We start from the raw sequence: 122526 nt of genomic DNA, 5'->3' as shown, positions 1-122526 counted from the left end.
CAAATTCGATATATTCGGCTGGAAGTCCCAAGTCATACACCTCAAGTCAGGATTGATTTGAAAGTGGGTTGATGACATGATATGAAACAATAATGCCTCTGCAACTACGTATAACGTTATGCACTTTGATTAATCCATTATTATGTCATAGCATGATGGAAATTCTCATCAATAGCTCTCATTTTCAACATTTAATGCTGATTAACCAAAAAACCTGTATCGGCGGAGGCAAATGGTGACGGTAACTGGGAAATGAGCGAGATTTTGCAGACAGCGGCAAGAGTCGGTGCCGGTCCCAGGCCCCACTGTGGTGGGGACAGGACAGTGCATGCCACAAAACTTGGATTAATTGACAAGCTTGAATAAAAGAAAAGAGGGCACATTGCTAGAAGAAGTTGCTTCGGAAGTGGACGCCATCAGCCCTTAAAGCCAACCGCCATCAGAATTTGTCAACAATTGTGTCGCGAACAATGTGGAAGGAGAGAGACATTTTTACAGGAGTCGGCACACGACGGAGAGCAACTCTGTCTTGACATGATTATGAATTGAAGGCTAAGAAAGCTTTTGTTTTTAAGTGGAAGTCCGGAGGATGGTTGACATGGTGGGCCTATGTGCAAAATCCTAAATTCCTAACTCAACCAGCAGGGTCCATCCCCTTCAGGCTACTGTTTGCTTCTCAAGTCCTTTAACTTAACTGCCCCCCTTCTTTTTATTTATTATGTTTGCTATTTTCTTGTTCTTTGTTCATGCTGCTGCATTTTTCTTTGCATTATTTTGGTGGTGGGTGAAGAGAGGTGTTCTCGACCGGAATGTTGAATGAGTCAATACCACTCATTCGCCACAGAAAAAATTGCAAAACTTTTTGATTAGTTTCTCTAATAACTCGTCCAGTTTGTCAGTCAACTCTAGAAAAAAAAAAAAAAAAGAGAGAGCAGCGGACGAGCAACTGAGATGAAGTCAATGGCATTCTTCTTTGTAGTTCTTGAGAAAAGAAAATCAACTCATCGTTCCCCTTAGAAGACATTTTCACTTATAAGTATGATCTAGCTCTACTCTAATTTGTTGTTCGTCTGTTGTTGGGTTGAAGATGTCAGCTCAAAAATGTTCGAACTTGAAGGAACAAGGTCTGTCAGTCCATCTGATGCAATTTTCGTGGACCCTGGGAGTCAACTCATCACAACTGAGTTGCTCATGAATATTTCTTCTTGTCGTTTAGTTCCCTACGGCTCACGAATTTAGGTTGCTTCTTTCTTGTTGAAGATGGAAACTGAGCATTATTATTCTGATCTAACATGATGAAGGTGATATCGAACGCTGCTCCCGTGGATGACGAGGGTCTCCCGTTATCTTTCAATTCACGAGCTTTGATCTCATACCATAATACCTCATCGTGGCTGGCTGATTTCAAAAAAGGAAAAGAAAAAGTTTGGCAAAACACGCAATCATATAATACTCTAGTTGTCAGTGATGGTAAAAAGTCAGCACTCTTAATTGTTACACGCAAAATTTAAACCTTAATCTGATAGGCAGAAAAGACACAGAATTACATCAGCAAGTCAATGATTGAGCCTATCAAATTTCATCGTAGAAGAATAAGATAGACAAAGAGTACAATAATACCCTCCTCTCGGTTCCTTTAATCTAAATTGATTTTGCGCCTTTAACACCTACTGCTACTTTTAAAAGTAAGTAGTTAATTGCCACCACCTGCCTTTGGACTCGTTTTGACTCGGTAAAAAATGGAAAACAAGAAGATTGTACGAATCTGAATAATGGTTCTCCTCAAAACTGCAGACTTTCGTTGGCAGCGGAGGATTTAACAAATGCAAACGCGAACCAACGGAGCAAATTGTATGCGACGTCTGCATCAGGGCATTAAATGCTTAATCTCACTTTTTAGACTACCACAATGAAATGCTAGTACTACTACTGAATTCAAGAAGATGAAAGAGATGGGAAAAAAAAAACGAAAAAGATTTGTCTTCAGTGCTCAGTAGTACGACAATTATTGAAGGAAACATAATAGCCCATGTGTGTTGAAAATGGAAGGGAATTTGCCACCCGATTTGGGGAGATACGAAGATCCTTTTTTTTTTTTTGGGTACTGCTGTACGGCAGCATGACGTCATCCTTACGCTTCCAAGCTTTCCTTCCTCATTTTTTTGTTTCAGGTTTGTTGTTTATTATTTTACTAGTATTGCATTTCTGAGGGAGAAAGTTGCATGGCATGGCATGTGAATATTTGAAGGCTGTGTTTGACAAAGTGTTCTTTCCTTTTTGTGTTTGTTTTTTTTTTTTTTCAGATACCTTTATTTGTCATGCCATGAGAGTCACGAATGCTGCTGACTTATCGTGGGTGGATGAGATTAATAATATATTATTTAGTCATCAATAACTTTTTTTATGTGTATTTGTGGATTCAGTAGAGCTATTATTTCATTTTCCTACTACAACTCAGGACAGGGACGGATGTCTCTACTTACACCCCAAATTAAAAAAGAAAAAAAGCAAAAATTGACTGTGTCTCGGAGTGACTGATTAACAGCCGCCTCTTGCGCATAAAATTAACGTGTAAGTAACTGATTTGTAGTAAAAGATAAAATTTAGTAGTATTTGTTTGTGAAAAGATAAGAAAAGTAAAGAAAGAAAGTTGTTGTGAATTATCCTCTCCGTATATTTAGAACCAAATAAAAAAGAATATTCCAAAAAAGTAATGAAGTTAAAGTAATAGAGTATATTCTACATTATCTTCTAAATAGGAAAAATAGTAATCCATAAATTTGAGACAGCTTATAAGTGGACTGATAATGCTTACCGGTCACAAATTCAACTTCTGCATGTGATCCTTTGAAACGCTATAGGTCATACATTCACTTTCGAGTAAGAGTCGGATTATGCGACACTCCTTATTAGATCGAATCCAGATTAATCTTATTGAAAGTAAGGATATCGAGTGTTTAAAAAAAAATTGTAGGAGTAATAGTTTTGTGGTACATTGTATATCCAAGAGAATATTTAAATGAGTGAAGCGGCCCTTGATATGGTTATAGATGGATCCCATTTTGACACTTGACGACTTTTCTGACGTGACAATCGGCTGTAGCTTTGACTATGCGTCTCAATGAATAAGGGGTCGCTTTTTAGCACGGATTGAGTGAGCACACGAGTCACGTAACTCAAGTTGCTCCTATAAAATAAAACTGAGCAGAAGATTTTGTACTACATTATGCTACTGGCCCATTTGCCCATGGGCATGGGTCGTCTACAACTGTATAGTATATTCATTCATGTTTCATGATTTCGTCACCGTCAATCTCGTCCATAAGTTGACAAATTCCCAAACTTTGACCGTTTCCTCCAACACCCACGTACAAATTTATAAGATAGCAAATTTCTAGAATCACGTATGTGGCAAATATTTAATTTGGTAGATCATGAGATGCTTTTACAAACCTTTTTTTCTTTTTTTTTACTTTTATATATTTGATTTAAAATTGCTTTATATGTTTTAAAGTTGTCTTAAAAAACATCTTTTATATATATATATATATATATATTTTCCCCACTCCCCTATTCCCTTCCTACCCCAATCTTATCCGTTAGGATTTGAATCCTAATTTGTCAGATCATGAGAGTTCAAATCCTTGGTCACTAACCCCTACGGCTACTACTGGTTATATCTTATATGCTAAAATAACTTGCTCGCTACATAAATTTTTGACACAAATCGATCTCCCTGCCCTGTGAATTATACCAGAAATTTTCTTTTCTCCCTTTCCAAAAATGACGCCAACTCATAGAAAGTATCATGATGTCACGAGAGTGGACTGCACTTCCGAATTATGAATAAGGAGACTCTGTCACTAATTTACCTTTTAATAATTCAAGCTATAACAAAGAAGGAAAAAAAAAAAAAAGAAAAGAGAGAGAGAAATAGAGAGAAACACTTAAGCATTCTTTATTGAAATTCCCATTTCACTGCCTTTTTTTAATGCCAAGAGGGGATCATCGGCTAGCCCGCTCCAAGCCTAGCCATATCGACAGGGTCTTAATCAATAATCAATAGGGGCTGCTTCTAATACCACACTTGGCATGTTCTGGAAATACGTACATGAAATGACTCCCAAAGTTGGAAGATTTTGATTCCTGACAAGTCAACCAAAAATAATATTTTTGGATGATTAGAATTCACAGCTAATATATGCTTGTTGAATTAATTAGTGGACCAACAAACATGCATGCCTCTATGGATTAAAAATGTCTTACTCTTAATTGGACAATAGCGGATAAAGTATGCAGGGTGGACGGCCATGATGAGACACGGTAGGAAGGAATGTTGATTAGGATCACCATAAGAAATGACCAAATACATTACCTCATTTTTTTCCCAAGAAAAACAAAAAAAATTATTAAGAAGCTATTTGGAAATTGGGGGTTATGTGGGCGTCACGGGAATGTTTGGTTTCCAGATATGTAAAATCCGTAAAAGTAAGACAGCGTCGACTTTTATTCTCCCTCTCCAGCTCTCGACCCTGCATTTTGTCAAAGTCTCTTTTTGCTCTTTACGGAACGTCACTTTTATCTTTACAGCGATTTGATAGCTAACCCCGTCAATTTAACTTTTATGCAGCAAGAAGGTTCGGTGTACCATTTACCAATCCAACATACGAATTTTCAAAATTTTGTATGTTGCCGTATTAGATTTACAAACTAATAGTAAGATTGATCGAGTTGTTTCTCCTTCAACTTGAAATATTATATTATTATTAAATAAGATGTACCGACTGATTCTCGATTCAGCTTACTTGTTCGCCTAATTAATTAATCAATCAATCAATCAATTCTCGCGGAAAATGCCAAAAAATATGCTTCGGAAGGGCAGCTAAATACAATCTTGATAAATCCACAGATTTGGACACCTATGAGCGACGTATACCCTGTCTGCGGATTAATTTATAACTTGCAGGAAGGCATACACTATGTGTGCACGTTAAAACAATATTTGTAAAGGGGAAAAAATAATTTGTTGGTGATTGTTAAAAATTTTATTAGCCTTATAGATGGGAGAGAAATTTTTTTTTTTTGGGGGTGAGAAAAGAAGGTTATTGATAGTTTTTACTAATTAGCGGTTTACTGAACAGGGATGGAGGTCTCGACGTGGAAAGAATATAGTGGCGACAACCATCGAAAAGAGTGTAGTGGCAACATTTAAGTAGGGGTGAGTAATTTGTACATAAAAGTGAGAAGTTTGTTAAATAGTATCACGCTTAATCTTAAAATAGTATATTTGGAATAACAAATAATAACACAATTTTTTAACACGAAACGCCCTGCTTATCCTTTATATATATATATAGAGAGAGAGAGAGAGAGATGTGTATAAATTGGAAATGTCTAAAGCCGCTAATAAGACAATGGTTCGTTTTCATGTGGTGTAAGTTGAGCATTGATTGAATCGTCTTTTTCTTTAGATTTCACTAAATCTCGTCATTGAAATTCTACTTCGTGGTTCTTTCAAACTTTTAGCCATCACATTTCGAACTCCCCAGGCCCTCAGATTCGGGTGGTCTTAATTTAATGAATAACATGAACATGAGCCCTTGATTTTGAAAGGATCAAAAGAGGTTGTGCCTTTAATCATCACCGTTGCCCTTTTTTCAGTGAATTGACGAGGAAAGCGTGAAATATCAGAAAGGAGGAGAAGAAAATGAAATGGAAGTTAATTGAAGCTCAATCATATCCATGAATTTCAAATGTTGCTATTGCATGTGAATTAGACACTGCTCATAATTACAATTAAAGATCTTTTAGATTTTCATCCTAAATATTTGTGGCCAAATCAATAAATGCAAAACAAAAATTTGTATGCGATGACGCTGAGGTACGTCTTGAGACAAATAGAGGTATTAATGCAATCCAAAAGTTTCAACTTTGCTACAAAGAAACTAGTAGTAATTTCGAATGTGTGGTGGATTTTAAAAGTTTCTATATAAGAACGAAAGAAAAAATGAATAAAGATGAAGAAATTGACACCGCACACACGAAAAAAAAAAAAGATGCTGTAAGAAAATAGTTAAATAAGATCCGGCAGAGGCTTTGCCATAAATGCATTTTTAGCTGGTTTATGGCTTCCTCCTTTGTGCAAATGGCGGTCGCAACCATGGCCACAGCATGGGCATGATAACCCAATGATGTACTACTGGATTAGAGTCAGCATCATTTCATTTCCAAATAATCTACCTTCTTTTTCTCTTCAGAATGGTCGAAATAAGAGTGTGGGAATCAACCTAATTCATCCACCTATAACCCAACCTTGTAAGTGCAGGAAGGTTGGGTCGAAACAGATAGTAAAGTGGAATTAATTATAAGTAAAAGATTTTGAATTTGTAAAAAAAAAAAAAGTTACTAAAAGAAATTTATGCCTATTAACATTTTGTCGAAGTCGCGTCCAAAGTTATTGCACAAATTTTTAATCATTGGAGTAATTGGGTGTGATCTCATTCATAATGCTGCATTTTGAATTACTTTTACCTTCGTCCATGTATAAATATTCGTACAAAACTTGTTGTAACTTCTCATTACTTTAACCTTTGCAGTCGTGTTTTCACAGCCCCTGAAATTTGCTCAAACCAGCTGATTCAGCAGGTTGAGAAATGTAACATGTTTGACAAAACCCACCTCAACCACTGAAAAGCAAAAGCACCACTAAAACCCTTTAAATTGTTTCAATTTTCAAATGCAGGGTGCAGAAATTGCAAACACAAATTAATTATTACTGTATATTTGTGACAAATAAAAAAAAAAATCATTACTGTATATGAGAGGAACCTCATGTCTATCTTGTACAAGTAAAGTGACTGTAATTACATTGTAGCAATATATTCCTTTAATTTTCTCTCGAAATATTTGTAATGAGCTGATGACGGCTCATCGACCAGTCCACAGCTGGACCGACCAGTCTACGCCGCTGGCTCACAGACATTCATTTTTTTTTATTTTTAAAATTTTTCCCGGTACACGAAACCAAAATACTTTCCTGCCTACAATTTCAAGCCGAGCCAGTCGGAGCCCAGAAGCCATAAAATGACAAACCGAATTCCATCATTGAAGGTACACTGATCCTCTGATCCAACGGCTCAGAATCCGGCAGCGGTATCTTTCTTCACTTTGTTCTTTACTCCTACTTGTCTTAAAGGAAGCCTCAGAAGTCTAAGCTGTATGGGAAGTCAGGGGAGAGAGCATTTATTAATGGGCTATTTACATTTTCCTTCCCTCATGTTCACCAAAATGAACAAAATCCCAAATGTTTTGGAAAATCAAAATCACTCCCTTTGACCAAAAGCGGCAAAACTAAAGACCCCTACCGTCAACAAAGTAACGACTCCAATCCAACATACACCTAAATTTCCCATAAACTTCTAAATATGAGAATAAATAATTAGTGAAAATAAAAAAAAGTAGACTTTTTAAGTTTTTAAATTTTTTTTTTAGTAAAGAAGAGGTGAGATTTCAGAGATAAGAAGAAAAATTTGAGCCAAAAACCTTTAAATCATGGGATTTCAGCGTTAATCATTAGACTAAAATCTCCTTAATGATTTGTTACAATTATTTTTTATCCTTTTAAAATATTCCTGGGGTCTACAAATTAATTTTTGAAAAAATGTATTTTTATCTGCAGAAACATATCTTTGACATCAACTTAGACCGGTCTAGTCAAAGGGATATTTCCCAAACCACAGGGGGCACAATAGTAGTTTTGTAAAACCACAAGGGATGTAGTTGCAATTAACCCATTATCAATAGAAGGCTTCTACGGCTTAAGGCTGAGGCTGAGCAGGTTGGACCAGCAACAACTGCAGCCCGCCATTAATACTTTGCACCTTCTAACTTTCATCAGCCCCTTTCCCTCTCCCCCTTGCCTTCTCTCTTCACCTTCCAACGGCCTCTCTTTCTTGATAATGAACCTCGCTTAGCATTATTTGCTGAATTCCCCTTCTCTCTCTTTCTGAAGCAAAATACTTGGTCCAAAAATAAAGCTACTACATATATCTCAAAGCCCCCAAAAGCCCAGATAGACAACAAGAAAATTTAGCTCGTTTTCAGCTCAGAAAGCTCAGAGCTTTATCATTCCTGTCTGGGGTTTGCAAAAGTATTTTTGGGGCCAAAAGGACAGGTGGGTTTTTTGTTTTTTTTTGTCAAAAATATATATACAACTTTTATCCGGAGCTTGCTTGAATTTGGTCCTTTTTTAGTTACAAAGCTAATAGCTTTATGCACTAAAGAAAACTTACTTTCTTGAACCTTAGATCTAGCTTTCGAGCGGTGTGAAGCTGCGGTCGTGTAATAGTTTCCCTTTTTACTTGTGATCCGCTGAGCAAGATAAGTTTGCTGGAGGAGGAATAACCTAGGAGTTCTTTACAATGGGAATTTGCTTGAGTGCTAGAATTAAAGCTGAAAGCCCATATCATACAGGTGAGGATGTTAACTGTACTCACTTGAACAAAAGACATTTTTTAAATTCATGATTATGTTTATCAAATAGAAGGTCATTGATTTCAATTTGATTGCTGAGGTGCACTTTTTAGGTTATATTTTGGCATCTTTGTGATTTATTACCTGAAAAATGATAACTTTGAAATGATCTTTCCCAAAATGTTAATATATATTGAGGTGGATGTGTGCTGCGTAGCCAACCCTTTTTCTGTTAGTTTGAAATAGTGGAATTCAGCTATATTTTCTAATCTGTGCATGCATATGTATTGTATTGTTACATGAAACTCATCAGCAAATTTCAGAGATCGGCCAGAGTGACACTCGCTTATGCTTATGTGAGATTGGCTAATTGCCGTTTTAACCTTGCAAGACTGGTCTCGTGAAAATTACTTTTGGAATTGAAAATCATGCACGAATTAGAGAGGTCTAAGACAATAATTTGGTGTGAAAGAGATCAGGCTTTTTTGAAGTTTTAGTGACGTTAGAAACTCCTTGTCACAGAAAGTGGTCGAGCAAGATTTTCTTTAGGGTTTTGATTATTATTTTTTTTTAAATATATATTTCTAATGGTACATTTGATCTGCTAATCTGATCAGGGTTAACTTCAAAAAATGTGAGCACAGATGGGAATAGTCTGAGGAGTTCAAGTGGCAAGGTCTCATCAGGCTCAGTGCCACCACCTCCACGGAGTGAGGGTGAGATCTTGCAGTCTCCCAATTTGAAGAGCTTTAACTTTTCTGACCTCAAGATGGCCACCAGGAACTTTCGTCCTGATAGTGTGCTCGGAGAAGGAGGGTTCGGCTCAGTTTTTAAAGGTTGGATTGATGAGAACTCATTTGCAGCTACCAAGCCTGGAACGGGTGTGGTAATCGCTGTCAAAAGGCTTAACCTAGAAAGTTTTCAAGGCCACAGGGAGTGGCTGGTAAGTTTCTTGATTACTCTCTTAGTACTCTTTTTATTGTTCAAATATGTCCTAAAGCTTGCTTGAAATGCTAGGTGGAGGACACAAGAGGATGCCATTTATTTGTGTCATCAATAAGTTAATGAAATTGTTGGTGTAGGTGCATTTTGATTTATCTTGTTGCACTTTTGTTTCTATAGGCGGAAGTGAACTATTTGGGACAGTTTTGCCATCCTCATCTTGTGAAACTTATCGGCTATTGCTTGGAGGATGAGCACCGACTTTTGGTGTATGAATTCATGCCCAGGGGCAGCTTAGAGAACCATTTGTTTAGAAGTATAAAGCTTTTCCTTCTGTATATGTACACTATGAATATCAGACTATTTACAACATATTTATATATATTTTTAAACCCTTATTCTTTATTGTTTTGTAACAGGGGGTTCTTACTTTCAACCACTCTCTTGGAACCTCCGACTGAGGGTTGCTGTTGGAGCTGCAAAAGGACTTGCTTTTCTACACAGTGCTGAAAACAAAGTGATCTACAGGGACTTCAAAACTTCAAATATTCTGCTTGATTCGGTATGTTTTCCTTCTTCAGCGATTTTGTAATTGCATTTAGGCTGGTGGTGGTCAAATTTTGTATTGGAAAGGAGTATATTAGTCAACCTGGTTTTCATTTTTTAACTTCGCAGAGCTACAATGCCAAGCTATCCGACTTTGGACTGGCCAAGGATGGACCCACAGGTGATAAAAGCCATGTCTCCACAAGAGTTATGGGAACATATGGATATGCAGCACCAGAATATCTAGCTACTGGTATGTTACAACGCTTGTCATATCCCATATGCAGTTTTGTGCTTTTATAGCTTGTTGTTAATGACCCAACCTGCTTTTCTCTTTTATTTTATCCAGTCTTTGGCTGTTGGAAATTCAAGCCACTCAGCCAGACTGTTAAAATATTGTCTTATCCAATGCCATAACTTTATAGCCTGGATGCAAGTTGCATGCCTTTGCACTCTTCCTATCCCGTCCAAATTTCAAACTTTTTGTCATCTTTCCTCCTCCACCATTTTGGTACTTGATTAACTTGAATTCAATAATAACCTAGCTGCAAATATGACTTATAGTTTGTTGTGGATAGATGGGTGAATTTGGGCAAGCCCCACCATGTTTGTCCCTTCTTGCAAGAATGTACAGAATTCCCGCTCAAATGGATTAATGTGGTTGCTATTCTTTTTCCTTTTCCTCTCCGGAATGCAACAGTCGCTGGTCTTCTCCTAAATAATGCTATAGTTGGCATATCTACCAATTTCAGTGGATTTTCTACTAGTCTGAGATGTTTTTCAAAAATCCATTCAAACAGTCCATAGTTGCATTCTGCTCCTTTCATTCTGCATCCTGCGTATGACAACCAGATTTTTTTATGTTCCATCTCTTCAATTTAGGTCATTTGACTTCCAAGAGTGATGTGTATAGCTTTGGAGTTGTTCTTCTTGAAATGCTATCTGGTAGGAGAGCAATTGACAAGAACAGACCGTCTGGAGAACACAACCTCGTTGAATGGGCCAAGCCATACCTAACTAATAAAAGAAAAATCTTTCGCATCCTGGATAACCGTCTCGAAGGCCAGTATTCATTGGACGTGGCTTATAAGGCAGCTAACCTTGCTTTCCGATGTATATCGATGGATCCTCGGTTTAGGCCAACCATGAATGAAATAGTGAAGGAACTAGAGCACATTCAGGACTCAAATAGCAAAGAGAAGATTGGCAACAATGCACCAGCTAGGTCCAGGCCTCGCAGACTAAGTGCTGATGATGCCAGAAAGAGAAACATTCCTGCTGCTTATCCGAGACCATCTGCATCTCCCCTTTTCAGCAAGTAAACATGAATACTGGAAAAAAGCTTTTCCATTCCAGGTCTGAGTAGTAACTCGAGCGTTTTCACGGTAGTCTCGTAACCTTGGAATTGACTTTGAAACGGTGACATGTACAGCGATAATGTCTAAAAGATCTCCTGCCTTCAGTTTAAAACATGTTTGCAACACTAGGTAGGAGTACAGTTTGGTCTAGCATAAAATGATGTTAGCTCTCATCTTATTGGGAAATTTTTGTTTTCCCTGTAGGGGTCTTGTCATCTTCAAATTTGTATATCTATATGTGTGTAGTTCTCTATATATATTTTTGCAATTCTTTGTTTTCTTGCTTCTCCTGACGGATTAGTTGATTCCAATGGAGAAAAGAACGAGGAATGGCCTTGTGAATGAGTGGTCCTGGCATAAATGTCAGTAGCAAAATAGCAATCACTTTCATTTTTTGCTTTTTTTTTTTTTTTTTTTTTGGTTTGGGGGGGGGGGGGGGTGGGGGGGGGGGGGGGGGGGGGGGGGGGGGGGGGGGGGGGGAAGGAAGAGGGCGGGAGGGGATGGTGCATAAGAGTTGACAATAGAACTGGCTGAAGATAAAAGTTGTGTACTGCGTCGCTGTCCTTGGTGGCATGTAAATCCAGCAGCAAATCATGTCCTTTCATAATTAAATGGTAAATGCTTTTCTGGCGCGCGTAAAAGGTTTTAACTATAAGAAGCTCAGATTAAAAAGTAGCCAGCAAGAAATGAATTTACAAAATGAGGTTGGGCTCACTTAATTCCCTGTTTCACGCAACGTCTTTGGATGCGAAAAGCCCTCATGAGCAATTCATGAATGAAATCTATTCAGACTAATCCTGGACCTAGAGCTTCGACTTCCTCACTAACCAAAACTGAGTGTTCTTTCCTCCGCTCTTTAAATTATGTTGTATAACATTGGATGGCGTCACCTTTCAACGCACATTTGCTAATTTGTCGACCAAAAAGCTTAAAATATGAAAATTCAGGAATGATCGGGGAACCGTTTCAAGAAATTCAATAAGGGATTCGTATATAGTCGAACAAGTTAGAAGGGACTAGTTTAATTAGCGAAGTGGTGATGTCTGTCCAAGGGATATAGCCATAAATTGGCATAGAGGGCGGGTTTTGTATGTCAACAATGCCGGCCGAACTGAGCCTTGGATCATATCGAAAAGGGCCGGCATTGCGCATATTCATCTCCATGGGTTGGGAATTACAGTTTGGCTGATTTTTCTGGAGAAGAAGCTTCTTTCTTTTGTGACATGGTTGCAACTCGCATCAGGCTATTTTTGTCATAATAAACATATCATAGGAAAAATTCCATGGCCCGTTCAAAGACCGCGAACCAGTTTGACTTGACTTGTATAACTGCCGAATTGACATGCGTTCGATTGCAGCATGAAGATTTATCCTTCACCAACCTCACACACACACACACACACACAGGTGTTTAACTTGACACCTGATAATGATATCAAAGGCATCGAATGGACAAAGATTGTAGTGTGACAAGATAACGCTATATATGCGCTTCTTAATATGGTAACACTAGTAATGGCTTTTCACCCTTCCTCACACAGCGGCACCTAATATTTACGAGTGGTACAGGGAAGATTGTGAATTGACAACCATGCGATCATGGTCTTCTATCTCCATCTTTCTCGAGAAAGCGCATTAGCTAGTGACGCCCGCAGAGACAGCCCTGTGCATATCAAGAAGTTCTTATTAAGCCTGGCGTCCAATTTCTCCAATCCAGCCTCCCAATGGATTTGTTCCTAAAGCTCACCATTTCTTTCAAATCAAAGCCCCTTCTTCTATCGTTGCTCCCCTGCTTGCCTGACTCAAGCTCAACCCCTGCAACTTCTTCCTTCACATCCTCAGTTTCATTGATGCCTTCGGGTACACGATCCAAACAGGCTGTCTCGCTAATGATGTTCCCAAGCATCTCAACCACCTCACTCATTCTTGGGCGAGATTTGGATTGTTTCAAGAGGCATTTGTTGGCAAGGGATGCTAGTCTCTGAGCTGACTTCAAGCAATCTTCGCCTTCAAGTCGTGGGTCAAGAATCAAGTGGAATTTTTTAGAATCTGACACATATGGTCTAACCCATTCCAAAAGCTTTTGCTCCCCTCTGGGTAAATTTCGCTCCAGCACCCGCCTTCCTGTGATAAGCTCATATAGAACCACACCAAAACTCCATACATCACTTTTAGCGGTGAGTCTGCCAGTGTGGACATACTCGGGGGCTGCATAGCCTACTGTACCAACAACCTAAAGGGAATGCCAGACATCATTACGCGAAATGTCATTGAAGAAAAGAAAAAGAAATTGATGAATTTAGACGTAATAGTGAATGTGCTATAGGTTGAAAGGAAAAATCGATCAGTTATGGAAGACAAATTCCAAAATTAGATACAGCATAAGAATAATTTTTGATAGCGTAGATGCTGAAGCCAAATCTCAAGACTAAAGTAAGGAGAAGGAAACAGAGAGATACATGAAACTTACGGATGTGGAAACATGACCAAATCCAGCTGTTGGACCCTGTCTGGCCAGTCCAAAATCTGAAAGCTTGGCTTTGAAATCTTCATCCAGAAGAATGTTGGAAGCTTTGAGATCTCGAAATATGAGCTGGAAACAGAAAAGCTCATCAGAAATTAAAACAACATCCAAAGAAAGTACAACTACAATATTGCTTCAAGACATGAGCCAGCAATTCACAAAGATGAAGGATATCCAAATGAAAAGAGATGGCAACAATTTGGATGATGCAATTATATGGTAACTCTTACGACTAGATCCAAGTAGGATATGCATGGACATGAAGATGATTACTTTTTCTTCTGAAGGGTCACTCATGCAAAGAGTCTTAAGATTATCGACATAGGCAAACCCCTTCTCCTCAATGCCTAAACCAATCACTAATCAAGAATGGCAACTGGAGCTACCTTTCAAGCCAAGCTTCAACAGGTAAGGCAAGATCTGTCAGAATTACAATATAAGCATATTTAAATCATAAAAAGGAAAATGTCCAACAGTGTACTTGAACTGAGATATTTAACAAATTCTTTGCAATTGCAAAAGATTTTTGCCGCTAAATGTATGTCATTCAATTGCAGTTATACAGAGAATAGCTACTGTTGATTACCATGCATAGAGCTCTCGACTTCACTTCAACAGACAAAATTTCTTTTTGTTTAAGATACAGCCAAGAGCATGCCTGACTCAACTAATTTGGGAAACTTGAAAATTCGACAATAACACTTCCAGAAAGATTAAACAAGGAAGATACTTCCATAAAATAGACCATTTGGGCAATATAATCAGTTTAGGTACTTCATACAACCATAAACTAAGAAAATATTTGCAGAAGTCAATTCACTTCATATTTGGCTCGGGATACATCATAATGTACAAGATAAAGAAATTCATTTCAAGACCTGATTAGGGTCAACAGCTATCAGAATATGATAAGCTATCTTAACCTAAAAAAGAAACTTTTTTTCAACACTACTCTTATTGAAAAATGACAAGCATAAATCACCTGAAAGTCCATTTCCTCGTGAAGGTATGCCAAACCACGAGCTGCATCTTGAGCAATTTTTAATCTCTGAATCCAAGGGAGAGGAGATGCAGAACGGGCCAACAAATGGTCTTCCAAGCTTTTATTTCTCATAAGCTCATAGACCAAGAGCCGCTGGATCCCTCTTTCATCATCTTCGGCACAATATCCAAATAACTTGACAAGATTCGGGTGACTGACTACACCCAAAAAGTTCACTTCGTTGATCCATTCTTTGTGCCCCTGAATACTAGAATGCAAAATTGTAACCCATAAGGTAAAGAGAAATTTATTCTCATGTTCAAGAGGAAAAAAAAAAAAACTCAAATCTGCATAGCCATTAGCATAAAGTAAAACAAACTACAGGGATAAGAAAGAAAAATGAAAAAAATAAATAATGTGCTAAGGAAAAAAACCATTTTTGGCAAGCTAGTCAACTCTTTGGGGCTAATGTTGTGATCAGCTGATGGCAATGTTCTTCTTAGACTTAGTCAGCGACATTGAAAGTTTGAATGGGTACAACCTTTATCAGTTCAGTAGAAAGAACACACACACACAAACACACACAAGCTCCTTGACAAAGTCTTCAACGTAATCAAAATTTATTGAATTATGAAGTTGGTTTTATGAACTTCAAATACGCCCCCTAAAAATTTCTGTACTGGACCAGGACTCGCCACAGATGACACACTGCTATCAGAGCTAGAGTTTCTAACCACCAGACAGGAAGATCAGTGCATTTTATGTTAAATTAGATTCTAAAACTGGAGCTGTTTTAAATTGAAGCAGGAACCATCAAATCCATACCAGTTAATCTCAATTAAAGCTGAAGCTGACAAACAATCAGTGGAAAAATAAAAAGAATCCAACATGATACTGTTCTATATTAATATAAAATCCTTAAAGATTTGTCCCTCTTTTCGGGTTTCTTTGCATGATTATCGCTTCAATCAATTTCTTACCAGAAATGATCAACTTTCAGAACCAAAAAAAAAAAAATCCCAAACCAGAAAAATGACAAATACAGAACAAATTCCCAAATGCATCAAAAATTTTCCACTAATTAAATAATAGAAACAAAAAAGGGCATGCCTGGAATCCATTGCGATTCAACTGTTTGATAGCAACTTCCATCTTTTCCTCCGAATCCGGGTCCGGTTGCCCCCCAACATTAACAACCCCCCTATAAACGCATCCGAAACCACCTTCTCCGATCATGAGACCCCTGCTGAACCCTCTGGTTGCTGCTTTCAGCTCGTAAAAGCTGAAAACTCTGAGATCATTAGCTCTCCGCTGGCTCAGAAACTCGTAGAAGCCGAAGGAGTCGGTGAAGTCCCTGGACTCGGAGCCAAACTCGGAGCGCCTCACTGAATCAACACTACTGGAAGCCACGCTCAAGGAGCGTGCCCAACTCACCTTGGATGTCCGAGATAATCCGGCGTCGTCGACGTCCTCATCGTCCCCCTTTGTCTCCCCATTAGTAAAATGAAAGCATTTCATATTTTTCTTCCCTTTTTATTCCCAATTTGACATGAGAAATGGGATTCCAGAGAAGCGAAAAATAGGTGAATTGGGAAACGGAAAAGGTCAAAAGGCAGTTGGGCAATCAACTAACCACAAATGTTATCTACCTGGGATATTTCACTACTTACCACGTAGAAGGTGAGAAAAAATTATGGGACATTGGTTTTCTCGAAATTTTTTTTTTTTTTTTTTATGGGATATTGGTTAAAGATGCACTTTACCGGTGTACAAAATGGAGGGGAGATATTGTCGTGTTGCGGGCGAAGGGGCAGAGAAATGGAAAGTGAGTCACGAGACAGGAATGACTGAGGAATGCAGCAGTTGCAGACTGCAGAGTGTGTGTGTGTGCGTGAGAGAGAGAGAGAGAGTTGGTAGGAGCGGTCTCTCAGGTCAGGTGACGAGTTTGAATACAAAATGGATATTTGGAGGGAGGGGATTGATTGCAAGTTTGGGGTTAATCACGTTTTAAGCTTTGGATTATGAGGAGGTTGGAGAAGAGAGAAGAAGTCGTTTAATTTTCCAAATGGAGTCGTGGGAATGGATAGGCGGCGGCTCTAGCGACTAATGAAGCGGGTCTTTTCAGGCATTTTTTGTTGACGGTTCTTGTTTGTTTTGCAATTTTTCAAGGAGAGTGTTTTTCATTTTCATGAATATATTTTTTTATTTTTCATATATCAAATAATTACTGTAGTTTTTTTGTTTAAAAAAATTTCGATAAATAGCGATTGTAATGTTATTGGGTTGTAATCCCATTATTTGGGAGTTAGTTGCAATTAACCAGCTATAGACCCCTTATTAGTTGCAAATGGAGTCGTGAAACGTAGTTGAGAATATTTTTGGAACGGAAAAGAGCATATGCCGATATTTTTGGAGTGTGACTATATCGATAGCAGGTTGGTGGATTGCAGTCGTGACCGTGAATGACTTTCCAAGCTGGTGGCGGAAGCAAAAATGAGCATAGGACCACAGCCGTCAGCCAGGCAAGCTTCCAGATTCGCTCTAATGTCAACTAGTTCCCCTCTCGGTTTTAATTAATGACGGTTGAGATGGCCTTCAAAATTCGTAAGTGCACTTATAAGTTGTTAAAAAATTAGTAGCAAAAAACTTAAGTTCCAAACAGACTCTTATTATATAGGAGACTTCTATAGTTCCTTTAGTTTTCACTGCTGTATCAATTCATGACCGTCTACGAGAGCTGTCAACTTTTAATTATTTCAAGAACATAAATTATTAAATGATATGACAATATGTAAATGGATTAGAATCATGATTATCATATTCAAAAGGGATTATAGCATTTTTTGATATTAATCCATTTTTTTTTTAGTGGTTGCGGGAGTTGGGGAGAAGGAAGGAGGGAAGATTAACAACTCCACCTTTTCTCTCGTCAAGTCTTCAAGCGTACTATTCTTATTAATTGTAATACTAAAATCCCACATTTTTTCTCAGTAAAATACCCTTCCAAAGATAATTGGTTTTCAAACCAAGAGAAAGATGAAGCACCATCTATGTGTCAGAGGCATAAAGTTTGACACGAGATAATCAAATGTTGGAAAGTTATATATTACTTTACATTAAGCCTTAGGCTTGTCAAGGGTCGTCACTTTTTGTTGTCTTCTTTTTTTGGTGATCTGATTATCACTCTTATAATTTACCAAAGATAAGAATCGCTTTTAAAATTTGCAATCTCATCCAACGCATGTGGGAGGATTGGATGGTAAAATAGAAGATCAACTCAAAATCTTCAACTTACAAAAAAAAAAAAAAAAATTACATCCAACACGTTAAAAGCCCCTAAAGCTAAAGTACGTAGCTATTTTAAAATGGGAATTTTTTTTTTTTTTTTAAAAAAAAGAAGCAAATAACTATCCATTTTGTTTAATTTCCTAGACTCGAGCAAATTCATTCATACTAGTGCGCCACAAACACTAGTAATCTAGGATACTCTAGCGTAAGTAACTAAAGAAGTGACATGTTTGTCTCTTTGGCATCATGGATACGAGCAGAAAACATTACTCATGCAACGTAATGGTGTTCCTGTTAGAGTAGATTACAAGGGAAAGAGGCGTATCATTGTTGGGGTCCAGATACGAATCGACGTAGAGCCATGGACCGAGTCAGCCCCGCTGCTAGCTCCATTTTCACAGTCGACATCATCAAGCCTGCAACCCAACGCATGATCTTTTTCCATTATTCAAACCTCTTGATTAAGCGTTAAACGAAGCCGGGTCCAAGATTATTTTATTTTTTCTTCTCATTTTTTGTTTCTTTTGGTTTGTACTTTTCGTAGGTGCCAATTAGCATGATGATTGAGGTTGAGAGCTACGGACTTTCTATCGTAGCTCTTGACTTTCTATTTTTCTAAGTTCTGAAGGCTAATTTTTATTGAGTCCTCCCTTTTTATTGTATCTTAGAACATCTAAATTTTGAAGGCTAATCGGTATTGCGTAGTTATAAAGAAAAATAGATGTTTTGGAACAATAATATGCACCATGACGATCTCAAGCATTCAGATGTCAGCGACGCAGGCAACAAGGTCCACTCCCGATCAATTACCAGCGATGAACAATGTTGTTAGATCGTTAAATTATGGAGTAAGTAATCAGTTTGATTTTGATATGCAACCGGTATTGACCGGAGTTTCTGTACGATAAAATGAAACTTTTGGACGGCCCATTATCTTCCACAAAATATATATAGGTGTTGATCACGATTATGAAACACACTACTATTCCGTCATTGAGTTGGTAAAAAAAATTTGTCCATTTTATACTAGCATTTAGGAATATATTTTCAACTTTTCCTTGAGTGGAGGTTCACTTGAATCGATAAGAAAATGAAACGTGCAAATCATGAAACTCCCTTTCTTTTCTTGAAAAATTTGAACCATTTCTTCTTAAATAGCTTCTACTAATTGTATCCACGTACTGCAAACAAAAGCTGATCATCGGACCCCTCATTCTAACTGAATACAGGGAAGAAAATCTTGCTACAAGTTCGTAAACCATTGGCTCCCAAAGGACAAGTGTAGTCAGCTGCATACCGTTCAACGGGGGGGGTGGGGGGGGGGGAGGGAAAGAGACTGATCTAAGATGTTAGGAATAGGCGATTAGGGCTCTCTTATTTACAGCGAAGAAGTTAAAGGAAATGATTTTAGACGATGAGGGGGATTTGATGATCTACAGTAGCTCACCGTTGAGAATAATTACACGAACTAGCTGGGTATGAGGATGCCTCTGCTGTAGACTTGTAGCTTGAGCTGTGGTTCATCGGCCTGATACATAAATGCAGCTGAAAACTTACCTGTGACCTTGAAGATGACGAGGGAATTTTAAAACGACAAGAATAACAAACCCATATCGCTCCTCTCTCTCTCTGGGGCTCTATAATGGTGTAGAATCTATAATGGTGTAGATACGGTGATGAGGTAGCAGACCGCAGACTCTAGTGTGGTCTAATGGCATGGGGTCAAGGTTAAATCGTACGACGTAATCTGACACGTCATGAAGCTGTTGGATTTGTCTAATCACAAATAACACCATTGCATGATCTCAATCTCTGCATTTCTTGCTTTCAACTCTCAAGTACAGAAGAGATCTCTCTCGATCCAAGATTCCAATTTCAAGTCTTGACTCTTTGATTTCCAATCTCTGTTCTCTTTTTGACCATTGGGCCTTGGTCCCAATTCTGTCTTATAATAATGAATTACAGTATAAGGAAGTATAGTACTTCCTTTCTTAAAACATCCAGAGAGTTTAGTAATATACTTATTTAATATAATATGGTGGTTCCCGGCCCCCCGGTACAAGCCTCCTCCTGAACTCTTCCTCTCCAACAACGTAGGTTAGAGTTGGAGTAAAATAGATTGTTATCGTTATGGAAAAAAAAAAATTTCTTTGATTTGATACATGAGTCATGCCAAATCTTAAAAGCAGAAAATTATTCATTATTCACAGTGTAAAGATTTGCTCTTAAGAAATGCTATTACTTCTAATTAGAGCTGGCAAAAAAGCCCAAAACCCAACAACCCGCCCAACCCGCCCATTAATTTTAAGGGATGGGTTGGGTCAATTGGGTTATGGGTTTTATTGGGTTGGGTAAAAACAACCCAACTTATTCATTGGACGGGTTGGGTTTTTTATTTGGGTACCCAATACCCAACTTGTTTAAAAGTAATTCGAAATAATAAATACAAGATTTAATACACATATGCCCAACTATTTACATTTGGACATGTGTTAATAATTCATTAATTAATTTGTATTCAAAATTCTCATATATATATATATATATATATATATTTTTTTCAATCATGTTTTTAAATTTTTATTTAAAATAAAAAAGAAATTTAAAATAAAAACTCATGCTTATTTTACTTTTATAACAATAGTTAAACTTGCTCAACTTTTATAATCAACAAAGTAGTACAAGCCCGTGGCTAAAATGCCACAAAAGTAAGGTTGTTATCACATCAAGTCAAACCTGAATTATGTATTATTTGAGTTCTATTCGAGTAAAAATATTTGGATTTGAGTTTTAACTCAAACTCTTCGAGTTTTTAATAATTAATCTTGAACTCGAGTTATCATATTCAAGTTTGAGTTCGAACTCGACCAAATAGAATTTATATAAAAGTTTCCAATAACAAACTGAAAGGAAGAAAGAAAACGCAAACGCAAGGTGTCTTAATTACAAAATTCACTATAGTTATACTATGGGTTGTTGAAGCTTCTCTTGTTTATGAAAAATGAAAACACATAGGCTCCATATGGATTAGGCATTTTTGAAAGTGTTTTTGAAATAAAAAAAAACTACAAGAAGTCCTACAACAAAATAACATGTTGAAATTATAAATGAGAGGCAACTTCTAGGATTGACTTTTTGTGTGGCTGGATGGGCATAATGAAAGCACATACACATTTTATTTCCAATTTGGATATTAAAGAAAAATAAGACCTTGTTTGGATTGCTATTTTTAGGAGTTTTTGTAAATATATATATATATATATACTGTAACAATTTGGTGTATGTGAGGTAAAAAGGTAATTGAAAATGTGTTCACGGAAAATATAAAAATTTTCCATCAAAAAATCACATTCTACAAGTTCTTTGAATTGTGGTTGTAATGTAAATTCAGAATGAAGAAATCAAAATTAGAAACATGTAATTAAGATCAAACAACTTAACCCTATGCCTAGTAGAGAAAATAATAGTTGGTTATGGGACCAAATTTTCAGCACGTAATCAACTTTATTTAGTTGATCCATCTATATATTTTTCTTAAACTGCTTTTAGTAAATAGCCTACACTTCCCTTGCCATCTATATTCTTGTAACACTTTATTTACTAAATCACATGTTTATGTGGAATTGGAAGTTTGGATCCTAGTATGAATACAAAAATGTTTCGTTTTCTTTTAAAATATGGCCATGAATTAAAATCTTCTTTGTTTCGTTGACGTTGCTTGGAATTCATGGTGGTGGCTAATTCAAATGCAAGTGCTAATCTACCAAGTGATTCTTTGCTTAACAGAATTCTGATATAACATGTTAGAAGAATGAAAAGAATTAGAGAAGTTAAGTTTTGAAAACTTTGTTGATTATAGAAGAAAGAGAGGGGGGGGGGGAGGGGAACTAATTCCATCGAACTTCAATTAGTAGTATTAAAAAAGTACAAAGTAAACAATTTTTTTAGCTAATCTATTTAAATGTATAATTTATTATCTAAAATTCACAATACAAGCAATATAAAATATTATTCTATTTATGATGTGTTTCCAAGGAACTTAAGAAGTGAGTGTGTGTTTGTGTGTGTGAAAATACATTTATATATGTGAAAATGTGTTTATATATGTGAAAAAAATCTTTTTTGTGTGTTAAAATGTATGTGAAAAAGTTTATGTATTAAAATGTATGAATTAATTTGTTGGGTCATAGTTGGGTCATGGGTTTGAGATAACCCAATATGACCCAACCCAAAATCAACCCAATCTAAAGTTGGGCGGGTTGGGTATAGCCCAATTAAGTGAAGACCCAATATTAATCCGCCCAAAACCCGCCCAACCCGCCCAATTGCCAGGTATACTTCTAATGAATAGATCGTCTGTTTACAGGCTCTAGTTTACAGTTAAATGAAATCATATACAACTTCAAACACTTGTGCTCAGGACTAGGGGTACAAACGAGTCGAATCGAGTCGGGTTTTGACCTAATCGAGTCGAACCTCCAATTAATTTTATGAAACTCGAATTCGAGCTAGAGCTCGACGAGCTTAAAATGTCAAGCTCCAGTTCGAGATTAAAAAATAAAAAAAAATTATTATTATTTTATTTTTAAAAATAAATAAAATAATTATTTTCAATAAATAATAAAATATTAGGGATATATATGTAATTTTACTATTAAAATAAAAAGTATATATATATAATCGAGTTCGCGAGTCAACGAACTTAATGTTTTTGAATTCGAACTCGATTTGATTAGTTCGAGCTCGCTCGAATCGAGCGGCTCGTCTCGCGAATTGCTCGATTTGTGAACAGGCTCAGGACTGAAATAAATTTTGCACATTGTAAAGATGCCGAGATTGTAACATATGCAGGTCGTTGTACCTAATTTTTTGTTTTCTTGCTTACCATACTCCCCCCACCCCATCACGTAATTTGTCCAATTCGTTGCATTACTGTTTTCACATCTTTAGCTCAAAAGTCCTCCGCTTGTATTCGTTAGCAAAAGAGCAAGGACTGAGAAGCAGTAATTGCCCATATTCTTACTTCACGGATCACGAGTTGAATTTTTTAATCAGCAGTGTTGGCACATGGATACGGATGCGGAAACAGGGAAGTAGAAACAGCTACAGACACCTTATTGATGAGACTTTCAGCTTTACATGAATTTTCAGCTTTATATCCTCCTTCCTTAATTAGATGTTTTGGCCCTTATGCCTCGTGGCCCTTACAACTCACGCTAGGACCAAATACAGATGGAAGATTCCAAGATTTGACTGAGAAAAAAGGCTCCACCCTATGTACCACTACTAGTTCCTAGTACAATTATCATTCGTCAACCCAGGACAACGCTTGGTTAGGGTTAGGCATTTGTGCACTGCCCACAACCAACACAACCAACACCTGCCTCTGTATTTTTGCTTCCAAGATTGATTTGCTTCTTCCCTTTTTTTTTTCTCAAAAAATTGTGTAAATACGCCTCTTAACTACCTTTCTATCACATATATATTTTGTTCGATAAAGTTCTGCCATAATAATTTCACAAAAACTCTAGTTGCCTTTGTTGACGAGTATCAATAATAATTCTTCACTCAACATGCACTTGTTAAAGAAACTTGAATCTCGCTGATGTTGGGATAAGGAGAAGAACTCGGTGCAAAATCTTACTTTGCGATGGGTGATGAAAGGCAGGATTGGGTGGTTCTATCACATCACCCACCATAACCGTACACTTCTTGTTGTGGTTGTTGGTTTTTTTTTCCCTTTTGTGAATTCCCTTTAATTCCTCCTTTCCAATCTTATGATGATGCCAAACAAATAAATACACTATTTTTACCCTACTTCATGAGATAAGAGCTAATTTCACTTTGCAATGAATTTAAATCTTGTTTGTATGCAAGGAAAAGTGTGAGAAAGTAAAAACTGTATTTTGCATGTGCTTGTTTAAAAGTAGTTACAAAATTTTCTTGCACCTTCCGTCATTTTCTTACGTTTTGTGTTCTGTAAAATTTGGCCTGCTTTAGAGGAAAAATATTAGTTACATACAATATTTCCCATAACTATAACCAATCTTTCTTTTCTTATTCTTTTTCCAAAATTTTTCTTGTGAAAGAAACATACACAAGAGTGATTTTCTCATTTCTCTACTTCACTTCGTTTCTTAACATTCCCTCTGAAATGATTCTCGTAAAGGTTACAAAGTGGAACTAGCCTTTCACAATGGAGTGATGTAATGAAGATGAAGTATGGCCACCTATTGTGAGCTCAAGTAGCTCCAAACAGATATATGCACAATTTAGATACTACTACAAGTTTACGTGCCTGCAAGATTGATAAAAGCTCGAGTGAGGTATTTTTCTTACACAGCATCTTTTCCCAAAGTAATTAAGAACCGGAAAAATGCCAGATGTTATTATACTTTCGTTGCAACATATATGTTTCTCTCAAACCAATAATGACCAAATATTTCAGCGATGACGAAATCAATATCACTTGCTTTCAATGATGAAGCTCAAGTTTTCGAACAAGTACAAGTAATTTCCTTACACGTAGAACGTAGTCAATATGGACAGTTATGATTTAGGGCTGCAAACCTAGAGCTTTCACTGGCTTCACATATGATCACAGCTCGAAACCTAGAGCTTTCACTGTCGAGAAAAGTTACCTTTGTTCCTTTACAAGAATAGGAAGTAGACACGATTTCAATAGTCACATTATTATTGTAACGTGAGGGTTAGATCGAAAAAGGATCAAATGAAAGAAGGTTCAGGTTTTTGCCATAAAGGAGATATCGCCTATACATGCATGCAATGCCAGCATATAACAAACGACAAACAATAATAAGTGAACGGAGACGAGGCCTCTAAATTTGAGGAGACATGAGAGCAAATCAAAGGCAAAGTTTAAAGAACCAACAAGTGCAAACGTATATACAAGTTAGAACCACCAACCCATCATCCTCCAAGCTCCATACTTCACTTTGATCATTTCATTACAAATTAACGTGCAATACATAATATTATAGAGCACAAGTCGCTCATCGGAGCTTCACATCACTCTCGGACTATCCTCATTTAATTGGTTACTAACTGACCACATTGCAGCTACTCTTTTTTTCTTCTTCTTCTTCTGATGAACATTATAATTTCATTAAATTTGCACTAATGAAATTAAGGTGCCAATACTACTATAGATTCATTACAAATTAAAATTAACTTGCAATTAATACATACTATTATAGATCATAAGTCACTCATCATATATATATATATATATATAGCTTCACATTCACTCACACACTATCCTCAATTAATTGGCTATTAACTGAGCACATTGCCGCTACTTATATGGCAATCATTTGTTCATAATCAGCTCTCAACAAAGAGAATGATATAAACAACTTCGCAATTAGATAATATAATTAATGATATGATTAATTTCATCGTAAATGATAGTGCTAGAATTTGGATTAGATTATCTTGCACCAGGTTAGTGGTGGTCGTGGTCGTGGTCGTGGTTACGGTGGCGGTTGGAGTCACGGACCTCAAAGAAAGAACGGTTCTTCACTACAATATCATACATGTGAAGCGACTTGAAGTTGGCAAAGCTTTTAGGAAGAGAAATGAGGTGAGCCGAATCATCGGAGCGATGGAACTGGAGCAAGTCCGACCTGTTTGGGTTGTGGTAACGGGTCCAACCAAGCTCCTCAAGTCTTTGTTCCAGCTCAGTGTAAGAACGTATTACCTGGTTCGAAGGAAGGTAGACAAGGACCTTTGGACGTGCCCCGGGTGAGGTAGGTGTGCCCGGGTAAGTTGGGTTCAGCTGCTCGAAGGATTCTCGAGTCGGGTTTGTGATTAAACGGGCCACTCCCTTCTTGTCGAATATCCATACCCCGGACATTGTCTTTGAGAATCAACTAGTCCTGCAGTGGAAGAGAAAACACACACACACACACACTATAGCTCAAACACCCACGCACGTTTTCTCTCTTTCTCTCTCACACAAGGACACACGCAGTGGTGGCAGAGAGAAAGATGGAGGGGGAGAAGGGATACGTAGGGATGGAGTCATAGGAACGTATTTGCACATATATACTTACACTCGCAAGTATAGTGTGTTAAACAGTAGGGAGAGGACAGTCATGTGATTATTGCTGAAGTTGTAGGACTTACTATGACTGCGAACAGGACCTAAGTAGCCTTTTGTGAAGTTACAGAGTCAAAGGTCGATGTAACGCAACAAAAGATAAACATAGTAAGAACTAAACAACGAAGGCCATAAGGTGTTTCAGATACAGTCTTTCCCTCCAGCCAGAATAGATATAATTTGTCGAAGGAAAATGATAATACTTTGATTTAATTAGCCCATGTATGCATGGGAAATTTCATCTCTTTTTTCTTGCAAGGTAATTTTTGAAGTTAAACAATTTAGATTAAGAGTACTGAGAACCAATTGGTACATGATCATGAATGTAGTTGTTTGTTTTCCTATTCTTTACTGCAATCTCTCTCTCTCTCCTTTTTTTTTTTTCTTTCTTTTTCCAACCACATAAAATTCAAGTAATTATTTCCTTCCTTTATCAGTTTCTGAAGTTCTACACAATTATCAGAGAAACATAATTCACCTGGGAGTAATTTTGGATGGTAACAAAAGATTCCATCTATAAGTCCATAGAATGGGCTCAGTCCATAAATCCATATACTTCTCAATCAAAGCAGTTAAATTGACTTAAAAACTGGTTCGCCACCAAATTTATACTGAATCACGTAAGAGATAAGTGTAATGGTATATTTTATTGGATTAGACCAAATTTATACTGCTAATATACCCTTTAAAACACCGTTCGAAAAATTAACATGGCTTCCCAAAATTGCTACACAGGAAACTAATGATCAACATACAACACCTTTCTTCTCAGCAAAAGCTTGGAGGAGTTTTTTTTTTTTTTTTTGGAGTGTGTTAATTTTCTATGGTAAGCAAGGAAGGTGTCAAATGCAATTGTAAATGTCCACCACTCGGAAACAAATGATTTATTGCCGACAATGAGAACTTGGCTTTTAGATTGAGCGATCGAGAAAATTGTTTCATGTTTCAAAGATGTTTTCCTCTTTTCATTATGAAATGCACCAGACTCATTTTATAAAACAACACAAGAACAATGATAAGGACAAATGGCTTCTTTGCTGAGTAGAATTTCAAACTTAGGTATCGGTTCTTCTTTTTTGGGGAAAGTAGAAAAATTAGACCGAAAATTCGTCTCAGTAATAATACCAAACAAAATTCCGTTGTCACCAGCCGTCTTAGCTCAGCCGGTAGAGCGCATGGCTTTTAACCATGTGGTCGTGGGTTCGATTCCCACAGACGGCGTTATTGTGCTTTTGTTGTGTTCTGGCATTGAGTTTATAGGCTTGGTTTCAGGATTTCAGCCCACGGCCCTTTCACCTGCGCGGATGAACCAGTTAATTGGAGTAACGGGCTTTGCTCCCTCCTTGGCACTAAAACGGGAGGCGAGAAAGCGAAAAGGAACCAATTTAATGTTTTAAAAGTAACTGCCAATCATCATCGTTAATATATACTCCCTTGATAGTCTATTTTCATCCGTCCCAAATTATAATTTAATTTTTAATTTAAAAATATAGTTAACTTTTAACTTCTTTAAAATATCTTTATTTAATGTATTTTATTATCTATTGTTATTGCAATTAATGTAAAGGTATGATGATTATTCGAATATCAATATTAATGCAAGGGTATTTAAAAAAAATTGTATGTTAAATTTACTTTTCCAATAAAGTTAATTAATTTTTATTTTTTTTTAAATTGTATGAAAAAAATCAAGACTATTAGAATAGAATGGAGGGAGCAGTAAATTTCTTTCAATGATACGTGGATAGTATCAGTGTATTCATTTATAACATCTTGGTACCGGTTGCATTATAGAAATTTTTTTTTGAAGGAATTGCATTATAGAAATTAGAAACAGAAACACAGTTGGCATTAATTCCAGGAGAAACTGTATTAAATTTATAATATCTTGGTAACCTGCAGGACAAATTGGATGTTTATGACTTTCATGGGTATTGTTTGCTGGTTAATTTCCTACGCTTCAATTCTGTTCGCTAAAAAGGCAGAAAGAAACATAACCATGAAAATAATACTAACCTCATTGAAGATGATGGATTAGTGCTTAGTAGTGTAATTTTCTTGGTAAAGAAAACCAGAAAGAAAAAAGAAAAACAGAGAGAGAAGGGAGGATGTACGGTTTCTTTTTTTTTCTTTTTTTTTTTTTAAATTTAAAGCAAGCACAAGAAGGAAACTTGGTGCAGAAGTTGCTTTGACGACACCAGAGGCCACGTGGCAATTACTCACAAAGATCCGACATTCACCCCATATTCGACTAATACCCACGATAGTCCAGTGCGGCTCACATCACGTCCTCCAAAATCGGAAATCCAATCTCCACCAATACTCGCATCACAGGGTCACAATGTTAACACTCTCCACAGGATTGTACACGTGTCCGCTCAAAAACAGTCACTCGCTTTATAGCGCGTAACGCCTCTCACAAATGCTCGCAATCCAAAAGTAATTAATTATGGCGAAAAAGAGTGCTGCTGGTGCCGGTGGTACCAGTACTCTCCATAACAGTGGCACGCCTTCTGCCTCCTCCTTCATCAGTCATCACCTCAGAGACCTCTTCGTCTCTTTGTTTAGTTTGATTATTTTATATTTTCCTTTTTTTCTCCGGTGAAATTTCAAAGGATAATCTGCTACTCTGATTTCGCGGTTTCTCCAGGTTGGGACTCGGAATTTGATCATTTTTCAAAAGTGTATACGATGTATGATGTTTTTTTCTTTCTTTGCCCTGTTTGTTGACATGTTTTCGTATTTTTTTGGGTTTGCTCTCTCTTCTAGCTTTCATTCTTCTCTGTCTGTAATCATCCTTTTTTTTTGGTCCAGTAATATGAAGCTTGTTTATATTTTGGGTTTTTTACTGTTTTTTTTCCTCATCCATTTTTTTGGAGTTACATCTCGTTAAATGGTTTGATTGCAGAGTTCGTTAAATAGACCTGTGCTATGTAGTCTGTTTGGATTGTAATAATATATGCTGATAAAATGCAGCTTGTTCTGTTCTGGGTTGGGTATGAGGATTTGTAAACTGTAGAAAAAGATTGTGAGATTCCAGTGCTTGTTTCCATTGTTGGTCTTCGATTGTCGCATGTTTTTCTTGATTCCTTTTGACAATTTTTCTGGGGTACAAATGGGATTTGCTGTCGCTTCTTTGGCTGTTCCCTGATGTTTTAGTCTTTTGGGCTTCAAAGATAGCACGTGATAATGTCCTGTGATATTTTTTTCTGTTCTAAGATGAGACCAGCACAGGGAGCATACGAGAGTCGAGGGTGGGAAAAGAGCCTTCGGGCCCTCACTCTTATATACACATATTTCTTGGTTCCCATTAAAAGAACTTTTTTTTTTTCATTTCCTGGACGGTTAAATCTATTTTATGCTATTCCTTCTGAAGCCCTTTTACCTGTTTTCTTCTATACAATTTAGAGCTCGCACATAATTTTCCACCACCTTCATGATTGGCAATTTTTGAATACGTGTATTAATTTCTTTCCTGATAATAATTAAGAATGTTTGGATAAAAGATTATTTGGAATAATTACTGTAATAATTTTTTGTGATGTGATGTATGCGAGATTAAAAAAATATATTAAAAATTGTATTTGTGATGCAAACAGATAATTTTTGACTAAATAATTGCTATCCAAACACACTACAACTGTTACCCCTTGGCTGTAGTCATGTGGAAATATCATTCTTATTAAATAATAAAATCTCTTTCGTATTGACCTTATGTTCTTATTCTTATGGACTTTATTTCTTAAAAATCTTTAATCAAGGTTCCGTTCTAGTCACTAACTGCATTTTGAAAGAATTGTCAGATAAAACTTATAGTGTCTGATTAAACTACTCTGTAGGTGTGTAGGGCCAAGAAATGGATTCCAACATATTTTCTTGTTTTCAGGGCCTTAGCCTACATGTTTGAAAAGGTGCTTTGTTCTGAGTGTCAATTTTCATAGTTCAGAACTAGTATGGAATACAGATCATTTGTCTAATTTAAGAGATAAGTTGCGTATGTTTGTAGAAGAAAGAGTCAAAACAGGGATCCTAGCTATTTAGTTCTTTGCACATCTATCTAGTCACTCCCCGTTATCTAAAATGCTTTATCTTCTGGTAATAGTTCTTGCTAACATGGTGTTTCATTTAATTCAGGTTGTCTGAAACATGTCCTTATCGGAAGAGGAAACTGATTTAAGTGAATCAGAAGTTGAAGACTACAGCATTCAATGGTACGCGAAACTTAAAGATGGTCGTGAAAAACTTCAAGTTTCAGGTGAAGAGTATAGCTGCCCATTCTGTCCTAGGAAAGTCCACAAGTACAGCTTGAGGGACCTATACCAGCATGCTTCTGGAGTTTCCAAGGGTTCAACAAAAAGAAAAATGAAAGATAGGGGAAAACATCTTGGATTGGTGAGGTACATCGACAGTGATGTTGACATAAAGAAACCATTAGCTGAATCAATCAAGAAGAAGGCTGATGATCCTATTGCAAGTGCCGGTCCAAGTGAAAAATTTGTTTATCCTTGGATGGGAATTGTTGCTAATATTCCCAGTGAGAAGAGAGATGGGCGTTATGTTGGAGATAGTGGCTCAAAGCTTAGGGATAATTTCACTTTGAAAGGGTTTAATCCCCTCAAGGTGCAACCACTGTGGAACTGGACGGGATTTTCAGGGTATGCAATAATAGAGTTCAATAAGGACTGGCCGGGATTCTGTAATGCAATGGCTTTTGAAAAGAGTTTTGAAGCTGAACATCATGGGAAAAGGGATTACCATGAAGCATGTGATAGGGGTGCAACGTTGTATGGGTGGATTGCTCGCGCTGATGATTATGACTCATCAACAATAATTGGAGAACACCTTAGAAAGAAGGCAGATTTGAAGACTATTGCTGATGTTCAAGAAGAAGAGAAGCAAAGAACCTCAATGCTTGTTTCCAATCTTGCCAATGAAATTGAAGTTAAGAACAAGCATATTAAGGATATTGAGAGTAAATACAATGAAACCATTCAAAGTATAAGCAATTTGATGACTCAAAAGGATGAGATGCACCGATTGTATAACGAGGGTATGAGCTCACAGTATCAGAACGAAAATTGCGACAACTTTTTTTTCTTGATGATTTGCTGTTGTATTCTTGGTTTTATTCTTTATTCTAGCTACAAATTTTGCATTCATTTCCTTCACTTTCTTCCATTGACGTTAATCAGAGATGCAGAAGACACAGGAGGCTGCACGTGTTCAGCTTGAAAAGATATTTTCAGAGCACGAGACGATTGCATTACGGCTAGAAGTACAAAAGCAAAAGCTGATTGAGCGAGAGAAAGAATTGGAGAATCGGGAGGCTTACAATGAAAGACAAAAGCTTGAGCTAGAGAAGCAAATGGTACCAAGTTGAACATTTTATTATTCTTCTCTGCCAACAAATCATAAATGTAGGGTTTTCAATATGGTAGAAAAGGGGTTAAGCCTTAATTCGGTGATTCGAGTCTGGACCTGTTACAGCCCAATTCGGATGGTAGATTGACAGCCTTTTTCATAAATAAATGTGTTGTATAAAAGGGCTAATACAACTTTCACATGATTCAGAATATGAATAAGGATCAAAGGTTGGTGAATCAAAGTAATAAGATTGCATAGTATCAACGTCAAATATCTCAGTTTTAGTGACTTACTCAGCAATTTGTTGTTTTTACAGAATGCAAAAGCCACCTTGGAGCAAAAGAAAGCTGATGAAAATCTTTTGAAGTTGGCTGAAGAGCAGAAGGTACAACCATATATATATATATATATTTGGGGAGGGGGGATGGGGAGGGTACTATGACCATTGTGTCTCAATGACGTAAACTACAAACTCGCAGAGAGAAAAAGAAAAACTGCACGTGCAAATTATTGAATTGGAGAAGAAACTTGATGCAAAGCAAGCATTGGAACTGGAGATAGAACGTCTAAGAGGGGCTGTGCAAGTAATGAAACACATTGGAACTGGTGGAGATGAGGAAGTAGATGACAAGTTGGTAGCAATCCAAGTTGAGCTAAGAGAGAAAGAAGAAGAACTGGAAGATCTAGAAGTGCGTAATCAAGCTCTCATTGTCAAGGAGCGTAAAAGCAATGATGAATTACAGGAGTCTCGGAAAGAGTTGGTAAACGTAAGAATCGCATTACATTTCTCAACTGGTTCTCTAGTTGCCTTTACCACAATCTGCTACTCCTATGCGTTTAAGTGTTTGCTTGTGCCATCAGCCACAACTGAAATACAAGTGGGTAAAATGTGTGATTCTCCATATGGATTGGTTCTTTATGAGGCCACCTAATGAATATATATTCTGATTGTCCTGCAGTGCTTGATGGAGAGGACTTGTCAGACTTCTCAGACTTCAATTGGTGTAAAGAGAATGGGTGAAATGGATGATGTCCCATTCAAAAATGCAGCTAAAAGAATGTTTCGACGGAAGGAAATAGCCGTGAAAGCTGCTGAGCTGTGTTCACAATGGGAGGATCACCTTCGAGATCCCAACTGGCATCCTTTTAAGATCGTGAAGACTGATGATAGTAAAGGTCATAAGGTAAAGATCTGACTTCAGCAATTAAGATTTCTTATAGTACAATGGTACAGATTGATTTCTTAATTTACGGTAACTCTCGATTATGTTGTTGTGGCCATGTTGGCATGATATGGCTTGGCTTATCAGTAGTGCAGATTGCATTGCTCCTTGAGAGATTGATATCCGTCATTCTTTCTATAGCCCTTTTGACTGAGATTTTGTGCACACCTAACTTTCAAATGTGGCTTTGCAGGAAGTAATAGATGCTGAGGATGAGAAACTGAAAAAGCTAAAGAACGAATTTGGAAATGAAGTTTATGAAGCTGTGACAACAGCTTTGATGGAGCTGAATGAGTACAACCCCAGTGGCAGGTATGTTATACCTGAGTTATGGAACTACAACCAGAAAAGGAGAGCAACACTGAAGGAAGGAGTAGCATACATAATGGAGCAGTGGAAATGCCTCAAATGGAAAACCAAGGATCACTGAAGGTGAACCTTCTTACTCTCTACCTGTAATCAGGGAATTCAAGACATCTCTGCTACTGACATTTTTTTCTTCATTTTAAGAGCAAATTGTGTTATGGAAGTATATGCACCGATTAATCAACTATCATGAAACCGATTTATGGTTACAAATCCATATTCCTGTCGACTTCGTGTTTAATAGCTATCCATTTTGAATTATTTCACACTTGCTATGCTAATCGTGGTACGTGCATTATTCAGGTCCATGGCCTATCCATCTTCATTCAATGATGATGTCACTGTGGTGAATCATCCGTTATATTGATCATATGCTGTAGCCGGCTCTTGAATTTAGCCCCTGTTGGATCAGTGATGTCTTTATGTAGTGTGACAGTTTGCAACTATGATGAGACTACATAGAGTCAGTTTTGTTGTTTGGCTGATGAAACTTAGTAGTAATCTTCTTTAGGACAGTTCGACTATGATGTATGATTTTATTTCAGTCAAGGGACCTTCAGTGTTGCTCTCCTTTTCTGGTTGTAGTTCCATAACTCAGGTATAACATACCTGCCACTGGGGTTGTACTCATTCAGCTCCATCAAAGCTGTTGTCACAGCTTCATAAACTTCATTTCCAAATTCGTTCTTTAGCTTTTTCAGTTTCTCATCCTCAGCATCTACCTGTAATCAGGGAATTCAAGACATCTCTGCTACTGACATTTTTTTCTTCATTTTAAGAGCAAATTGTGTTATGGAAGTATATGCACCGATTAATCAACTATCATGAAACCGATTTATGGTTACAAATCCATATTCCTGTCGACTTCGTGTTTAATAGCTATCCATTTTGAATTATTTCACACTTGCTATGCTAATCGTGGTACGTGCGTTATTCAGGTCCATGGCCTATCCATCTTCATTCAATGATGATGTCACTGTGGTGAATCATCCGTTATATTGATCATATGCTGTAGCCGGCTCTTGAATTTAGCCCCTGTTGGATCAGTGATGTCTTTATTTAGTGTGACAGTTTGCAACTATGATGAGACTACATAGAGTCAGTTTTGTTGTTTGGCTGATGAAACTTAGTAGTAATCTTCTTTAGGACAGTTCGACTATGATGTATGATTTTATTTCAGTCAAGGGACAACAACTTCTGCAGTTAGTGGTTCTGACATGTATTAGGGAAGAAAACAGGCGTAATCGCATTGGTACAACTTCTATAGGATTGTCTGCAACTGGCTTTATTTCTGATGAGATTGGTAATCACATTGGATGACTATTGCCTTGGCCTCCAGACGTAACTTTTACAAACCATTATTGCTACTTAATTTTACTTTTAGGATGCAAATTGAAGCATTGAGGGCTTCAAGGGCTTGTTGAGTAATTGATTTTTCTGAGTATTCATTCATCTGGGGAAGTTTTGGGTTCTGTTTGATGTTGGTTGTGTATCAGTATTTAATTCCACCTTTGCCGTACAACTATTTTTTGAGGCTAGAAAAGTCTGAGAAGATAGAATTCTATTTTAACATCTTAGATGAATGGTGGGAGTCTGGGAGATACACTCTGATCTATTACATTCTGGAGGCAAACAAGGAAGAAGTATACTAAAACAAGGAAGAAGTATACTCCAAGTGTCTCCTGTGGTCAGGTCATTTACAAGAAGTGCATAAGAAAAAATCATACTGGGATTTAAGTGAACTGCTGTCAGCTGAGACAAGATTGGCCCATTTGCCAAAATTTTCTGATGCTTTGCCTTTTTTTTTTTTGGTTACTATTATTTTTCCCAACTTGTCTTTCCATTAATTTATCAATTTTGTTCACTTAAAGTTGATCTTAGAAACACTTTTGCCTTCAATTTCAAAGACATACTACCCTTAAAGTACCTTCTTTTTTTAAAAAAGAAAAAAAAAACTTTGACGCATAAAGATCGAACGACTTTCCTCTGCCTCATTCTGTCGTGGATGAAAATGAAATTTTGTTTGCAGGGCTCCGCTTGATTAATTGGTTCTTTAAACAGATTGGTTAAGCCAAATTACTTTCAAAATCAACCTTATTAAACTGTTCTCTTTCAGAGTTCTTCTGCAGCACAACACGTAGAGAATGTTGTGTGGGAATATGCGGATATGCCTCCTCGACCACGAGCGAGCACAGCTTTACCTTTTTTAAGAGTCACGGACTCGTCAGTAAGTGCTGATTTTATAGTTCGTAGTACTGTAATTTGCGCAACCCGCTCCTCCCTCTAATGTGCATAGTACGTACATGATTTGAAGGGAAGAAAGATTGGGATTTGCACATCATGAGAAAGCTGTCCAAATACCTGAAGAAGGTATCCAATGCCCCCAGTTTCGATTCTTACCTTTTTCAATCTTTTGGAATGGGAATCCAAAGTCTTTTTTTTTTTTTTGGTCTCACAATGGGTCCGACTCCACGAAGAATCATCATCCATGTAGAATCTTAGGGAGCGCCGAAGAATGCTACGAGTGACTATGAGACCCACACTCCTCACGAAATGAAACCCATTTAGGTCGTGGCGTGGCATCAAGTGATCCATTATTGTCGTCTATTTGTGCGAATAATGCAATAGAATTCGCTGAAATTGTTAGGAATTATGCACATATGATTGATTAACGGGTGGTTCCGATAAGCGGAGGAAACGCTTTTCAGTTGTGAGAAATTGCGTGCGAATTGTCCTTCTATTCCAAATCCTTCCTCTGTTTCCTCATCTTGTTGCACGGCCACTGCATAAGCTGCTGCTGCTGCTGCTAAGCACAGCCAGAATATGCGAAGCATCTCCCAATGTGTGTATATATATACATATAGATACATAAACAATTGCTGTGAGCGAACCATTAATTGTGTAACGTCAATCACTCTATTTATTTGATGGCAAGCAGCACATTTATTTATAAAATGGTAGCAGCATTATGAGTTTTCGATAACTTCATGCATTTGAGTGTTCAATTGCTATTTATTCAGATTTAAGATTTGACGGAAAAATGAATGAATGGATGATGTAGCGGTTCGTCGATCAAATCTCATAGTAATGGCAAACAACCATAGCAAATTCAACATGAAGATTGCCTCATTAGAAGTACCAGAAATACAATAAGCAACTCACCAAAATAGAAGTCATAGTACGTACAATTCCACTACTACTACAACTACTAGCAAAAGTACTAGTAGTAATTTCAAAAGCTGCGGGCTACACGTCTTGTGCAGCCGCCTCAGCTCCTCCTCACTCCCCCTTTCTTCTTCTACTACTATTACTACAACACTCCCCACACTTTACTTTTACACCTTTCCTCACAATGCCCAATGACCAACCATCCCCCCACTCCTACGATCCCAAATTGTTATAATAAAGTCAATCAAAAAAAAAAAAAAAAAACCCTGCCAACAGTGTGAAACAGTAGTAAGTATATATTAGATATAGGAATAATAATGACCCCAACAGAAAACATGGTGCCACCAACAAGGGTAAAAATGTAAATCCAATTTTTCCGGGCTCGGATTTGTTCTCGAGTTAGACTCTGAAGTTCTTCCCAACGAATGTCTGACCAAATTGCCAATGTGCTGGGGCTATATTCCATGAGGTGGAGCTGCGTCTGTCACTGGCTGCGACCCTAAACGACAGTGACTGACCGACCAGATTGCCGTTGGTTTGCCAATTCTGGCCCCAGTTACGGCTCATGCTAATCCAACCAGTCCTGCTTCCCTTCACACTCACCCTCACGATGTTCCCTGCACCCGCGACGTTGGTGACCAGAACCAGGTTAAAGTAACGGAATCCGTTAATCGTGAACCTGACGCCGCCTTGTTTCCTGCACGGCACCCTGCGAAATAAACCAGAAAATCATGGGTCAGTTTAGTCAATTTATTTAGCCGCTCGAGACACATTAAATGCTGTCGTCTGTGTTGTCTACATTGTGCCAGTGTCTACTACCGTGAGACGCGGAACGGGAATTAAGCATGAGGACGCAGTACGGCTAGGCCTTTTCCCATTGATGAACGAGAGAATTCTCAATGCATCGTGGGAGACTGTGTGGTCCCCAGAGGTGACCTCGGTTCTAACGATCTACATCCGCGTGAAAATTGACCGTGCGCGATTAGTAAAACAAAACAAAAAACCAACGGGAACGTTGGCTCATGGCTGTGGAAAAAATATTTACTATTATTGATATATGGTAGGCCCGCCCGGGCGTTAACGCGGTTTCCATGTGGTATGTTTAGTCCACAGTTAAACGGGGTCGTTGGCTGGACTCAATTTGTATGATCAGTGACAACAGACCCCCATGTGCAAGTGCAGCTGTCTCAATGCAACTCTGCGATGCCCTTTTCTGGAATTTCACACCCACGTTTCAGCAGAGCAAAGACCCTGAGCTAGCATGCAAATTGAGAGGGCTCCAGAAAAGGTTGAAACATGGGGATAGAGCGAGCCATGGGAAATGGGATTTTTTGGACCGAAAGTGACTAGAAACCGTCATACTTGTGTCCAAATTGTAAAAAAAACATATATTCGAAAAGTGATAGTGCTATGTAACTAACCGTTTTGATAGATAGAGAAGAACGTATCGCATCTAATTGGAAATGGAATTGGAATGGTCACTTTTGTAATCTAGATAGAGAATATCGGAAACTTGTAACTTCTGCAGATTCCAAAATGAAAAATGCAGATGGGCAAGTTTCAGGATGAAAAAGGGCAAAATTACTAGGCGGGGGCGGGGTTTAAAAAAGTAGTGAACAGAGAGCAAAGAGAGCACAAGGTTAATTAATTATGGTAACACATGATACGGGTGCGAGATTTCAGCTGAAGTACAGTAAAATGTTGACTGACATGACACGGCAGTAAAACACAAATCACTGCGAGTACTTGGAAAAAGCAGAGAGCAATGAGAAGTTACCGGCGGTAGGTGACGGGGACAATTCCGGCGCGGTACTCGGCGATCTTGAGGAACATGGGCATGGCCAGATCGAAATGAGGACGAGGAGGGTTGCACCATCCACCATTGTCATTAGGCAAAGCATAATTTGGCGGGCAGAAGTTTGTAGCAGTAACAAAAATGGAGGGGCTGCCCGGGTGGCACCAGCCGGGGTCACTGGCACACTTGATTTCAAAGCACGCGCCACAGCTCAGTCCAGTGTTGAACAGTGCTGTACTGAGCGCTGCAGTGTTCACTCCATACCCTTGACTGTACAGGTTGCCGTACCCACATGCCCCACCTGCATCATTTCATTACATGTGACACCCAACAAATCATCAGAGTACTAATAAGTATTACTTATTACTTAGTAGTATAATTGTGCAAAAACCAACACACTACTAACTTTAGAATATATTGTACTGGTATGGGTATATTTCGCTTTAATTTTCACCAAGAACCTGCATATTGCACTAGTACGGGTAGAGAGAGACTACTAGACAAGGAGAATTCATAAAATGCAGGATACATTGGCAGACTTTGCTCGGAAATGGAGAGCCACAATTTGTCGTTAAAATACAAATGTATTTCGACTCAGTATTTGCATTTCTTGAGTCGAGTCACCAAAAGCTAGCCCCATTTCGTTTTCTTCAGACATACTACACTACTTCATACAAGAAATTAATGGCAATTTTTGTTTTTTTCGTTTTGGTCTGGACTGCAATGGGAGTATGCAGGGTACATTTGTGCTAACAACAACTTAATAGTTTCAATGTACCGTATAAACGTAAAAACTCAAGAATTTGGAGCTCAAGAGGGGCAAAAATGGTTGGTTTTAGCTAAAATGGAATGGGTACAGACTACAGAATGCGTACCCATAGTGCCGGAAGCATCACTGCCTCCGTAGAAGGTGGCATGGGCACCCTGCCAATCTCCACCAGTGTATACACCTGGGATCCTGGCCTCGGCTACTAGCATAAATGCTAATGCCAAGACTGAAGCAATGCAGACCAAACCCACAACAGCCATTTTCTCTGAAATTGCACGAGAGATAAAGGGAGGAGGGAGAGGGAGAGAGTGAGATTGGGATGAGGAGATGGGGGGAGGAAAGAATGGAGGGAAGAGGACTATTTATTGAGGAGAGGAGGGCTTGAGCTTGGGCCTCTGCCTCTGCCTCTGCCTCTAGAGCTAGATGGTCTCAGTGGCAGTTGCTGTAATTTGAGCCTCATTGCTGATCCTCTTTTGTAAAACAAATTTTCTTTCTTTACCTTTTCTTTTTCTTTTTCTTTTTTTATCAAAACGGCAACACTTCTTTACCTTTTCTCCTTCTTCTTCTTTTTTTTTCCCAAACGCACAAGCACCGTCATATTTCAAGGGACGTGTGATTCACGTTCCAATTACGATTCTACTTTCTTTACGAGAATGGGTCAAGTGGGACCCGTGTCACGCGCTTGAAGTCGAGTTGCTCTAATGCGCAGAGTGCATGTCCCAGTCTACAATTTCAGATTTTGTGCATGAACCGGTCGCTTTTATCTACGCTTCACACAAACTCAATTTCCGCTGTTATTTGATATTTACTTTTCCGGTCTCGCCCATCTGTCATCACGACAAGTCCAATCACGCTGCGAAATAAGGAAATTACACATCGTATTTTGCTTATTAATTAATTGATACTTATAACTTTTCTTTTCCTTCTACCAAGAAAAACAAAAAGAATTGGACAATTGGGCTGAGGCAAATAAAGGACCTGGAAGAATTCCCCCGGCGTAACTGAACGTAACCTGCATGTTTGTTTTTTGACTTTTGATTATCATGAATGAAGGGCAGAGAACTTGGAGGTTCAATGTTGTGCATTTGTTGACTTGTAATCCTAGTTGTCATTCTCTCGAGTACCCTGTAGTTCTTCACAAATACTACTAATAACAGAACAGAAGAATGCTACCATAATAACCTAAAGTTGGAACTAACTACCACTCACCACATATCTTTGTAGGGTGGGAGGTCAATAATTCATATTTTGCCTTTCATCACGTTGTCACTAATATGACTTTTTTTAAATTCATATGAGCGCATCCATAGTTTTCTTAGGAATAGGTGTAGATAGTAACTCTTAAATCCATATGAGTGCATTAGAAGTAGTAATAGACTGTGAGGATTGATAAAAAAAAAATAATCTAAAGTTATTGAGGAGGGCTTGAGCTTGAGGACTATTTATGGGGGGAGGAAAGAAGGACTATTATGAAAGAATGCTTCCATAATAACCTAATGTTGTAGCCAACCATCACTAGAGTAGTAATTGACGCCACTAGGCCTTTGGTAAGTTTTGGTGGTGTGGGAGGTCAAGGGTGGGTTCAACCCTTATCTCTCACCAATTTGTCACTGTATGTGGCGGCCTTAATTGGTTTTTTTCGATGGAGTATGTACTCACATCGAGTCCCCCTCCCCCAACCCCCTAGATTGTGCTAGATTAGGTTATAGAAATTCAATCGTTGTGACAAAAAAAAAATAGAGTAGTAGTTGATCATCACATGTCTTTGTGAAGTATGAGATCAATAATTCAAACCTTACCATTCATCACGTTGTCACTAACGTGACTTCTTTTATATTCATATAGGTGCATCCGTCAGTATTGACAAAAGAAAAAAAAAATCTAAAGTTGTCAAATTAGAGAGTGTAATTTGATGAATGATGCTTTCACTTTTTTACATGTGTAGAAAGTCTCAAATTTTCTATCTTTTGGTCATTAGACATAATTGCCCTCGGTGGTACCCTGTTTGTGTCGTTGTCCTCGAGGGCAACCTTGGAATACAACTAATGAAATGAAAAGAACAAATGACGAAGGTGGTGGCTATACGAATAATCCAGACACACGAGAGGAGGAATAGATAAAAGAGGTTGGTGATGAACAACTAGTACTGAGTTGTGGTACTAGAGCACAAGTCAGTCGGAGTTTTGGGATTGCCTTTTTATTCAAACGGAAATTTAGGCGCAAGCAGCGGCTATGATTCTAAGGATTAAGCATGCCCTCACCCACCGTTTCGTTTTGTTGGTTACGAGTACGTCGACATGGATACCATTTTAGCCCCACCAAAGACCACAAACTGAACAGACAAGAGCCACCCCATAACGCACATCTTTGATTTCGATTACTCGAAGAATAATTCTCAAAACGAAAAGGGTTTTGATTTTGTTGGCTGCAGTTTTTGACTTTGAATAAAAGAAAATTCCCAAGTCTCCATGCATTGAGGGGATGGAAATGGAAAATTCCATGATCATCTTGTCAAGCGAGAAGGGAAAACATGTTAACGTCGTGTGGATTGTCAATTATTTCACTTTATTTACACCTTATTTACACACATTGATTTACTTGCATCATCAACACATTTTTCAATCACCTTTTTATCTCACATATATCATATCAAGAAAGTGTTACAGTACCTTTTCATAAATTATCTCAAATAATTTTCAGTCCAAACACACTGCGGATTGACAGTCAAGAACTAAGGGTCTCAGAATCATCCTGTCAATGTCCTTACAAATTAAATTGAATCTTGGAGGCACCGTCCAAAAGAAATCTTAGAATCTCCCAAAAGAAAGATAAAAATCAAAAAGTTGGATAAAAAGTTTTAGTTTACTATTGTGATGAGCAAATTCAGGAGACATGGTGCAACAAATAAAGATTGAAGCAACCAATTGTGCGAATTTTGTTTTATATTGTTATGATGTAATTCATGAGCGTACATGATAGGGGCTGGGGATTAATTAAATTCGCGGTATACTTTAAAGAAAAATATAAACTTGAGCACACATTAATATAATTTATATCAAGGCTACAAAAGCGAAAGCTCCCAACAAATATTAGCAAGAGACAAGACAACTAGAAATGTGGCATCCAACAACAACATTAGTGATTAGTACTGGTATAATTGTGGAGGGTGTGGGGGTTAGCTTGAGGGTTGGGACCCATCACAGATCCCGTAATTATCGGGGCCATGCCCAGCCACGGCTTCAAGTTTAAAGCCTTAAAACTGTTTATCTGTAGCCGCCAGCCGGCGCCACAAGAGCTGCGCTGCACGCGTATCTCCAGCCACTCATCAGCTACTTTTCTTTTGCCGCTGCACGTCTTTTCTTTTGTTTCCTTCTCTCTTGTACTACTACTACTACTATGGAGTAATTGTTACGATCGCAAATGCAGCATCGATCAATGGGATTGTTATGGTGAAAAAATGGGGTGGGTATGGTAGTTGCCCGCTATACCACCTTTTTGCCGGCACAGAGAATTGCAACCTAACTTTGACTCGTACAATTTATTCATTAACACGTAACCATGCATGCTACTGCTCTCGGAAAAAACTGAAAAGTTGTCCAATTAAATGTCAATAAGTAAATTGACGTTAATTTAGCATTTCCTCTTTCAGCAGTTCGTTTTCATGATCTTCACTCTTATCACACTTTGAAACTCAATTATTTAATAGCTCTATCCATCACTAATACCTCTAATCATTTTGTGTGGAGACCTGAGACTAGGGCTGCTGTCGAGTTGAATCGAACTCGAGTAGTGCACTATTCGAGCTCGACTCGAGGCAAAATAACTAAACTCGAGCTCGAGCTCGTCAAGCTTTTAAAATTCGAGCTCGATATCAATTTATAGAACTCGAGCTCGAGTTTAATTAAATGTAATCAATTCAAATCAAGCTCAATCGAGCTTATTCGAGCTCAATCAAGCCTAATCAAGCTCAAGTAATAAAAATTAATATTTTATATATAATTTTAAATAAAGGATATTATTGACATTTCATAATAATAAAAATTAAAATATATATTATAAAAAGCTCGATAGAGCTCGTCGAACTTTCGAGTATCATATTTCTAAGCTCGAGCTCGACTCGATAGTTCTAACGAGCGACTCGAGCTCGAGATTGAGCTTGGTCAACCAAGCTCGAACTCGAGCTGCTGATCAAGTAGCTTGCGAGCTCGAGCCGAGCTACTTGGTTCAGCTCCACCTCCACCTGAGACAGAGCAGAGGTAACTAAATTTTGACCGGCAACAGGCAGCGTGGAATAATGTACGTAAGCTTGTTAATGTTGCTTCAAAGGCTACGGCAAGTACGTAGAAGTTTGGTCCACGTATACAACTGTGGATACTTTTCTTCTTGATGCCCTGCATAGGATAGCTGTATACAAATGATCATTTACAAGTATAGAATCCAAACCACTGAGCCAAAGTTCAGTGTCAACAAAAAAGGGATCAAGTCCCTCTTTGGACGGAAGGTCAGGGAGTTCGAATCCCCACCTGTACAGCATTTTTTTGATCTAGTCGGATTCTTATGTTTACTAGTCTGTTATACACAGTCAAATAGTGGTTGAATTTACTAGAGCCCATTGATTATCAGAACGAGTTTTCAATCCTCACTCTTTTTTTTTTCGGTTGGATATCCCTTTTCCCTTTTGTCCTTGTAAAATTCGAAGTTTATAAAGTAAAAATTAATTCGTTCATTTATGGCCAGTTGTTAAATTGTTATGTTCATTAATTTCAAATTAACTGTAATTAATTAGTTCCCACTTTAAGCAGCACTGCCATTAACTAACCGGGTAGCTGTTGGTTGAGATGTAATTATGTACAGTAGAAGCAAAAAAAGTACTCCTTTACTACGTAAAATGAAGACAGAAGGGGACGTGCCATTGCCCACACGTAGAAATCGTCTTGTCAACTAATAAGGTAGATCATGCAAGCCAAGGTCGATCACTTTTCTTTTTGGCCCAGTAAAAAGAAAAGTGGAAGTACTGCAAATGCACGAGAGGAGATGATGCAGCACCAGTAGTGTTTATGTTGTTGTCGCATCATCCTCATCTATTGAAAAAGGGGGGAAAATTTTTTTTTTTAAAGGGAATCTAATATTGAACATTCAACTTTTCTTCATTTTCAAACCCCCCCCATGTGCGCTGCACATCAATATTATGTTATCTTAGCCCCACACACCGCCATAGCTGTGGAGGGTTATTGCTTGAAAAAGAAACCATTTGAAGACTAACTACTGCATCATGCAAACAAAGCCCCCCTTATGATTAAGTTTACGGCATGCCTTTTTCCAACCCCCCAATTCTGAATTTAACGGTAATGCTAATCATTTGATTCTTCCCTCATTGGCCAGACAGGCACTCAAAACTGATCTTTTGGCGCTTCTTTCTTCACGCCCGCCCTTTACTCCTCCTACTTGTTCAAATACTAGTACTGGTTTGGAGGCATAGGTGGGAAATGGCGGTGGCACGAGGTGATCAGTTTTTTTATATTTTCACCAATATCAGTAACCCATAGCCCCAACAGTCACTCACTGCTAAAGGATTGAAGGACTGGATGAATGATTTGAACTCACAAATTATTGTAATGTTTAAAATGTAGTCTGATAATTGGTAAATTATAAATTTAGATGTTTCTTAAGTAATCTAAACAATTGGACGGACGGTTTGAATGGATTTCAAATACTTTATCAAATTTCACGATCCAAATGAAACCTTATAGTATTTAGCATGCAAAAGTGAGCTATATACGGAGGTACAACATTTCTTAAGAATGAACAAGTAATGATGCTGCTTCATTACTCCTGAATGTGGAAGGTATTACTCCATCATGCTACCTCCCAAAGCTATTGCCACCAAAGCTAGAAAGGGCATTCAACTTTTAAGCTATTGCCACAATAGAGTCAAGGGAAAACCAACAATAAAGTTAAAGCTTGCTTGCATTTCAATGTGACCAGGCAATAGAATATCGACACATTTTCTGTTTTTTTTTTTTTTTTTTCTTATTGTGTAATTTTAGTGGACCAATTAGTTTTTTTTTTTCATTCTAGTGATCCCCATAAGCCAAAAGAACAGGATCGAAAAACAAAGACACAAGTTTGACCAAACGTTGTAGCCTCGTGAGTTGTGAATGAATGACACAGACGACATCAGGATAATGGCTGACATGCAGTGCTCTATTCTCTTTTCTTTTCTTTTATTTAAAAAAAAATAAAATAATGAAAACATTTCTTGATAGTCGAATGCATGCGAACTGCATTTGGCCATAGTTAGAATGGTGAGATGAAAAGCGTTTGTGCTTGACATTGATTTTTAACTGAAACTTTGTAGGTTATCGTTTGGAAGATTTCGGGGGTTAAAGTAGACTGCAATTCTCTCTATTGTCAAGGTCTGGAGTCAAATTCCAATTCGTTCTTTTCCTCTGGAGTTTCTTCTCTATCTCTCTCTCTCTCACTTTAGCTTAACTTGACCTTTATGATTTGGAAGTTTTTGCTTCAGCACCTCCCACTTTTTTAAATTATTCAAAAAAAAAAGAAAAGGTGCACGATTCGGCCATCGATGATGATTTTGTTCTGTGTTATTTTCCTTCTAGACTAGAAAAACACACTATATAGTACGGACGAGTAACTGAAAGATCAATTTAACTTCAAATGGAGGCAAGCATGCATGAGCTGGTGGTGGTCCTCATGTAATTAATGGTTAGTCGTCGTACGTAATTGGGGATTGGAATTTAATAGACGGCCTCCGAAGAAGTTTAATATGATAAGCCCGGGTCAGGTTCTGGCATCCTTGGCCTTGGGACAAAAGGAAAAGGAGGCCATTTCTTGGATTAAAAGCTTTCCTACTTTAATTTATACTTGTCACAATTCTCGTCTTTCACTCTATAGATTTTATAAAGAGTTGACTGCAACATAAATATATGAATAGTAGTGAGTATTTCAGAACAAAGAACTTGCCCAGATGAACATGCAATGACCGTACCTAATATCCGACTTCTCCGTCATCTGGATTGCATAAAATAAAACAGCATTATCCCCCCTTAACCTTTTCTAATGAAAGTTAGAAATTCGGCTTTTATAAACCTAGATCCCAGAAGAAACCTCAAAAGCCGGTAACTTTTGAGGTCCTCCCAGGGACTTATAAACCCAAACCCCCAGAACCGATGTGGGATGGCAACCCCACAAGGGCAAGCCAGTAAGGCCGCTGCTGCTAAGAAGTAAAGACCCCTCACGACACTCAGTATGCTACCCCACAGGAATTTGCCTCTTAACCTTCATTATCAGATTGCTCAATTCAACTGCTACTGCTGCATCTACGCTATTCGATGAACATTTGCCCTGCTCATCTCCTTCAATCTCGACCTTATGTATCTATTATTTATTTATTTATTTTAACTACTTAAGTACTGTAACCTGATGGTGCAAAAGAAGTCCAGCATGACCATTCTTATCGGCAACTGCAAGTAATGCTCATCTGCACCAACCCGCGGAGTCACACATGGAATTTTGGTTTGCAAATAAAAATTTTCTGCAATTAAACATGATGGTTATATTTTTGCTGCAAAATTGGCTCATATCACATGCTCTGTCGTCTCATTTTCGCTTTCTTGATTGAGAAACTGAGCAAGGGAAGATGGGCAAAGGTCAAATTGGCAAATGGAAGCAAGTGTAGAAGTGGACGAGGGAAGAATGTTCGCACACCCTCTAGCATGTGAATTCAGAAAATTTTCAATTCCTAATTAATTCTTTTGGTTTCTTTTTTTTTTTTAAAAAAAAAAATAAAAATTCTTTTGGTTTATTATATCATAGACATCAATTCCATTCTTATCAATCATCCTTCCCTCCCCATGTGATACTCCAACATCCATCCTCAATATAAAATCTATCAGCAAATCATCTAATTTGTCAAATTCGGGTGTCGTGGCCCCCTTTGGTTACCCCACTTCCACCTCCCTCTTCTTGACACCTTCTTCCTTTTTTTTCTTTTTTTTTCATATTATGTCGTTGTAGCATCAATTTTTCTGTTTTATGTATTTCAGGATTATTCTTCCTCATTTCATTTCGTCTTCTTCCTCTCTTTATTTTTCCTAGTGTGATATATATCTGCATTATATATATCTTCGTCCACACATTTTTCAGAAAATTCCCATTTCACATGTTGTGAAAATCTCAGAAGTCAACGCTCAATGAAGTCTTAATTAGAGACAGAAAAATTGCTACTTGAAGTTTAATCTCTCCAACAAAAAAAAAAATTTGATATTCGTACATTCATTTTAGTATTCAACACTCCAATTCACTCGATAAATAATACAGTACGTCTCTAAGGAGTGCCAGAAACTAACTGAAGAGGTCCAAATATCAATTCCCCTCGGAAATGGGCATATTCAAGGAAGATGAATGTATTGCTATTTGCGAGTGGATATGAATGTTCGACCTGAAAATCAGAAGACTCGTCGAAGCCGTGAGGCCTCAGGCTCACACAATGACACTACTGTAGTTTGCCTTGGTCGGGAGTGTTTGAATTGACGGATCAGAAGACAGAACGGCGAACCCCTTCGGTTACAGATGTCTCAGCATGACCCCACTCACTCCATCTCTTACTCCATCGGATTTCACAGCCAAGTTTCCCAATTTCAGATTGAATATAAGAAAGGAAAGCCTACGGCCCCCACCTTTAGCAGCTACTTTGACTCGCCACTGTGCTTCGTCTGCTCCACTCGGATGCCTGCCTTCTGGAAAATTTAATTTGTGATTCGTGATGGTCATTCCTGCTTCCAGAAGAGTTACTAATTTGAGACCTTATAAGTTCGGGCATTCGACAATGTGAGAAAAAAAAAAAAAAAGAGCACTCTTGAGTTATTAAATTCTAAAGTTACAGAAAATTAATAGACATCCTTTGACAGAAGCTACACGCTACTTGCAGTGCTCCTCCAATCCAAACTCGATGAAATTAATGAGCGCGAGGATAAATGCTTATTATTTGCTTTTGGTTGTGGTGGTGAGTTGGGAATTAGACTATTTGGTGAGCACAGAAGGGGCAATGCAGCTTTTGTGCTTCTATTCTATCAAATGTACCTTACTTATAGGCTTCAGTCATCGTGTTCATGAGATAGCCAGCGCACTGAGGCAACCTTCTCATTTTATGAAATACCAATGTACCATCTTTCCTTAGAAATTAATTCGTTATATATCCTTAAACAGATCCCCTACTGCCACTTAGCCACGGGTATGGTTAGGGTTCTGAATGAATCTAATCGAATCAAACACCGTAGTGTTCAAATCTGTTTGATTATGTTAAAGAGTTTAAAATTTTGTTCAAGTTTCACTTATTTATTTGACAAACTAAGTTTAAACGAGTTTTTTATTTTTATTTTTATCGAGTTTGATTGTTATCGAATGTAAAACATTGTTCAAATTGGTTTGACTAGTTGACGAACTAAACTTGAACAAACTCAAAAACAAAAAAAAAAACTACTAGCCATGAGAGATTAAAACTAGAACGCGTGGTAAATGATAACTAACTTCATAAATGACAGAAAGAAAATCAAGAATTTATACCGAAAAAAGTTTAAGTACAGAAGATAAGTTCGCATGCATGAGGTCACCAAAAACATTGCCGGTCCTTTATGACACCACAAGAATTAGCAATAATAGGGACCATTTGCATATGTTGCAAAGGCGCACTGGTCCTAAATGGGACATTGCCTCTGAGGACGACAGAAATGGCCTTCAACTTTAAGCAAAGCATTTAAGTTTAAAAAAAAAAAAAAAAGGGGGGAAACCATATTTAAGTTTCTAGAGCAAGCAAAGCTGACACCAACCCTTCTTCACTCGGACACTTCAGTACTGCTTTTCTTTTTCAAGTCATCGAGACAAAACAAACACACTCATCGATACTTCTTCATTACAATAATGTGAACACACACAGTCACACACTGGCGCTGCCATGATTACCCGAAAAGAGAAGCTGAGTACCAACAGCAACAACTACCATTTTAACTAACCCCCATTGAAATAATAATAACACCTCAAAAAGGCTAAATTCTTGTCCTCTAAATTGAAATGTGCAGAGGACCAATGTTTAATTTAGGTCAACATGGGAAACGTGGCAACTGTGATCATGTCTAGTAATGAAATTAAGGTCAGTGAACTCATTATCCTCACATGCAGAAGAAGAAGAGCCAGTGGTCCATGCACCCACCCCATCTCTCAGGCTCAGCAGCTAATTTTTTCAGTTGATTAAGTAGGAATCGGATGTTTAACCAACCTGAAATAAACAACTACTGCTCTTCCTAGTACTTGTACGCGCTCTTCTTACTTAATTCTGGCACCTAATCGGAACTTTATCATCATATATAATATAGGTGCTTCTTGTTTGGGTTCTCCGTACGAAGATGCGTATATTTGGCTAATCTGTAAGAACAGCTTCAAATGTAGGTTATACAAATGTAGGTTATACAAATGTATCGTTGCTGACAAAAAAAAAAAAAATTACAAAATTTTCCTCAAGTCAAGTGATGCAGTTATTTAAAAGCTGGAAATAAATATCGAACCGCGAGACTAGCATAAATTATTTACGAACTCATAAATAGGACAGATATCTTGTAATCTCCAAGGAGATTCAAAAGACAAGTTATATACAAAAAAAAAAAAAAATATTTTTCTGGCGGATAGTGATGAGCCCATGATCAATTTGTATTTAAATAATATTTTAAATAATACAAAAAAAAAGAGAGAATAAAATCGTCTATTCTCTCAAACTTCAGAAAGGACGTACAACTGATTTTAACTCAAGTTCAATATTTATACCTCTTTTATTTTTCCTTTTTTTTTTTTCAAATAAAACCAATTGTCGTACCTCTTAATTGTCTTGTAGATATTGAGTCTAGTAGTAATACTTACTTTCTGCTGACATACTACTATTTGTCGAAGTGTTTCGGTGTATTTTTCAAAGTTGCCCTGCACGATCAAATTTTACCTCAACGTTCATTTCTAGCAAAGAACTTCCGGAACGGAATGGTAATTATGAATTTGACAATCATGGAAATTGATACATTTCTAAAAGGAACTTCCGGAGCCGAATGGTAACTATTACTGTAACACCCAAGCCAAGGCACCGCCATAATACTCGAAGTTTTAACCGCTCAAAAGCATAGATAAATTGTATTACTCATTTCTGCAAGGCCGCCACCACCAGCAATGTTCAAAGCATAGGCAACCAGTTGGTACTGCAAACTTAAAAATGGCGGAGAGATACAGCAGCTAAATTTGCACTTTTACAGAAATTTATTTGGCATATTACAAACTTGTATATTAAAATTACAGAAATTTATTTGGCATATTAAAAACTTGCATACTAAAATTACAGGTAGAGCAGCTAAGTTGGGTCTCTGGAAATCAGTTTCTCCCACAAGAATGATAGTATAAAACATCGTGCCTTCCAACTAACTGATTCCGACTCGAAACAGCATTGCATCCGGAGAGAGCTCCACTGCTGTCACTTTCTAGTATCTATACCGGGCTCGAGTAAAGGATCGTGTCGAGCGGTATTCCGTTAATGGGTCTTCTCTAGATCGGTACTTGTATCGTCGGCCAACAGGAAGGTAACAATCACGTTCTGGCGACAAATTTTGAATGTAAACAGGATCACGGTACGATTGACGTTCTCTGTACAAGATGTAAGGATCATCCATGGCAATGTCATCACGATGCCTTGCTTCCAGCTTTAATGGCCTCGCGTTAAGATGCTCCACTACCCCATCCCACCCATGATTCTCACGATGATCCAAAAGAGTGTCCTGCCTGTAAACATCCGGAGACTGCAGTGGTGATTGTCTGGAACGCTCCCGCCTGTAAGAATCACGAGAATCCAAGAGTGGTTGTCCATAAGGCTCCCACCTGTAAGCATCCCGGCACTCCAGCGGTCGTCGTCTGTAGGAATCACGATGCTCTGACAACAGGTTCTGCCTGTAAGCATCTCTTTCAGTAGTCCTGTCATAGGCATATAATGGAGCAGCGGCTGGCGGAAGTAAAGGAGCAAATCGGTGCACTGGGTCCAGCGGAGATGCAATTACTTCCCTTTGACGAATACCAGGGTATTGACGCTTCTCATCTAAGGCAGAGCGCCTCTCTTCATCTATGTCTAGAACTCTAAGCCTATCCCGACCTATCGATGCATAAGTCCTCTCCTTGAAACCCCTATCCAAACCTTTGGACCTGGGGCGTTTGCTCACAGCAACAAAAAGCTTGCACAATTTCCTCACCTATCATGGCATGTATGAAGCGATGGAGCTCATCACATAATAGATTGCCAGTTCAAGGGGCAGGAGAACAAATCCAGTTGCACAAATGACAGAAAAATCTCAAACTAATCAAAGTCAATTAAGAGCAACAAAATTGCAATTTATGTGAATCAGAAAAGATTTTATTCCTCTTTCTGTTTTCTACTAAGCCTTTGCTGATTCACGTAGCTGATTTGCAGACTAAGCATTTAAAGATGACCATTACTGGTTACTCAATGAAAATTTGAGTTTTTCCCTTGCCTTTCTCCATTACCCCCATCTTTCTCCCTCTTCCCTATCTTCTCCTTTCTCCAGTTTTGTTTCTCATTTTATTAAGCATCATAATACCAGTATAACACTACAAGACATGGGTAAATACCTTGACAGATTATACGGGTTCATGCTTCACATATAATGGCTGAAAGTTGAAACAAAACCTCAACTTACCTGCTCAGATTTCAACTGGCAGTCAAACTTGGTCCTTGTGAAATAATTTTCTTTAATAACCTTCTTAAACTTGTCCTCTGCCAATGGTATGCAATCCTCCATAACAATAAAGCGAACCTGGTACACTTTCAGTTATGAATAGAAGGTTGTTCTGGGATTATGGCTACTGGCTCTAAATTTTGGGTTTTCAGCATTATCAAGCAAATTTACCAACAGTAAAATTACATGTAAAACTGTCCAAAATGTTCAGCAAATACACCCTGAAAATTGTTTAGAATGACAACTACTCTTTCCACTATCCATTTCAGCATTCAAACATTACAAACTTCACTAAATCATCCTATCAGTGATATCTGCATTATCCAAAAACTGGCATCTTAGAATTCATAGCAGCTATTCTAACAACCAACAATCTGAAACACAACTAACAGAGCCAACTCTAGGATTAAAAGTGCTAAAGGCTCTTCATTTTAGCAATTCATAGCACATAAGACTAAAGAGGGGCATCAGAAGGGCAACAGTTTTCAGAAGTATTCAGTTAAATGCAAAACATCAAAGTCTGGATTTCAAATGTTCATTCTCCAAGGCAAAAGCCAGGCAACTTGATGTCGGGACCAAAAAGAGAACTGCGACCAAGAATTGGTTTAGATTCAGTGCTATTCAGTAACGTTGAAAATAACAACATCGATCAAGACAAAAGGATCATAGTGGATAAAGAGATTTGGGATTTATGACAAGAAATGTTGGTACAAAAGCATGTGCAGGAGCATCTCTAAAAGTTTTTTGATATAAAAGCCAAATCAGAGAGAATAACAACACAATTACCAGCTTGAGGTAGGTCACTCATCAGCCGAATTTCACAGCATCAGCCAATCAATCATTTACAAAGGAAGCAAATGAAACACTTTACAAAAAAATTGACATCAAACAGTATTCTTGCCATATAAAACACTCTATCGTTGTTAAATTGATATAAAAGAGCTATGATTTCCATTCATCGGTTTACATCTACATTCGCACAAAACAACTCTCTTGGCATTCACCCCCCCCCCCCATTAAAGGTGCAAATAGTCAAGCACGAATACTGCTATCCTCAGGCTAGACATCTCAATGAACCTATCCAAAAACTCACCAATTTTAGCACATACAGGTTCGAACTCGACTCTAGTCCTACTCCTTGATTAGCACATACAGGTTCGAATTTGAACTCTTTGTTTTAAACCCGAAACCAATGCAAAATCAGTGCATATGCCAATCAGTTGGCCAAAAGAAAGGTAAGAGCAAAAATATGAGCCCCATCTACATTTTTTAAAGTTGAATACACAATTTGTGGAAAACAGAAGCATCAGTTAATTAACTAAATAAAGAATTCAAATTGGTTAAAGAAGAACTGAACACAATATGTTAAAATGAAATGATATGGCTTATAAATCTTAACACACTGTAAAATATCAACCATGTGCAGAAAATTCTAGACAAGCTAAACTTCCAATGTGTTTGAAAGGCTTAGTCAAGCTAGTGATGGACGGTGCCTGATGGTATCTCAGAGACTTCTGGATCTTGTGGGAGAAAAAGTGAAAAAGCAATTTAGATGGAAATGCGGGGAGAATGGTTGAACAAAGAACAGCTGTACGCTGGAAAGGCAGTAAGTTTAAGTGCAAGGGTCAACAATCACGAATTATTCAGGGACAGTGCCTATACTTGCCATATGTTTGACAAGGCTCATTCAAGCTAGTGATTAACAGTGCCACATGCTTTAACAGGGACTTATGGATCTTTTCCGAACAATAGTAAAAAAGCGACAGGGACTTTTAAGTGCAATGTCAACATTGTGGTCAGTGATAAAGGGAGGAAACAAGAAAAATTATGGATTTTTCGGCAAATATACACCTTCTCCTGCTAAAGAGCATTAAATTCATCCAAGTCATCCAATTGTCACTGACCAACAAACTCATCACAGTATATACGCGTAAACAGCATGCAAAAAAGAGCAAAGTCAAGATTATTCAGCTATGTCTCACATCAGAGTTCAAAAGTATAACCAAACCTGAGATGGAAACTGGGACTTGAATGCCTTTGGTTCAATGTTATAGCCCCCAGGTCCTGCAGCTTTATAGATCCCATACATCAATTTTAGATCAACATCATACAAAAAAAGCCTCATCCCTTTATATACTTTTTCTACTATATCTCGTTTATTAGCAGGTAGACCAAGAACCTTATATCGATAACAGTCCCTTTTTGTCTTAGAGCTGCACATGAATATCATTCCCATGCTCGCAGCCTTCTTCAAAGTCTTTTTCTTGCCTGATGGTTTGAGCTTATCCTTGGATTTAGAGGCCACTTTCTCGGCGTTCCCTTCTTTAACCTTCCTTCTATTCCTTTTCCTCGATTTCTTACCCTTCTTATTTGCACTTCCTTCACCTTTCTCTTCAATCTCTGCTTTTGCACTCTTTCCGTCTTCTCTCACAATTGGAACATTGTGTTCACCTCCTTCAAACTTAGCTTCACGTTTAGAAGTCAATTTACCCAATTCCCCATTTACCACCTTATTCCTTCCATTCTTGTTCCCGACCTTCTTCATCTTTGGGTCCAAGCTACAGCACTCTTTTTCTTTATTCTCACTTTCTTCACCAGTTGTACTCTTGTTGTTATCTTTAACTTCACATATGTCATTTTCTTTATTTTCTATCTCACTTCCTTCCTCCATCAAATAATCATCATCATTATCATCATAATCATAATCAACATCATCGTCCTCCTCATCCTCATCATCATAAAGCTCTTCACCCTTTCCCACTTCTTCATTCACGTTCTCTTCATCTTTGCTCTCACTTTCTAGTTCATCCAACGTATTCTCCACCTTATGCTCACTTTGAGGAACAATCTCAGTTGGCATTACATCCATCCCCACTGGATGATTGGACAATTCAGCTCCCACTAAAGTGGTTTCAGCAGCAACATTATCTTCAGCACTCAAATTCGAGGTCGAAACATTGACCTCACTTACTTGGTGCACCATCTTCAACCTGTATGTATGAAGCAAAACAAAATATATTTATCACTAAGCCTGCAGTCTATCAAAAGTAGAATATCCTCAAAAACCCTATAGCATCATCAGAATAGCATGCATCTAGAATTCAACCAGAAAGCCAAGTAATTTAGTTGCTCTTTCTTTTTGGCCGAAGGAATGCTCGGATTTAATTTTCGATAAAATTCAATATAGTTACCAAAATTTTTCTAAAAATCAAGCTTTTCTTCATTATCTGGTAAAATTAACAGCTTCGACACAGAGAAACAAAAGAAAGGCAATAGCCCAGACTAAGTTACACTTAGCTGCTAATCTGATCAGCCTAATCTCCACACCAGACATTGAAACAAATAAATTACTAAACAACCACTAGTCAGAAAGTTGAAGCTTTTGCTAATTTAAAATCAGAAAGTTCTTCTGCGAAACGAAAATTGGAGCCAAATGGAAGATGATGAACTAACCTGGCGGAATTATTATTATCTTCTGACAGAAGAATGCTAGGTCACTGATCTCCAACCTCTGAAACAGTTTGCTGATCAGGGCATGTAAGTATCGGATTAGAGCGTTAGATTTGTCCCTTACGTGTATTTTACTTTTTCCTTTTATACCCAATGAGATGAGAGAAGGGAAAAGGAAATAAAGCAGATAACATTGGTCCACGGCTCAGTCGGTCGGAAGAATAGCACATCAGGCCCACTGGTGCACCTCTTTTATTTATTTACATTTGGGATTCTATTATCGTTATTAATTTAGGCCTTGTTTTTCTTGTAGTACACTATATTCCTTTTTCAGGTACAATAAATTTTTCCTTTTTTTTTTTTTTTTGTAGGGGGCATAGCGTATATATAATATATATATATATATATATATATATATTTGAGCCAAACCTGGATTGTCCTGTAATATAGAGCAAAAGATCTTAAACAAAATATCTCTTGTTTTTAATGTAAAAGGTGAGTGGGAATTCTCCAATTTAAAAACCCCTTCTTGATGAGAAGAATAAATGAATTAATAGGGGAAAAAATGGCGACAAATAAAATAAAATAAAACAATTAGGTCTGCGCTTAAATAAGCTCTTATATTATTGTTTCATCACGGAAAACCCCCTTCCAGTTTTATAGTAACAGTTTACACAGAAATCCTACGACTATAGCAGATGGATGGTGAAGTCTCTGAAATGTTAAGGAGCACCTGAGTAGAACTCAAAATGCTCGTGTTGATTGACAGCAGCTTCCTGTTTGGGCGTCAGGGCTGGGAAAAGACAGAAAGAGCTGCATGAAATTGTTCAGTGATGGCTCATATATATATAGGATCTTCTTACATTGGTTCTCATAGTACATGCATATACTTCACTCTCCATGAGTCTATACAGCACGATATGCTGCTGAGCAAGTATAGAGAGTATATGCTGCGTGGTATACTTCACTCGATGTCTCTGTATACCTCAGTAGCTGAGCATAATAATGCCATCATGGCTTTCCTTGGTGCTATATATGTGAACTCAATGACAAAGCACAGTACAAAGCCTCTGAAGTTCTGCTGTATTGTTTGGATTTTGCAATGTGTAAAAACCACTTTTATGGTTTGACAAGCATGTCATATTCACCTGGTTTTGCAGTTGGCTCGACTGCAGTAGTATTCAACAGAGAAAAGGATCAATGAAAATGATAAAATCAAGAAACAGCAGCTGATAAAAAGGATTAGGATTAACTGCACTTTTTCCCTCTGAATTTGGCCCCTTGTAAACTTTACTCCCCGAACTCTACATATATACCCTTGTAGTTGTAGTTAACTTGTTAAGATGAAATTATATTTTCCATGACCAGAATATTCCTAACTAATTCTTGAGCACGTATAACAATTGCAACATAATAAATGACTATTTTTTCAATATTTAAACACAATCAAGCCATGCATTCAACTTTTTAGTAATAAAAAAAAATTAGAAAATCTGTAAAAAGGAAGTCCAAGCAACTTAATGCATTTATTGCTATGCCAATTGCACTACTTACTTTCGATGAAATAGAATGAATGGGTACATTTGAATGAAGATTATTTGACTATTAACCCAAAAAGATTCTGAGCAGTGTATATGTAAAAATCCAAACTAGGAGGCTTTCACACAAAGTATTATGCAATGATGCCTTAAGATAAGATAATATCATAACATAATACCGATGGCTTGGTTACAAGATTAGATATCCAGAGCTGGGCTTAAATTAACACAGGCATTCGACGCTGATGCATGGTGGATGAGATGAACCGATAAAGAAAGTCCGATCATGAAGAAAGTTCAAACTGACAAAATGGAGAAATATGTATTACCGAGCAACGGACTGGTCCGCAAGCCCAAAAAGGGCTAGGGATGCAGCTCAAATAGTGACACCAATGACAGTGATCATTCCCATCAGCGCCTCCCAGGAGCAGGCCCAGGCCGACGGCAAATCTAGCACGGGAACATTGAAAAAGTACACAAGTTTAGCCTTACCACGCAAGAGCTAGCAAGGAACATGCGAAAGCTGCATGAGTTCAGAAATTGTCAACTCCATTTATGGAATCCTAGTAACAGCAAAAACTCAATAATTTCCATGATGGCAGAGTTTTTTTGAATGTCAAGTCAACACTTTCCACCAACATATTTAGTGAAACATTTCTGAAGGCTCTTGGCCTCTTTGTTAATATAAGATGTCAAATTCTATATATGCAGTAAATGACTTTGCTCTAAGGCCTGTTAATCAGCATTGTTAATTAAAGAATGAGTTTCCAACTGATGCCACAATACATTTTTGTCATTATATAGGACAAAAGAGCAATCTCAAGCCATGCGATTTCTGGACATGAATTAAAGGAATGGCGAGACTTACTCTGCAATGAGTAGTAGCAGAGCGAGGATCAAGAATATGTACTGATATGCTTTGTACTTGGACGTGTTTTTGCTATAGTAACCTGGAGGAGCATTTCTTTGGTTTACCCATCCAAACTGAGGACGGATTAGGAGAATAAATCCAAGTAAAAATCCCGTCACAAATCCTCCAAGATGTGCAAAGTTGTCCACATGAGGGAGGATTCCAACTGCTAGATTGATAATGATGATGAGGACGAGAGTCGACAGGGCTGCACACTAAGAAAAACAGCAAATTGTGAGCTATCGTCCCTTCTTGAAATGAAAAATGTACGACTTTCACTGGGAAAAAAGCGAAAACACGCCGAGTTGAATGTAGCAGAGATACCTTGTTCTCGTATATCGTCCAATTTATGAGGAGTTCAGAAAGCATGGCGCCAAGTAAACCAAACAATGCCCCGGAGGCACCAACTGAGATGGTTGTCCTCACAAACAAAGAAGACAATAAACTTCCACCAATTCCAGATATTACATACACCAGCCCAATGCGCGCTGCAGAAGATTAACGCACGCAGGGTGACAAAGCAAGAATGACATAGCACATGTAGCCTTGCACAAGTATTCAAACAAAATTTCCGAATTCTATTTAGTACTTAATTCTTTTGGAATCATACAACATATTTTAAACCAATCCATCACAACAGTTGAGTGCACATAAGCTCTGTAAACAGAAAAAAGCAACTTGAGAAAATCAGCAAATACAATCTCCAAGAATGACATCTATGAGAAAAGAAGTTGCAAAGGATGGGCATACCAAAGCCAAACTCCTGCTCTAGCCGAACGCCAACAAAGATGAGACTCAACATATTGGCAAGAACATGGAACACCCCGGCATGTAGCCACATGCAAGAGGCCAACCGCCACACCTGGTGTCCATCAACCACGCTCTTGACATCTAGAGCCCCCAGTTTCAGCAGTCTGATCAGCAAACAAGAAAACGGCACAGTTTCAAGGTTCTCCACAAAGAAAAGGAACTTCTCTAGATCATTGTTTAACTGCATCATAATAATAATAATAATAACTAGATGCTTCCCTGATGGTAGCGTTGGTAATTGGGTATGTACCTCTAATGTTCGACATTTAACTGAGTACCCTCTAACGTCAAACAGTTGGGAAATTGAGAAAGAATTCATTCACAAAATGTTTCCTTCATGCTCCATGAAACTCGAAAATACCACCTTGATTTTACAATTGTCCAAACAAGTAAAGTATTTTAATCATAATGGTATTGTACTACAGTTATACTACATATGATGAACCACGGAAACAGGCTAATAAGCACCGCTATCTGTTATTCATGACGGGCTAATCAACAAAAGCAAAAATGCAAGAAAAAGCTCATGCATGAAATAAAAAGGAGCAAGAAAGAAGTCTCTCTCACGTAGCAGCGGAGGGACCGAGCAAGGGGTTCTCTTTGGTGCTCTGGAAAGCAAACCGGTCCAACAGGGACCTCCCTATGCAATTCTCAGAGTTGCGGGGACAATCATTGAGGTACATTGCGTAGACAAAGATGGCAACGTTGACAAGAACAATGGTAGGGACAAACCAAGGGATCCATTTCTTGAAAAGCCGATGACTGCGAGGCCGTTGAGGAGGACGATGAGGTGGTGGATGGAAGTTCTGCTGGTGATTAGCAGGACGTGGAATAACAACCGCCGGATTTAAGTCAGAGCGAGGCTGGATCTTGATCTCCACTTTGTCCGACTCCGATGACGAGCTGGTTTTAGCCCTCCCCATCGCAGCCGGCCGGCCTTGTCAAAGCTAGGAGATCAGTTGATTGGTTGGCGGCTGCAAATTTTTTATTAATGAAAGGCAGTCATGTTTTTTTTTTTATTTCCTTCTTTTTTCTTTAATTTTTAGCTGGCGCTGAAGTATTTGCATTGTATGATTACCATTGGAGCTCGGAGACAACGGTTTGAAGGACTATGGATGATTTGAATGGACAAGGCACCCTGTCGCCTATTATGGGTTCATTTTAGCTATATTTAGTGTGCGTGAGAGAGAAACATGAAATCAGGCCAAGCCTTTGGTTTGTAACATTTTTCTTAATTTACCAATTTCCCCTTCATTTCAGCTACATGTTACATAGTGTCTTACCAGTGACATGTTAAAATATTTTTCCACCAAGGTGTGGACCATGGATTACAGAATTGGTCATTATGCAGAGCAGAAGGGAGAGGAAGAGTTTTATCTTCCGTCTTCCAATAATAAGTAAATGAAGAGGCTCTCTGCCCAATTTGGATTGGATGAGACAGCAACGACAAACTGAGCGAGACTAAAAGGTTTGGTACGTTGTGATTCTAGGCAACTTTTCTTATTGATGATTTGGACAACCATTAACAATGCTCAATGGTCCTAATTCAATCTCAACACACACACTCTCTCTCCCTCTGTTTTTCTCACTCTTTTTCTATCCAACGAAGTTTTCCCATGTCAAAGTTTTTCCTGAGAGGCCTTGGGCAAATTTTCGCACCCTGACCTGATTCCAAGTATATTCTTATTACAAACCCGATATCTAGGTGTTCTGTTAGCGTTTTCTTTCGGGCCATGAGCTCTCCTCTGGGTTAAAGACTTTGATGTGCCATGGCCATAGGAGAAGGGCCTTACCAAGAAATTTGTACACGAATTCAGCGGAAGAAGATGGATATCTAGATGGGTTTGACGTACCATAGCCATTGGAGAAGGGCCTTACCAAGAAATTTGTACAGTAATTCAGCGGAAGTAGATGGATGGTTCGATCACTGCAATGTTACGCAACAAAATTTGGTTTGTTTTCTGTGCTTTGTTCGTTTTCTGGTTCTTGTTGCTCTATGGTTTTGATTGGTCTTTCCTTCCCGGACTTGCAACAATATCCCACGAAAAATCTATTCAATCTCTTGATCCAAATTCTATTCGTGTTACCGATAACCATGAAGGGAAGGAGGATGTTACGTCTAATTTGATGAATGCCACGAATTTTGGAGTAGATAATTCAGGGAATACCACAAATGCTGTTGCTGGTACCAAAGAAAAAAAGTTCAATGATTGGTCGACAGAGGATGAAGTGAGTGAAGACGTTGATGATCTTGAGAAAGAATTGGAACCAATTTTTCTTAAAGATGATGCCAATCGAGGGAAAGAAGAACAACAGAATAAATGCAGAGGACGGTATATTTATGTTCATGACCTGCCGAGTCGGTTCAACGATGACTTGCTTAAGCAGTGCAAATCCTTGAATAAATGGACTGATATGTGCCAGTATTTTGTGAATAATGGGCTTGGATCTGAACTTGGAAATCCAGCCAAAATTTTTTCAAGAACCGGTTGGTTTAACACTCATCAATTCTCTCTGGAAGTCATTTTCCACAACCGAATGAAACAGTACGAGTGCTTGACAAATGACTCGTCAGAAGCTGCAGCTGTTTATGTGCCGTATTATGCAGGACTCGATGTTTCTCGGCATTTATGGGGTTCGAATGCGTCTGTCAGAGACTCTGATTCGCTGAGTCTTATAAAGTGGCTGAGAGAAAGACCAGAGTGGGACGTAATGTGGGGCAGAGATCATTTCATGGTTGCGGGCAGAATTACTTGGGATTTTAGAAGAGGGATTGATGATGATAATCATTGGGGTAACAAGTTAATGGTGCTGCCTGAATCAAAGAACATGACCATGTTAACAATCGAATCGAGCCCTTGGAACAGCAATGACTTCGCGATCCCTTATCCAACATATTTTCATCCCTGGACTGACAATGATATAGTCCAATGGCAGAACAGAATGAGGAAACAGAAGAGGAAGTCCTTGTTTTGCTTTGCAGGGGCGCCGCGGCCAAACATAGAAGATTCCATACGAGGTGAGGTCATGAATCAGTGCAAATCATCCAACCGAAGGTGCTGTTTGATGGAATGCTCCGACCAGAGAAACAAATGCCAAAAGCCAGTTCACATTATGAAGATGTTTCAAAACTCGGTCTTCTGCCTACAGCCTCCAGGGGATTCATTTACCAGGAGATCAACTTTTGATTCGATTTTGGCCGGCTGCATACCGGTCTTTTTCACTCCAGCTTCTGCTTATGTGCAGTACCTGTGGCATTTGCCTAGAGATTTCAACAAGTATTCGGTGCTCATACCCGAAGATGATGTGAAAAACAGGCGCGTAAGCATTGAAAAGAAACTGTCTCAAATTTCCAAGTCACGGGTGTCAGCAATGAGGGAGGAGGTGATAAAGCTTATTCCCAATGTAACGTACGCAGATCCAAGGTCCAGATGGCAAAAGTTTGAAGATGCATTTGATTTAACGGTAAAAGGAGTTCTTGAGAGGCTAGAATCATTGAGGCAAGAGATGGAGGAGGGGAAGAATGCTAGTCTGAGTTATGACGAAGAAGACAGTTGGAAGTATTTTACCTTCGGAAAAGTTGATAAGCATGAATGGGATCATTTCTTTTTAAGAACTGACAGATCGAAGTACTACTAATTTGTCCTTGGATTTAGAAACAGGATTAGATAGGAAGAAAATGAGAGTTAGCATTCTACTATTCTTTGTGACTTAAATTTGATATGGTGGTTGTTAGTTTTTCTTTTTGGTAGTTTTAGTAGAGATATCGATGTAGCTTTAACGGGTGCAAGTTCTTCACTGAGTTTTTCTGGATTGTGTTACTGTTAACTTTTGGGATGATTGTTGTAGGGTGCTCGTATCCTATGCTTTCTTCCCGACATCCCATTATCCCATGAACTGCTTATATTTTGAGTTTTGTTAATTTCAGCACAACAAACACTCGCTTGAAGCGTGTGTCATTAAACATTTCGTGTTCACTTTGATTCATTCCGCCAACCAACCATGTGTTGCTATGTTTCTTATTGATAGATTGTGCCCTATTAAGCATCACCGGCGTTTGTAGTCCAACGGTTAGGATAATTGCCTTCCAAGCAATAGACCCGGGTTCGACTCCCGGCAGACGCATCCCACATTTGGTTTGGTCCTTTTCACAATTTCCACGACCAATTGAGTGTGTTTGGATTGAGATAATTTGCTTCATAAATTTTAATTACTATTTTATCTTTTCAATTACCTTTTTATCTCAAATACATCACATCACAAAAAGTGTTGCAGCAATTATCTCAAATAAATCATTCAAATAAACTCTTATCCAAACAAACTCATTGTTTTCATTGGATCATTTTTTCCTTCAATGCAGAAAGGCAGGAGATATATGGAAAATGGCCCCCCTTTAACGGGATGGATTATATTTTTTTTATCAGTTTTGTCAATTGACTTTTGCTGATTAAATAAATCTAATCCCAGAACTAACCTCAAAAGCCGGCCAACTCTTGAGACAGTCCCAGAGACTTATCTACCCAACTCTTGGATTATATGACTACACAAAAAATTCAAGAGTTGGTGGACAAGACCGTCAAAAGCAAAGAGAAGAAAGAATGGCATAAAACAGTGGATATGCTATGCCAAACTCAACACACAGGTGAGCATTTCAGAAATAGAAGCAACTTTTGGACAAGAACAAAGGTATGTAGAAGAAGAAAATATACTGAAAATAGGTGTGGAAGTAGGACAACACAAGGAAGGTCAAAATATGGGAATTAGGGTTTCTGCTGAAAATAACCAGAATCAGTTGCAAGCAGCATGGAAATAGAGGGAAATAAGTACTAGTTCTATGATTCTAGACTACCTGCAGGCCTTTAAATTGGCCTTGAGTAACGTGAAGGAACAAGGGTGGGAGAGTTTTAAAGTCCACACATCTTGCAATCAAGTCCCAAGCCTAATCAAAGAACCATCCTCAATTGACATCAAAATTTCTACACACCTGCAGGACATCAGAGATTTGCTCAATGTTTAGGAAATGTTTATTTGATTGTTCATATATTAAACATAATAGATTAAGTAAAAGATTGAGCAAACTTGTTCAAAATATAGCTTTTGATGAGGAATTTTTAAATTCTAGGTATCTTAGTGCACTTTTGTACAGCTCATATCAAATCCTTACTCATTATTTAAGGAGGAGCCAAAGAGGCTAATATAGCTTTTGACAAGGAATTCCTAAATTTTAGGTATTTTAATACATTTTTGTATAACTTATATCGAGTCCTTACTCATTATTTTTTTCCCTACAGATAGAATTCAAACTCCTGACCTACAACACAAAGAATGATTTAATCCCTTTTTTATGGCTCTGAGCCAAAGCTCAGTGGTTGAGCCCTTACTCATTAAGTATATACTGTATATTGTACTTTTACTATTAATAAAATCTTCTACCGTTTCACGTAAAAAATTTATATTCAGAATCAAGATACGGTGTAACGGTGCTGTAAGCTTTCCCATTCCGGCCCGACAATATCCGTTCCACAAAAATCAGATATTTGCGCGCGAAATCAAACCACAACCTCCATGGGCATAATTGTCATATTGTCCAGTCTATAAAAACAAGGCACCTTCCCCACTCCACTTATAATAGCCACTAGTTATATCCACGCTCATAAAAACATTTCGGTTTCCATTTGCAGCTTATCATTGGCTTCTGAGTGTTGGCTGATGGCCGGCACGTGCTCACCGGTCAAGCCTCACGTGATAGTATCATCGACGGCTATTGAACTTACCAGAAATTCGCGTGTCGGAGCTCCGTCATCCGTCCGGTATTCAGCTCGGAGATCCGTCTTCGCCTCGCCTGATGACCTCCTGCCCCTCGCCGACGGTCCGTCGTGTATATTCGTCGGTCCGATTGAAACTGCCAGTAAAGAAACCCTAGAAGCTCTCTATTGTCAAGTAGGTTTTGGAAGTTAGTAACTTTTTTTTTTCTCATTTTACTCCATTACTTCCAATTTCCGCGAATAATTTGATCTCTAATTTTTTGGTTACTTTTAGGCTAGGGATTCATATTATAATGGTACGCCGTTGATTGTAGATGACATGTTTGATAGAGTTGAGGTACCTCTCCCTCTACCTATGTATTTTCCTTTTTGAAAAAAAAAAAACTTGAATTGTGTGGATTAGATTATGTGTTCTGATTTGGAAATATATGACTGCTGAAACAGCTGAAGTTGCGGTGGTATGGTTCGAAATATGTAGTGAAGTATCCGAGGTGTAGTCTTAGGCGGCAATCAACCTATGCTGACGCTGAGGTAATTTTTTAAATAAAAATAATTCGAGTTCATGGGCTAAGGCATTATGTTTTTGTGTTTGTGGAAATAATGGAAATTCGTTTGAGTCGAACGCATTTTTTTACTTGTAAGTTTAAAAAAGGTGTCTTGAGAATTGTCTGAATAAAACTTTTGTCAGCTGCTCCACTAATGTAGAATTAAGAGTATGCGAACTCTATTCAGTAAATTATTTTCACGCTCTCAAGCGTCGTCATTCATGTGTGTATGATTTGTGATGCATCTTAACTACAAACAGCAAATCCTGATTTACCACATCCAAGTTCTTGGGAAATCTTAGTTTGCTCTGTAGTTTAAGTTGCTTAATAATACTAAACTAAACAAGATGTTGTCTCTTTGATTTGATATTTTATTCTATGCGTGGGGTGGGTTTGGGTCTAGCAAGGGTTTGTACAAGCAGACTATTGTTGCTGAATATAAGTTGTAAGATGTTGGTCCTTGAGTGGAATTGTGCTTCTTCACTTCCCTTGAATATTTGACATGGATGTAGGGCAGGAAGATCCTTCACAGGCGTTTGCATTAGCGAGCATATGGCTTTTGATTCTTGGTTTTGGTGGTTCAGTCTTTCTGCTTCCTGTTATATACACCCTTGGTCAAGCTTATCATCAAGATGCATTTCACTCTGCAACTTCACACACCAGTCAAGCTTCTATGCTACAGTTCCTTACTATACTTAATGGCATGATGTACATGGCATTGGGATCCATAATAGGTGTTCCAATTGCTTCAGCATCAGGTAATCAGTTTGGTGTCATTGGTTCTTTATGCTCGCTGGACTTCTTTGTCTGGTTTATTACGCTTGAGACTTCTGTATGAGCTATGCATATGGTTGCATTTTGTTGAAATTTAGGAATGGATGTAGTACATTAAACCCTTGTTTGGTGAACTGTCAAGTTATGTGCCTGAGTGTGCTTGCTTTAGTCTACTATGCATTAAGTCTCGTACCTTGTGTGACATTTGTTCTGTTCTGTGGTATTAATCGTGTTTAAAACAAAAATTGTATTTTGTTTCTTTACTTCCTTGAACTATTTCTCTTCCTATTAATGACTCTCTCCTCCATTCAAGTCTTGCTTTCCAAATTGTCATATGGCAGAAACTCTTTTTACTATGGGTTTTAATCGGCTGGAATGGGAGATTTGGACTGAAAACATTCAAGCAACTTTCTTGGTTTTATACATTCTGTATCCTGACATGAGAAAAAGATGTAAAGCACTTCAGAGTTTTCTTTTTTCTTTTTTATTTTTTTAAAGATAATAGAAATTGTTGGCTGCTATAATTTTGGTTTATTGAGACAGAGTTATTAAGAACGTGAGACTATTTGCATAACAAGCAATGTAGATATATCTGAATTTAATGATCTGATATTTTGGCTTGTCAAACATGATTTGGTTTTAGTAATATTGGGCTTCAAAACTTTTTTGCTTTTGATATCCTAAGATCTGGTTGAATAAAATAATTTCCTGTAATGATGTAAGGCAGATCATAATTTACTTCCTTAAACATGAATTGTGTGGTTATTTGGATATGCATGGAATTTGATATTCATTAGTTAAGAATGGAGTTGAAGGCAATCTAAAAAAAATAATGTATTGGTTGTTCATATCTGGGATATGAGACTACATAATCTTTGTTTATTATAACTTATTGAATGTGCTTTATATTTTTCATTTCTTTTTCTGTCATCTTATCAGGCATATGTGGTAATTAATACTGTTTGCTCCTGCTGTCCAATTCTTTGTGCTTGTGGGAGAATCTTATTTTTGTTTTTAACTCTCTTGATGTATCATTAAAGGAAGCAGAAGAACAGATATACACTTGTTTCTGTCTTGTTATTCCCCAAATGTTTTGTAACTTAAAACCTTATTGCAGTTGGAGCATTGCAAGGGATTTGGAAGAATGACTTGGTCGCGCTAAAAGGGGTTTGCCCAAATTGTGGTGAGGAGGTCAGTATAAAGTAAACATGGTGAACCCTTTTGCACATTGCTTTCTCATTCAGTTGTTGGCGTGGATTTTTCGGTCTGATGACTGGACTGTACAACCATCAAATATTGCTTTTAGAGCTGTAATCGCATTCATCTTTACAGGTTTTTGCATTTGTTAGATCTGATCAGTCCAAGCTTTCCCGCCACAGATCAGAATGCCATGTGTGTGAGAGCTTCATAGAATTCCGCACAAGGGTTGAGGTACAAATAGTTTGGGATTAACAGGATGTTCTACAGAATCATGCTGCAAATTCCATAAGTGCCCTCACCCCACCTCCCACACCCTGATCAGAAAAGTCATAGGTTTATGTTCTTTTGTTCGCAACTAGGAATATTAAAGAAAAAGCCATTTGTCCTCAGCCTAAAAATGCAGCAGTAGTTCTTATATTCCATTAAACACCACTTGAAGAAAGACTGCATTTCGAACTTAAGTTTCTTGAAGCACTAAAATCTGCTCATGTTCTATTGCAGCAATCCATCTCAAGAGCAGATAGGCGGTGGGTTTATGGCCGGGTTTACTTGATTCGGCGGAGAGGCAGACGACACAAGTGGACGTAAAGGTGCATGTCAAAGATAGATGGATAGCCTTGTAAACTAATTTTTTCCCCATATCGGCAATTAGAGGACTTGGCCACGGGTTTGTGCTAATATAGAGACAACACCATGTCATGTAAACATAGTTGAATTGCATAGTAAAGAGAAGCTTTTATATTCTGGAAAGAACAATCTTGTGTTGCACCCCACCCTGTTTGCGTTCAGGAGAATAGCCATGTATGTCGTCTTAGAGACTTGCTTGAATCGCTAGCGTTTGAAGTACGTTTATGTGGGATTATTAGGAATTCAAAGCAATTCAAAGGGGTTCATGCAGTCCGGTCGCACCTTGCCAAGTGTGTCTCGGTTTTGTCATATTCTCAATACAATGTTTTATCCTATTCTCAGTAGAGAATCTCCCCCGTGCGGAAAAAAAAATTGACACACTGGAATCACCTTTCAAGTTTAGTAGGTTGCGCACACTGAGTAGTATATGCATGGGCAAGATGTTTGATTTGAATGGTGCAGGCACCATTTTTTATTTTTTTTGGGTATACATATAAAGTAGAGCAAAAGGTCAAAATAGTAAGGTTAAACTTGATCAGATGGTAGGAAGGAATGTTGCAAGCATCGGCAAGAGACCAATGCCAAGACCATATTGCCCTGACAATCAATGTCATGGGGCAAATATGGAAAGCTAGAAATAGACGACAATTTGAAGGAACAACGAGTGGAAAGTTGTACAGAAGCACTGCAAAAATGGTGGGAGTTTGAGGATGCAGGGAATGAATTGAAGGATAAGTGCATTGGTGAAACAAATCAGCCTCAGCCTCAGCCACTGCAAGTATGGGAAACACCCCCTGAAGGCGTGATCAGAATGAATTCAGATGCTGCTGTCTCAGCTCAAATGATCCGCACCGGATTGAGAATAATGGCAAGAGATTGAACAGGGAAGATACTGCAGGCATGAGGAATGCTCAGGCTGACAAAAGCTACAGCTTTAGTGGCAGAAACAGAAGCCGTTAGACGAACTCTAATCATGGCCAAGGGAGCTGAGTGGGGAGACGTACAGATTCAATCAGATTGCTAAAATGCCATTGATATGATCAACTCCAGAACCTGTGGGTAGAGCAGTATAGCTACCATCTTAGAAGACATACCGGACATGGGAGATTTGTTTAATCAATGCACTTTCTCCTTCATCAGTAGATCAGGGTACAGAGTCAACCACAAACTAGCTCAGTTTGCTGCAAAAGTTGTAAATGATGTCAAGTGGGAATTGTCTTCCCCCCTGTGGCTCTGTGAAGCGGCACAGGTAGATATAATGGCAGTTGCCCTCTTTTGTAGTTAAACTTGTGATATCAAGTGTTTATAACACTACCAGCGTTTGAAAGGAAAAAGTTTGCTTTTTATCTCATGCAACGCCTTAGAACCAACAAGTACACAAGAAGAACGACAAGGTTGTACCCGAACAGCATTAACTCACTCTAGCATCTTCAATTCCCTTGATTTATAATCGAAATATTGGAGCACAGCGCACATACAGAATTTGTTACTGTCACTTACCCGCTTCTAATTACAGAAGCAAAAGAAAAAGTATAAAAGAATTAAAGTAATTATTTGATTTGCAGAGCAAATTATCAGGCACAGCACAAAAATGCGCAAATATCTCATTGGGACGATTCTTGTGAACTAGAAACTAGTGTGTAGCTCACTGACTAATAATACAACTAAGAAATAGGCAATAGAACCACCAAGAATGTCAATTTCGGGCCATCAGAAACCAGAAATCATACATCTGATGATGGCTTCTGTACCAGGCCCTCCAGTGAGAAAAATGGTGCCACAGCTAAGAATATGGTGATCAGAAATGTGCTAAACTGTATACCAGAGTCCACGCTAGCTGGAAACAGGAAAAATAACAGTTAACACAGCAGTGAATAATTGGGTTACCCCATGATAAGTATGAAAGCACAAAAGAAAGAGATATAAAATATGCTGGGTTGAAGGAACTATAAAATACCAGAAAGAGTGAGAAAGAAGCGAATAGCCCCTCCTGGAGAAGAGCTGCATGGCCACCAAATTCCTCTTCATCAACCTTTAGTATGACAGCATAATAACCATAAACTATCCCAGAAGATAACACGAGGAACCTGGAAACCACAGTCAACACCATATTCATCACTAGACCCTTTACACACAGCAATGAAACAGTTACTGAAAACATGAGATGGAAAAGTTCAACCACCAGAATTTTCACTATGCTTTCAAGAGCAATTGAATGGTTCATTTATAATAGTCTGCATTTTCTCTTGTTCGACTTTAATTTTGAATGTGCCAGGCCCAGCTCCATTCATCCAGAAAAATCATTAAAATTTCAAGTAACAAGACGGTTTTATTATCCATTTTAAATATGGTACAAAATTTTGCACGTTGAATTAATCATATAAACCAAATACCAAATCAAAATATTTATCTTCGAGGAGATTTTGCAAGCTATATTCTGTGGCTGGATTTTTATGCTAACAAACTACACAAGCAGTCCGAGTCTAAGCTTCTCATATTTGTGTAAACCTGGTTTTCTTCACCCCAGTATATTACCATTTTCTTACATAATCCAGACCAACCACATGCATAATTGTCAAAAGAGTAAATTCATCAAACTAACAGTCAATTGCATAAAATCCCTATGAACTTTTAATTCTCCCCTTATATGGTATATAAGTCCAATTTGTTAGACAGCCTCCAACACCCATTAAGCTCTGTCACGTGAAATAGAAGTTTTATCTCTCTAGCCAACTCAATTTTCAAAAAGTTGCTTTTTTCAATTTTGGTTGCTCCTTGCTTTTGTACCCTTTGTCTGGCAGAAGTTTAACCTACATATCCAAATGTTGCAGCTAAAAGGAAAATCCACCTCCTTTTTAAAGCAATACTTAAAAAAAAAAGGAAAAAAAAACCAAATTGAACTGTCAAGGCACAAAATACTGCCTAGAAATAATTCCACCAAAACAAGTTTGCTACTACTTTCAGCAAAAAACTTCAAAAAGGGGTGGGGGGGTGGAAGGAGCAAGGAGGTGTAGGGAGGACCAGATTTGACACTGCAAGTCCCAACTTAAAATTAACATGACAGCACTGTGGATTCAAAATCAGATTCATCAAAACATCTTCAGCAACAAAAAGGAAAAATTAACTTACAAAATTATCCATATACCCCCAACTAAAGGAATGGCACCCCATAATAGTCCACAGACCAAGGCCACCACTTGGCGAATCCAGTGCAATACATCTCCAAGTTGATCCTAAAACGAGACATGAGAAATATTCACTTCATAACAGTGATAATTGAGTGTAAATCAAAACCAATTAACAGCTAACATTACTCTCAAAATGGAAAACATAAGTTCCATATTTCACAAAAAAAGTAAATGGATGATCTCACATTATCATTATTCATAGGGTAGAAGAAGTGCATATTGTGATGTCTATTTAATTTTTACTTTTCTATATAGATCTGAAAATTGCTAAACTACATGCTTCCATGAGAATCACAGGTGGGCAGAGGGGATGCCGTAACTATGCAGACTGCTTACTCCATTGAATGATAAGAGGAATCCGACAGGTGGAATTAATCATCCAGAAATCCCCATAGGACATGGTTATATAGCAGAATTCTATTACAAGCTTTCGCATACTAAAACCAGGGTATACATAATACATTACAATTCATGAGGTGTAGGCAACAGATTTATTTCCTGTTTAAGAAATTTTTCCATATTGACATGCTTTGGAACTCTATCCACTTGCCTACAAATATGTGTTTGTATGGCATAAACATGCATGCATTTGTTTTATCCCAATGATGACATTATATATCTGAAAACTTAACTTGCTGTTTCTACTGCTTGCAATTCTCATTGGCACAGTATAAATACACTCAAACTCTGCATCCTCATGATGCCACAAAAAATGCCATAGCTATGGGATCTAAAGGCTTACCAGTTTCTTGTCTATTTCTATTAAGAATTCACACTTCCAGTTTTCTTCAGTTTAATAAGTAAAAACAGCTGACAAGTGAGTAATCTTGATTGGTTGGGAAATTTTAAAAAAATAAAAAAAAAAAAAAAGAAGAAGAAGAAAAAGAATAAAAACACAAGTGTTTATAGGTATTGAAGTTTTTATAGTCACATATCCAGGAGAATATCAGTGAAAAAGAAGATGAGTATCTGGTTTTTGATTATAAAACAGGATGAAGCAATACAATACATAGTGAAATAGTTTTAAAGGATTAAAAGCTCCTGGTTTTTACTATCAAGTGCAGTTTTCTTTCTGTCCTATCCAGGTGATAATTATTGACAACTAGCCAACTTTCTGTTGCAGCTTAAATGTCTTTGGCATTTTTGTCAAAAAAAAAAAAAAATCACCATTTGGCTACACCTTCATGGAAGCTTCCAGTTGTTTTGGGTATTTATCGTGCCAGTCATTGCAGGGCATGATGATTCATTGCAGGGCATGATGATTAGCAAATATCACCCTCTAACACAGACTCTCATTACATGAAGTACCATTGTTATGACCTATATAGCACGCACGCCAGTCGCATACATCAAAAACTATCATTTTTATACAACTAGGGGGTTTCAAACCCGGCAGCTCTCATGTCAAAGTCAATATCCTTGCCAACTCAACCGAGACGGCCAGACATACATTTTACGTAAACATATATAGTCATAGTCTTGCTTCAGCCAACATTTACAACTTTGCAACTAAATCAATTTCCCCTCTATATGCTTTATAGCGTAAAACTCTATTGAATTCGGCCGCGAAAATGAGGCAATCAAAAAGCTTACTCCTTGTATCAGTCTAACGTCTGACAATACAACAAAGCAGGAAGGGAAGGACAATCATGATCTCCTTTCCGCTCGTTTACCAATTTCAGGCACAATCTGATCCAGAAAGGTGGAATAAGACCAGACGCATTGAGCTAAAACGAATACAAATCCATGAATTACAAAGACGAAAGGACTATCCTTTATTCATAAACAGACTCAATCGAGATTTTGACTTAAAACGAGCAATTAAATTAAACAAAAAAAAAAACATAAATTCCTATGTCGAACATAATAAGTATTATATATATATATAATAAAAAACTGAATATTTACATCAAAAGAATGAGAATTGAAACATAGAGAAAACGTAGAAGACGAATCAGCTTAGAACCTTGTCCCAAGAAGCATCCGGATCGAACAACTTGGCGAATTTAAAAGGAGACAAGTGACCGTTCTGCTGCTGCTGCTCTTGCAAATTAAACTTGGCCGATTTCCTTTCTCTCATGGTGAAAAAGGCAAGCTTCAAAATAAATCGCAATAATTGGGCACTCAATTCTGACTTGAAAGAATCTGAAACCAACCAGATGATTAGATGGGAGAGGAGGGTAGGGTTTTGAAGGAGCAAACTGACAGTATTTCTAGGTACAATCTGAAAGAATAGATGTGGTTGAACCAATTAAATTAAAAATTGTTGAAATAATAATTGATCTAATTAATTAATTTAATTAACGGAAGAGTGAGCAGAGTGCAGACTCGATTTAACTATTATTAATAATACTAATTATTATACTGATTAATAAGTAAGTAGCCCAAGATGGGATGGGTGGTATTAGATTAATGAAAGCTAGGGTTTTGTATTGTGTTTTGTGTTGGAGGGGAGAATTCGGTTTTCAGGAATGATGAGGATACACATCAGAGACACTCAGCAGATCAGAAATCAGAGCGTAAAGAGAGTCCCGAGTGTGACCAAGAGAACAAAAAATATATATGTGGCCAAGAGAACGAAAGTTCTGGTGTTGGGCCTGTAGGTTGCTGGAACAGATATTATCAGATTTGTCACAAAGTGTTACTCTCACCAAACTAAGGCCTTTTTTTGTTTTTTTTTCTCTGTTTCTTAGTGTAGGCGATTCAATTCATTTCTTTTCGATCTTCGATTTAAGTTGAGTTTGAGTAATGCTAAATTTCTTTACCACTAGTATTTTGACCCGTGCTATGCACGGGGCTATATTTCAAAATCAAAATAATATTTTATATATTTATATATTGTGGTACAAAATAATAAATATATATATAAATTAAAAATTTTAAAGAAGTGTATGCTTAATATCTCGAAAAAAAATTAATCTATAGTGATTTACATGATAAAAGAATTGTTAACGCATTTAAGAAGAGGATTAGATTGGATGATAAGGTGAGAAGAGTTTTCTAAAAAAAAGTCAATTTATCAATATCCGATAAAACATATTATGTTATACCCATATATCAAAACTTATAATATAAAAAAATAAATTATAACCAATTTATTTTCTTCCATTTTTAGAAAAAAATATATATTTCTCTTATCTTGTGCCCCTAAAATTGTTGATTGTATTTAGATTAGCATTTTTCATAAACTTTAAGGTAAATTTAAAAAAAAAAATTTCTCCGTAATATGTGTTTTTAGAATTCTCAAAATTATTAAAAATCACCATCGTTTCTCTCTTCTCTTATATGCTAGTTAGTCATTAGATGCCTCCTACAACTTTCATATCTTCTATCATGGTACCACCTTCTCTATATTTTTTTTTTTGTCATTTCTGTCGTATCTTTGCAATCTCTTTTCTTCTTCTCTCCCTTCTCCGCCCATCCTTTTAATCCATATTTCTTTTTCAATCTTTCCTGCTACTTTTCAACACCTCACCATTTTCTTCCCTCTCTCCTCCTCCTATACCTAACCTCTAAATTCATATCCTTGCGACCCAATATATTTAACTTTACCTATCATAATGAAAATATAAAATTAAAAATTAATTACAATGGTTGCAATTATTAGCATCTAAAAATGAAAATGAAAAACTAATAATATCTATAATATCCTCAAGTACTACAATCAATTCATATATATATAAATATATATATATATTTCAACATAGCAAATACATATTTATATATGAAGATAGCAATAAGAATATATAAAATAATTAATGATACCAAAAGTTATCCTTAGTGTTTGGGTTTTGCATTCTTATTCAAATCTAATGTCAAATTTGGGCCAGATATATACAAATTAAGTAGTATTTTAGGGTTGAATATTCTATATCTTTCTCTTAAACTATAATATTACTTTTTAAAAATTTTTGGTAGAATTGGTGTTGTTATTATCATTATTTTTTATCAAAAATTAATATTTCAAAAGTACTTTATTTTTTATTTAGTGATTTCATAATTTGGATTTCATGAATGGTACCATTCTTGATTTTTTTAAATTCACGACATTATTTCCTTTTTGTTTTCTATTTAATTTTGCCATTTTACTTAGGATTACTAAGCTTAAAGATAAAATATTATCATTTACTTTTTTTTTTACTAAGTTTGGCAATGTTTTCTTTTTATTTACCGTCCCATTAATAAATTTCAAACCAAATTCCTATATAAGTGGAGCCACTACTTTTTTAAATTAGAAAGGCATGGGAGCCACTTCTTACTTAAGAAAATGTTATTTGCACTCAATTTTTTATTATTTACAATTCCACCATTTGTTTTATCATATAGTCTAATTAATGAAAATTATATGATCAAAATGATTATCGAAGCGTGAATAACAAAAATAGAGTATAAATAATCTTACTTATTTAAATTAATAAGAAAGCATGAAAGAATGTTATATTTGTTATATCTTCTTATGGTCTTATAGAAGTTTTAATTGTTGTAGAATCATAAACAACGCAAGGCAATCGGAAACGTGATGGGTTGAAGTTCAAATAGGATAACATACATATTAACCAATAATTTAAAATGAAATGATTTTAAAAAATAACCAACAATTTCAAATGTGAAGAGTAGATGTGGAAGTTGAGAGGAATATATTTTATAAATTAAATTAAATATGAAATGCTAGAAAAATAAAATTGATAGTGGGAAGATGCGTGGAGGCTTGTTGCTAAAAATCCCTTCTCAAATTTATATAGATATAGGTGTGTAATTAATTTTAGATTACATATATAATTCTAAACGTATTTTTATAAATGGTGTTGGTTCCTAATTCAACTCTAAACTCGTCATTTAACAAAATTTTGCACTCCACATGTGATTATGACCCCAAAAAACAAAATGTGAAATATTAGGGATGGATTTTATACTTCAAGAGTTATATGTGGTTTATGCTAAAACATCTTGCAGCTTGTGATTTATCCAAGTATATGAATGAGTAATTATTGATACTATCGGGAGTAATTAATTTTCCGTATGCTATCAAACAAATATCCTTGCAAAAAAAAAAGTTTAGTAATATATAAATATATTTTATATATAGTGAGTCTAATGGTGAGTCTAAAATATATAAATATATTTTATATCGTTTGGAAAAAAAATATATATATATATATAGTGAGTCTAATGGTGTCTAATAATCACCCGTTAAAAGAAAACTCAGGTATCACCATGCTCAGGCCCTATAGAAGGCCGAAAAGCTCTTCACTAAGCAACTGACCTCTAATTTGTAATCCCAATTACATCATTAGTCAAAAAATTTCTAACCAAACTTGGTAGGTCGTGAAAATCTTCCATCCCTGCTGAACTATGGATCTGGTTTGTTTGGATTGCTTCATATTTCCCCAATTTTATTTACTTACATCATCTTTACAATTTCCAATACACCTTTTTATCTTCCCAATATCTTTTTATCTCACATACATCACATCACAAAAAGTGCTACAGTAAAAATATCCCAAATAATCCCAAATAACTTACAATCCAAACAGTACTGTCCGCGTAATTTCATACATGTTCTCACACACAGTACACATTTGTGTGTGCGAGAACGTGTATGAAAATATGTTATATGTGTGATCAACTCCGAACACGTTGTCGTTGTCGTTGCCGTTGCCGGCTCCCAATTGCCAGAGATGGAGAGACAGCCAATCGTGAATCTCTCTGTCTCTGTGTCCTTTAAATTGTAGGGTTGGTTTTGTTAGATTGCGAGACTCCCCAGGAAAATAACTTCAATAAGTGGAACAAGTATGTTATTTTCCATCCTTTTGAAGTAAAATATTTATCTCAGAAGTTATTTTTCCAAATTAATTGACAATCAAAAGATAAAAAATGTGTTTCGGAAAACATTTTTCCGGAAAAATATTTTTCATTCAAACAAACAGACCCTTGGGTTCATTTGGGAGTGAATGATTTGGATAGAAAAGAAGAGAAAGACTGATTTTCCTTTGTTTGATAGTTTTAAGTAGGAAAGAAAAGAAAGGAAATGAGAGGATGAATAGTGACAAAAATGTTTCCTCCCAAATTGGAGAGAAATGGAGAGAAAGTTTGGAGAAAGCTTGTTAATTTTTCTAAAATACCTATTTTGTCCTTAAAAATGCCTTGAATAAATATTTAATGACTTCCATGTCCAAAATCATTCCACTAATTCTCAAAACTCCCAAACAACATAACAATCTCTTCTCTTCTCTCATAACTTAAGCTTTCCCTTCTTTTCTTTTCTATCCTAAACTCCCAAACTAAGCCTAGTGAAAATTTTTTTACTTAAAATTTTGTAAACAAAATAAATAAAAAAATTAAAATAGTTCTGCGTGAATTAATTAAGCGGAGTTATCAGACATGTCCTTAATCTGGATCAACGGAAATTTCAACGAATTTTGGCGTAAACTTGGCCGAGTGGACCCGAGTCGTGGTCAGAATGGAGGTAAGAAGTTTCAAAATTTCTTGCTCAGATTTACTTTCTGAAAGGGCAAAAGTGAAAAGGTATCCATACCTATCGCAATCCAATGGATTGGGTTTAATTTAGCACCCATCGCCGGCTGATTAATTATTAATGTCAAAATTAATCATTCCACAACATTACAGATCACCGACGAGTCCACGGCGACAAAAAAAAAATCAGACGAGGCAGCTGCTACCTCAGTCGCAAAAGTATTTTCTTAGTTGTACGCGCACATTCTACAGCTCACGATAGTCATCCCACGCCATCACAATAACCATATGTAGCGTACCAAATCACGCAACTATGAAACGCGTCAACTGAAAGAACAAAAGTGATCCCTAATGAAAACCAGCCGAGCTAAGCCAAAAAAGAGCAACGAAAAACCGCCAATTATTTCAGGGTGTTTTCTTTTCCCCCAAATCCAATAGTCTCGCCCATTTCCCTTCTCATTTCACCAATCACTTTGATTCTTTCTTGCATCCTTGTCTCTTGCAGATCAGGTTATCGATTTATAATTGATCCAATTTTTTGAATAATTAGATCCAAAGGATTGATGTTGAATTGTATTTGAATCGAATCGATCGAATTCAATCTCTTCCGATCGAATTAGGGTTTGCTTGAGACAAGCAAGATGGGAAGTCCGAATAAGGATCAGAGCAAAGGCTTCTTTGCCACCATGACATCTGGTTTATCCATGTTCGGAAATGCCATGCATAGATCCATCAACGGGTATGTACGATTTTGAATACGAATATATGGAAATTTGAATGCTTGGTTTCGTGCTTTATGCAGTACATATGCTTTTGCATGCTGAATGTTGCTGTTATTTGTGAATTTAGTAGTGTACCGGACCGTGTTTTATTTTGCAAACTTTGGATTTAGTATTAAATTATCAAAAATCAGATCAGCGTAATAACCGTTGTGATTATTTCTAGCTGTTTCAGTTTTTTCAGAGTTAAAACAAATATATATATATATATATATATATATATATATATATATATAACTTTGACCTATTTGCATTGGTTGTCTGGTCTTTCTGTTTCTAGCTGTTTCTTGCTCTCGATTTATGCTTTTTGTGATGTGAAGAAGTGGCCTAGTTGGTACAATGAGTGTGTGCTCCTTTTGATGTGAAATTTGAAAGGACTGTATAGTTACTTGTCAACCAACTTCAAGCTGGGTTCTTGTTTTAAAATGGCCATGGTTTGTGCCATTCGGAATTTAAATCTGGGCTTATAGGTTTATCAAGCCAGCAACAATGTTAACTTTAGAAGTCATGCTTGAAGCCTTAATAATGGCTACTCTGACTTTCGTTCGATACATTCAGACTGCTAGGTTATGAAGGCTTGGAAGTTATAAATCCAGAGGGAGGCAAAGAAGATGCAGAAGAGGAAGCTCATAAAGGAAGATGGAGAGAAGAGGTTTGTTATCTCCTGACTTTTATACTCTTTGCAATTATGTTTATGCACTGCTTGCTCTCAAAAAAAAGTATTTTCATATATTAGCATCTTATAACCTTTCTTCTTATTTCTGAATAAAGACTAAACTGAAGTATCTTTTCCAATTTAAGGAAGTGAAAAAATTGTTTGTTGCACACACATGGTGGAATAGCATTGCTTATTGTCTCAGTAAATGCCTCATTAGAAGCAATTGGGTTGTACAGTAGTTACTTGTTTCTTTTGATGTACACGCTGCTCATTCTTAGACAGTTCAATAATTAGTAAATATGGCTACAGTTTGACGTCCTTGAAATGTATTACTATAATATGGATTTTTGGGGTTCTACTGAGCCATCCTGCTAGGAAAAACATGGTAATCAACCGCAAAAATACTAAGGGAGGTTTGAGCTGTACAACAGTCCCTGAAAACTGTGAACAGGGAAACAGGTGCAGAAGGAAGATGCAAGCAAACTAAGCTCTCCCTCATCATCTAGAGTTTCTTCATAAAGTTCCTGGTTGTCTGTTCTTGATGAGCCGTCCTGTTGGATTCTTAGCTTTTGGTGCAAAGCTTTGTAATTTAGATTCTAAGCAAATGCACAGTATCTTGTTCTGCTTAGTCTTGTTGTAAATACTGCTCTTTGACACGTGTCCCAACAATTTGTTTTTATTTTATTTTTTTAATTCTTGAAGGAACGAGACAGCTACTGGAAGATGATGCAAAAGTATATTGGAATGGATGTCACATCAATGGTGACGCTTCCCGTCCTTATATTTGAGCCAATGACAATGTTGCAAAAAATGGCAGAGGTTTTTTCTATTCCTTGCTTGTCATTTCTGTTAAATCTACCTTATGCTGTATTCTGTAAAAGCACAGGTGATTATCCAGTATGTAATTGTAATTCTGGGTATATCTGACTTTTATGGCAGTTGATGGAGTACCCCCACCTTCTAGATAAAGCAGATGAATGTGAGGATCCCTACATGCGATTAGTCTATGCCAGTAAGTATTTTTTGGTGATTATGATACTGGTTAATAGGCTCAACATGTGGCGAGTCATAAAGTTTAGTGAACAGTTTTTATTGCTCCTGATTGTTGCAGCATCATGGGCTATATCTGTTTACTATGCGTTTCAGCGTACATGGAAGCCTTTTAATCCAATTCTTGGTGAGACCTACGAGATGGTGAACCATGGTGGTATTACATTCATTTCTGAACAGGTGAGTCACGGTTGTCCTCCCTGGTATTGTATTTTTATCTGTGATTACTTCAGAATTTCCTGATTGAGGTGTCAGAAGTTCTAATCAAAGTTCTATAAAATTCCTTTAAATTCTAATTTTTTTCATTTACAGGTGAGTCATCATCCCCCAATGAGTGCAGGGCATGCTGAAAATGAGCATTTCACATATGATGTTACTTCAAAGTTGAAAACTCAATTTTTAGGGAACTCTCTTGATGTCTACCCTGTTGGAAGGTTAGTTCTCTGTTCTTTATTTGCTATGATTGTTTTAGTAGTGCACACTAAGAGATTGTCCCTCTGCACCTGCCCTTCTGTTTTGACAAAAAGGGTATTTTTTTGGGTGAGGGGGGATGTCATTCGATATTCCTACTTGAATGGCTACTTTTGTGCTACCAGCACTTTTTAACTTCTATAATAGGGCCGGTTTATGTATATTAGCTGTAAGTAAGGGTCAGTCATACTCAAGGAAAGTTAAGAGTAATGCCTCAAAAGCAGGGTCCTTTGCGTATCTTCAACCATTTGCATAAGTTTGGCTGATTTGGTAATAACATCTGCGAAACGTTATGGCTTTCTGTAAAATGCATAATGGATGTATATCTTGTTTATGGCTATATTTGGTCTTCATGCACATTTGGTTTACTTAATCAGCTCCTTAGTTTGTAAATGCAATCTATAATTTTCTTGCTGTATTTTCTTTGCAGGACTCGTGTGGTACTTAAAAAAGATGGTGTAGTCCTGGATTTGGTACCACCTCCTACAAAGGTTAACAATTTGATATTTGGACGAACTTGGGTGGATTCACCCGGGGAGATGATCATGACTAATCTCACTACCGGAGACAAAGCTGTTTTATATTTTCAACCATGTGGTTGGTTTGGGTATGTCTGTGGTACTGCCTTGTTTGTTTAATTAATTCCCTCTCAACCATTGTTGCAAATGACTCTTATAATCTCCTTTCCCTTGGCAATTTTTAAGATCTGTTTACTTGGCAATAAACTTAGTTTGTCTTATTGCATTGGTTTTTTCCCTTTAGTATTCTTAGTTTGTTTACTTGGGTTTCCCCTTTAGTATTCCCTTTACTTGGCAATCATCTTAGTTTGTTTTCTTGCATTGGTTTTCCCTTTAGTATTCTTAATATTTCTCCATTTTGTATCAATGAAAAAAGTTTCTGTTCCTCCATTGAAGCCTTGTTGATGTCATGAGTGCATACGTGCCATTGAGGAGAGTAAGCAATGCAATAGATGAATGCTGCTCTTTCAACCTAGCACCAATTAGGGCAAACTACTCTGACCTTGAAATTCTTTCTGAATGCTTATTATGTCGGTGTCTGACATCTTTATATGGGTGCAGAGCTGGTCGATATGAAGTGGACGGTTATGTATATAATGCTGCCGAGGAGCCCAAGATATTGATGACTGGAAAATGGAATGAAGGAATGAGTTATCAACCATGTGACATGGAAGGAGAACCCCTTCCTGGTACAGAGCTGAAAGAGGTGAATTTCCAGGGTTAATCTCTCTCTGTTTGTAACATAATTGGTGCAAGATTAAGTTGGTTCAAGCCATATTTGTTGCTCTTTTTCCTTTCTTTTTGCTATAATGAGAGGGAAACTGGTATTCCTATATGTTAGCGTAGAACCTTACGACATCTTCCAAGAATCTTGGCTGTGTCATTCGAGGGCACTTCATCTTCATCATGTGGGGGTTGAGAAGGTTGAATGTTTAATCATATTGACCCTTACATCTGTGGCTTTAAAGTTGTTCTCTAAGACTTCATGGTGGAAACTTTTAGGCTGTTTAAGTTTTCAAAGAGTGAATTTACTATAGAGTGGTCCTTTTGATGAACTATTTGTCTTGAGCAACATATCCTCTTGCTTTAGCCCCTAGGTTTATGATGTAATAGTTTCACATGCCGATGAATATGGGTCAGTGGATTGTTGTATTCGACAACTCTTCTTTTGCCAAATTATCCCGACGCATGGTTGCTGTTTACTGCTTTTACTTAAATATCATGTATATTTTCTGTGTGGAATAGGCAACTATAATACTAGTTGTGAAGCTGATCCTACCTGATTCTAGATCTGGAGGTTTTCTGTCATTCTGCTAGCAAACATGTTTGCTTTTTGTTATCTTGATAATGATGAGAAAAGATAATTGGCTATGAATTTATTTAGGTTTGGCGAGTTGCTCCTGCTCCGGAAAATGACAAATTTCAGTACACACATTTTGCACATAAAATAAACAGCTTTGACACAGCTCCGAAGAAGTTGTTGGCATCTGATTCTCGTTTGCGTCCTGATAGATATGCCCTTGAGAAAGGCGATCTCATAAAAGCTGGCACTGAAAAGAGCAAGTATGTCTCTCTTTCCCTCTTCTTTAATCCTCTCATGTTCACTACAGTGTACGGGGCATGAGCTTTTTTGATGTTACACTTTCTGTTTTGTTCCAAATTCTAGTGAACATATGGTCCTTAGATATAAGTGGGACCTTATATATGTTGTTTGAATGAAAAATCGTCAAGGTTTAAGTTGCTTCTTTCTAACCACTTAAAAACATTTTCTTATGCATTGATATGCCAATCTTGTCTCTCTTGTTATTCCACATACATCATAATTCTGAAGCAACATAGTTGGAGGAAAGCATGTTTGTGTTTCCCCTTAAGCTGTGCTCTTCAATTGTGCATTTTTCACAAATGAAATTCCTACCCCTGTTCCTGTGGTTTTGGATCTCAGATTCTAGAACGGGCAATTTGTGTCATGGAAACGTACAGCTGGATGTGAGCCTCCCCACACACACACACACACACACCCAAAAAAAAAAAAGAAATAAAAGGACTTGTGTCGCTTCTTTGACACTACAAACAGACTGTTTAGTTACTCGGGAAGCAACTTATTCTTTCACTCATGGTGGTTGTGTTTGTGGTTGCTGGTTGATAAACTCTGGGGGGTGCCTTCTCTTTCTCTCTCTCTTTTTTTTTTTTTTAATGAAATTTTCTGTTCATACCCTTTTAGCTTGGAGGAAAGACAGAGAGCAGAAAAGAGAAGCCGAGAGGCAAAGGGTCATCAGTTCGCACCAAGGTGGTTTGACGTAACTGATGAGGTTACACCCACACCATGGGGAGACCTGGAAATCTACAGGTACAATGGAAAATACACTGATCATCGGGCTGCTATTGACAGCTCAGACAGCATCGATGGGGCTGATTTCCAATCAATGGAGTTCAACCCCTGGCAGTATGGTAATTTATCAGAGGAATGAGTTAATCTATGTTTCTTTCATGCAAGCTAGATTCTGCGGTTAAAGACAGATTTTTGGTGTGATGTAGAATCTTTTGTTGATTTTTGGGAATGCGTACATTGTCTTCTTTTTATTAATTTTGTTTTGGTTGATGTTAGCAAGGTTATTTTCTGAGACAGTTTCTCTATGTTATGTAACATGCTAGGCTGTTGTCGAGTTGGTAGTTCGTTTTAAGCTTTTGCTGAACTTGGAGCCCTCGTACTCTGATACCTTATGTAGCATGTGGGACAAAACGTATCCTAAACTTTGCCATCTGGTGGATGGCATTAATTTGGATGTCTGCTTGTTTAATTTTCTGCCGCTGTTTTGGATCTGCACGAAATGTGCTCTGAAATGCTCATTTGCGTTTAGTTAACTAATTATCTTCGAGTGCGATCTGTTCATTGATTGGAGGCAGTTATAGCAAGCATCAGATCTCAACAGGCCACTTGTGTCTTTCTCTCATATGCTGGAGACGTAGTTAGCCTCCAAATCACATGCACCCGTGATTCTTCAAATTCAAAGTGTTATTAGGATAATGATTAAGAAAAACTAGAAATATGAATTTGCATTTTAGGAGCAAACGATACTCAAATGATGGTTGAGAAATTAATTGACTGCCCACAGTACGAGAAGTTAATTGAGTGGAAGCCTGGAAGTTCTTGCATGGAATAAAATCAGAGAGATTCCTAGCTACGGCGCTGTGGGCGGGGAGATCGGGATTGAAAAGCCCAATGAGTCGGGGGCTGGCAGTCAGTTAAATGTCATTAAGACTCCAAAAAGTGGGGGAACACAGAAAAAGTCATAGTATACGCATTTTGACAATTGTTGACATTTGAGAAAAGCAGATGACTGCAAGGAGAAAATTTTGCTCAGCTAATCTGCATGTAGATGTTCAGTGCATATTCCACAATTTGGCAGCAGCATCGCCCGCTCCGCGGGCTCTGTTTGGATCTTGAGTTTTTCAAAAATTAGTTTTTTAAATACTATAAAAATTTTTAAAAAATACTCTAAAAGGTATTCTAAAAAGTAGTCTAAATTTTTTTAATGTTTAAAAAATATCTCAAAATATATTCTAAAAATTCTACTACTCTTAAATATTTCAAAATATACTCTAAAAATTCTGTTACAGTAAAATTTGGCAAAAACAGCTAATCCAAACGGATCAAATTAAATCCGGATGAAGTGAAGTAATAAAACAACTAGATACGTATCCAAAGATATTAGATTCGTACTTGGTCAATAAAATGGTTGAGATCTGGTTCAATGTCCTCCTCTTTTTGTTCCAAAAAGTCCGTGCATTGAAAGGTGCCACCGAACAAAAGTCTGCTCGAGTTTTGTCATTTGCACTAAAAGCAAAGCTACCAACATATGAGTAGCCAAAAACCGAATATTTGGATCAGTGCTGTTGCTTTTACGGCAAGAAATGTGCTGTAATGAGAGTTTCGTGAACTTCAAACTCCCTCCCCAAACTTCAGAAGAAACGGATGGATATTGGATGGCTTTTTCAGTTTTTCCTCCCCCCTTTTTATAACCATTGGGACGGCATTTGTCAGCACAGAATACGCTGAAAATTCCTCTGCTCCCATTTCACCCATACGATATCTGTTCATTAACTTTTTCTCTGTCCCGTTGCTTGCAATAACATCTGAAGCCGGTGTGGATTACTTACGGGGTGGTTGCATTTATCATCATTATTATTATTTTTTGTGTTTCTGAAAGTTTTGTGCTAAGACTCGGCCGTCGAATTAAGAGTAGAGTTGTCTGTGTCCAGATTTAAGTACCTACAGGTAACTAACATGGAAAAGATGGTGAGCCAAACGCATACCATAAAATTCCAAAAGCGAGCGATAGGGGCCTTTCATGTCCTCCTCTCATTGCTTTTCTTCTTCTTTCTTCTTTCGGAAGAATGCAATTTCTCCGCATTCTTTGGATTGAATTGCTATCCGATACAGAGATGTCCATTAATTGTTGCTCAACCAGAAAACTAGATGACCATTAATTAATGGTGCATGGAGAAATAACATGACCCCATCATTCCTTGTCAATCAAGCACTTACATGTAGCTTTATTTACGATAAATTGCAAAACCAACTCCCTACGTGCATGGAAATTGAGATTCGAATTCATCCATGAATGAAAATATTCAGCGCAGGCTCATAATCTGATCAATTTCACTGCATAGACGTTGTATAGCTTCAACCGTCTAAGTTTCTATGCACATACAAGTTAATAGATAGTATACTAAGTTTGCTACCTAATTGGATCGATCGTTCAGAGGGAGGAGTTACTATCCCGTCGTACCAGCGGTAAAAATGCAACTTACTTACTGCTATAAACCTGTAATCACAACCCTTAGCTTTTGTTAGTTAGGTTTAGAGGGGTTTCGACCAAAGAGTAGATGATTAGCTGCTACCAGTGGATCGAAAATGGCAAGCACAACTGAAGAACAAAAAAGAGTACGGCCGACTCATGCTAAAAGGGAAAATAGACGAGAAACAAGAAAACAACTCACGCCACCCATTCCGGTGAAAGAAATAACCACCATAACTAGATAAACAGCTACTACGGTCCCAATATCCCATCACAATTTGACCGGATTAATTGATTTAGAAATTTGTAAGCATATGGGGGTGACGTGCCTGTCAGCACACCCAAAAAAAAAATGTTGCTTCTAATCAAAATTTGCTGTTGCCAGGTTTTCTTTAAGAAGAATAAACCAAAAGCAGCAGAGTCTTTTGACCTTGATCGGTCTCCTCCAGCCTTTCTGGGGGAAATAAAATTAAAGAAAAGCAAATTGGACGAACCTCAAGCTCAACTTCCGGTCCCCCACCAGCTAAGGCACCAAAATGAAGTTGGTCTGAAGCTCTTAGGGCTGTCATGTGCTCCTAAGTTTTTAGGCATCCCAGGTTCCACTAATGGCTCGAGCACCAGCTGGTGACAAAATCGAAACACCCCGCGTTAGGGCCAAGTAGATAGTACTTAAATTTCATAGTCCTAAACTACAACGTAAAAGGTTTTTAATCCTTTTATGGGACACACACTTACGTGTGTATGTCTAGAAATAGACAACGCATATAAAAAGGGTTTCCTTTGGTCACTTCAACTACGTTATGCCCTTTTTCTAGTAATAATCGACATACACACCTTTTCGTGTTTCTCTGCAAGTCGAAACGGAGAGTTAGTAGCAGTGTACTTTCAAATTAAGTAGAACAAGTTCGTTAAACTAATTTCCAAGTGCCAAACTCGTGGATGACTTGTTTTTCTTTGGAGGCATTTGGATCAAACAAACGCTGCATCGATTAACTGAAATGAGGAGATTAGTGCATTTAATATTCAAACACTCGAAGCCATTCACGAGTCAGGAAAAGTACGTGTAATTATTTACTATGGAGTGGACTGATTAATCCTGATGGGTTTTTCTTCTTTTTAAGATAAGATTGATGTTATTATCTGCTATCTAACTTGATTTGAGATTATTTGGTCCGAAATTTCGAGTTGAAAGTGCCTCTTGTGAATGTAATACGGCAAGCATGTTATAGACTCGGATTCTAAAAAGTTGGAACTCAGTTGACCACAAACAGGGTAAGATACTACTAGTATACTAGTATGATTGCTGGTGCCATGTGGTTACCAAATTAAAGTCATCTTGCAAAGTTTCTTTGAGTGATAAAAAGGGCAAAAAAAAAAAAACCCCCGATTGCTTGAACAATACACAAGAAGAGACTGATCAGTTGGCTTCGCTTATGATGCATTGGAGATTAGAAATTTGGTGGAAAGAACTGTTAAGTCCTCACAGCATTTTGAATTCAAAATTTAACTTGGTAGTGAAAACGATCTTTTCTTCTGAGGTTGTCAACGAGGGGCCTACGACTGAGGAATTATTGATTAATCTCCTTCTTTTTTTTCTGTTTTTGTTTTTTGTTTTGCAGAATCATCATGTCATTTCCTAGCTTTTTCATGTCAAGATTGTCTTGGTGAAAAAATGAAAATTTAAAAACTTTCATCAATCAAAATCCGCGAATTTCTTAGAATAATGTTAAAATAAAAAATTATCTCAAAAGTGGAGTTAGTTGAGGAGCGTTTCTGCTTGAAGGGACGCCGCAAATAGTACGTGAGGCTTCATAAAAAAATTATTTTAATTTTCAATTTTTTTTGCCAATGAAATTATCGGAGAGGATACATTATTATTATTATTTTTTTTTGGAAAAGCTTTGCCGCTCATTTCACAAGCCGCGAAGAATGTTATATTAAAAAGGAATTGCCACCAAGCTCATGTCCGGCGATTCCTTTGTTTATTATTTTTTTCGTAAAATCCTTACCCTAACCCTAAAACCCTAGTCCCTAAACCCTAACACTAAAACCTTAATATGTAAACCCAAATCGTGGAAGCCTAAAATTTAATTTACCTACAAGAATTGTGCTAATTTCATAAGCGGTGATTAAGCATGCTATAAAAATTTGTTAAGGTTCCGGTTGAAAATACAAAAGTAATTAAAAATTAAATTTGGCCAAATCATCCATTTTTTAATACTTTGGTTTTAATGTTAATTTAAATAATGATAAATCATGCAACATTTAATGATAAATGGGTACAATAATTAAATAAAAACTCAAATGATAATAAAACGAGAGGTTTGAAAAGAAAATTTCTTAAAATCTAAATATCACTCGCCAACGCACCTCTTGCCCTTATCGCGCAGAGTGGTGGAACAGCCATATTTCTAATGTATCCTCCTATGTAGTAGATCTCGTCCCAATTGTAGCTGTTCGGATCTTATTAATTAATTTTACTAAGATTTTACTCCGGCATTTTACTAGTACCAGTACTATTAACTATTTAATTTATACTATTTACTATTAGTTGCCGTAGTTACTAATGCTATTAATTTTACAGTCTTGACATTTAATTATACTATTTACTATTTACTGGTAGTTACCGTAGTTATTAGTGCTATTAATTTTACAATCAAAAGAAGCAACAAAAAAAATCACAAATTATGCATTTAATCTAAAAAAAATAAACCGACATTTCAGTAATGAGAACTACTGATACCATATTGAATATATAAAAAAGCTAATGCTGATACATTATATATATAGGTTAAAACAATTACTAATATTATATAACAATTATTAATAAAACTAATATTAGATTGCAGGTTTGCTCTATCGCCTCAAATGTAATTTGCGGCTAATGAAAGTTGTATCGTTTGACTAGTCAAAAAGCTTTTGTTGCGGCTAATGAAAAATTCAAGACCGTTGATGTGCGATTAAAGATTTTTCCAAAGGATGATCAACGGTCAAAAATTAAAGAAAAAACTTTTCCAAACCGCTGCAAATCAGGTTAAGGGAAAAAAAATATTTTAATTCGTTCGCCGCAAATTAGTATTGTGGCAAAAGATTTAAAAGACATTTTTTCCCTGCTCTTTCAAATCATGACCCTTGATGATAAGTTAATCAATCGAAAATAAAAAAATGCAATTGAAAATCTTAACTTCAAAAATTCTTAAGCCGTGAAAAAAAAATGAAAAAATAAATCGAACAACCTTTAAACCGATATTGTGACTTGCAGCGACCCTTATAATAGAAACACTTCCTACAAAACACTACTTTTGTGATAATTTTTTATTTTAACATTAATTATTGTGAGAAATTCATCATCAAAATCACGCTTTTTATCCGAGTGAAGTGTTACAACTAACTAGTACTACTTGATAGTAATTAACTGGCTGCCTGTTATCCTAAAGTACGATTAAATTGTAGTCACGGAGTTGGTAAAAGTGCTTTGTGTAATGAACTTTAAAGACAAATAGTGAGCCTCAGAAGGAAAAAATAAAAACATAAAAGATTTTCGAGAAAAATTCAACTTGATAGGACTTAGGAGGAGATTGAGATTTTGATAAATGTGAAGTGGTAGTAAACCCACTAAATCCTGAGCAAGAATAGCAGAAAGAGTTTCTCCAACACAAGACAAGACCCTCAACAAACTCCTTTGTCCAATCATTTTTAAATACTAAAATGACGGAATGCCCATATTTTTCTCCCCATCTTTTTATCCAAAAAAAGAAAAAAAAACTCAATATTCATTTTATCCACATCTTGTCTCGGTCAAGTGTCAGCTGTGTCTGTGTCTGTCTGCGAGAGATTCTCTTTCTACAATTCCGCCTCCTAAAAATCGAACTCATCATTCGGGTTTTTACCTTTTTTAACCCAACACCCCCCCTCCATTAACTTCCACGTAAAAGCCAAAAATACATTTCAAGACACTTTTTAGAACACCCCCTTCTTCTTCCTCCTCAGTCCTCGCTCCCCGGGGGGATAACTCTCATGATTCCTGGCTGGCCGTATTTATCTGTAAACGTTCCGAATACTACAAGTGTCAACTGCCCGCCGATTGACGAAGAAAAGCAAACCCATCTTTGACGCTGTAACCGTCCCCCACACCCACACACACACACACACTAAAAAAACAGTAACCAACTTAAAAAAAAAAAGAAAAAAGAGAGAGAACCCACATAATATATATATATAATTAATTAAATGTAAGAGTAGGAGCCTTCTTCGTGGGTTTGTTGACATCTTCAATGTAGGAGAAAACTTTGTGGGACCCCACAAAGTCCTCTCTCCTTTGTGGCTTTATGTCTCAGCCTCTAACGCCGTTATTTATCTCTGGCTTTTCCGCTCGCCACGTAGCCTTATCGCCGTCACTCCGGTTTGTCCCCGCGGCAGAAGGAAAGCAAAGGCGGAAGGCCCACTCCTTTTTATTTTTTGAAATTGATAAATGAAAAATTTTTGGAGATAATGCGGAGAGCAAAAAGCGCCCGGCAGAGGACTGCAGTGATGCCACGTAGGATTGTGCATTTGTCCACCGTGGCAACTGATGTAACTGTCAACACGGACACATTTTCTTCGGTGAAAACGTGCAGTTGTGCTTATCGTGGAGACTGTTTTTAATCTTTTAGTTAAAATGACAGGACTGCCCTTGCTTGACTTGTTTATTTTCCGTCGTCAGATCCGATGAATCTTTGCCATCTGATGGGAAGATGGAGTTAAAAAATGTACAAAATTGGATGGGGATAGATCTAATGCACGTGCTTGAAAGGTTGTTAACCACTCCCTGCCATTCATTTTCTTTTGTCCGATGAGTATATTCTTATTCTCGCTCACAAAAAGAAATATTCTTAGAATAAATCATACTCATATTATCTTTTTTTTTGTTTTTATCTTTTAAAGAAAACATAGCACATTACTAATTTCCATTGCTTAACCAAAACTAATCAATTTATACTGGTTTCACAAGTTCTTTTTTTTTTCCAATTTTTTCTAACACGAGAAGAGTAATATTTAAGAAATAGAAAGGGAGAGAAGAGATTTAAAACTAAAACCTTTAAATCTAAAAATCTCAATTTTAATAACTAAATCAAAATATTTTTGACGTGTTTTACAAGTTCTCTCAATATGCATGTCATTAAGAACCGGCACAAACAACGTCTAATGTCTTTATTTTTTTTTTTACAGGAACATTTCAGAAAGTAAAACCTCTTTTTTCTTTGGTATGTAAATTGTAATGAATGAAACAAGAAATTTTTTTTTTTTCTACCAAACCCAAAGGCATCAATCAGAACTAACAATTGCATGGTATGCTATACTTAAACCTAACCTTTTAAGCTTTTTGTAATAAATGAAAGAAATAGGACGGGTTCAAATAAAAATGGTATCCTATCAATTGTATTTCATTATCAAATTAGTAGTACTTTGTTAACTTTTGGGTTTGCAACAATTTCTTGCACTGAGACTGCCTTTGCTCAGCTAAACCTCAAACTAGACATAAAAAATGAAAACCAAAAACCTCAAAACTATTTTCTTGGCTCGGCATGAATGTGGTAACAACCCAAGCCAAAAGCACCCAAGGACCGGTGAATATTAGTCGTAACGTTTCCACAAGTCGCATGACCACTCAAATATATTTTCTTTTAAATAATTATAACATCATGATAAAATCCCATGAAACAAAAATTATGCGAATTCCAAAAATAATGTGTCCCCACAATTGTTTAAAAAAAAACAGAGAGTTAAAAAATGGAGAGTATGTTGACAAGCACCAAAAAAATTAAATAAAATCCCCTCTCTTCGTGACCCAACGTTTTTCTCGATCGTGCAAGGCAGCGGTGGCCACACGATGCTCCTATCTCTCCACGTGGCAACATCCAAAAGCCCAACCTGGCATGAGTGTGGCCCACAAAGAGCCGGTCTTTAGGTGGTTCCTGAGAACAACTCTCTGCAGCCGGTAACTCCATGGGCCATTACCGATAGGTCCGGTACCAGGGGTCATTTGTATAAGAACTGGGGTTTAAGCAAATTGGTGAGGCGGTTTTCAGAGGGTTTTGGACCTTAGGATATAGAAAGGAAAGGAAAGGAAAGGAGAGGAAGAGAGGAAGGAGAAAAAGAAAACAGGAAACCAAAAAGCAATTGAAGAAGGTAGCGTCGGAAATGATTCTTGTGCTTTCGAGAGAGTGACTGAAGCTAAAAAACATGGGTTAGAGGAGTTTTTTTTGTTGATCATCTGTAAATATATAAGTTCTGGTTTAGTTTTGTGGGTTGAATTATCTGCGAAATTCTCCGATCTTGTGACATTGGGGTTGAATTTTCTGCAAATTTGGAGGAATTGTGGCTCAAATTTTGGATATTTTGTGGGTCTTGAAGGAAAGTGATGGTGATTTTTGAGGAATACTGGTGCTCTGAAGGTGAGATGGTGAAAATTCTCTGCTTTTTGGTGTCCCATTTGATGAAGTTTGAATTTTTGGTGGACCACTTTGTTTCATTGCCACGAAAAAGCTAGAAAGATTGAACTTTTGGAGTTTTTTGGCTGAATTACATTTTTCTCTGCAACCAATATGGCCATTCTTTCATCAGTTCTTTTTTTAAAAAAAAAAAAAATTCTTTTGGAAAATGTTATTTTACTCAATTCTTTCATGTACAATTTGGATATTTTTGGGGAAGTTCTACCCATCCTGAATTCTGGGTTTGCTAGATTTGATCCGGGCTTTTTATATGAGGATGTCTGAAGATTTGTGGGGCTAAAAATGTTTGGTTATCTACTCTGAAATTCATGGACATGTCTTAGATCCATCCAGTTTTGATTTTCTATAAAGTAACTGAATTTTCTGAAGATTTTCTTGGTTGATCTGGACCCTGTTGTTCTAAATCATCAACCTCCACATGTTTACTCAAGGTTCCTTTCTCTCAGGGTTTTGGGAGGGTTTTTTCACTGTTCTGTTTTTTCCTCTTCCTTTCTTTTTTCCTATTCTCCTTTTACCTTCCTTTAAAGATGCTTCTTTTTTCTCGGCATTTTTTGTTGTTACATGGTTTTTTTTATGCAGTCCGACGTCACATGTGTAAGAAATTCATGTATTTTCTAAGAATTATGCATCTTGTGGACGGTACCCAGTGTTTTTCTCCTGGAACAGGGATAATTGACTTAGATCGTAGTGATCTGGTTTATATCTATACGTTTGCAGAGGTTATGAGCTTAGTAAATTGGAAATATTTTCTTTTCTGTCAAGTTTTACAAATTTCAGGCTGCATAAGAGTTCATTGGAATATCACAGAGCGTTGATCTCCTTGTAATTTGTAGTGGGGTGTGTCATTTTGATGCCAGTGTTCTATGCTGTATGTACTTCAGCTTTTACTTAGACCCTGATGGTTGATTGAGCTTTTAAAAGTTTAAGAATTTATTTTGGTGAGATTTGGAAATGCTTTTGTTTTAATGGTTTTATGAACAATTTGTTTACCATTAGGAGTAATCTTTCAAGGGGTCTTAGCGTTTGTCCTCTGCTTTCACTTTCTAGCCATAGAAGGTCCTGACAAAATTTCATCCTTTTCTTCTATAGCTATCAAGATTTTTTGGTTTTCCCAGACTTGTACTTCGTGATTACAAGTTATATGGCATTTTGGATACTTGGCAATAATTCTACGTTCTTGTTCATGCACTCCTTTTCTTCTGTTATCCAGCCATGTTCAGGAGTTTCCAGTCGAAAGTGTGGACTCTTTCCTCCTCCTCCTCCTTCTTCTTTTTAAAATAATTTTCTCTCTTTTTCTCTCTCTTTCTGGTGCCAAATGGATCTTTTATTTTGGAAGGCTCAATTATGTATAACTTGTTTTGCGTTTTCAGAATCCATCATTTCGCTGAGATGCTTATATATATATAAAAAAAAAAAATTTTGTCAGCATTGTGATTACCATGCATCTATAATAGCGCTGCAATGTTTGTTTTATAAATTTCCACTCTTTCCATGATGCTTCGTCCATTATTTGTAATACATCATTCAAAATATTACAAAAAATTCTAAGTCATGTTATTTGGAGCTTTTCTCATTTTGGTATTTTCTTTGTACGTAGGTTCTTTTATGACTAAACTTTTCAGCGGAGGTTGATTGTGCATGCTTAGTGATGTGGGGATTTTACAGTACAGAGTTGCCAAAGATGCAGAAGCTTTATGTTTATTGAATTCCTCTTGACATGGTTTCTAAGATATGGTGTTGCAGAAAAGGTTAGACTATGGATTTAATGGTTATCAGGTGCCTCCCACTCCTCGAGGAGCTAGATCAGCCAGGGTATCTTTTTTCTTTTTTTTTTTCCTTTTTTTTTTCCAATTGTATTTTGATTGTGCTTCTAAGTACTGATTGCTTTCCTAAATTTTCATAACTTGTAGAGAAGGGGTATAAACAGAAGAATAACTGATGATAGCCAGATGTGTGCATTTGACTTGTTGGCTACTCTAGCTGGCAAGCTACTCTTGGAGGGGGAAAGCTCTCCTAGTTCTACGGATATGGGTAGTAGTGGTAAAGATCAATATGAAGCTAGCAAAAGTTTGGCTAAGGAGGGAATGCTGGAAGAAAATAAGCATGTCAGCAACTTTTCTAATCAGGACTGTAGCGATAGGAGTTTCATTGTTTCTGAGCTAGTCTTACAGGCTCCCAGTTTGAATAACTGTCCGAAGGAGCTTGCACACACTCAAAATGATGCTTGTTCAGGACCAACATCCGCAATAACAACTTCTGAGTGCTCTGAGAAGGTTGGATCTGCTGAACGTTTAATTAGTGATCAAAGCAATTTTCAACATGGAAAAGCAGATATTGAGCTGTTTGGTTGCAGGGTTTCTCCTGGTTGTAAATTAGATGGTGAAAAAAAAAGACAGATAAAGGTTGAGCCAAATGATTTGAAGTTGTCAATTTGTGCAAGGGATGACATTTACAATTCTGAGTCTCCAATAGCTTGGGACAGAAAACCTTCCTGTCTTGTGAGCTCAGATGAGAGTGTGAAATCCTTGTCCAGGGACCATATACCTAGTGGGTCTCTCCCCCACAACCGGGAGAATGTAAATTTAGTTACTAGAGATGATGACGAAAACTCTTCTGGGTGTACCCAACCCAGCACTGTAAATAATGCCTTCAGGCCATCATCCCATATTGGAGATCGCAGAATCCGTAAATTACTGGCATCTAAATATTGGAAAGTAACTCCAAACCTGAAGGACGGGGAACATTTTAAAACTGGTGAGTTTGTCTTAATGGGTATTTTTTCTTGGTCTATGAATATGTGCATTGATATGGTGTCATTATTTGCTATTGCAGTGATGTCATCAGATGCTGACATGAAGTATGTTCATCACGATGGGAAGAATGGTTTCAAGCGCCAAAGATCTCAAAGGGATTTCCCATTTAAAAAGAGGAAGCTGTATCATTGCAGTTCATTATCCAACTTGGATGGAGACATTTGTACTGATGAAATGTATAATTCACCAGGGAAATTCTCTAATAGAGATGCTTGTGCTTCAATGTTGCCAAAAGGTGCAAAATCAGATATATTATTCTTATCTTTAACCCTGTGTGTGGTATTTTATTCTTTGTGATTGCAATGTAATGCTGTCAAATCATTAATTCTGGGACATTGTGCAGTAACAGGGCCATCAATTTCTGGAGCAAGTGAACATGCAGCATTCAAGTCTAAGGACTCCCAAGGTATGAGATCCTTCAACGGAGTGATTCAGAAGGGGTATTTGTTTAACCAGTGCCTGACCTTTAAAGAGTTTCTCTAACACGTTTTTCTGTTGTTCAGTTAAGCTAAAGATCAAGTCTTTCAGGGTTCCAGAATTCTTTATCGAGATTCCAGAAACTGCAACTGTTGGTTCTTTGAAGGTATGAAAAATCTATTTCAATGTTCGTGAAGTAACATCCTGCATAACAGTGTCACAGATAATTACAGGCAATGGGGTTTGTCATGTTATGAGCTACCTCAATTGAGAAACTGCATGCATGAATGGGGCAAGATGCTTTCCTCTTATGGTGGAAACTGTTGCTTCGAAGGGCAAGCTTAAATGGATTCTGTTAACTGACAATACAGACCTTGGAATCTTTGGAATCATCTTCCCCTGAAGAATCCAAATTGATTTGAGAGTGCATTTTAACGTTGTTATCTTTCAATCATCTGGGTGCCTTTGCTTCGTATACATTTTTCTGAAGCATCCGCAGGACATGGATTTTTTTTTTTAATTTTTAATTTGTTGTTGAACCTCACCCAATCTTTTCCAAATCTTTATGTCAAAGTAGTTATTAATGAATGCTGCTTTAATGATCTGCAGAAAACAGTTATGGAGGCAGTTACTGCAATACTTAGCGGTGAATTGCGTGTTGGTGTACTTCTTCAGGGTAAGAAGATCAGAGATGATAACAAAACTTTATTGCAGACTGGAATTTCCCATGATAACAAGCTAGATGCTCTGGGTTTTACCTTGGAGCCAAACCTTTCTCAAGCTCCCCCACCTGTGTCTCTAGAAGATCACCCATTTCTACTTTCTTGTGATAGCCCACAACCACTATCAAGGTACTCTAGATATTCAATATGCCTTTCTGGAAGTCGTATATGTGCTGACCCTGTATACTACTGTTGCTTTCATTTTCCTCGTATTATTTCTGTTTGTATGGAAAAACGCCTTTAAACCTTATGTTGAGAACTTACTATCTGAAACTTTGCATACTGTCCTTTCTTCACCTGCCCACTTGCTGCTCAGCAACTAATGTATGCCATGCCTGCTACGCTAATTGATGTGCCAGTTAGGCACTGGATGGTATATTGTCTGTTCTTGATTGGAATTTGATAGCTTGATGGAACCATGGATTCCCTTCTTTTGTCTCTGATGAGATATTGCGCTTTATCTTTAGGTATCCACCTACTCCAAGTACAACTGCTAATGCTGCACCGCTTCGGGGGACTTCAGATGCCTTGCCAGATCCTCCAGGAACAAATTTCAGCAACTTGGTTGAAAGTGATCATGATTCGGCTCCCTCCCCTCCTGAAATGTCATTGGAGAAAAGCACAGTGGATTCTAGAGCATTAGTTGCTGTTCAAGCTATGAACGTGGAGGCCCTAAGTGTGGTTCCTATGCGGAAGTCGAAGCGATCGGAGGCTGCACAGCGTCGCATTCGTAGACCATTCTCTGTTTCTGAAGTTGAAGCTCTAGTACAGGCTGTTGAGAAGCTTGGCACGGGAAGGTGTGTTGAAATTAGCTATGTTTTGTTACGAGAATGCTCTGGCTTTTGTAAATTAGCACATTCTCTTCTTTGAAGTGCGTATTGATCTATGCTTCCATAGATGTGTGTCTCTTATGTTTCTTTTCTTCATTTGGCCCCACAAGTTGGTTTTTCATGTTGCAGATGGCGTGATGTTAAGTTGCGAGCTTTTGACAATGCCAAACACAGAACTTATGTTGATCTGAAGGTAAGATTCATTTTCTTCTACATTTAGATTGATAGGCATACTCTCTTTGCAGTTTCAAGGCTCAGACTCCGAAGTTTCATTGTTCTTCCTGTTTAATTTGTATCCCTATTCTCCTTCAGGATAAGTGGAAAACACTGGTGCACACAGCAAGAATATCTCCTCAACAAAGGAGAGGCGAGCCTGTGCCCCAGGAGCTGTTGGACAGAGTCCTGACTGCCCATGCTTACTGGTCACAGCAGCAAGTCAAGCCACAGTTCAAACAGCAATCTGAGGCTTGCCGCCTTCTGAGTACCTAACACAGCATACAGGGGGAACAGCAATAGCAAAATAGAAGGCCTTAGAGAGGGGTTTTCTAATTGATTTTCTCGTTAATACAACTATGTAAAAAGTATGACCACTGTAGTTTCCTGCATGGGGAGGTTTGTCACTTTTTGTAAATGGTTGATATAATAAGAGCTCTCGCTAACAGAAACATTTTAGTGCCTAGATATTGCATTTTGATAATGCTCAGTTAGTTTACGAGGATAATTATTTCTTAGGTTGGGAGGTGTCCATTGTTTGTAGCATATATTCCATTGTAAATTTGTTATGATGCGAGACTTCATCTGTTATTAAAGAATCATGGGGAGTGTCTGTTTATCCTTGAAACTATTTCTATTTTCTTTTAATTTGCTTTTCTCTGCTTCATTGTGGTTCTTGGTGCTTTGGCAAATTTTGTTACCCTGTCCTGCATGCGGTTTTATCTTTTCTTTCTCGTTGAAGCAATCTGACATAGTGACTCTGCCCATTTGACAAGTGATGACATATTTTTGTCTTAATAAGATTTACCAAATATGGCTGCGCTTGAAAAGTCGATTACTCCTGTTGGTGCGATTTTTTGGTTTTGCCCCAACAACTCCATATGAAAGGCCAATATACACGATCACCGCTGCTCTTTCTGCCTCCTAGCTACTTGAACTTGGCAGAATCTGATTATGATCTCCTTCTTATTAATCCAGTCCCGAATGCAAGTTGAATCGAGCAAAAGCTTTAGCTTCCGCTACAAAAAATGAGTCGACCAACAAGATTCTAATTACTGGAGAGGATCTAGCTGGTTAAGGAAGATGATTAACAAATGCAACCTTTTAAGCGTGATGGTCAGTAGACACGGTTGGATTTGGCATTTGATCAGCAGGGCGTCGGGGAGCGGTTTGTCGAATTGCATGCTATGCTTCAATCCCATGCATGCACGTAGTATGTATTTGTTGCTATACTTTCAATAAGCGTAGGATAAGGATTAGGATTAGGAGATGGCCTGAAGCTAAAAGAACTCGAATTCAATTCCGTCAGTAAAACTGGTGGGTGAATCTGAGAGTTGCATCTGGAGACCAACTCCACAGTTGGTTTCCTATAAGAATTCAAACGTTTGTTCCAACGTACGCCTCCTATATTCGCATACGTATGTAGTAGCACTTAAATTACCATCCTCTAATTCCGGTTAGTTAATTTAATCTTTGGTTCATGACCAAACTCCAGTTTGGTTTCCACTTTCCAATCCCGCTACGATTCCAACTTTTGTTCCAACAGGTTTACATATGCATCCTCTATAAATACCAAGCAACCCCGATCGACACTACGTACTAGTACTACTACCACGGTTGGTTGGTTGGTTTCTTCTTTGGGAGCAATAATGGCTGTCAAGGGGGCCATTGTTGTTTTCTTTGTTATTGCATCAGCAGCTTTGCTTTTTGTTTCTCCTCCACCATCCGCTGACGCTCATCCTCTGGCTTTCTGTCACTTTGATCAAATCTACCAACTCGGGGACTCCATATCAGACGCTGGGAATTTGATTCGGGAATCTCCACTTGGAGCCTTTTTACCTTTCGCCCGAGCCCCCTACGGTCAGACCTTACTAACCCACGAAGCCACCGGCCGTTGCTCCGACGGGCTTCTTATGATCGACTACATTGGTAAAATAACATCCTTTGGTCTCCTCCCTGTTAATTCTTATAGCTATTGCCAACTTGTTATTGCGAATTTTTATTTAATTGTGTTTAACGATTCAAACTTATTTTGAATATTATTATTATTATTTTGGTATAGCTTCTTCTTGTTTTGAACCTGCATGCACTTGCTTTTTATCAACACAGTCAGTATTTGTTTTTCTGTTTCGGGACATAACCTGTTTTTTTTTTTTTTTTTTAAACAATTTGCATGGAGGCCGTAGATGCCAAATTAGTAGCACGCATGACGGAAAAATTGAAACTATTGCCGTTTTGCGCGGTATAAGGAAATTAAATTACAAATTATCCACTACTATTACAGTTCTCAGCTACCTATATCTGCAAAACCATGCACAATTTTTGTCCCATCCACTAAGACATTTACTCAGTTAAGCCTACAGCGTAGTATTATCTGCTGTCTGCTACTGATGTTTACTGGTGATTCCTCGATGTATGCTTTCCGAATCTTTTTCGTCTCTTCTTAAAGAAAATATGCATGGAATTGGTAAGGTACGACAATTGTCACACTGGGATTGCACTTTGTTCTTGTTTCTGGCCGTTATACCTTGTTCTGAAACCAGTGCTGACTGCATATTTGATGTATTGCTTTAATACAGCGCTGGCATCAGGTCTACCTCTTGTGAATCCTATCAAGGATGCAAAGGCAAGTTTTATGCACGGAGCAAACTTCGCGGTGGCCGGTGCTACAGCACTGTCATCAGCTACTCTCGATCGTCATAAGATTAGAAATCCAGTGACCAATAGTTCCCTCGACGTCCAACTGGAATGGATGAAAGATCATTTTCACGAATTTTGCGGCAGCCAGAGACGTATGCAACTTAGTATTTACTTAGTTTCTATTCAATTTTTGTCCCAAAAAAAAATACCAGTTTATATTATTAACTTTTTCGTGCATGACACTGAATTTCTCTCTTTGTTTCCGTTCCTTTTTTTTTTTTTCAAATATATACAGACTGTGAAACGAAGCTAAGAAACGCTCTCTTTATGGTGGGTGAAATCGGAGGCAACGATTATAATTATGCATTCTTTAGCAACAAACGCAAAGTTGAAATTCTAGACTTCGTACCTCAGGTTGTTGCCTCAATCAAGAAAGCTGTTGAGGTTAGCTTCTGCAGCCCTGGTCTTCTTATTAGTAGTATTGCTTACTTTTTAATTGCTTTTTTTATTTTCTTTTTCCTCCTTGTCTTGTCCATGATATATTTATTCAGAGGGTCATTAGTTTTGGAGCAAGGAGAATAGTGGTTCCTGGGAACTTTCCAATTGGGTGTCTGCCAGTTTATCTCACAGGCTTCAACACAGACAATCCAGACGACTATGACGAGAATCATTGCTTGAAGGGATTAAACAGCTTTGCCACACTCCATAATAGTCTGCTGAAGAGGGCAATTTCAGAACTGCAAAAGGAGAACCCACAGGTAACAATTGCATACGGGGACTATTACGGTGCATTTCAACATCTTCTCCAGATAGCTAAATCTAGAGGTACGTCTGCAAGCCTGTCTCTGTACTTAGTACCAATTTGACTTTCTAGGAGGGTATATAATTATGCGAAACATCATGTGGATATTGTGGACAAATTTTTGGACTAGGTTTTGAGCTACAAAGAGCTTGCTGTGGAGGAGGAGGGGAGTACAACTTCAATCAGACGAGAATGTGTGGATATCCAGGGGCTACAGCTTGCCCTGATCCCTACAGATACGTCAGCTGGGATGGAATTCATATGACTCAAGAGGCTTACCACATAATGGTGGATTGGTTAGTTGCTGATTTTCTCTGGAAGCTCCATTGCCACCGTTGAACAAGTCCATACTTTTCTATATTCTTCTACAAGCTCCTAGCTAGTGCGGTTATGTTTTAGACCGAGTTTGCTTCTTCTTTTTTTCTTTTTTTCCAGTCCAGTAATTTAGTTTAGCCTAAACGGGAAGCCCATTCGGCTAATTTCTTCAACAATTATGCAAGTATTCCAATTCTTTTATGGAACTTCATGAATTATTTTTGGTTATCATACTCAGTTCGAGATGATGATGGATGCATTCTCTGAACCCTAATCTACTTCTTGGCGAAAAATTAAAAAGACGATTAAAAGATACATTTACAAAACATAAACGTAATTACAGCTTGGTCGAAACTCTGAGTATGATATGTTATCGATGGCGCCTATTATGTTAATGTCCGATGGCGTGTCTGCTGACATAAAATATTTACTTCCCACGAGATTCCATGTGCTTTTTTGAAATATTATAATTCTTGTCCAGGCGCAGTTTAATTAATTAAAACTGAATTGTCAATTACACAATCCATTTCCATGTTCTATAATACTGCATATTACAGTATTTTTTGTGTTACTTGCTCTATAGATATCAGTACTTGATTCGTATATGTATATATATATATATGTATGTATTTTGTGTTACATGATCTATAGATATTAAATTGCCGACTCCCGGCAATTTTCTGGGGAACTGACCAAGTACTTTACTTTGGCCCATAAGTAACTAAATAAATGTAGGAGAGTTCCTCCCATTGACTTTTCAACTCAAGAACGTCAGCTATTCAAAGAAACTTGGGCAGCAAGATCTTGTGTCTTCCCAAGTCGCAACAAAACAATGGGCTGCCGGGGTCGTTTCTTGACTCCTCAATTCTCTCGCTCTCACCTTTTTCATCTCGAATCACCCAATTTACCTCTCTCCTCGATTTTCAAATGGTTCACAGGTGTTTTATTTTTTTCATTTTTCATTTTATTTCATTGAAGCATTTTAGCCGTGGGAAAGGTTTAGGAAGGAATTGCTAAATTTTGAATATTAGCTCTTGGTATATATTAACCATCATTATACTTGAAATAATTAATTCCGATGCTTATGGATAGTTACAGTCATGCATGTCTAACGGATCCTCATTTGAACATTCGTTCCCTTTTTATTCCTCTCCTCGATCGGCTTTTTAATGTTATTTTTCTTGGTTCATTTGATAGGGTAGTTTTCATGCAAATCATCTTACGTGGAGCGAACCTATAAAGATACACTACATAACTAACACCGTCGCCATTGCCATGGCACGGAGATTCGCTAGACATAATAAATTAGTAGTACAAAGTACAAATTGGAGACACTCTTTTTTTTCTTTTTTTGGCTTCATCTTTTGATTTCTTAGGATCATAATCTTTGAAGCTAAAGGGTACTATCGACATATTGAAAGACGATTAGCTCAGTTGTACTGAAAACAAAAAATAGAAACAAACTAGAAGAAGCGATAAATAGCAACATGGGGCTGAATGAATTAGTTGCATACTTTGTCCAAATTAACAAAATTGGATTGACTAAACCTAATTGGTCAACTTGGTTATATTAACCACATATTTTGTTGCTTACCCCTTTTGAATTCTATTTTTCATATACAAAAAAAATTTGGTACCCTTCACTTTTTGAGCATTATTTAGTCTTATCTAGTTTGGTTAGAGTGGAGTGGACTCGTCAACGCCGAGACCAGATCATATTTCCAACTCAACGCCCCGCTGAATTTTGGAAAAAAAGCAAACGGGTCCGGGTCCCAACTGACCCTGTTGGACCACAAAGCATGTGGTATTGAAAATTAAATATTTTGAGGAGAAGCAAATAAGGCCGTCCAAAAGGGACTAAATCTCACTTTGGACTGTACCTCAGGGGTTCGAATCCTATTTACGGTCAAAATAATTCAAGTATCCATTTGGTTTAGTCAGATCTGTATATTTGCTATCTCCCTTTTTCTCTGCTGTTCCCTTATACAGCCTCTTTCTCCTCTTCCCTTCCCCTCTCACCTCAAATTTATTGGCATTTTTGACCCAAAAGCTTTTATATTTTTTGTAAATATATTTTTCAACTATCTTTTTACTTCACATACATCAAATTACTGCTATACATTTTTCAATAAAAATTTCACAAAATAGGAATCCGAATAGTCAATGTAAGGGCATTTTAGAAAAACGATAAATTCAATTTACTCTTCCAATAAAATTAATTAATTTTCTTAAACTATGTAAAAAAAAAAAATCAAGACTATAAAAGTGAAACAGGGGGAATAAATTTTTTTTTTCCATTACAATGGGACTCACAAATATTGACTCCATTTTTCACCGAATTAATTTCAGAGCACAAGAATGCGCTAATTTCATCGCAATTTCCCTTCCTTGAAATTTTTTTTTTTCTAAATATTTCTCAGCACATTCACACTCAAACAACGGAAATAGCAGTCTCCAAAGTGTCGCTGTCAAAAAAACATCAACAGCTAGACAGCTATTCATTTACTAGTGTCCAAGATCCAAATACTGACCTCTAGTTATGCATGGACCGATGCAGAATAAATACTCATCAAAGTGAGTTTCAATTGTTAATTTGTTGAAATTTGTAAAGATGAGATTAAATTGGGAAAATATCTAAATTATTGGACAGTACAAGAGAGGGTAAATTGTAAATTTGGTAAGTCAGTTTGACGTAAATAGGTCCCGTTTGTCAAATGAGTTTTTTAAATATTTATCTAAAATTTTACTGTAACTTATTGTAAAAGTTGTAGAAAAAATTTTTGAAGTGTGTAAATTTTTAGATATTTTGAAGTGTATAATTTAAAAATTTTGAGAGATTTTTTTAAAATTATTGTAGTTAAAGTTGTTAAAAACTTTTAAGTAATAAATAAATTTGATCAAAAACTTGTTTGACAAACAAGCCCGTAAATCCTAGGTGCAATGGCAACATAGCAAGTGTCAAATCGACACCTTATAGCCAAATACAGCTAATGAGAGGACGAATTTCAATTTTCCAGAGGAAAAGTCAAAAGGTGGAAGATAACTACTGAGAATTATCTCATCCCTATCTGTCTCGCGCAACAAGTAACCCCATCCTCAAGCCACGGGACCGAATAAATTTCCATACGATGACCCGATCAATCAAACCCATACTAATTGCTTCAAAAAAAAAATCAAACCCATACGACTTTTATTTGATAGGCCATGGAAAGTGGAATCCAAATGCTTCCAAGCAACAGTGAATGGTGGCTGTGTGATTAGCAGTAGCTGGTGATATTAATTATATTATATCCCAAAAAAGCCCCCTTTCTGCAAATCGCTATAAAAATCACCGCCGGTTTACACCTTCTCTTTCCCAGTCCCAAACATTCACCATTCACCATTGACCACCCCCTGCTTCAGCGAATCTTCCTCTGATTACAGTAGTGGTAAATCTATCTCTTCAACTTTTCTGCTCTTCCCTATCTCTATAAATAGGGAGAGTTGGATACAAGCTCCAGTTTTAGTTGTAGTCTCTAGTAAGACTATCTTTTTCTTTTTCCCTCTTTATTTTCTTTCTTTCTCCTGAAGATAATCAGCTTAAAGTGCCCATTCCACTGCCCTGATATTCGGTCCTCTCCTTTCTCTTTCACTTCTGGAAGCCTTGTCCAGGTACGCACAGCTCTGCCCTGAAAAATATCAATAAGAGCGCCAAATAAAAAATAAAAAAAAAAAGCAAGAAAGAGATGAGAAATTTATTTTACGTTTTGGCTTCTGTTTTGTTTTTAGCATCATGTTTTGATAGTTTAAGAATCATGTCTTTGTAGTCGGGGATCAGTTTGGTGTTTGTTTTAGGGGTTTTCTTTTTATTATTTCTGGTTGATTTAGTTCCTGAAATTTGTGGGTTTGTCTTAGTTGTAGTTCTCGGTGTGTTAATTTTTGGTGGGTTCTGTTACTTCTCCGTTCGCCATGTTTTATGCTTTTGGTAATTGATGTGTGGGAATTAATTTTTTTGTTCATGAAAATCATTTTAGAGATTCGATATGCACGTATAATTTCGATTAAATTTTAAATTTGTCATTTAATTCATGGCTCTTAAATTCTTTGATCTTATTTTAGTTTCTTCATTTTATTGAATTTGTATCTTTTTTTTTGTTTCTGAAACGGTAGAGATTTTATTGACTTGTATCTGATGTCCTCCATGCTTTAATTTTAGTGCTCTAGTGATAGAAATGATTTCTTTTTGAGTTCACTATTTCATGCAGTCTAACGTAGGAGTACAAAATTAAATATGCATTAAGTGTTGAATGCTTGTGATTGGACTATCTTTGAGCGAATACTTTAGTTGTTATTTTTTAAATTATTAGTCTTTTATTGGTAATTTGATAGCTAGGATTTATTTGGCCGCGTTGCTAATTTTGTGATTAAGGATTAGGGCTTACTTGCTCATCGAACTATTTTTTTGGTTGTGTATTTTGAAAACAGGGTTTCAAGGGTTATGCCAGCATGGATCCACGGTTTAACCAATTGCCTGATTCTGTTAACGGTTTCAAATTCGAGGATGAGATTGTTTTACCAACTTTCGAGGAGTCTCCTAATCTTTTGAATGGCTTCAAATTTGGTGACAATGCTTTAGATCTTAATTTCGTGGATACATCTTCTTTCTCACCCAGTCCTGGCACTGGTAATCTTCCTGCTTTCTCAAGTGGGAGCTCTGAGGTGGATTCTCCAGATGATGGTGACTCAGATCCCGTGCTCAGGTATCTGAACCAGATACTCTTGGAAGAGAACATGGAGGAGAAGCCCAGCATGTTCCCTGATCCTCTGGCTTTACGAGCTGCTGAGAAATCCTTATATGATGCACTTGGCCAGAAGTATCCTCCATCTCCGTACCGGGTTGACCAAAACGCAGAGAGCCCGGACAGCCTGTTTGGAAGCGCGAGCGAGCATAGTGCAAACAGCAGCAGTACTTCCAGTAGTTCTGTTGAGCCTGGAGAGTATAAATCTGCGGCGGGGCAGAGTTACTCTTTGGACTACTCTTTCCCGTTGTCTTCTGAGAACAGTTCAAATCTTTTGTTTAATTCTGTGAGCAGCTTCGGTAATCATATGAATGGGCAGTTGAACTCTCTTGCATACAATAACCCGATTCCGAATATATTTAGTGATAGTGAGTCCATTTTGCAGTTCAAGAAGGGGATGGAAGAAGCTAGTAAATTTCTACCAAGTGGTAATCAATTGATTATTGACTTGGATAAGTATGCATTGCCTCCAAAGTCGGAGGAGATTTTTCTGGAGTCTAAGGTCAAGGAAGAGAAGGATGACGGTGATCATTCTCCTAATGGCTCAAGGGGAAGGAAGCATCTTCATCGACAGGAAAGTGATATAGAACAGCAGAGGAGCAGCAAGCAATCGGCAGTTTACGATGAAGAGGCTGAATTGTCTGAGATGTTTGATAGAGTGCTTCTTTGCACTGATCTAAAATGGTGTCATGCTGCTGCTCAGTTACATGATGAAGCGAACAAGACTGGGCAGCAGAATGGACTTCCAGATGGAACTGGTGGTGGAAAAACTCGTTCTAGGAACCAGGGGAGTAAAAGTGAAGCTGTGGATTTGAGGACGCTCTTAATTAGCTGTGCTCAATCTGTTGCGAATGATGATCAAAGGACCGCACGTGAACAATTAAAGCAGATTAGGCAGCACTCATCTCCCTCAGGTGATGCGTGCCAGAGGTTGGCCAGCATATTTGCAAACGGTCTTGAGGCACGTTTGGCGGGCACTGGAACTGAGATATATGCGGCCTTAGCATCCAAAAGGATCTCAGCTGCTGAGAAGTTGAAGGCTTACCAGGTTTATCTTTCAGCCTGCCCATTCAAGAAAATATCAATTTTTTTTGCCAATAAGATGATCGTGCATAAAGCATCAGATGCCAAAACCCTGCACATTGTAGATTTTGGTATCCTTTATGGTTTCCAATGGCCAATATTAATTCATCATCTTTCAACCAGACCTGGTGGGCCTCCCAAGCTCCGCATCACTGGAATTGAGCGGCCTCAACCTGGTTTCAGGCCATCAGAAAGAGTTGAAGAGACAGGGAGGCGGTTAGCTAGGTATTGTGAGAGATTTCATGTGCCGTTTGAATATCAAGCCATAGCAGAACAAAATTGGGAGGCAATTAAAGTTGAGGATCTGAATATTGCTGAAGGTGAGGTGCTTGCTGTTAATGCTTTGTTTCAATTTAATAACCTTTTTGATGAGACAGTCAAGGTGGACAGTCCAAGGGATGCTGTTTTAAGGCTAATCAGGAAGATGAATCCAGATATTTTCGTGAATGCTGTGACTAATGGGTCCTATAGTGCTCCTTTCTTTGTAACTCGATTCAGGGAGGCCCTCTTCCATTACTCGTCATTATTTGATATTTTTGATGCTACCTTACCACGTGAAGATCTTCAGAGGATGAATCTTGAGCAACAGTTTTTTGGGCGTGAAGCTATAAATATTATTGCTTGTGAGGGCGCAGAGAGAGTGGTGAGGCCTGAGACTTACAAGCAATGGCAGGTTCGCCATACACGAGCTGGATTTAAGCCTCTTCCTTTGAATCAAGAACTTTTAGAAAAGTTGAGGGGTAAGGTAAAGGGAGGTTACCATAAAGATTTTGTTTTTGATGAAGATGGTAGTTGGATGTTGCAAGGTTGGAAAGGTCGCATTCTCTATTCTAGCTCGTGCTGGTCACCTGCATAGAGGACTCTATCCTATTATCCTTGTTTGGATGTAGATATTCAGCGCACCCGGAATTTTATGTTAATGCGAAAGACCTCGAAGCTTGTCATCAAGATTCAACTTCTCTCTTTTTTCGTCTCTCTCTCCTACATACACGAAGGCACACACATGCACATGCACAAAAGAAACTACGTGCACATGAAAACCCACATTCTGTGGTCTCCTGCACAGGCATGTTTCTGAGTATCTCTATATGCTGGCAGTCTCCTCCTATGTACGGACAATACACGCTTCCCACCATGCCCATCTGCTATACAAGTGCCAGTTAGATCTGGAGTCAGAAATTTCCGGAGTTTGAGCTTGATACTGGATGCTGCCATTCTTTGACAGCATTATAAGTTGAAGATCAGATTAGGATCGCCAGTTTCTTAATTTCATCAACTTGCCCTCTAGTTTAGCTCGTCAAGATGTTTGTAGAGAGCTGATTAAACTCCTCCACTCTCTTGGCAGTGTCTCTAGCTGTTTGCGTAGCAATGATAGTTTTACCCTGTAAAACCTCAGTACGAGGTAATGCTAGTTTTATTTTATAAAGGCTGCTGTTATGGACCGCTATGACCTAACTATCTACAATATGATGACTATGTTCTTGTGTTTTGTTCGGTACTTGTCAATTTGCTGAGGTGAAGATTGGTTGTTTTTTTCTTTTTGACTTGATGCTTTTATGGGCTGCTCTCATTGTCTTTTCGATTTTTTCTCACGGAGATTCTTTCCGTAGGACCGGTGAGCAATGTTGTTGGTCTGGGCAACTGATGCTTGTTGTTGCCAGTGTAGTTTGACTTTTTAGGTGCAGTTGTCGAACATGTTCCCAAAGTGTTTGACGCCTTGTGACATGGCCCCTTCAAGGTCTCTGACTGCTGTTTGGATTCCACCAGGACTTAGGTCCCCATGAGACTTATTAGAATTTTGGGATAATGGACATAATTTCTAGTTCGTTCTTAATTCACATGGTTGAACATTCTCGCAACTTCGCGGTTGACGTGATATTTATTAAAGAAAAGGATGTAGCTTAGTGGCTAAGATCTTTTTGACAAAAACATAATAATGGCTAAGATCTTTGTTCTAAGGTTCTGTGGAGAACGCGCTTTGGAATTACTTAAAGGGGCAGGAAAAAGAAATTACGCCCATGATTCGAATAGTCTATTCCCATGCCACATTTTGACAAACCGAATTCGTAATCAAGGCGGACTCTACCATATGCGTTAAATATTTAGCGGAAGGGCCACTAAAACATATTAAGCATTGAAAAATGTTATTTACACTTTCATTTTTGTTAAATCACACTCCTACTATCATTTTAATCATCTAGTTTTCATTTATTAGATTATGTTATAAAGCAAATGGTGGGGGTGTAAATAACAAAAAATGAAGTGCAAATAACAATTTTTTAATTTTTCTTATACCAGCAAATTTTTCATCATCGCTTTCTGTTTCCTTATGGAGATTTGGGGCGTAGCTCCATCATCACGGGGCATCCAGAATACCATCAGCTCGGAGGGTTGAAACTAAAAACTGATAGTGTGCTGGAGAATGACTGAAAGAAGGTTAGATTGTCACTGTGACGGTTGCAAATATCTGGATTATGATGTAAAACAACTTCATTAATATGCTGGGATCATTGATTAAACCTAATCTTCCTATTTTGCGCTTGGGGTTGATGGTTCAATTCTTGAGCTTTGATATTGGTTTTATAAGAAGGTTAAGCTAGTTATGGACAATCTGTGGACTTGATGATGGGATTGCTTTCTTCAAAATGGGGAACAATTGGTTATCGGTTTGGACGAGTTACCATCAAATCTTGGAGAATGTGAAGCTCGTGGCCAAGGGGAAAATTGATGACACGGAGAAGTTGGATAAAGAAAGGATTGAAGGGGAAGGAAGCATCAATATCATGATGATAGCGATTCATGCGTTGGAAGAAGCAACAAGCAGCGTGCAGCGTTATAAGGAAGAGGTTGAATTATCAGAATGACTTGACAGAGTATTGCTTTATGTTGATTCCAAGGGGCTAGAAGAGTGCTGTGTTCTTGATGTTGAACAGCCAAACCAAATGGATCGTCCGAGACCAAGTATCAAGACCAATTGCTTCATGGATGGATTATTCAGGGATGGAAAGGCAAGAATATCAGTAGTGCTTCCTCTTGCTGAGTACCTGCAAATTAAGAACTCTCTCTCTGGTGGATGCATGAGAAGAACAGTGTGTGTGTGTATCTGTATATGTTCTTTTAGTGGGCATTGGCCTTAGACTACCTTGCTACAATGAAACTAAGTATGCGCATGTAACTTTTTTCTTGATTAAGTTGTCAATTTGTCTATGCAGATTGCTTGGAGCCACAGCTCGTATTAAAAATACCAGTACTTCTTTAAAACATAAATATATATATATATATATATTGAAGCTTTTTGCCCTGAACAGGCAGTTTAAAAAGTCTAAACTGGTAACGTTACTTGATCCCGATTGTTGAAGTAATTTTCATGAGGTCCATGCAGCTAGGCAACTCAAAAATTTTCATGCAAGTTTATTGAGAATGAGCACGTGATTTGCACGTGTTAGCGGTGGCAAAGTGCCATATGTGTACTATTTGTATTTACACAGAAAACTAGTTGTTATTAGCTAATCTCTATTTACTAGTACACAGTTTCCAAGTGTTCTGAGTGGGACAAATGCTCCATTACTATGGAGCCTGGCTGCATCTTGCAAGGCTTTCTTTGGTGGTGAGCTTTTACTCCTTTTAGGCTTTTTACTCTTTTGTCCCGCAGGCGCGGGATGTCCATCAAATCTTTCATTCCTATCTGTGACTGCCCTGAACACACGCAAGAAGCTTTTAGAATACAACAATACTAGTGGGAATACCGTGCTATGCACGGTGCTGACATTATTGGAAAAAAAAAAATGGTAAACAAATAAAGGTGAAAAAATTTTACCAATAAAATTAAAATATAATATTTGTTTAACAATAGTTTGAAATATAATAGAATGTATATATCATTCAAGAACCATCATTTTTCGGTTGTATGAGAATTTTTTTTATCATTGTATGAGAATTGTTAACAAAAAAATACAATAGTTAATATAGAATAGCATCAATAGAATTTAATACAATTGTGTTGTAATCAAATGAAAAATACGCACCAATTGAATTATTATTAGCACCCATAGTTAATGAAGTAATCCCTATATAAATATATTTTGGTACATGTAGTAATTGGTAATCTATAAAATAAAATAAATTGCTAATCTATAAAATTGCTAAGTTGTCTATAAATAGCATCAATAGAATGTAATACAATTGTATTGTGATCGAACAATTGTAATACAATTGTATTGTATTGTATCTATAGTTGATTTAGCAAGATAGTGCAGCCAAAAAGTGTGTATGTAAGATGAGTATGACGATATAAGAAGCTGTATATTTACCATGATCACGCAAAATCATTGGTGATGTGGATGCCTGGCGATCTTGAAGACAGTTAAATTTTTCATTTCTTTGATCTAGAAATAAAATATATATTAAATTAAAAATCAATAGTTTATGTATTTATTTTATGTGTAAATAGTGATACATTGTATGAGAACTGTTAACCAAAAAATACAATAATTAATATAGAAATAGCATCAATAGAATTTAATAGAATTGCATTGTAATCAAATGAAAACAATTACAGAGAAGTGGTTACCTGAACTAAGGAATGCAGTTTTAAATGCTCAAAAGTGCCTTGACGATTGCACATATGTCAGGGGCTTGGTGAATTTTTTGCTCCTCTTGAATCATTTTCTTTTTTCTAATTGTAATATATTACTTGCAGGTGTTAAGTAGGACTTGGCTCTAACCTTTCGTTTAAGTACTTTAAGCAATGAACTATTTATTCCATGAGTTGAATTGTGCTGTTGCTAGATAGATGAATCACGTAGTTGTAATTGTCATTGTTGATAAAGAAAAGAAAGGCTAGAATGCAATTTTGCCAAAAGGATTTCTGACAAAATTAAAAATTAATCCAATTTTAATAATGGGCGTATAGTGCCTTAGTTATTAGTAGCATCTGAATTGTTTTTCTCCAATTATAAACCATTTTTAATTATTTTTTTAATTATCAAAAAATCTTTTTTTTTATTTCATGCACGATCATTTTTGGAATAAAATTATGAAAATAACTATCGTAACACCTATTTTATGTGATAAATGTGCAATAAAAAATAATTAAAAAAATTTCAGTAATACAAACAAATAAATTTTTATAATATACAATTTATGTTAGAAATAGTAGAACCCTCAATCATGAACCTATACCATCCGCAATTATATAAGTAAGCAATACCTTTTTATCTTTGCTTTACATTGTAACAATAAGCAAACAACCGTTCATAGGATTTTGTAAAAAAATTTCAGAAATAATGGATGATCAGAAAATCAATGCAATATCATTCATGACAAAAAGCAAAGCAAAAGCAAACATACTTAAAAGGCAGAGGGGACTGACCTGGAAAATTAAGCCGGCCGCAAGAAGGTTGATTTCTGCTGGAGTCTCTGCACATAATATCTTCCACTACTGCTCACAAAAGAAACAAAATCAATAGAGAACCCAAAACAAATAAGAAACTGAGAGAGAGGGAGAGGGAATTAACTCGATAAGTTAAATAAGTCAATCAGTGAAAGGGTTGGAAAAAAATTATAGACATATTATATTATTGGAAATAATCGAAAATAAAAAAAATTATAATATGGGGAATAATATTTAAAGAAAACACGGTACCGAAATTTTTAATTTGATGCGAACGACGTTTTAATCAGTGTAGCCTGGATTTTGTCCTTCGGATTTGATTTGAGATTTTTCTTTCGTCAGCGCAAACTTGTTGAAGCTTTTCCAACTGGTGTGTGAAATCGTTGCGGTGTATGTTTCGTTTTCTAAGCAAATATTTTAGGATGGGATAGCTTTCAGGTATTTTCCTATGTTATGTGAAGACGCAATTTTGAATTAAAAAAAAAAAGGGTCATTAAGAGATAGTTGGAGTTGACTCTTAATTGGAGTGAGAAACGTGGGAGAATTTGTAGGAGTGATTATAGGATGAGTTAAGATAGTGGGAGTGAGATAGTGGGAATATTGATTGGTGATAAGGTGATAGTGGGATAGTGGGAGTGAGATAATGGGAATATTAATTGGTGATAAGGTGGGTTATAACTCACTACTTTTTCATGTATTAAAATAAATACAAAAATCTAGAAAAAAGTATGACAAGTTTAGAAGGCATTAAGAGAATTTCTGTTAAAAATTCCTTCTTGAATACATATAGACTAGTGGGAATACCCGTGCTATGCACGGTGCTGACATTATTGGAAAAAAAATAAAATGGTGAACAAATAAAGGTGAAAAAATTTTACTAATAAAATTAAAATATAATATCTGTTTAACAATAGTTTGAAATATAATAGAATGTATATATCATTCAAGAACCGTCTTTTTTCGGTTGTATGAGAATTTTTTTTATCATTGTATGAGAATTGTTAACAAAAAAATACAATAGTTAATATATAATAGTATCAATAGAATTTAATACAATTGTGTTGTAATCAAATGAAAAATACGCACCAATTGAATTGTTATTAGCACCCATAATTAATGAAGTAATCCCTATATAAAAATATTTTGGTACATGTAGTAATTGGTAATCTATAAAATAAAATAAATTGCTAATCTATAAAATTGCTAAGTTGTCTATAAATAGCATCAATAGAATGTAATACAATTGTATTGTAATCGAACAATTGTAATACAATTGTATTGTATTGTATCTATAGTTGATTTAGCAAGATAGTGCAGCCAAAAAATGTGTATGTAAGATGAGTATGACGATATAAGAAACTGTATATTTACCATGATCACGCAAAATCATTGGTGATGTGGATGCCTGGCGATCTTGAGGACAGTTAGATTTTTCATTTCTTTGATCTAGAAATAAAATATATATTAAATTAAAAATCAATAGTTTATGTATTTATTTTATGTGTAAATAGTGATACATTGTATGAGAACTGTTAACCAAAAAAATACAATAATTAATATAGAAATAGCATCAATAGAATTTAATAGAATTGCATTGTAATCAAATGAAAACAATTACAGAGAAGTGGTTACCTGAACTAAGGAATGCAGTTTTAAATGCTCAAAAGTGCCTTGACGATTGCACATATGTCAGGGGCTTGGTGAGTTTTTTGCTCCTCTTGAATCATTTTCTTTTTTCTAATTGTAATATATTACTTGCAGGTGTTAAGTAGGACTTGGCTCTAACCTTTCGTTTAAGTACTTTAAGCAATGAACTATTTATTCCATGAGTTGAATTGTGTTGTTGCTAGATAGATGAATCACGTAGTTGTAATTGTCATTGTTGATAAAGAAAAGAAAGGCTAGAATGCAATTTTGCCAAAAGGATTTCTGACGAAATTAAAAATTAATCCAATTTTAATAATGGGCGTATAGTGCCTTAGTTATTAGTAGTATCTGAATTGTTTTTCTCCAATTATAAACCATTTTTAATTATTTTTTTTAATTATCAAAAAATCTTTTTTTTATTTCATGCACGATCATTTTTGGAATAAAATTATGAAAATAACTATCGTAACACCTATTTTATGTGATAAATGTGCAATAAAAAATAATTAAAAAAATTTCAGTAATACAAACAAATAAATTTTTATAATATACAATTTATGTTAGAAATAGTAGAACCCTCAATCATGAACCTATACCATCCGCAATTATATAAGCAAGCAATACCTTTTTATCTTTGCTTTACAGTGTAACAATAAGCAAACAACCGTTCATAAGATTTTGTAAAAAATTTTCAGAAATAATGGATGATCAGAAAATCAATGCAATATCATTCATGACAAAAAACAAAGCAAAAGCAAAACATACTTAAAAGGCAGAGGGGACTGACCTGGAAAATTAAGCCGGCCGCAAGAAGGTTGATTTCTGCTGGAGTCTCTGCACATAATATCTTCCACTACTGCTCACAAAAGAAACAAAATCAATACATTTACAAAATCAATAGAGAACCCAAAACAAATAAGAAACTGAGAGAGATGGTGAGGGAATTAACTCGATAAGTTAATTAAGTCGATCAGTAAAAGAAGAATTTGTAAGAGTAATTGTAGGAGTAATTGTAGGATGAGTTAAGATAGTGGGATAGTGGGAGTGAGATAGTGGGAATATTGATTGGTGATAAGGTGATAGTGGGATAGTGGGAATATTGATTGGTGATAAGGTGGGTTATAACCCACTACTTTTTTATGTATTAAAATAAATACAAAAATATGAGTTAAGATAGTGGGAGTGAGATAGTGGAAACATTGATTGGTGATAAGGTGATAGTGGGATAGTGGGAATATTGATTGGTGATAAAGTAGGTTATAACCCACTACTTTTTTATGTATTAAAATAAATAGGGTTAAAAACAAAAAAGTCCCCCGTGATAAACCTAATACACAGAAAAGCTCCCCATAGTTTCAAAATATACAACACGACCCCTTATGCTTTGAACTAAATTGTAAATGTGACGGAATCCGTTAAACTTAACGGAAATGACATATTGGAACCTAAAAAAAAAAATTTATACCTAATTTTTATCAAATATACCTATTCTACCCCTTAACTCTCAATTCTCTCTACTCAGCAAATAAAATAAATGATTTTTTGAGCTGTTTTTTTGTTGAATTATATCAGGGTATTTTGGTCATTTTGACCATTTCCGTTAAGTTTAACGGATTCCGTCACCTTTACAATTTAGTTCAAAGCATGAGGGGTCGTGTTGTATATTTTAAAACCATGGGGGGCTTTTCTGTGTATTAGGTTTATCACAGGGAGCTTTTTTGTTTTTAACCCAAATAAATACAAGAATCTAGAAAAAAGTATGACAAGTTTAGAAGGCATTGAGAGGGTTTCTGCTAAAAATCCCTTCCTGAATACATATAGATATAGATATAGATATAGATATTGGTATAGGGTAACCGGTAGGTTTGCATAAGTTTTTGACCTTTTCTTGAGCATTGGGCTGCATTAGAGGTGGCAAAATGGGCGGGATGGGCGGGATTTGCTTGGGTTTGTGATGGAACCGGGTCATATGGGTTTGGGCCCAATCTTACCCATATGTATTTTGGGACTAAGTTGGGCGGGATCACTTTGGGATGGGTTTAGATTGATCCCGCCCAATACCCAAATCTATTTTCTACATATTTTTTTCCTTTAATTCATTTTTATTTTTTATATAATTTTAATATTTTTGATTTATTAAATTTTTTTTAATTTTATTAAATAAACATGCAAGTGCTTTATACTCAGGATTCCCATCAAAAATTGGATTAACAAATAAAGGAAAAAATAGATATACAGTCATATTCCAACATATATCAAGATGGCCAAGGTACTTAAGGTATTGAATATTTATTCTCATCATTGTCCAAAGATGACAGGTCTAAATTGACTGAAATGTTGAAAATTCTTGTGGATAATGACTAGGAAAACTACTAGATTATATTCTCTAGTATGACTATAAAAATTGTTAAAGATAATTTTTGAATCTAAGACTCCATTTGGATTGGCTATTTTTTCAAAAAATAATTTTTTCAAATACAATGTTACAGTAATATACAATAACTCAAAAAACATCCCATCCATATTAGTATATCAAATATTTCAAAAAAAATTTATAGTAAAATTTTTCATATATACTGCTATAATAAAATATTTCAAAAATACCCCCCAAAAATAGTTAAACCAAACAGAGCCCTTGTTATTTGAGCCCAATGGGTACCCAAGTATTTCCCAAGTATTCCCATCAATTAATGGGTACAATTGGGATTTGTCCCATTTTAAACCCAATATCAAAATCCAATACCCATCCCGCCCAAAGTCCCCATGGGCATGGGTAACCCATTGGCACTTGGAACAAATTGCCACCTCTAGGCTGCATTAAAAGTAATCCAAAGCATGGGAGAATGATGTACAAATGGTGCACTGATTTTCAATATATATTCCGGCTTTGCAGGCTACAGCCCACAGGCCGAGAACAAATTCAATTATTTGTTTATTTATTTTTCTTTTCGGAAACATAAACATTACTGTATTACCATTGAGCAACCAAGTCGAGTATTAGTAATCAGTGACTTGATTTTTCAGCAATCCTATCCCACAATAAAAAGGATAAAGCCAACTCTTTTTTTTTTTTTTTTTTTGTAGAAAATTGGTTTAAGAGAAAAATGCAATTTTCATCTCTATTGTTTGTGGATGGACCAATTTGTCCCCATTGTTTAAGTAGAAACACATTTTACCCCTTAAGTTTTAATTTTTGACCAATTAAGACAATTGATGTTTAATCACAAAATTTGGCAGAAATCAATCGTGTTTCTTCACTTAATTTGGACAAAGTAAAACGCGTGAAGAGAGAAAAAAAAATTATCAAATTAGACTCTTTTCACCTTCCATATAATTTCTACGTCCAACCGTTCAACAACATTTGTCTGTAATATTTTAAATATTTGATGAAATTTGAGGGTTTAATGAATTTGTTTCCCCTAGGCCTTTTTAGTAACGATGCATGCCCCTCACACATTTTTATTCCGTCCAAATTGAGTGCTTAAATGTCAATTTTAGCTAAAATTAGGGGATCAAATGTTAATTGTTCTAAATTGGTCAAAAATCAAAACTTAAGGGTTGAAATGAAATGTGTATACGCTAAAACAACAGGGACTAAATTGGTATAACTCCAAACATTAAGGATGAAAAGTTATTTTTCCCTTGGTTTAATGGAACGGCACCATTGTGATTTTATGAGGTCCACTGGTCCAACACCTATATTCAACCAGTTGACCAAAAACCACAATGGAACGGAAATTGCCAAAAAAAAAAGACATTAAAGATTTCTTAGGATTTGACAAAATTGGATTAGATAAAGAGTATTTCCTAACAAAGTAGCTTTAAGCGATCACATGCATGTCCGTCCTTTCTCGGAGCATCCCAAAAGCTCCTTTCCAAAGACTGGCGAACGATTAGGCCCTGTTTGGAATGTATTTTTTACGAAAAAATTACCGTAATGATTTGATGTATGCGAGAAAAAAAATAATAACAAAATGTGATCATGAAAAACGACGCAATTTTCTGGCAGAAAATGACAATCCAAACAGGCTAATTGTTTGGATTGTCTCTTTTTTTTCATCATTTAAAAAAAATATATTTTTTTTAAATTATTTTTTATTTTATACACATTAAATTATTATAGTATATATTTTTTTACAAAGATTTTAAACAATAGTAATCCAAATGGGAACAGGGAAAGAATTCTTCTCAATTGATATTCAAATCAATGAAAAAATGACAACACGTTTGACTATGAGGCGTGCTCATTGGAAAAGAAAAATTTACCTTGGCGAAGTAAAACAGCTTATTGAAAAATCTGCCCTATAATCTTATTTCTTATGATCTGATTATGTTGACTGCATCTGAACCGATGCAAAGAATCCCCTTTTCATTTGTTTTATCAATTAATTAATACCAATAATTAGGAAGTTGGGTTGGTGGAGAATGGCGTAAATAATGTCGTCACTCGTCACTCGTCCAATAGAATGCAGCACAAGCAATGATTCGCCCCCACCTGGATGTTAGCGGCTGCTGCCCATTGGGCCCACTACAAGTGGATAATAATCCAAATCCCCACCCCGCCCCTCCCCCCAAAAAAAAGCCCCAACCGCCACACTAATTTACCATCTGAACACTACCCCAATTTGGATATGAATTTCCGTACCTACGTAAACTGCAAATTCTTGTACCTATAATTAGAGTGCGAACGAATCGAGTCGAGTCGAGTCGAGTCGAGTCGAGTTTTGATATAATCGAATTGTGTTTCTAATTAATTTTATAAAACTCAAATTCAAACTCGAGTTCGACGAGCTCAAAATGTGACTCTCGGGCTTAAAAAAATAAAAAAAAATATTTTTATTTTATAAAAATTAAAAAAATTATTTTATTTTAAAAATGAATAAAATAATAATTTTTCTAAATAAATAATAAAATATTTAGAATATATATGTAATTTTATTATTAAAAAATATATATATATATAATCGAGCTCGCGAGTCGCTCGCGAACCAATGAGCTTAATGTTTTTGAACTCGAACTTGACTTGATTAGCTCAAACTCGACTCGACCTCGATATTGACCGAACTCAATATTGACCGGCTCGATTCGTGTAAAGTTCTACACATAACAACACAATTAGAATATATAGAAGTTGATTTTTGACAAATAAATAAATAACAACACAATTAGATATTTTGGAACTCGAGATTTTGGATTTAAATCCCTCTTCCTCTCCAATGACGGAGCCAAGGAGGGGCTGAGGGGGGGGCCATAAGTTTTGAAAATTTTAATTCATAATATGTAAATATATGTATAAGACAAAGTTGGCCCCTCCTAATTTTTTACAATTTTAGTTTATATTATGAGAGTTTATATATATATATCTGTGTGTGTGTGTGTATATGAATTAGCCACCTTTGATTTAATTTTTTCTTCAAAAAAAGTTATTTATTTTTTATTGTACTAATTATTTAAAATTCAAAAAATTAAACATATAATTTGATAATCCATAATAAATTGACCCAATTTGATGTATTATAATAAAAGACTCAATTCATAATTATTAATGGGCTAAAAAAAAAATAACTACTTTATTGGTTCATATACAAATATACAACTTAGCCTAATTGATAAAAAATTTAAAATTAGTGATCTATCCTTTTGTTGACCCATATACAAATATACAAATAATTACTTGAAGGTTTGGTGAAGACAAAAAATTGAGTGATATATGCTGTTATTGATAGATTGATTATATTTGTTCTCACTCTTCCTGTATCAACTGCAACTATAGAACGTACAATTTCAATTATGAATATAATCAAAACAAAACTCTAAAACAAGATAAAAGATAATTTCTTGAATGATTGTCTAACAATGTACATAAAAAATAGAAGTTGTTCAAAAATTTAGCACGGATTCAATTATAGATGAACTTAGTTCTATGAAAGAATGTAAAACTCAATTTACTTCTAAGAAAAGAGGTAGAAATTTCAAGGTATGCTAATATAACTTTTATTTTTTATTAATGGAAAATATGTATATTATATTGTATAGTTATATTTTTTGTTTTAGCACAAGTGACATATTGGAGCATCTTCTCATAAGAGTGTGTTTGGATAGGAGATTATTTGGAATAATTACTGCAGTACTTTTTGTGATGTGACGTATGTGAGATAAAAAGATAATTAGGAAGATAAAAAGGTGTGTTGGAAATTTTATTTGTGATGTAAGCAAATAATTTCGGGCCATTATTTGACTACCCAAACAAATTTGGATTGTTTGTGATGTTATAAGATATTTAATCAAAGATTATTTCTTGTCCTAATTTTTGTTATGACTATGCTGCATATTTATGAAATAGACATACCTTTATAATTAAGGTTAATATTTGATATTTTAAGATGTCATATATTTAAATAAATGAAAATTATTTTGAACAAAACATATTAAGATAATTTTGTTCGAAAAAATTTTGGCCCCCCAAGGAAAAAATCTTGGCTCGGTCACTGTTCCTCTCCTTCTTTTCCTAGCTTCTTAACTTCCACCTCCTGTTTTGCTAAAAAAAAAAAAAAGATTAACAAAACTGTTTAATAAATTCATCAGCATAAAAATTTAGGTAACTGTGTGATTCACTGGAGATTGACATGGCAAAATTCTACTACGTGTAACATAATACAAAAGTATGAAATGTAATTCATGGTGTTTCGTATAATTATCGCATGTATTTAGATCTCTAAATTTTATATTTGTCTTCTCTTAAGCTAATGACCAGCGATGGAACCCGGAATTTGTAAAGATTGGAAATATATGTATATATATTGGCGTCACTTTTCTGCATAAAAAGGGGAAAAAAACCATTAGTTCTTTGACTGAACCTGTTTCTGATGGAAAAGACCTTTAGTAGCCATGTTCAATCCCCTTAGTTCCCATCCTCATATCGAACTGTTTTTTGACTCTCTTTTCCTTTTGTAGAAAACGCCCCTCTTGTCCGCTATGGCGTATCTTTTCTTTCCCTTCAGTTTATGACGCAGCGAATATGCCAAAAGGGCTATTTGCCGTTTCACGGTCTGGAAACTGTGCGTTTTATTCTTGTGTATATCAACGAGTGTAACACGACAAATTCTACATTAACAATCCATGCGTATTCGTTTGGATTGTTATTTTTAAGATTTTTTTTTATTTTAAATAATATTATAATAATTTAATGTACGTAAGATAAAAAAGTGATTGAAAAATGTGTTCTTTGAAAACGTTAAAATTTTTCTACAAAAAATCACATTCCAAACAAAGCTGAATTCATGAAATAAAAAAAAAAAAAAGAAGAAATGATGCCATTTTTCAGGACTATAAAGTCTATTTCGATATAAATCTGCAAATTAGTCAAGCACTATTGCAGCATAACGACCCTTTTTCTTTGTGTTTGTCCTTTAATTATATATATATATGCAGGCTGGTCCAAGCCAGCATAATGACTAAGAGAGTCAAAGCCATAGATAGGCTGGTCCAAACTCTTCAGAAAAATTCCGAGGTCATGCAACTCTTTCTACTAGATCCTTCCGGCGTTAAAGGGTCTGGGAATCTTGTAACCAAAAGTCTAAGTGGACAATTTTGATAAACATTTCAATCCACTTGAAAAATCTTGGGTGGATTCGCAATCCTCAACATGCATGCACCTTACTCATTACGTTTTCCTTCCTTTTTCTTTAAAAGTTGGTCATGATTGAATTAAAAAATTTAGCTGACGGCGGCAACAATTATTATTATCACTGTCCTGGGCTGGAATCCTTGTCCAGGTTCCCTAGCAACGGGATGTAAGTGGCAATTTTCGAGTGGCCGTCTCTATGAGATCACATCACACGGCGGCTCATCCTGGCCGTCTCCATTACCATTATTATTTTTTTAAAAAAAATACATATATATATAATTATTAAATAAATATACATTTAATTATACTTTCCATTCAACTAAAATTACCCATTTTAACACCTGGAGAGACAGAGAGATGCGTCCCGGTTCCTATCAACAATAATTTCGCCACTGATGGATGCGGTCATTTTCATTCACCACGGGGAGAGAGAAAGTTCTGGCCATCCTCAGATAACGTGTTGTCTTTTTTTTTTTTTTTTTTTTGGGGACGAAAGTTAGATACATAAACCAAAGTCAGATAACGTGTTGTCCAAGAGGGGCTCAAGTCGCTTTCTTGACTCTCTTTTTCAGCTCCTGCGTGTTGTTACATTTCCTTGATGAGCAAGTTGCGCCTCCCTCAGAATAAGCCTTTAGTAAGGAATATAAAAGGATCACTCTCTCTCTCGGATTCAAAAAGCGGGAATTCTTCGTGTTACAATTACTAAAGACATCTGCATATTTCCCGCGAAGTCTCCTCATACGAATTAAACTAAGGCTCGAAGTTTCAAACATATCCATCGTAGTTGGTGTTGTAGACCCAAATTCCACATAAATTTCGAAATACAAGGGGAATCAGGACTAAAAGTTTAAATTATTATGTGTTTGTGTTTGGATAGTTCAATTTTATCAAATAATAATTTGTTTGGATTGTGAATTATTAGAGATATTTTTACTGTAGCACTTTTTGTGATGTGATGTATGTGAGATAAAAAGGTAATTTGGAAAGTAAAAAGGTGTATTGTAAATTGTAATGATGATGTAAGCAAATAAATTTGGGGCTTTATTTCCCCAAATTTTGCTTGTATAATAATATTTTGCTTGTATTATCCAAACGCTAATATATCCACTGTTGCCAATGCTGACAAAGCCGAAGGTCCAAAAGCATCGTAGGTAAATATTTGGACGATATTCCTTTTTGTGTTTTGTTTTTTCCCCATAAATAAAATGCACTTTCTACTTTGAGGAAGCCAAAAGCGTCCAATCCATGCATATTGGTAAAATACATGTTATAGTGGTAGTTCTTTCCACTCATATTCTCGAATGGCCTTGAGCTGCGTGGGTTTGAATTTTTTACATCACCATTCAAATTAAAGACACACATTGGATTCTAATTTTTGGAGTTTTTGAAAAATATTTTTCTAATACATGTTTTAATTATTTTTTTATCTCATATACATCAACGAACATTCTCTTAATATTTAAAGATAATCAGTACTATATTTGTCC

The 122526-nt window shown here is 36.9% G+C and overlaps 13 protein-coding genes and 2 non-coding genes across 17 annotated transcripts; 10 read left to right on the top strand and 5 right to left on the bottom strand.

The window, feature by feature from the left end:
• Nucleotides 1–7866: 7866 nt before the first annotated feature.
• LOC113764327 (probable serine/threonine-protein kinase PBL9) lies at nt 7867–11660 on the top strand. 2 transcript variants are annotated; one of them, XM_027308312.1, is made up of 7 exons: nt 7867–8173; nt 8307–8472; nt 9117–9415; nt 9595–9730; nt 9834–9976; nt 10090–10213; nt 10843–11660. In XM_027308312.1, exons 2-7 carry the CDS (start codon nt 8421–8423, stop codon nt 11280–11282), a joined length of 1194 nt encoding a protein of 397 aa, XP_027164113.1. In that variant the 5' UTR covers nt 7867–8173; nt 8307–8420; the 3' UTR covers nt 11283–11660. The 2 variants fall into 2 exon arrangements, with proteins under 2 accessions (XP_027164113.1, XP_027164112.1); XM_027308311.1 differs by having other exon boundaries at nt 9090–9415.
• Nucleotides 11661–12623: 963 nt separating this feature from the next.
• Nucleotides 12624–16749, bottom strand: LOC113780509 (serine/threonine-protein kinase PCRK1). Its single transcript, XM_027326309.1, has 4 exons — nt 15935–16749; nt 14825–15085; nt 13789–13911; nt 12624–13551 (listed from the first exon to the last, which is right to left on the bottom strand). Exons 1-4 carry the CDS (start codon nt 16340–16342, stop codon nt 12991–12993), a joined length of 1353 nt encoding a protein of 450 aa, XP_027182110.1. The 5' UTR covers nt 16343–16749; the 3' UTR covers nt 12624–12990.
• Nucleotides 16750–27382: 10633 nt separating this feature from the next.
• TRNAK-UUU lies at nt 27383–27455 on the top strand. The gene has a single exon. It is a non-coding gene; the product is annotated as a tRNA-Lys (tRNA).
• A 1330-nt stretch (nt 27456–28785) lies between these two features.
• Nucleotides 28786–34006, top strand: LOC113780121 (protein INVOLVED IN DE NOVO 2-like). The gene is made up of 8 exons (XM_027325940.1): nt 28786–28884; nt 30369–31284; nt 31427–31602; nt 31915–31983; nt 32078–32365; nt 32558–32782; nt 33015–33253; nt 33491–34006. Exons 2-7 carry the CDS (start codon nt 30381–30383, stop codon nt 33249–33251), a joined length of 1899 nt encoding a protein of 632 aa, XP_027181741.1. The 5' UTR covers nt 28786–28884; nt 30369–30380; the 3' UTR covers nt 33252–33253; nt 33491–34006.
• Nucleotides 34007–36288: 2282 nt separating this feature from the next.
• Nucleotides 36289–39265, bottom strand: LOC113777377 (expansin-A6-like). Its single transcript, XM_027322445.1, has 3 exons — nt 39026–39265; nt 38133–38451; nt 36289–37064 (listed from the first exon to the last, which is right to left on the bottom strand). Exons 1-3 carry the CDS (start codon nt 39177–39179, stop codon nt 36755–36757), a joined length of 783 nt encoding a protein of 260 aa, XP_027178246.1. The 5' UTR covers nt 39180–39265; the 3' UTR covers nt 36289–36754.
• A 10827-nt stretch (nt 39266–50092) lies between these two features.
• Nucleotides 50093–55288, bottom strand: LOC113782758. The gene is made up of 4 exons (XM_027328674.1): nt 55167–55288; nt 53722–54703; nt 51675–51791; nt 50093–51209 (listed from the first exon to the last, which is right to left on the bottom strand). The coding sequence occupies exons 2-4, from the start codon at nt 54694–54696 to the stop codon at nt 50451–50453; spliced, it is 1851 nt and encodes a 616-aa protein (XP_027184475.1). The 5' UTR covers nt 54697–54703; nt 55167–55288; the 3' UTR covers nt 50093–50450.
• A 918-nt stretch (nt 55289–56206) lies between these two features.
• On the bottom strand, nt 56207–59344 carry LOC113774626 (RHOMBOID-like protein 1). The gene is made up of 6 exons (XM_027319204.1): nt 58989–59344; nt 58362–58525; nt 57936–58099; nt 57570–57826; nt 57031–57151; nt 56207–56332 (listed from the first exon to the last, which is right to left on the bottom strand). The coding sequence occupies exons 1-6, from the start codon at nt 59342–59344 to the stop codon at nt 56207–56209; spliced, it is 1188 nt and encodes a 395-aa protein (XP_027175005.1).
• A 988-nt stretch (nt 59345–60332) lies between these two features.
• Nucleotides 60333–62121, top strand: LOC113749104 (probable xyloglucan galactosyltransferase GT12). Its single transcript, XM_027292766.1, has one exon. The coding sequence runs from the start codon at nt 60333–60335 to the stop codon at nt 62058–62060; it is 1728 nt and encodes a 575-aa protein (XP_027148567.1). The 3' UTR covers nt 62061–62121.
• Nucleotides 62122–62474: 353 nt separating this feature from the next.
• TRNAG-UCC lies at nt 62475–62546 on the top strand. The gene has a single exon. It is a non-coding gene; the product is annotated as a tRNA-Gly (tRNA).
• Nucleotides 62547–64071: 1525 nt separating this feature from the next.
• Nucleotides 64072–67493, top strand: LOC113752410. 2 transcript variants are annotated; one of them, XM_027296524.1, is made up of 7 exons: nt 64072–64361; nt 64461–64523; nt 64631–64717; nt 65249–65489; nt 66623–66696; nt 66838–66936; nt 67207–67493. In XM_027296524.1, exons 1-7 carry the CDS (start codon nt 64131–64133, stop codon nt 67291–67293), a joined length of 882 nt encoding a protein of 293 aa, XP_027152325.1. In that variant the 5' UTR covers nt 64072–64130; the 3' UTR covers nt 67294–67493. The 2 variants fall into 2 exon arrangements, with proteins under 2 accessions (XP_027152325.1, XP_027152332.1); XM_027296531.1 differs by having other exon boundaries at nt 66623–66707; nt 67207–67295.
• Nucleotides 67494–68743: 1250 nt separating this feature from the next.
• LOC113783754 (uncharacterized protein RAB5IF homolog) lies at nt 68744–73071 on the bottom strand. The gene is made up of 4 exons (XM_027329971.1): nt 72487–73071; nt 70462–70565; nt 69290–69419; nt 68744–69169 (listed from the first exon to the last, which is right to left on the bottom strand). The coding sequence occupies exons 1-4, from the start codon at nt 72598–72600 to the stop codon at nt 69131–69133; spliced, it is 387 nt and encodes a 128-aa protein (XP_027185772.1). The 5' UTR covers nt 72601–73071; the 3' UTR covers nt 68744–69130.
• Nucleotides 73072–77355: 4284 nt separating this feature from the next.
• Nucleotides 77356–83273, top strand: LOC113761197 (oxysterol-binding protein-related protein 3C). The gene is made up of 10 exons (XM_027304070.1): nt 77356–77733; nt 78332–78425; nt 79134–79250; nt 79371–79443; nt 79543–79661; nt 79794–79915; nt 80383–80559; nt 81032–81176; nt 81855–82033; nt 82692–83273. The coding sequence occupies exons 1-10, from the start codon at nt 77636–77638 to the stop codon at nt 82936–82938; spliced, it is 1371 nt and encodes a 456-aa protein (XP_027159871.1). The 5' UTR covers nt 77356–77635; the 3' UTR covers nt 82939–83273.
• An 8102-nt stretch (nt 83274–91375) lies between these two features.
• Nucleotides 91376–97383, top strand: LOC113750611 (telomere repeat-binding protein 1). The gene is made up of 10 exons (XM_027294571.1): nt 91376–91703; nt 93358–93572; nt 93671–94514; nt 94593–94808; nt 94917–94979; nt 95077–95156; nt 95600–95841; nt 96180–96509; nt 96672–96735; nt 96855–97383. Exons 2-10 carry the CDS (start codon nt 93492–93494, stop codon nt 97029–97031), a joined length of 2097 nt encoding a protein of 698 aa, XP_027150372.1. The 5' UTR covers nt 91376–91703; nt 93358–93491; the 3' UTR covers nt 97032–97383.
• Nucleotides 97384–98404: 1021 nt separating this feature from the next.
• On the top strand, nt 98405–100536 carry LOC113774617 (acetylajmalan esterase-like). The gene is made up of 5 exons (XM_027319191.1): nt 98405–98684; nt 99335–99547; nt 99691–99839; nt 99947–100220; nt 100328–100536. The coding sequence occupies exons 1-5, from the start codon at nt 98405–98407 to the stop codon at nt 100534–100536; spliced, it is 1125 nt and encodes a 374-aa protein (XP_027174992.1).
• Nucleotides 100537–103835: 3299 nt separating this feature from the next.
• Nucleotides 103836–107871, top strand: LOC113760108 (scarecrow-like protein 14). The gene is made up of 2 exons (XM_027302681.1): nt 103836–104163; nt 104977–107871. Exon 2 carries the CDS (start codon nt 104998–105000, stop codon nt 107227–107229), a length of 2232 nt encoding a protein of 743 aa, XP_027158482.1. The 5' UTR covers nt 103836–104163; nt 104977–104997; the 3' UTR covers nt 107230–107871.
• The last annotated feature ends 14655 nt before the right edge of the window (nt 107872–122526 follow it).

The sequence above is a fragment of the Coffea eugenioides genome, chromosome 1, assembly GCF_003713205.1.
Source record: "Coffea eugenioides isolate CCC68of chromosome 1, Ceug_1.0, whole genome shotgun sequence".
Taxonomy (NCBI): Eukaryota; Viridiplantae; Streptophyta; class Magnoliopsida; order Gentianales; family Rubiaceae; genus Coffea; species Coffea eugenioides.
The sequence above is the reverse complement of the archived record's forward strand: the minus strand, read 5'-3'. Positions and strand labels throughout refer to the sequence as shown.

Coding starts and splice junctions, on each gene's coding strand:
- LOC113764327 (XM_027308311.1), top strand. CDS start 8,421: ATGGGAATTTGCTTGAGTGCTAGAATTAAAGCTGAAAGCCCATATCAT. Junction 9,416..9,594: donor AAGGCCACAGGGAGTGGCTG/GTAAGTTTCTTG, acceptor TTGTTTCTATAG/GCGGAAGTGAACTATTTGGG. Junction 10,214..10,842: donor ACCAGAATATCTAGCTACTG/GTATGTTACAAC, acceptor TCTTCAATTTAG/GTCATTTGACTTCCAAGAGT.
- LOC113780509 (XM_027326309.1), bottom strand. CDS start 16,342: ATGAAATGCTTTCATTTTACTAATGGGGAGACAAAGGGGGACGATGAG. Junction 15,086..15,934: donor TGAATCGCAATGGATTCCAG/GCATGCCCTTTT, acceptor TCTAGTATTCAG/GGGCACAAAGAATGGATCAA. Junction 13,912..14,824: donor ACGAGGAAATGGACTTTCAG/GTGATTTATGCT, acceptor TTCTGTTTCCAG/CTCATATTTCGAGATCTCAA.
- LOC113780121 (XM_027325940.1), top strand. CDS start 30,381: ATGTCCTTATCGGAAGAGGAAACTGATTTAAGTGAATCAGAAGTTGAA. Junction 31,603..31,914: donor TTGAGCTAGAGAAGCAAATG/GTACCAAGTTGA, acceptor TTGTTTTTACAG/AATGCAAAAGCCACCTTGGA. Junction 31,984..32,077: donor AGTTGGCTGAAGAGCAGAAG/GTACAACCATAT, acceptor ACAAACTCGCAG/AGAGAAAAAGAAAAACTGCA.
- LOC113777377 (XM_027322445.1), bottom strand. CDS start 39,179: ATGGCTGTTGTGGGTTTGGTCTGCATTGCTTCAGTCTTGGCATTAGCA. Junction 38,452..39,025: donor TGATGCTTCCGGCACTATGG/GTACGCATTCTG, acceptor GAAATGATGCAG/GTGGGGCATGTGGGTACGGC. Junction 37,065..38,132: donor GTCCCCGTCACCTACCGCCG/GTAACTTCTCAT, acceptor TTTATTTCGCAG/GGTGCCGTGCAGGAAACAAG.
- LOC113782758 (XM_027328674.1), bottom strand. CDS start 54,696: ATGGTGCACCAAGTAAGTGAGGTCAATGTTTCGACCTCGAATTTGAGT. Junction 51,792..53,721: donor AGTCCCAGTTTCCATCTCAG/GTTTGGTTATAC, acceptor AAAGTGTACCAG/GTTCGCTTTATTGTTATGGA. Junction 51,210..51,674: donor GCCAGTTGAAATCTGAGCAG/GTAAGTTGAGGT, acceptor ATGCCATGATAG/GTGAGGAAATTGTGCAAGCT.
- LOC113774626 (XM_027319204.1), bottom strand. CDS start 59,344: ATGGGGAGGGCTAAAACCAGCTCGTCATCGGAGTCGGACAAAGTGGAG. Junction 58,100..58,361: donor AGAGCAGGAGTTTGGCTTTG/GTATGCCCATCC, acceptor AATCTTCTGCAG/CGCGCATTGGGCTGGTGTAT. Junction 57,827..57,935: donor GGACGATATACGAGAACAAG/GTATCTCTGCTA, acceptor TGTTTTTCTTAG/TGTGCAGCCCTGTCGACTCT.
- LOC113749104 (XM_027292766.1), top strand. CDS start 60,333: ATGGATGGTTCGATCACTGCAATGTTACGCAACAAAATTTGGTTTGTT.
- LOC113752410 (XM_027296524.1), top strand. CDS start 64,131: ATGGCCGGCACGTGCTCACCGGTCAAGCCTCACGTGATAGTATCATCG. Junction 64,524..64,630: donor ACATGTTTGATAGAGTTGAG/GTACCTCTCCCT, acceptor CTGCTGAAACAG/CTGAAGTTGCGGTGGTATGG. Junction 66,937..67,206: donor AATTCCGCACAAGGGTTGAG/GTACAAATAGTT, acceptor GTTCTATTGCAG/CAATCCATCTCAAGAGCAGA.
- LOC113783754 (XM_027329971.1), bottom strand. CDS start 72,600: ATGAGAGAAAGGAAATCGGCCAAGTTTAATTTGCAAGAGCAGCAGCAG. Junction 69,420..70,461: donor GGGGGTATATGGATAATTTT/GTAAGTTAATTT, acceptor TGTGGTTTCCAG/GTTCCTCGTGTTATCTTCTG. Junction 69,170..69,289: donor CTTCTTTCTCACTCTTTCTG/GTATTTTATAGT, acceptor TCCTGTTTCCAG/CTAGCGTGGACTCTGGTATA.
- LOC113761197 (XM_027304070.1), top strand. CDS start 77,636: ATGGGAAGTCCGAATAAGGATCAGAGCAAAGGCTTCTTTGCCACCATG. Junction 78,426..79,133: donor AAGGAAGATGGAGAGAAGAG/GTTTGTTATCTC, acceptor TAATTCTTGAAG/GAACGAGACAGCTACTGGAA. Junction 79,251..79,370: donor TGTTGCAAAAAATGGCAGAG/GTTTTTTCTATT, acceptor CTTTTATGGCAG/TTGATGGAGTACCCCCACCT.
- LOC113750611 (XM_027294571.1), top strand. CDS start 93,492: ATGGTGTTGCAGAAAAGGTTAGACTATGGATTTAATGGTTATCAGGTG. Junction 94,515..94,592: donor CGGGGAACATTTTAAAACTG/GTGAGTTTGTCT, acceptor TTGCTATTGCAG/TGATGTCATCAGATGCTGAC. Junction 94,980..95,076: donor CAAGTCTAAGGACTCCCAAG/GTATGAGATCCT, acceptor TCTGTTGTTCAG/TTAAGCTAAAGATCAAGTCT.
- LOC113774617 (XM_027319191.1), top strand. CDS start 98,405: ATGGCTGTCAAGGGGGCCATTGTTGTTTTCTTTGTTATTGCATCAGCA. Junction 98,685..99,334: donor TCTTATGATCGACTACATTG/GTAAAATAACAT, acceptor GCTTTAATACAG/CGCTGGCATCAGGTCTACCT. Junction 99,840..99,946: donor CAATCAAGAAAGCTGTTGAG/GTTAGCTTCTGC, acceptor ATATTTATTCAG/AGGGTCATTAGTTTTGGAGC.
- LOC113760108 (XM_027302681.1), top strand. CDS start 104,998: ATGGATCCACGGTTTAACCAATTGCCTGATTCTGTTAACGGTTTCAAA.